Source organism: Embiotoca jacksoni, unplaced genomic scaffold (assembly GCF_022577435.1).
Source record: "Embiotoca jacksoni isolate LCO1_2020_lvr unplaced genomic scaffold, fEmbJac1.0.p SCAF_37, whole genome shotgun sequence".
Classification (NCBI taxonomy): domain Eukaryota; kingdom Metazoa; phylum Chordata; class Actinopteri; family Embiotocidae; genus Embiotoca; species Embiotoca jacksoni.
In genome coordinates, this window is record NW_027185389.1 from 2,896,657 (window position 1) to 3,039,156 (window position 142,500).

A 142,500-nucleotide genomic window follows, 5' to 3' on the forward strand; every position below is an offset into this window, starting at 1 on the left:
ATTAGTCTAATGACGGTCAGATCAGGTGCTCACTGAGGTTTGAAACTTTCACCTGAACCATGTGCTCATGAACGCACCATGAAATGACCCTAACGGTGTACAAACTGGAGCGGATGCAAAGTTTCGGGGGGGAACAAAAAACATTGGGGATTTTGTGTGAAATTGTGTTTATAATACTTAATATAAATATGCTATTGAAATGAATAGTGTTCATGATTTTGACTCTCGCAGCAGGTGGAGATAAATGATGGATGTGAGCGGGTGAACTTAACATGACATCGTTTCATTGTTGAGGAAAATTAACATCTCATTATGATTCTGCTTCGACATTTGACGAGACTGCGACGCAACCGGAGGAAGTTTGTAGTGTGTCCTCTTGAAACAGTCACTCAGACTCTCCGTCCGTCCGTCCGTCCGTCCGTCTTCTACAAACCGACTCTCGGGAAGTCGTCCTCCGAGCCGCCGAGCCTCTCCTGCCGGGCGTCTTCTGATGTGTCCTGACAGAAAGACAGACTCTCGTGTGGCTGTCGCTGCTGCTGCTGCCTCTGTCTTTATTTTTCCTGATGCATTCCTCTTCCTCCTCCCTCCTCTTCCTCCTCCCTCCTCTTCCTCCTCCCTCCTCTTCCTCTCTGATGCCCCCTGTCTGTCTGGAGATTAATTAAACGGCTACCCAGCCAGCCTCTCCCGCCACATCAGCCATCATCAGGCTCTCCTCGCCATCAGCTCCCCGCTACACTCTACAGGGCCGTGCACGCACACACACACACACACACACACGTACACACACACACACACACACACACACACACACACACACACTAAACTGTGTGTGCGCCTTTGGGATGTTTTAAAATGTGTTCATTATTGCATGTTTCCTTTTGTGTGTGTAGAAATGTGTGTCCTGTGTGTGTGTGTGTGTGTGTGTGTGTGTGTGTGTGTGTGTGTGTGTGTGTGTGTGTACGTCCAATTATAAACTTGCGTTAAGTGTGAAGGTGTGTGTGTGTGTGTGTGTGTGTCCACAGTTTCCTTTTATATATGTGTACATTACGTGTGTGAGCAGGTTTATGCTACGTATCTGTGTGTGTGTGTGTGTGTGTGTGTGTGTGTGTGTGTGTGTGTGTGTGTGTGTGTGTGTGTGTGTGTGTGTGTGCGTGTGTGCGTGTGTGTGTGTGTGTGTGTGTGTGTGCGTGTGTGCGTGTGTGCACTCCAGTGGAGAAGTTGTGCCACAGGAAGCCGTCAAGCTTTGGCTGTTGTGGTGGTTGACATGGCAGGTGTGTGTGTGTGTGTGTGTGTGTGTGTGAGTGTGTGTGTGTGTGTGTGTGTGTGTGTGTGTGTGTGTGTGTGTGTGTGTGTGTGTGTGTGTGTGTCAGATCTGAGTGTTTACTGTTGTGCCATTATTGTTGTCATTACGGCTGGTGTCGCCGTGCGTGCGTACGTGCTCCAGCCGGTCTTATCATTACAGTCCCCGTCCTCGCCGCCCGTTCTCCGGTTGTCAATTTACGGTAACCCCACCCCCACCACCACCACCACACACACACACACACACACACACACACACACACACACACACACACACACACACACACACCCTCCTGCGCTGTCATGCCGTTGAAGGCTTCCTCTGTCCCTCTCTCTCTTTGTTCTTTTCCAGCTCTTTGCTGCGCTTTAAGGAAGTGTGTGGTCGTCGTGTGTGTGTGTGTGTGGGGGGGGGGGGGGGGGGGGGGGCAGTGGAGTGCTGGCAGCTCAGACCGGCTCTGCTCGGCTTCTCCGGTCTTAATTGAGACATTCTGTCAGAGTGACAAACACATTTGCATGCGTTGAGTTTTTCAGGATGTGCTTTTTTATTTTTTATTTTTTATTTTTTTCCCTCCTCAGGCCGCTCACCACTCTGTTAATCAGCTCTCCATCAGTGACACACACACACACACACACACACACACACACACACACACACACACACACACACACATATAGTCTCCTGTATACAGCATGGACACTCTATACTGTACATGAGGAGCTGCCGGTCACCAGGAGGTTCATCCACATCCTGACAGTAACGAGACGAAGAAGAAAAAGTTGCAGACCGGAACATTTAGCTGAAATATTAAACTGAGAGTCCGCTGCCATGGTAACGGGCTGCAGGTGTCATGTTTACCGTCTTCACCTCATTAGCTTTAAATGGGAACGTCGTTAGTTTTTGCAGATATGCTGGTCAGAATCCAAATTATTGGAGAAAAGTGGAAATTTGAACCTGATTTGGACACAAAGTCGGGAAAGATTCATCTTCTGGGGACCATGAACGACTGCACCAAATTTCATATTTATTACATTCGGTATGGTGGTTGAAATATTTCAGGCTACAGACCGAAGTGGTAGACGTCGATAAAAATCAGACCCAAAGCCACATTAACGAGTTTTAATTGAGATATTTTCAATACATCTTACAGTAAAGGTTTGAGATAAGATAAGATAAGATAAGATAAGATAAGATAAGATAAGATCAGATCAGATCAGATCAGATCAGATCAGATAAGATAAGACTTTATTAATCCCACAGTGGAGAGATTTAGCCATCATTGAACACAGTCCTCACAGACACTTTTTTGAGGTTCTTAAAAGAGTTTTGTGGAAACAGAGAATTGAAAAAAAAAAAAGATCACCAAACTCATCAATGAATCTTGTTGTATTATAAAGTGTTTGAAGGTTGTTTTCTTGAGCAAAAATCACTTCCTTGAACTCGCTGCATGCTTCATTTCGAATTCATTAAATCATTCGGTAATAGAGAGAAATGAGAGTTTGAATCATCGAGCATTTCTCCATCTTGCTTTCTTTCTAGTCTGTTGTTCATAATGTGATGCATGAACATTTTAATTGTTCATAGCAGACACCAAACAGGACAGCACCCCCACACACCCCCTCCCCCCCCATCCATCCACATCCACCATACTTTGCATGTTGCAGCAGAACCAGGTGACCTAACGATTCACGATCTGCCGCTCCCTCCTCCTTTATCGGCTGACCTTATCTATCTGCCCAGTAAAAAGCCTCCACGGCTCCAAATGCGTTATGCTTTCTCAATGTATAATCACATTTATATACCCGGGGCCACACGGCTCCGTTCCTTGAACCCTTATTCTACATTCACCGAGGTCCAAACCCGAGCAACGGTGGGAAGAACGTATTGTAATGAATGCCAAAAGCTGCAGCACTGAGAGGCATTTTGTTCTCGGCGCTCTTAAGCAATATGGATTATGAATGAGGGCGGGATCAGACCTGCTGTGGTTTCAATATGTATGAATCTTTTCATATGCAGCGAGCCCCGCTCCTTTATCCGCCGCAGCAGGTGAGGATCAGGCAGCACTTCTGACACGGCTGAAAAAAGCAGCAGCCACGCGGGCGCTGGATTTCTGGCTCCGAGCTGGAAAACATATATTTAACAAATACTGTGATTCGTTTGAGAAACTATGCTCAGGAGTTGATATGAAGCAGTAGTTAATTAGACAGTAATATATTAATTTTGTACTTTACTACCAAAGGTATTGATTGAGTTCTGTCAGGCGTCAATATCAGGCTGACAAACAGGTGTTAATGTTACTTAATGAAACGTAATACAAAAGCAAAGCGCTACCAACCACCATAGAGACGTAGCTCGCTTTATATGTGTTTCCTACAGACTGGATATAAAAGTGTTCGTAGCTTCCGGTTCTGAAAAATGGTTCTGATCCAGAAGTGTCTTCAGCTGCAATACCAGCGAGTGCCACTAGAGGTCGGCTCCAAAAAGCCTCCGGCTCCATAGACTCCCATTCAACTTCTCTCATCAAATCCAAAGTGAATAAAATGTGTCCATCAGTTATCTCGGTGTTGTTAGCTAAAGTCACTCCTTCTTATTAGTTTTCTGGAGGTCCATCTGAAAATAATCCCTCATTCATTAGAAAAGAAGATTCAAGAAGACCTGTTTTGGGGGGGGCGTGTCTGTTTGATTGACAGGTCTGCGGTGCAGTGTGGGACGTAGTGTCGTCAGGTTTTACGATCAGATCAAGTCAGATCCACCTGTTGGCTCCTCCCTCTTTTCAGTTATTTCGATGTTGTTAGCTAAAGTCGCTCCTGTTGTGCGTTTTAAAATGAAAATATGTCGGTGAAGACATAACCTCGGTGTAAAAATTTTGGCACCAAAAGAGAAGGCCCTTTTTAGATACCTGATAGTAGCGAAAGCAATTTGGTCGTGACCGTAAACACACCGCTAACATAATTATCAACTGACAAAGCCGTCGTCAGTCATTCCCGCAAACTGTTGCTTCCAGAAGACACAAAAGCAAAGATTGTTTGTCCATCTGATGAATAAATAAATAATTAAGCTCCATATTCACTCTCCTTTTGCTCTGTTTTGGTCTGAACCACCTTCTCTATTGGCTAGGATCTTAAAAACCGAAACAACGAGCTGAAAGACACCACAGAGCTGAGTTCACCAGCGTAGGGTGAGATGATGTCATCGCTACGAGCTAAAACATTGACATTACACGTTATAATCATTCATATAAAAAGCACTATTAATGCAGCTTTTAAGTGCTTCTTCACTTCATACAAAGTGTTGGAGCTGTTTTTCCGACCTGAAGACGATGAAGAGCAGCTGAAGACGAGCACTTAAGCACATTTTCCCAGGATGAATAACAGCTCGGGGTAATATAGAAAAGCCGGGCTGATTTGACAGGCCGGTCTACAGTGGCCCTCTTTCAGCTGCAGCTTAATTAAACAAGCTTTCATTTCTCACTTCTTACCCCCCCCTCCCCCTTCCCCCCTCCCCCTTTCCTCCTCCCTCCAGCCTGTCTGTCCATCTCCCTCCTCTCACACTGTCTCTTTAAAAGGGAGATGCAGACTTGGAATTAAAGTTGACAAAAGAAACTTCTTCTTTCCCACATCTGGATTTGGAAGCTCTGCATCTGCAAAATGTTTTTCGCTTTTTGCATGTTTGCACATCTGCATCTAGTTTCTTTCTCACACTCGGTGTTTGAACGGTTCTGAAAATGGCCAATGCAGTTTTTTAGTGTTCACTCTTCTTCTTCTTCTTCTTCTTCTTCTTCTTCTTCTTCTTCTTCTTCTTCTTCTTCTTCTTCTTCTTCTTCTTCTTCATCCGGCGTTGGTTTAATCCGCTTTGACTTGTGTTGAGGAGGAAGTCCGTGACGTGAGTTTGAAAGCGCTGTGAATTCAGAATCAGACCCGGTGGTCACAGTTGGAGATGCTGAGAAGAACAACAGACTTTTAAATTTGAAAAAAAAAAAGGTGTGCTGCATAAAATTGCTGTAAAAGCTGTAATTTTTCATCTTCACAAGAAAAATGACAAAACCGTTTTCTTCAACAAACACTAAAATGACCTGTTTTTGCAGACTTCTCCTGACTGCAAGCTGCTCGCGCTGAAGAGTGAGCTGCACTTAAATATCACTCTATTATAGGGGTCAAAAACACTTATTATTATTATTTCTTCAGACAAATCACAATCATCTTGAGCAGCATTGTTTTGGTAGAATATTTGTTCACGGCGATGCAAACGCTGCAAATAAAACATTTACATTCCTGCAAAAAAATGAAAAGATCCAATGAGCCCTGTTTTGTTGCTTGATAAAAAAATCTTAGTCAAAACCTTGAAGATGTTGTTGTTTGTCGTTGTTTTTTCATTGCGACACAGACAATATGACTGGATCTTTTCAATGAAAGTCCAAATGACAGACCTGCAATCAAACATCAACGTTGTAAGTAAAAACATACAAACTGACGATGAAATGAACTCTTTCAGACTTCTTGCTTACGAAGCTTCTTTATTGCGTCACTCGAACTGTTAATTACAAATCAGGCCTGATCAAAAAGTGCTACATAAAAAAGTTTAGTTATATAATACTGTTCAGACACAAGACGATTCAAAGTGATTAACGGAGACAAAGAAATGCATAAAAATGATGTTAAAAGAGGGTAAAATAACACGAGAAAAACAAAAGCATAAATGCGTTAAGAATAAAAGAATTAAAACTGCATTTAACAGACAATAAAGAAAAAAAGATTCATTGAAATTGCAGTTGAACATTTACTAAAGTTTGAACCAGTCGTTAAAGACTCGTTGGCGTTGACACACTCCTTTAACTGAAGAGTTACTTATCAACAATAATGAAACCGCTAATTAGCCGCACGCTGTACGTGATGTGTAATAAAGCCCGGCGGCACCAGCGTGATGATTTGCGAGCGTGACCCCGACGTCCGCTGCCTCCTCGTCCCCGACTGGCGCTCGGCCATTTTGGCTTCGTCAGCTTCTCTGGACTAATTAGCTGTGTTGTTCTCCTCCTCCCCAGACTCCCTCTGTTCTCTAAAGCGGACAAACAGCGCCGGGCTCTCGTGTTCACCTCTGCACCGCCGTACACTGCGAACAGAGTCGTCCCGAGGAAGTGAACGCATCCGTGTTACGGCTCACCACAGAAAACATCGATTCCCTTCAATCACGTAAACGGATATAAAGCTTAACCCAACTTTTCTTTTCCTCAGCAGACATTTTGGCCCCAAAGCACAGATATAAATATTAATATTAAAAAAAGTTCACTTCTATTCATGTGACCATCCAGCAGTTGGCTGGAAGAAGTATTCAGATCTTTTATTTATGCTAAAGTAGCTTTAAAGTAACATAAAAGACCTTCAAGTTAAAGGTCTTCTTCTATCAAACCTCCTTTTCTCAAATACTACAAACTGTTAAAACTTTCTCTGAACGTGTATAAATGTCATTTTGTGTCATTGCTGTTGTTATAGTAATAAAACAACAAATATGAATTCAAGTAAAAACAGGAATATGTTCAATTCAAATGAATTAGTGTCTATTTCTGCTTTTAAATGCATTAAACTGAATGAGGATGCAAAACTTAGCCAGCTTACACAAAACCAGGAGCACGAAACTGAAGCAGCGAAATGGAATTCAGACGTAATTTAACACCTGCAGCGACAGGTCCAAATCTTTAAAGCACAAAAACAATCTGTGCAGGAACAAAGGTAGCAGCATCGTACCAAAAGATCACGTCTTCATCGATAGCTTTGTAGGTTTTACAGGAAACACGTCGCCTGCACGGGCCCGTTGCATCATGGGTAAAAATTCCTTATTAGTATGTAATAGACATCAATATGAAGTTTGTTTTCTGCTCCAGAAATTACAAGAAAAGTAAAACTTTTAAAAGAAAAAAACAAAGAAATGAATTCCAACAGTTAAGATGAAAATTTTGCAGGTTGCGCAACAACATGTGTACAATAAAATAAAAATATCAAATATGATGATCGATGTCCCGATCACATATTATAAAATGTTTTGGGTGCAGAATGTAAAACTCAGTGACTTATATGCTTAAAGTTAAAAACTGTAACATCAAAACTACAAAATAACGAGACCTGAGAGCATCAGAGGAAGTTTCTTATTCAAAAAGATCAAATTATGGATAAAAAACGGCTACGAAATAAAGTAGTTTACATTCATCCAACAAATTCCTCATCAATATTTTACAAAAGAAATGTCAGTTGTCACATTGACGAAACAGTTTTGCAACAAATATCTTAGAAAAACAGACTAATTTTCATTTTCAGCCCCGTTTTCATGGTTACAAAATAAAACCAGAACTTTTCTGTTGAGTTTAATTCAGACCTCAGAAAAACCTAAAGAACTTGTTTTTATAGTTTTTTCCCTGAAGAGCAGGAAATAAAAGCAGCACTGTGAGAACTATGCATCTTATTAATAGATTTTTACATTGCACTTTCTTTTTCACCCGTTAGATTGTAGTTTTCAGTATTTTTACAGTCGTGATACGAACATATTCACTACATTTAATGAGTGAGTGTCAGAAACCTTTCAGACCGAGTTTAGACCCGAAGATTAAACCTGAATTATCCTCCAACATTTCAACACTCACTCAGTGTTTGTTCTTCTTCTGCAGCAGCTCCACGTTTTAAAATTAGAGCCGGATCAGGTTGTGTGTGTGTGTGTGTGTGTGTGTGTGTGTGTGTGTGTGTGTGTGTGTGTGTGTGTGTGTGTGTGTGTGTGTGTGTGTGTGTGTATCTATTCCTGGGCCGGGGATCCTCTCCTGCAGGTCTAATTACTTTAATGAGGGATGTCTCCCTCTCTATCAGCCCGACCCAAGGGTGCACATTAACATTCCCCCCACATAGTCATACACACCAACACTCACAATTAACCACAGATTCATCAGCAGAGTAAATACTCTCTCTCTCCGCTCGCTGTGAAACTTCACTTCTCTCCTAAACTCTTACTTCCGTGAGAAACCCCCCCCCCCCCCCCCCCCCCCCCCCCCCATCAAACGATTCAGCCCAGACTCCGCCTGTTTCCTGGGGTACTTTTTAAAATTATTATTATTTTAAATATGTCTGCCTTTCACTTCCAGTAGTCACTTTAAGGTGAGATGACACCAGAGTTTGTTTTATTTTGTATTATTATTATTTAACAGATCAGACAATATGCAATAGAGTCATTATTCAGCGGCGCCGCATCAATCTCAACCACTCGTCCAATTTAGAGTCCAAGGAAGTCTCTGACAGCTGGATTTCTAATGATGTTTCTGTTGTGACCCGCAACTATTACCCGCATGTGTGTGTGTGTGTGTGTGTGTGTGTGTGTGTGTGTGTGTGTGTGTGTGTGTGTGTGTGTGTGTGTGTTTTAAGCTTCAGAGAAGCAGTCTAGCGTTGCCAAAGAGAGACGGTGCCGGCGCCCACTAAGGGCCACAGCTTTATTCATGAGAGCCAGTGGAAGCTGGGAGGGTTAGTTATTTAAACTGATCTGATGAGCGAAGCCTCGAGGACGTGAAATAAACACGCCGGATCTCCGAGGTTCTCCTCTTCTGCTCGAGTCGGACGCCGCGGCTCGTGTCTGCCCTCTGCTGGGCGAGGACGGAAGTGCAGCACGGTGCAACCAGAGGACAGGAAGAGGAAGAAGAGGAAGAAGAAGAGGAGGAAGAAGAAGAGGAAGAAGAAGAGGAAGAAGAAGAAGAGGAAGAAGAGGAAGAAGAAGAGGAAGAAGAAGACGCAGCCCTGGAGCTCTGTTTTCTCAAAACGTGATGGAGATGTTTTCTGTCAGTCAGAGACGAGAGGAAAGAAGCTTCAGTTCAATTCAAATATATATATATATATATTTTAAGGGTAAAATTAACCACCTGACGTTTTCCCAGAACACTTTATAATCACAAAAAAGACACACAGAAAAGAAAACACCTTAAAAAGATTAATGTTAAAACAAATATAAAAAATGCAGTATGACTAAAGGATGACTCAAGGTCAACTGAACCATTACAGTGACCTCAACACGATGGGGAGATCCAAACCAGGAGAAAAATACATCCAAAATGTATTTATTACATTTTTAAATGGGACATAAGGACATGAAGTTAATGGTCATTGTAAGAAAAACAACGGAATTCATTCATTCAAAAGAAACTCATCAGATTAGCAGCACAGCAGGTAAATTAAAACTGACAATGTAGGAGTCCAGAGTTCAGGTGGAGCTGCAGCGGATCGAGAGATGAATCACGCCCAGAATAATCACATCATTCAGGAGAAACTGGATTTAAAACGGCAACGGCAACTTTCAGTTTACAGCCACGATCTGTGATAGAAACGTGGTTCAAACTACGGGGCAGCTGAAAGGACCTGAGCTTTCGTTGTGTTATAGATTCTCATTTTCTTGTACAAATAAAAGCGTGAGATAAATAATAATTGTAAAAAAATTTTTTTTTTTAAATGTCAACGTTGTGTTGTTGATTCACTCGTTAGAGACTAATTTACCAACATGTGTCTCCACGAAGAATCACGGACAAGTTGACGTCGACGTCACCGAGAGACAGACAGACAGGGAGACAGACAGAGACAGACATACAGACAGACAGACAGACAGACAGAGACAGACATACAGACAGAGAGACAGACAGGGAGACAGACAGAGAGACAGACAGAGAGACAGACAGACAGACAGGGAGACAGACAGAGAGACAGACAGACATACAGACAGGGAGACAGACATACAGACAGGGAGACAGACAGACAGACAGACAGACAGGGAGACAGACAGGCAGACAAACAGACAGACAGACAGACAGACAGACAGACAGACAGGGAGACAGACAGACAGACAGACAGACAGGGAGACAAACAGACAGGGAGACAGACAGACAGACAGACAGGGAGACAGGGAGACAGGGAGACAAACAGACAGGGAGACAGACAGACAGACAGACAGACAGACAGACAGATGTCACTTCGTTCGGTCGTCTGCTGTCTCTTAAAGTAAAGAGAACTTTCTGACATTGTCACAGTTTCTTCTTCTGTTTCACAGTTATGGCGTTAAAAAAGCGGGCGGGACATTATGACGTCGCAGCGAAGTTGACCTTTGACCTTTGACCTTTTAGGGAAAAAATAAATATCATCACTGAAACCGTTTAATCCTGTTTTCGACATTGCAGTGAGACTGTATAACGATCAGAGCACCATTTTAGGATTTAGGGCAAGGAGCGTGACCTTTTGACCTTTGAGCACGAACATATTAGTCCGTTCATGTTTGAGTCACAGGGAAATGTTTTTACAGATATATATTTTAATTTGATGATATATTTTTCTGTCTGTTTTGTGTCTCCTCTGGTTTGAGCCTCTCCACGTACTGAAAGTAAAAAACGCCCTGAAAGTTATCTGAAAATAAAGAACAAACCTTCATCTGTAACTTTATTTTTGTTTTGTTTTTTACTAAATATGCCTCATATGCCAAAAATATGGCCCTCAATCAAATATTTACTTCACACCTCTCTAATATGTTTTGTAGTAGACGTGGGGACTGAAGTTGGCAGATTTCCTTTTGTCTTCAAAATGTTAAAAAAAAACTAGATTTTGGGAGCTGAGGGATGAAATAATTGTTTTTTTCTTTTATCAAAAAGATCCAAACTGCAGAGTTGACTTTTGATTTGAATGATGATGTAAACAGGAAGTCTGTGTTAGTGTTGTTTTTGAATCCATTTTCAACTTGTGTCACGTCGACTCGACTTATAAATAACAGCTCCATCTTTAATCATGAATACAGAATTGGTGAAGAAACAAAAAAAAGCCCATATTTCACCCCTAAAGACTGAATCAGCAAGCAGACGATGAGGGTAAAAACCCAAACCCGGAGTGGAGCATGAAGACTAATCCAGTGTTCGGAGGCCGAGTTCAGACGTGGAGAAAAGCCCACCTGGCTAAATGAAGCGACGATGTTGTCGGCGGGTTTAGAGGAGTCAGTCGGCTGTGAGGGCGCTGAATAATACCGCTGAATAATACCGCTGAATAATACCGCCGCTGTCAGCGCTGACAAGTCTCAGGAACACACACCTCTAATCTCCCCCCTCCTCCCCCGTCTCTCTTTTCTCCCCCTCAACCGTAACACAGAAATAAAATGACACCCTGCGCAAATATTAAACATCTTCCAAGGCCTATACTCCAACATCTTCTTCTCTCCAACACTGCCCCCCCCCCCTCCCTCTCCTCCTCGCACCCCCCCCCCCCCCTCCTCTCTCCACATCTCTCTCCACATCTTGTCTTGTCCTTGTCTCCTCAGAAGCCCTGGCAGCCGGATCATCTCCGTCTCTTAGTGTCAATTAAAAGTGAAATATCTGCATTTGTCAACATATCATTTGCGGTGGGGCCCCCGTGACGCGCGGCTGATTTGTCGGGCCGATTCCTGACACCGGGGGGAGGGAGCGCCGAGGCGGCGGTCTCCCTCATTAGACCTGGAGCTGGCAACCCATGATGGCTGACACCGCCGGGAGGCTTCGCTCCCCGCCCGACACGATGCTAACCCGGGAACAGGCCTCGTCTGTCAGTCCTGTCACTTGCCAGCCAGCCATCCAGTCAGTGCGGGGCAGATGGGTGGAGGAGGAGGAGGAGGAGGAGGAGGAGGAGGAGGGTGCACCCTTCTCCTCCGAGGGGCCGCGGGAGGGAGAGAGTGTGTAATGAAGTTTATTTGTAGTAGCACACAGTGTCAATATGGAGCGGATGTGTTTGAAGGAGAGATGACGTGACGGTGCGCTGACAGCAAATTACAAACCTGGTATGATCTTCAAAGGAGGAATCCACCGCCAGCATCTCACGTCACTGTCAGGAGAAGGATACAAGTGGAAAGCAACAATAAGGGGTTAAAAAATGGATGGTTACCACTAATAATAATAATAATAATAATAATAATAATAATAATAATAATAAAGACCAGAAATTGGTCCTTTTGTAGCTTTTTAAGTTTTGACCTGAAGGTGGCACAAGAGGGAAAAGCAAGAATTTGTTCTGGTTCATTTCACAATAATACAAAGTTGGATCAAGAAGTTCTGAGACTGTTAAAACTTCCTGTCCTTTTTGTGATCGTCTTCCCGCCCTGCTTGTTTCCACCTGTGTGCTGTTGCATTTGTATTTCATGAGAGAAGTTGAATGGGAGTCTATTGGAGGTTTTTTTTGGACCCGACCTCTACTGGCAGTCGGTGGCATCGCAGCTTTAAGTGAACTTCCACACTGTCCTCTCTTTTCAGACCAGGAAGCTACGAACACTTTTATATGCAGCCTCTGGGTCATAAATGTGTGTCCAAATGTGACACCGACCTAGTGCCCTCTAGTGGACTGACAGGTGTATTACATGCTTTGATGTGACTGGGGTTAACTGTTACAGCAAAATATATATATATTTTGACTTTCTTACCACCTTCTTCTAGTAGCCAGAAAATCTTGATTTGATTTGTTTTCATTTCATCTGATATTTCTTCCTCTAAGTATTGAAAAAGGGAAATTTTGTGACATCAAGTTTCAAATGTTTCAGTGAAAAGCGGTTGGGAGAGTCTGAGGTGACTGCAAGTGCGTTGGAGGACCATCTCCGAGCTTCACGCCAGCATTCCTGGTCCCTCCCTCCCCTCGCACCTCCTCCACCCCCACCCACGCCCCCCACGCTGAGGGATCAGGGGAAGGAGGATGCTTGTCCTGCTTTACTTGCCATCATTAGGAGGAGAAGCACTGACCAAGCAGGCAAGCCGCCCTGGGTGGGAGTCGCTCGGAGACACAAAGGAATGCACCATTATAGCTTCAAAGAGAAGGGAGGGGGGGTGAGAGGGGGGGGGGCAGTGCAAAGTGGGAAAATAAGATGTTTTTATGGGAGTAGGTTCAACAGTTCATCGTATCTACTCTTATTTGTATTTCCTTTCACAATGATCCACATCTTTTTCTTTTTTCTTTCAGTTAACTTTGAGTGAAATTATTCAGCCAGTGTTGTTCAATCCCTTCATTTCCTCTGTCCTTCATGGATGGACATTTTTTCTTGTCCTGAAGGAAGAAGAGCTGCCTCCTATAAAAGACCTATAATATCATCTTTTTCAGTTATTATTGGAAGACATTTTGGACATCGTGCCCTATCTAATAGCCCTTCTTTTGAAATTAAGCCAAAGAAAAATCTCCTGTTTGTAGGGTCTGTCTTTATAACCCCTTCACTCTAGATATTTAATTTCCTGTTTTGTCGTCTGTAAATGCACATCATGAGCTGTATGTCCACATCCAGCAACGGCTCTGCTGTTCTGGAACCAAACAAATCTGTGATTTATTGTATCATCATTATGCGGCAGGTGTAGCTTAGCTGAAAGGTCACTATATTTCATTTCATTTTGTTTTGGTTAATTTTGGCTTTAAGTATCCTGATGAAATTCAAGGTTATTGAAGAAAGACCAGATCTATTCTTGGTAATGTTTTGGTCTGAGATGATGATGAACATGGTAACCTAGGAAACAGACTTTCAAATAGAAAAATCATCAAATGCTTGCATTTTTTTTGAATGAGTAAATGCTCCATTTTCATGATATTTTGGACAACATGTCAGGATCCCTGTACGACCAGGTGTTTTTCCTTTAGATTCTCCTTTCCTCTCGTTTCTGTCATTCCCCGTGTTTGTTTCCATATTCCCTGTGCGTTTTGTTTTGGTCTGTGTCTGGTGGGTGTGGTCTCTCAGCTTCCACTCCTCCAGGCTCCTCCCTCTTCAGCTCCTCCGGCCGGCTGGCACAGCTGCACTCCACCGATCACCGCCTGACAGTATTTCAACCCCGGTCCTGCACTTCATCTTCGCTCCACATAGATCACCAGTCGACACTCCCCTGAGATCCTGCCTCGGTGTATCCAGACGCCCCCTGCTGGCCCAAACCTGCCGGTCCAGCGTTGGAATTCGCGGCATCCTCCAGAGGACATGCTATAGTATGACTTTTTTTTTCACTTTTTGGACGACATGTATGACTTTTTTCCCACATTTTAGGACGACATGCTATAGTGTGACTTTTTAAAAGTTTAAATTCTAGCGTATTTCACTTGCTCAACGTACACTGACTTTACATCATCACGTGTTCCTAAAGCTAACTAGGTGTTTTTTTTTTCCTAAACCGAAGGCAACTAACTTTTCACGCGTTAGCGAGGCAAATTGTGACAATGACACTGTACCCTCTAGTGGACAGATGAGTGTATTACAAGGTTTGGCATGATACATGATTGAAATAAAAGTAGACATTATATTTCACACAGACCATCTAAAACATTTCCATAGACACACGTGTTATCAGTACAAATGAAGAGTTTTATTCCAGAATGAGACTTTTTATAACAGCGGCAACAACATCGAAGTCATCAGCAGTTCTGACACAAGTGCTCGTCAGTCTCTCACAGTGCACATCCTATCTTGACCTATTAACATCACCCACAAACTGTATGCTGTCTTTAAACAGCTCCAGGCAATTATTAATATTCAATAATATAAGTTTGTCATATTTTGGAGCAGAACTCCTCATGTACTGACCTACAGTGTGCTGTACATGGTACAGCTTTAGTAAAAACAACTCCAGTGTAAATTCACTACCGCTCTGTACATAGCTGGGGGTGTTCGTCTGCCCTGTGTATGATCTGTTGTTAACTCACAACATCGTATAATACTGTATGTTCGTGTACGCTTTTTATCAAAATGTGAATATTTACATACACTTCTCACAGTGAGGCGTCTGTCAGCCGACCTCTCAGTCCGCTCAAAGTTCTTCAAAATGTCCAAACAGGAACAAATGACGGTCACAGTAACAGGTGGGTGGTGTTTGATGGCTGCAGGAGAACATGAAGGCACATACCAGCGTCTCGTCGTGCACATACCTGTACATTCCCTGCAGTCATTTTAAAGGGTGAGCTCTCGAGTATCTGTACAAGGGTGTCCACATACTTTTGGTTGCATACTTTATCTAGTCTGTACTATATACGGGCAATATTAGGGTCAGTTATACTTGATTGGACGAAGTAAATTGGAAGTAAACTAAAGAAATTGATTCATTTGTACCAAATTGACGTATTACCCCTTTAAAATGACATCTATCACCACGTTCAATAGTAATAACTCCAGTTCGTAATCAGCTGTGACTTACTGTCACTTCCCTTTCTGTTAACGTGAGACTGTCCGTTAACGGTAAAAGCATCCGGGTTTAGTGGTTTGGTAAAGTTAGCAGCACCGAGTGAGCACAGAGTGAAAAGGCAGGCGGGCGGTCGGACTTCCTGGAGTACAGCTGTGGGTACAGTGGCATCAGACTTCAAGGGGCTAATTCTCACATGAAAGAACTCTTTACGTTACTCTCAAGGTCAAAGGCAGCCTGGTCAGTATTTGTGAAACGTTAGCCGGTTAGTTGGTTTGTCCGCTAAGATTTTTAGCGGGAAAACCCAGACAATTTTATTTATTCATATAAAATCCTGAAAAATTGGACTTTATATTCGTTTGCTTTCTTTCTGAGAGTGAAATAAATTTAAAAAAAAAGATCAATATTATTCTCATGTCTGCATGTAGACCCAGAGTCAGGAGGTGGTTAGCCTAGCTTAGCATTAAAAAAAACCGGAAACAGGTTCTTTTGTTTTAGACGAACAGGAATGGAAAAATGGCAACTTTTGGAGAGCTGGAACTGAACCACCTGTTTTCCAGAAGGCGTATTGTTGGTTTCCTGAAACAGTCAGGTTTTAGCATCGTTCTCTGTAATGGCAGGAATGTGCCAAACCTGGCAACCTCACTGAACCCAGCTGTTTTCTGCAAAGAGCCTTTTTCTAATTTCTGTTTGTTTTGTTTAAATAGTTGTATGATTTAACTTATTCATGGTAAATGTTTTATTTTTTTTACTTGGGGCCAGAGCCAGGCTAGCTGTTTACCCCTGGTCCTTATGCTAAGCTAGGCTAACCATTTTCTGAATGTAGCTCCTTCAAAACAAAGACACAAACAAGAGGTTTCTATGAAGCTAATTTTTTTTGTTTTTTTATGCAAGTATAAAAGAGTTTTGAGAGCAAATTAAGTTTGTAAGTAAAACAATACTAACTTAGAATAAAATTATTTGGATTGCAAAAATATTCCCCCTCCTATTGTCACAAAGATTTTGATTATCAGACTTCTTTAGTTGCAAGTGAAAAACTTTTCGTTACTAAAACCAACAAAACTGAGGGAGAATTTGTTTGCGATCCAAATAATTTCACTCTCAGCTGAAACATTTTTACTTACAAACTTTACTTTTGATTGCAATGCGTGAAATTTGCTCTCAAAACTGTCTTTTATGCTGCATCAAAAAGACACAAAACTACCTTCACAGTTTCAGTCCTCTCTCGCAAAGCAAGTGAATAACTGCATTTAGAAAAATGTTGCATTATTCCTTTAAATTTACTTCTTCGCAATAAAAACAAAAATCGTCCCGTTTTCACGTGTTTTTTCTGACTTTGGAAATTTCTTATGACCACAAATAGTGACGAGACCACCTGAGACCTCAGCGATAAGTTTCCTACAATTAAATACTTGTCCCCCTTGAAAATATAACAACAACAACAACAACAACAACAACAACAAAAATACAGTGGCTTCAACTTTTGCAGCACAATATACACAACACAAAGACACGAATGAAAAACACTCACAGTATAATTACACAGTGAAGACCGATGACAGTGAACACGGACGGTCGTCGCGATACAGCAGTTCGTTTTGGACTCTGACGTTCGTCCACACATTCAGTCGGAGGTTCTGTTTGCGTCTTTTCCTTCACGGCGAAGACGTCTGAGATGAGGAGAGGAAGGAAAAAACCCCGTGACGGACAAACGCCGCCTCCATCGTAGGAATGCTCATTTCCTCGGGATGAGCGGCGCATTACGCGCGAAGAAACCCCCGACGCTCGAGGCAACGGCAAATCCAACATTTCTGATTCAGCAGAGGGAAACATGAGGTTCGAACCTAAAATACATTCCTTTAGGTAAAAACAATGACCTGTGGAAGAAGAGAAAAAAGCAGGTGCATACACCCGTCATGGCTCCTTCTACGTGTCAGTAAAGGGACTAAAAGGAGTATCTAGTTGTTGTGTGATTTATACTGATGCAGTTAAACTCCATTTTTTTTTTTACACATTCCTCGTTCTTCATCATGCAAAGTAGAATCAGTGCTGGAACCTGCGGAGGAAGGTTTTTCTTTGCTAAACCACAGATCAGACCGGCACATCTGGGAACTTTGGCTCCGCCCCTTTTTGGGTGAAAAACAAGTCACCCATCGCCATAGACTTTAACACAAAATCAAAATCAGATAGGGTATCAAACCAAACCACCAGAGGTAAATTCCCTTATAAACGAGCCCAAAACACCACGTCAAGAAAATATATGTCCGCTTTGCTTGCCATCGAACACGCCAGATGGATGGAAAAGTTCAATTTGATCCCTCTTCAGGCATCAAGCTAGCGCTATAACCCCACTCAGCGGTCAGAGGTGTCCTCGGACATCTAATTTGGCCTTATTGGGTCTCCAGGGGAGCAAAGTACCACAGAAATATTTAACGTTTGAGTCCCGCTCTACAAATAATATGCTAGCTGACATTAGCACTGTGCTGACTGACTGAGCTACATTAGCGTCCCGTTGTCCTCCCTCGTATAAAGTGGCGCTATAACGCTTTTCTATCAAGATCTTTTGACATTGTTGGTGCAACTTACTACACAGAAACTTTGAGGCGTAATCATTTAAACCGGTTAGTTTAGTCTCAACGTTGCCGTCAGTTGTTTATCCCCAGAAAAGGGGCGTGGTCATGAGAGCCCGCCCCTGGATGACGTAATGCCGGTCTGATCTATAAATGTTTCCGGAGCGTGCGACTTCTCAGAGGGATTTGTTTTGAGGGTGAGAGCATCCTTTGACGCCCCCCCGTCTCTCTTTACCTGTCCACCAACATCAGTAGTTTATTCCCAGGCGGAGGATCCGTCATTGATTCATCGTCCGTCTCCTTCCTGTCAGGGAGGAGGGAGGAGCCGAGCAGCGTGACACCGCAGAGCAAAAGTTCTCTCCCTCCCGTTAACGCACATCCTTTCGAACATAAAGGCCGGCGAGGCGGGCGGGTGGGTGGGTGGGAGGAGGGGGGGGGGGGGGGGGCTCAGATCAGCCTCTCCTCCGGGGGCACCTTGAGGACGCTGCCCATCTCCAGCCGGGCGCCGGCCACCTCCTGCGAGCTGGGGCTGTACGTGCCCTCCGACTGGCGCTTCTTCCGCGCCGTCATGACGAGGAAGAAGACCACCAGGATGGCCAGCAGCACGCAGAGGGTGATCAGCGGGATGGTCACCACCAGCCAGGGGATTCGCTCCTTCTGCTCCTCTTTCTGCAGGACGACAGCACAGACGTACATGTTAAGTTCTCTTATTGAACCTGGTGCTTTTAATAACAGCTGATACAATGTTTGTGCATGTTATCAAAATCCGCTAATACTTTTAAAAGAAAGATAAAAACATATCTCTTTACATCAGCACTTTCAACTACCGCGCCTTTAAAATGCATATTGCTTATTTGATATTTTACCTCTATTTGTGTATCATTTTATTGGTTCTCATTCATCTCGTTTTTTTTTTCTATATTTTTAAATGCTCCTTTATATCTGTTTTTACTTCAAACATTGCATCTAATTTTCTTGCTCTGAAGCACTTTGAGCTGCGTCGAACAATCAAAAACCCGGACTAACAGGCTGAGGAACAGCTGTTGCCTCCATCACCCCCCTAAGAACCTTGTTCTTGCTGCTAATCTGAGGAGTTTTTTTTACGATGACAATAAACGTCCTTATGTCCTTATGAAAAAGGTCCACAACTGTGAGATCAAACTGCATCAGAACAACATCTCTCTCTGTCCTCATCATCAGGACAAAGTGAGATATAAAAAAAAAAAAGACAAAAACGGTCATTTTTACTTTTTCCTGTATGAAAACTGTGTGAGAGAGTGAATAAAAGGTCTTTTAACAACAGCCCAGATGTTACTGAACCTGAAGACTCTCGACTGAAACTCTACAAGTTTTGGGAACATCAGAAATGAAGTGCAACAACGCTACAACCATAAGTCAAATAACGTATATGTTCAATTTCAGGTCTGCAGTTGAACATGCAGAGAAGTAGATAATAAACATGATAATATCATAATAAAGCTGTTTTGCAAAGTATTCAGACCCCAAGAATTGGCTGGTTTTTTTCCACCAATCTACAAAAAAAAAAGTTAGAGCTGCCGTTGCTGCTCAAGGAGCTTCTTCAAACTATTAAATTAGGGATTTGTGTAAATGAGAGTTATTGATCTTTTAAGAAATTTGCAAAAATTTCTAAAAGGATGTTTTCACTTTGTCAGGTTGGTTGACTGAGGGTGGATTATTGGGGGAAAAAAGGTTAATTATGTTTAATTAAAATCAAATCTACAATACAATAAACTCTGCAGAGTGAAGTTGTCTGAAAGCTTTCTGAAGTGTATCATTTCTACATCCTGGTTTCCATGGCAGCTGAAGGGGAACCTGAATCTATAAATTCAGGTTCCCCCGTAGGTGAAGCGTCCGGTCGGTCTACTTACGTTGCTCTCGCACCGCGTGCCGCTGAAGCCCGGCACGCACACACACTGGAAGTGGTTGAGTCTGTCCAGGCAGGTGGCGCCGTTGAGGCAGGGACCGGATTCACACTCGTCTATTTCTGACTCGCACCTGAAACACGTCAGCGGGGCTTTAACACAACGCTGGCTGACAGAGCTGCAGCTCACACACACACACACACACACACACACACACACACACACACACACACACACAGATCTTCACGCTTGGCTGTGGTTCAGACCCCCCTTCCCTCCTCCCCCACCTGTGCTCTCACCTGTCACCTGTGTATCCCGGCCTGCAGGTGCAGTTGCCTCCGGAGTCGCCTCCGATGCAGACTCCTCCGTTAAGGCACTCGGTGTTGGTGTCACACGCCACCGGAGGGAAGCGCCACCTGGTGGACACAACAAACAAACCCTTTATTAAAGCTAATCAGGTTTAACATGAATATTACACACCCAACTGATAAGACTTTTAAATTGAAGGAGTAATCTAGGCAGCAGAGACTGGAGATACCCAGACTTTTTACCGCTTGGTACTCAAAGCAGCAACAACATTTAAAGAGACACACTTCCCATCATGCAACTCTCAAACATCGTTTTTAATGGCGCAGTCGTATCGGTTCATTACTAATATTCTTCTGCAGTAAAAACATGTGAGATTCTTGTTTTTGCTGACTGATTGCAGTTATTAGAAAGCAACACAAGAGACTCACAGAAGAAAAAAAAATACTAGAAAATACGTCTTTCAGCCAATAACAAATTCAAATAGTCCATCTGAACCAAGTGACTGCTGTAATAGAAACATCCTGCTTCTGTTGGAGGTTTCTTCTGTTAAAAGAGAGTTTTTCCTTCTGTTGGAGGTTTCTTCATGTCAAAAGAGAGTTTTTCCTTCTGTTGGAGGTTTCTTCTGTTAAAAGAGAGTTTTTCCTTCTGTTGGAGGTTTCTTCACGTTAAAAGAGAGTTTTTCCTTCTGTTGGAGGTTTATTCCTGTTAAAATATAGTTTTTCCTTCTGTTGGAGGTTTCTTCTGTTAAAAGAGAGTTTTTCCTTCTGTTGGAGGTTTCTTCACGTTAAAAGAGAGTTTTTTCCTTCTGTTGGAGGTTTCTTCATGTCAAAAGAGAGTTTTTCCTTCTGTTGGAGGTTTCTTCATGTTAAAAGAGAGTTTTTCCTTCTGTTGGAGGTTTCTTCACGTTAAAAGAGAGTTTTTCCTTCTGTTGGAGGTTTCTTCTGTTAAAAGAGAGTTTTTCCTTCTGTTGGAGGTTTCTTCCTGTTAAAAGAGAGTTTTTTCCTTCTGTTGGAGGTTTCTTCCTGTTAAAAGAGAGTTTTTCCTTCTGTTGGAGGTTTCTTCCTGTTAAAAGAGAGTTTTTCCTTCTGTTGGAGGTTTTTCTCCCTTAAAGGTGAGTTTTTTTTTCCTCCTACAGAAGCTTACATTGTTGAATTGTTGGTTTGCTCTGTATAATGCTGTAAAGTTCGGTTTTAAAAACTTTACTGTGTTGAGTGCCTTGAAATAACCTGCGTTGTGATCTGGCGCTACATAAATGAATAGAGTAGAAAGGTGTGTACTCACTGGCAGCGCTTGCCGACGTATCCCGGAGGACACGAGCAGGTGTGCGTTCCCACCGTCTCCACGCAGAGTCCTCCGTTCACGCAGCTGAACTCCAGGCAGTCGTCCACCTCGTCCCGACAGTCCTTCCCTTCGTACCCGGGCTCGCAGTCGCACCGGTAGTCCGCCATGAGGTCCTTACACGTCCCGTAGACGCAGGGATTCGACGAACACTCGTCGATCTCCGTCTTGCACAGCTCCCCCTCCCACCCCGGGCTGCAGCTGCAGTTGAACTCGTTGAACTGGTCCTGACACTCGCCCCGGTTGAGGCAGGGCTGCGAGTCGCAGATCGGAGCGCCGTGGCAGCCGGTGATCGGCTCGTACCCGCCGAGTCTGGAGAAGCGGCTCGCCTGCGGGGCGTCCGGCACCCGCGTGAGCGGCAGGTAGACTCCGCCCACTCTCACCTCCCCTAAGCATCCGGTGTATTTCTCCGCCAGCCAGATTTGGGTGTCGTTGAGGAAGTTGAGGTTGCCGCTGACTCCGAAGCTGCCGCCGGCTCTGCGACCGTCCACGATGAGGCGCCAGCGGGACGCCGACACCGTGGGGTCCACCATGGTGAGCTGGACGCGGTGCCACGCCCCGTCGGCGACGCGCCCGTCGCTGGTGAAGGCCAGCAGCTCGGCGCCGGCGCCGCTGTCCAGTTTGACCAGCAGGCTGGAGTTGATCAGGCCCAGGCAGAAGACCTCGGCACGGCTGGCGGCCCGGAACAAGATCCCGTTCTCGTCCCGCGTCCGTATGTCCACGGTGATGTCGGTGACGGCGCTCAGCAGGGAGCCGTTGGCCGCATACTGGAGAGAGTTGTCCTGGAAGGTGGCTTCAGTTAAACCTGAAGGGAGAAGAACACGCCAGAATGCATCCATCAACATCGTCAGCAAAATGTTCACAACAGATTTACATCAGAGACGCCAGGAAGAGACGTTTTTCTTTCTTCAGCGACATTAACGATCCAGTTTTAAAAAACAAAAACTAGACTTTTCCGTTTCGTTGAACCCCATTTGAGGATCTTGATTCATTTCTTGCTCTGCACAGCAACTTATTTCTGAATTTGATGTCTTCTCCACTGAACTGTAACTTTTAGCCTATTTTAGCTTGTTTTTATTTCTTTTATTTGAATGCTATAGTCGCTGTTTTTAATTGGTAGCTTGGTGTTTCGATGCTTTTCCTGTTTTTGTGTGAAAACCTTTGAACGGCCTTGTTGTTGAAATGTGCCTTACGAATGAACTTGCCTTGCTTTTAAAGAAAACATTGAAATCTGAACCCAGCGGTCACTCCCTCGTTTCAACTTAATTAGCAAATGTCAGAACTGCAGTGAATGAATTTTTATAGCAAATTAAAAATGGTTCAATCATGGAGCTCCTTTCTTTGTTGTTTTACTTTCTAACTTCAAACCCCTTTCTGAAAAAGTTGGGACGCTGTGTAAAATGTTAAATACAAACACAATGCAAACATTTGCAAAACATGTAAACTCATTTTTTAATTGAAAATAGATTTAAAATGTTTAAACTGAGATATTTTATTGTTTTATGAAAAATATCGGCTCATTTTAAATCAGTTTACCAGCAACATGTCTCAAAAGTTTCAGGTTCAACAAAACACAAAAAAACCCACCTGGTGGAACATCTCAACTAATGAGGTTCTTTTTTTTGATACATGTTGTTGGAATCAAATTCAAAATGAGAGGTATATTTTTTTCATAAAACAATAAAAATTTCTCCCTTTCAACATTTCATATGTTGTCTTTGGTTTATTTTCAATTAAATATGGATTTATGCGATTTGCAAATCATTGCATTCATTTTTTTATTTACATTTCACAGTGTTGTGTGTTGCGTATAAAACTTGCTGCTTCCTGTTGCCAGTTCAGTTCTTCTTCAAAATAAAAGCAGCTAACACACACTGTGCCAACATAACCTTTGTTTTTCAGCACGTGTTGGAGGACTGTCGAGGTCATTGAGTCGTCCCCCGTCCCCTGTCCCCCGTCCCTCCTCTCTTGTATTAAGGAGGGTTTCCTTTGATGTCTAAGTTTGTCAGGTTGTCCTGAACATTTACTGTGAAAAGCTCCTTCAGAAAAACTTCTCAAGTCTTCGAGTCTCATTAAGAAAAGCTGTACGCAAACAAAGTCGACCCGGCCCGACGTAACTCGACCCCGCACAGGTAAATAAAACCGTGGTGATCACAGCTTGGTGGGGGGAGGAGGGAGGGGAGTGTGTGTGTGTGTGTGTGTGTTTTGGAGGGGGGGGGGCGTTACTCACACTCATAACCGTCCTGCAGGTCGACGCAGCTCACGCCGTCCAAACACGGCGCGTCAACGCACCACAGGCGCGTCTCGCACAGCCGGCCCGAGTAGTTGGCGGAGCAGTCGCACCTGAACTCGTTCCAGGTGACGCGACACCGTCCGGCGTTGAAGCAGGGCTCATCCTGCACACACACACGCACACGCACACACACACGCACACGCACAGATGGAGGGATTACCACAGTGCAAGCTCTCACCTGGTGCGACCACGCACGAGGATTTGAGCGCCAACAAACAGATCAGAAGGAGTTCAGTGTTGGAGGAGGAAGAGGGGGGGGGGCAGCGTGCATTACAACATCATTTGTCAGGTTTTAAAACGTCACACAGACTCTTCAACGAGGTAATCGTCTCTTTCTTCTATCAGCTGACGGGTTTCTAACTGACCGTTTCTAAAACCACCGACTGGAGACTCGACAGCTGGTCTGAGGGTCGTTCAAAATGCTGGACTTTAAGTTACACGCAGTCATGTGACCCATAGCTCAAAAAAATATCAAAAAATCAGTGCAGCTTTAAAGTTTGAGGGGATCTGACTACGTCCCTCCCACCGATAGCTGCAACCTGACTGCACCACAGGCCTGTCAATCAAACAGACACGCCCCCAAAAACAGGTCTTCTTGAATCTTCTTTTCTAATGAATGAGGGATTATTTTCAGATGGACCTCCAGAAAACTAATAAGAAGGAGTGACTTTAGCTAACAACACCGAGATAACTGATGGACACATTTTATTCACTTTGGATTTGATGACAGAAGTTGAATGGGAGTCTATGGAGCCGGAGGCTTTTTGGAGCCGACCTCTAGTGGCACTCGCTGGTATTGCAGCTGAAGACACTTCTGGATCGGAACCATTTTACAGACCTGGAAGCTACGAACTCTTTTCTATCCACTTTATGCGTCACATCACATTACAAACATAAATTTCAGACGAACCTTTCTCTACACAACTCATGTCATTTCTTGTCTGTAGTTAAAATGCTGATCGTGCAGTAATTTCTCCTTTACCTTGCACGTGTCGTCGCTCAGGCAGCCCAGCAGCACGTTCTCCTCCGTGGACGCCCGGTACACCTCCACCTCCTCCGGATGAAGATCCTCCATGGTCAGGTGCTTGTGGTCCAGCCGGATGTCCTGCAGGCAGCCTTTGAAGTTTCCGCCCCAGGCGCTGGTGTCGGCGCCGGCAGGCAGCCCCCCGACGTACACCTCGTCCCCGGCCTCCACGCTCACGTTCCCCAGGGCGCGGCGGTTCCCCGCCTTGGGGAAGACCACGTGGCCGTAGTGCACCTTCACGGTCACCAGGTTGTCGTTGCCGTCGGTGACCAGCCTGGCCTCGGAGAGCAGCGTGGTGTGCGGGCTGTAGATGGCCACGGTGCCCTCCTTCAGGTAGACGGTCAGGTAGGCGTTTCCTTCCCGCTGGAACTGCAGCAGCAGGCCGTTGTGTTTGAGGGAGCGCAGCAGGAAGGAGACGGTGAAGTCGTCTCCGTGGGTCTCGGAGATGTTGAAGGCGGAGTAGCTGGTGGTGTTCTCGTGCCCGAAGGTCCAGGACGGGAACTCTGAAGGAGGGGAGCGTGTGAAGAAAGAATATTTTAGACATGCTGCACGTTAATCAGCAATAATAAACCTGGGAAAGTGTTCTTGTGTTTTTATGAGGTTCTGCTGCAGCGGTGGCATTTAACATTTATTTCAAAATAAATGCTTCAATCCATCCAGAGGTCATAAAGAGTAAATTTATAAGTCAACTTATGTGAACGCTCTTACCTTTCTCACAGCGCTCTCCGTAGTACGGCCGATCACACCGACAGCCGGCTCGGACCCACATGTCCACGCACCGTCCGCGCTGCCCGCACGGGTCGTCCTGACACCAGTCCTTCTTGGTGCATCCCATCTCCAGGCCCGTGTTCTCCTCCCTGATGAGGTCCTGAGGCAGCAGCATCTTGTGGTCCACCTGCAGGTCCTCCATGCAGCCGATGAAGCCCCTCCGGGTGGAGAGCTGGGCCAGGTACTCCGGCGGCGCCCCTCCCACGTAGAGCTGCCGAAAGGAGCCGGGCTGCAGGAACATCAGGTGGTTGTGACCCTCGTTCTTCACCTGGCATCCCTCCTCGCAGCCGGGCCCGGTCACAGTCAGAACCAGCCTCTCGTCCATGCTCACGGTGACCCGGTGCCACTCTCCGTCGTCGACCGGGCCCGGGTGAGCGGCCCGCAGCGCCTTCCCGGACTTCACCCGGGCCAGGAGGGAGCCCTGGACGAGCTCCAGGGAGACGAAGTGGTCCCTGCTGCCCCGGTAGAAGAGCACCATGTCGGGCAGCGTGCTCCTGAACCGCAGCTGCACGTGGAGCCCGCCGACCGGGTCGTCGGCGTCCCGTTTCGTCCTGTTCCCGAAGAGGGGCAGCTGCATGTGGACGTAGCCCTCGGAGCCGAAGGAGAAGGTGGTGGAGGTGTTGCAGCGCTCGCCGGTCCAGCCGGGCGGACACAGGCAGGCGTAGCCGTGCTCGCCGTCGTCCTCGCCGAGGACGGGGACGCAGCCGGCGCCGTGCTGACACCGGTGCTGCCGGCAGCCGACCAGGACGACGCCGCAGTCTCTCCCGCCCCACGGCTCGCGGCCGGGCTCCGGCGCCGGGCAGCGGCACCTGTAGGAGTTGGCGGCGTCCTCGCACGTGGCGCCGTTCTTACAGGGATCGCTGTCACACTCGTTCACGTCCACCTGGCAGTGCACACCTGAGAGAGAGAGACACGCTGACGTTCAGTTCTGCAGCACAACACACATATTTGTCCAAATAAATGCACAAAACAAGGGGACTGCAGAGGGAGTCAAACTACATTAAATCACTTAACGAGATGAAGATCTGAACACAAACTGCATTAATTATCTGCAGTAATTTGCAGATGAGGAAATGACCTGAGGAAATAGATATTAATGGCACAATTAGACATCAACAAGACTTCTTTAACACAATTAAAACAGACTGATATTGACATTGAAATATTGCACCACAAACTTGTACCACACACACACACACACACACACACACACACACACACACACACACACACACACACACACACCTCATCAAGCCGTGCTCAACAGTAAGCCGTGGCAGCAGCAGTCAACCTGCATTAACGTACAGTCCTCCAACACTCTCTGGAGGAAGCCTTAAAGCCGCTCCACACCAGCCGCTGCCAAGACTCCACCCATCATGCACCAGCATGCAACTTTTCTTCTGTGGCAAATGGGAAGCCTTTAAAAAAAAAAAAAAAGTGCTTGTACCTGTCGGCCCGCCGCAGCTCAGCAGCAGCAGCATCATCATCATCATCATCATCATCCTCCTCAGTCCCCCCATTGATCCTCTGAAGACACCTCACTGCTGGATGTCCACACAACCACGTCCTCTCCTTCTCCTTCTCTGTCCAGCTTACAAAGCACAAGTGCCGGCACTCCTCCACTCTGTACCAGGCAGGAGTGATTACAACGCAGCCCTGCCCACCTTCTCTCTTCCTCCCTCTTCCTCTTCCTCCTCCTCCTCCTCCTCCCCTCCCCTCCCTGAAACCCTCACCCCTCCTGCTCCTCTCCCGTCTGTAGCTCAGAGCAGTAAGCCTCCAGCTGGCTCCTGTCACTGTTTGACAGGAGGAATGCGGCGCTGCGGTCCTCCTCCTCCTCCTCCTCCTCACTGCTTTCTGGATGCCCGCTAGCAGCAGGAGCTGCAGGGAGGAACCAGCAGGAGGTGCTGCAGGTTCAGGGCTAAGAGGGGATTTGTTTTTTTTCTTCTATTCAGGTTTGTAAATGGTTCATTATCTCATTATTTCTGCCTGTTTGAGGACTTGAACTTAAAACTTGAGTTCTGATATGAATCTTGAACTTACGAGGAAAACAAATCTTGTTTGTTTTAATTTATTGAAAAATAGAAAATTAATTATTAGATGAAAAGTGTTACGGTTTCCAGTCAAAGCAAAACATTTCAAAAATGTTAAAATTATGATTTTAACCTTTTCCTTTAAAATTATACGAATTAAACTAAAGTATCAGATTTCAAAAAAACTTTTTTGAGAATTTCTGAAACATGAAATCTGAATTTTACTCAATGCTTTTATATTATTAAATGTTTATTAGGATTAGGTGAGAAATAGTTTGCGTGGAATCATAATTCATCTCATTGTCTGTTTGAATAATATGAAAATAAATACAGTTTATTTCAGATTAACCTCAGAATTTGCTTCAGTCTAACAAATCTCATCTTTTTAATTATTTATTCACATTAATAATCTCAAACATCATCTTCCATAGTATCTCAGTCGAACATCTGGATATTGCCTCACACTTTAACCACTCCAGATGTTTAGATTCTTATCCATCACTCTGTCGCACCACGGAGTTGTTTGATTGGTCCTGAATTCATCCTGCAGCATCACAACGAGCCATGAAGAACTACCTTCAGCCAAGAGAAGAACAAGGAGTCTGGAAACAGCCAGTCTGACCCCCCACAGAGTTCTGATCTCAACATCATGGAGTCAGTCTGAGGTCACATGAAGACACAGAGGATGCTGAGGCAGACCGAACCTACAGAAGAACAAACTACCTGCCGAGTACCTTTAAAAGCAACCCAGTATCACAGCAAAGCGTGAAATAGACACGACGGTCCACGACAGCAGAACGTGAGATAGCCACGCTTTTGGCCTGTCTCGGCATGAAAGTTACACGTTTTGTAAGCGTGAAAGTTACACGCACGTAAACGTCTGTCTAGGAGTGAAAGTTACAGTTGCAGACAGCCACATGGGACGCTGAGGTTCGAACCCAGGAAGTGACAACCTCTTTTTCTTGATTTGCAATGAAATCTGCAATTTCAGGAATGGACTAGGTCTTTTTTTTTTTTTTTTTTTTTTTTTTTAGCCAAAATTATCAAACATTTTCAGTTTTTCTTTGTCTTCAATCACAGGAAACTGAATATCTTTGCGGTTTGGAACAAATAAAACATTTGAAGGCATTAACTTTGGTAATTGGTTCCCAAACCCCGACCATGTGTTTTTGCATAAAGTTTCCTTCTCCTGTAAATCACATGTCTGCACGTACGTTTTATTTTTGTCCCTTACAGGAACACGTGTAACCTTCACGCCTGGAGAGGCCAAAGCGTGGCTATCTCACGTTTCGCTGGTAGTGAACCAGCGTGTCTATTTCACGCTTTTCATTGAACGCTTCGGTGAGAAAAACCGGGATAATGAATTGACCGAATCAAGCTTGAACGTGTTGCTGGTGATGTGATGAACAGACCTGAGGTTTGTAAAGAGAAACAACCCACACATCTATTTTCTCCAACATGTTTTTTAACTGGCCTTTAGAAACAAACCGCAGCTTATTAGAAGTAAAAATGACCCAAACCAACCTAACAGGATGATATTTTTGTGTCTTCGGCATTTCCTCTTTCTCTACCAGCTGTTGCACAAACGCAGCATGCGAGAGGAATGACGTACAGATCAGTTAGACCCCTTGTTTTGCTCCCACCGTTTTGTGTATCGTCTTTTTTTTTTTTTTCTTTTCTTTTCATCAGCCTTTAATTAGGCTCCTAAGGAGCTTTGCAGTAATCCCCTCTCCCCCATCGCCCCTCCCCACTGATAAATTTCCTCGGAGACCCCCCGTTTAATGCCAGAGATGGACGGTCGACATATGGCTTTTATTGGCTTTGTTGTTTTCTGCTGTGCCCCTCCATATGCCCTCTCACCCCCCGCTCCGCCGTAGACCTCCACGTCTCACGGTCATAATACCGTTAGCAAATTAGCCCGTGATTTTGTTGATAAGAGCCTTTTGGCCCGAGTTCCTCACTTCTAAGTCCAGATTTCTGGGCGTCGAGGTCAGCTTTCGGTGCAGTTCCTCCTGTTTTGAGTGATGCAGTGACAAATCTCCTCTAATGAGGAATTAATACCTTGGCTGGCCATGAGGAATGATCAGCAGGAGGAGGATTAACCCTTTATTGTTTAGCATAGGAGAGGTTGAGAGCTGACATGAAGGTTATCTGTCTGCGCTGGTTTCTGCTGAGGATGTTCGAGTTCAGTAATTATTAAGGTTGTTTTTTTTCTGTGTAGGTAAGAACAGAAAGATTTCAGAGGAAACAGAGAATGAAATGTACTTTAATCTAGTTTAATGATGTTGCAATAAAACATACATTATTTAACAAGGTAAAATGCAGTATATGGGCTGTTTAAGGAAGGACAAGCTGTTTCTCATTTTATTGAAATGAAGCATGCTGAACCTACAAATTCAGGGTTGTAAATTAAAGTTATTTCCATTATTGATTATTCTGTTGGTTACTTATTTTAGTGAAGAGTATAAAACATCTGAAATATTGATAAGGGCTCCGAGCAATTTCAAAACACGACTCCATTTACTATGATATAAAAATTCTCAGTAAAATCTAACTTTATGTTTCGACCAATATGCATTACAGTTCAACTAAACCAGATATTATCCTGATTCAATATTGTGTGAACTCTTAGTTTGTTATGTTGTTTATGTTTGTGTATTTATCGAGTTCCCTTCGTGGTTAATAATGTGGTTTGTTTTGTAATGTTTCTCTGAGTTTGTTTTCTCACTCTCGTCCTTTTATACCAGAATCATGACGCAAGTTTCCATCATATTTGTTTTCCCTGTTAAAATTGTGGAGAATCTTAATGATCAACCAGTGCATGCTGGGAAATCTACTGACAGGTCATTTATTAGTTGAGTGATCGAGCAGCATTCATTATTATGTTTTTGTAATCATTTGATTACATTTTTCTACTACAATCTAATACTACTATATTACTATCACTGTAATATATAAAAACAAAATATTTGTATTACTGCACTAAAAAAATTTAATTGTGTGTGTGTCGTGCACCTTTCGTCACAATGCGTCCAAACACACCATTAAAATTGCCGGGAAGTCTTATTGCACAGGATATTTTTAAGAAGTGGGGCCACAAAGTCAACGGGGCGTGAAAGCAATGGAGAGGGCAGGGGTAAAAGTCTCAGGGGTCAGGGGTCAGAGGAGAGTCAAGGACAAAAGCTGCAGCGCACAAAAGACGCTTGGTACTAATTAAATTAGTAAATTAAAGAAAAAAGATGAGTTGATTCCACTGGAGTCCTGCATGATGTCTTACAGCGTTTTCTGCACCAGATTCTGTCCGTCACCATCTTTGCTAGTTCAGAGCAGTTTGGAGCAGGAAGTGACCATAATTGGACGAGTTGGGGGAGGAGCCAGCGGTGGATCTGACCGATCTGATTGGAAACCTGACGATACTACGTCCCGCCCACCGATAGCTGTAACCTGACTGCACTGCAGGCCTGTCAATCAAACAGGAGGCTTTTTGGAGCCGGAGGCTTTTTGGAGCCGACCTCTAGTGGCACTCGCTGGTATTGCAGCTGAAGACACTTCTGGATCGGAACCATTTTACAGACCTGAAGCTACAAACACTTTTATATCCAGTCTGTGTTCACGGCCAGTGAGCTTGTGCTCGGTGTCTCTGCAGGAAGAGCAGCTTAGGACAGATGTTTGGTTAAGGAGATAAGATTCTCCTACCTGTGAAGCCGTCTGGACACACACACCGATAAGAGTTGACCAGGTCCTGACAGCTCCCGCCGTGCTGACACGGAGCAGACTCACACTCGTCCACGTCGACGGAGCAGTCGTCTCCTGCAAAGACGAGCACGTGAGTGAGATTCAACGTCGGCGTCCTCGACGCTTCGCCGTGACATCACGGGGCGACGGACACGAGGATCTCACCGGTGAAGCCTGGCAGACAGCGGCAGATGAAGCCGGCGGCGCCTTCGTAGGTGAAGTTGGCCGCGCCGAGTTCAGGCAGCGTCCCGTAGTTCAGGACGTCCGAGCGCTGGAAACACTCGCCACCGTTGTCACAGGGACGCTCCTCACACTCGTCTATATCCACCTGGCAGTTCCCTCCCTCGTAACCTGGACACACACACACACACACACACACACACACACACACACACACGTTTAAAGTCTCACTTTTCAATACAAGAATTATATTTGTTCATCCATTTTAGCTTTTTATATTTATTTATTTTTTAATCTGTCCGGGTGAATGACGACCTCCCCCTCGCTCGCTCCACCTGTGTGTCAGTGCAGCAGAGGTTGAGGCTCCGCCCACACAGTGAGACACACACAGAGATCAGAGGACACAAACAAAGAAGAGAGTCTCACACTGAGCTGGAAACAAAACGGCTGCTCACGCATACAAAGATGTTGTTTTTTTCTGAGTCACAGCATAAACAGGAGGAACAATTACAGCTGCTGATATTTCTTCATGTGTACTTCAGGTCTTTTAAATCCACTTAAATCACAAGAAGACCGCACACAACTCGTCTCCGCCCTGCAGCAGAGCGTCCCCGTCGGTTTTTACGAGGCTCTGCTATAAACGTCTTTGCTCTTCAGCCTCTTTAACTCAAAGCTCCAATTTATTCAACGCCTTTGTTTTGTTGATTTATGTGTGGGAAACCTCCGACCTCCGGGGCACACGATGTGTTCATGACCTCCACTAGTTCGTGTTTTTCTTAAAACATTCGAACGAGAGAGAAAAAGCAGAGTCCTTAAATCCTGTGTTAATCTGTTGATGTCACATTACGCAGCGTACCTGGCCAGCAGAGGCACTTGTACTGGTTGATTCCGTCCAAGCAGGTGGCTCCATGCTGGCAGGGGTCGGACGCACATTCAGGGATGTCGTCCTCACAGTGGTCGCCGACGAAGCCCGTCCCCTCGCAGTCGCACTCGTAGCTGGGAGACAAGAGGCCAGTCAAACACGGCAATCAGCAGCAAGGCGAGGTCACTAATCTTGTCTGTTTATTTTATTGGCTAAAGAAATATAAAATAAAATAAAATTCTACAAACTGGCAAAAAAAACAACTCAATTTATTTCTTTAAGTTGAAAATAAATTGATGCAAGTTCGTAAGATTAACATCCAACGTCCTTCCTCTTCCTCACTAACTGTACCACGTATTCACAGCACCTCCAGACATCTGATGACTCATCTGATAGGCAATAAGTGGATTAACTCTCACGCCTGGTCAACTTTAATGTCTGCCAGGCAGCCTTGGGCAGACGCGATAAGACTGAGCGGGCTCAGTGTGAGAGGGAAATATAAACAGGAAGTGACCATATTTGGACGAGCTGGGGGAGGAGCCAGCGGTGGATCTGACTGATCTGATTGAAAACCTGACGATACTACGTCCCGCCCACCGATAGCTGTAACCTGACTGCACCACAGGCCTGTCAATCAAACAGACACGCCCCCAAAAACAGGTCTTCTTGAATCTTCTTTTCTAATGAATGAGGGATTATTTTCAGATGGACCTCCAGAAAACTAATAAGAAGGAGTGACTTTAGCTAACAACACCGAGATAACTGATGGACACATTTTATTCACTTTGGATTTGATGAGAGAAGTTGAATGGGAGTCTATGGAGCCGAAGGCTTTTTGGAGCCGGAGGCTTTTTGGAGCCGACCTCTAGTGGCATTCGGTGGTATTGCATCTTAAGGCACTTTTGCATCGGTGGAAACTACGAACACTTTTATATCCAGTCTGTGGTCCCGACTTACCTGTTTGCCCCGTCGATGCACCGGCCATCGTTCAGACAGGGCGCGCTGGCGCACTCGTCGACGTTGACCTCGCAGTCTCGGCCCTGGAAACCGGCCACGCACTCACACGAGTACTCGGCGACGTGGTCTCGGCAGGTGGCGCCGTTCTGACACGGCTGCACTTCACACTCGTCGATCTCCGCCTCACAGTTAATCCCTGCAGGTAACAGAAGTGGGGGGGATGATGGCACGGGGCCAAAGCATCAGATCGGCAACACACCCTTAATTATCTTAAAGACACCGCACCAACACAAAGAAATAAACACCGGAGCTCAGCTGCAGCCTAACGTTACTTAAACTGAGACGCTGCTTTTCATGAAGGAAACGGTCTGACTTCCTGTCTGTTTTAAATCAAATTAAAATATGTGATTGGACTAATTTGTACTCCCAGATCAGTGATTTCTTTTAAATCATTCTCCTGAAATGACCAAATCTAAAGTCATTAAACACCCTAATGTCATAAATGTATTCATCAAATCTCACCTAAAACAAGGAGAAAGAAAGTCTCAGACAGGATGGAGGCTGCTGTGCCCACCCTCCCCATAATCATGCTCCAACTTTTTTAATTTTAGGGCTGTGAGCAGGAAGTGTTGATTTGCAAATTGTGCTTCTTTATTTAAGCTATTTTTTTTTCACCATTTTGGCAAATTAGTGCATTAAACTTCACAATGTCAGGATCATTTACTTTTACCTTGATTTCTAAGCAGATTTTTTTTTTTTACATCAGACATAATGATATATGCACTGAACACCAACGTTCAAATTTTTGTTCTGAAAATGTATGCAAATGAGCAAATCTCGAATTAAATAACGCCTCATTTTGCAGATTAAAAAATAACATTTAAAAAAATTCTTAAAATACAAAAAAGAATTGTAAGCAATCAACTGAGGTTAAGTTTCATGTGGGTTAATGTCTTTCCTTTTTAAAAAGCCTGTTGTAAAACATGAACTATTTCAACACGGCGTTGTTACCTTTGAATCCCACAGCGCAGTCGCACCTGTAGCGGTCCACCTCGTCCAGACACGTGCCGTTGTTCTGACAGGGTCGCGAGGCGCACTCGTTGATGTCCAGGTCGCAGTGGTAGCCCTGAAACCCCGGCACGCAGAAGCACTGGTAGCCGTCGACCCCATCCTTGCAGATGGCTCCGTTCTGGCACGGCTCGGACCGGCACTCGTCGATGTTCTCCTCGCACCGGTTCCCCCTGGTACCCGTCGGCGCATCGGCACCGGGGCCCGGCGTCCAGGACGTCCACGCAGGAGCCGCCGTTCTGGCACATCTCCTCCGTACAAATGGTGACGTTGTCCTGGCAGTCCTCCCCTCCGGACCCGACGGGACAGTGGCAGGAGTACTCGTTCAACCCGTCCATACAAACGGACCGAACACCCTGACAGGGGTCACTCAGACAGTCATCCACTTCCTGCGTGCAGTTGAGGCCCGTGAAGCCGTCGGGGCAGAGGCAGGAGAACTCGCGGGTGCCCGGCGTGCTGGTGCAGTTGGCGCACGGCGCCATGGCGCAGGTGTCGTACAGCTTGTCGCAGTTCTTGCCCATGAACCACACGGGTCCTTTGGGGCAGATGCACACGTAGTCGCCCAGGTGGTCCAGACAGGCGGCGCCGTTGTGGCAGGGAGACGACAAACAGTTTTCTGCCGCCGCCGTGCACAGGAGGCCTGGAAACGGAAGGAGAAAACAGATATTAGGGAGTCCATTTTTTCATGAATATACATTAAAAAAAAAAAAATTAAAAAAAAGAACTTTCTGAGAAGCCTAAATCCTGAACACAAATTGAGATAGTAGATTATCACTAATTCAGACACTGTAAACTCAGTTTCAATGTTGTTGTGAGCTGTATGCTTGGCGTTCAAGTCAGAAAAAAAAACAACCTGTTGCTAGGCAACAGCAATGTGGGTAGCGTCTAGAAGCCACAGAGGCAAGCTAACTGCTGGTAATGTGATGCAGGAAATGCAAAGTCACAAAGAGAAAAGAAAGAGGACGTCTGGAAGATCAACATTTTTCCTCAGACATAGGCTTTTATCTAAGTTACGAAGACAAACTCTACGTGACTAAAATTACGATATATTAGCTTAACATCCTATGAAAAACAAACTTCCATGACCTCTGACCTTTCTGTTAAACATCAGCAAACAAGGTCACCACTCGTGAACTCGAGGCTTGTAGAGAATTTTGAGTTCCGACCTCGTGAATATCCACAAGAGTTTTTAATGTGTTGATCCTGAAAACTTGGCTGACGGCTGCATTTCAAACGGCAAATAATGAATATTTTCACATTAATAATAAATAATGAGCCGGATGTAAGACAATATTTGTCGAGGAAATTTGTAGTTGAAAAAATGTGGAAGTGGTTTTATATTTAAGGAACAGACCATGTTCACAAAAACAGATATGACTGAATCACTCTTTAAGAACAAGCTTAAAACCTTCCTTTCATAAAATAAAACTTATAACTAAAAAAACTGAACCCTCACGATGCTCAAATTTACCCTCCCGGCATCGGGCCAATACTCCATGTTGTTATAAAATGACCTTTTTATATTGACACTTCATTAGTATTTATATTCTTTATATTTGCCGTTCACTTTCTTCTTGTTCTGACATTAACCGTTTCCCCTATTTGTTTTCATATTTCCTGTGTTTTACTGTGTAAAGAGTTTCATAATTTTACACTTTAAATGGAACTGAGTTGAAGATAAAAGTAGACATCTGTGACCTGTTTACCAACGCAGCACATTTATCTGTTTTACGTCGTTGGGGGGGGGGGGGGGGGGGGGGGGTGACCTTCAGAGGTGCTTAGAAAGCAATCTGGTGATGAAGAGTGAAAAAGCTCCTCTTTTCCTCCGGACTTAAGGTCGCAGCAGATGGTGTTAAAAGTAAACTTATTACACGCCTGAGCTCGCAGCTGTCGGTGTGGTCAATGAAAGTTAAACACAGTTTGAAGTGCCGGACATAAGACTGTAGAAAAAGAAAAAAAAAAAACACAGTAAGGACATTAAACGCCTTAAAAAATTAATGGATTTTCTCAAGATTGTCTCAAAATATCTCCAACATACGTGTTTAGGTTTTATCTCTGACAGCTAAAGAAGGATTAAAGAAAGTTACGTCCGACAGAACCTTCTGTTATTTGAAGCGTTGACTTATCCGGGTCCAAATGTACAAATATTTAGTCCCACTAATGCGGATTCTCAACAGTTCGCTGTTGAGCCTTGTTTCCTTTTAGGAAATGAAAACACAGATTTAACGTAACTTCTGCACCTGCTGCAACAATTCAATGCTCCGTCCTCAAAACCCACCTTTTCAGAGCTGCTTTTACTGTGTGACTAATGTGTGATTTTTATTTTTATTCTGTTGTTTTTGATCATTTTAACCTGTAAAATGTCTTTGAGTATCCTAAAAAGCATTTTTTTTTTTTTTTTATTGTACGTACAGTATATGGTCCTCTGTCACCTCGGCGATCTAATTGGACGGAAACTTTTGGGTTCACAAAATAAGAGCGTGTTCATTTTTCAGCCATTGTGCACGAGAAGATGCGTCACCAAGGCGTGAAACCTACACGCGTTTATGACCGTCGAAGGAGGACGTGAAGTCATGAAGTAGAAATACTGATAAGGTCTGTAAGGAGGAGGTTGGGGAGTGCAGGACTGTTACCATGGAGACCGGTGTCGAAGTCCAGGACGAAACAAAAGTCAACGTGGAACTATTTAACGTAAGTAAAGTAATTACTTAACGTATAACATACTTCACGCTTATTTTAAGCCAAAACATGATTTTTTTTTTCCCCAGAAATTTAACCACGTGTTTTTTTTTGGTGCTGAAACTTTATAAGACAACTTCCACTTCACGCCTGCAGAGGAAAAACGCAACACTGACACGTTATCCTCAAGCTCATAAATTCAGCTCTCTGTTTTCTTTCAGAAGTCACATATTCTGGCTGTTAAGAGGAAACACCTGAAAGTCAAGCAGGTGAAATTGTGACACCTTCCTTTCCCACCTTTCACAAGAATAAAACCTCCACCAATAAAACAGCAGCTTCTCTGCTGACAACGGCATCACAATGCGTTTACGTCTTCCCTGCAACACCTGCACCCCTCGTCTCACATTATCACCCCGATCTCTTCCTCTATCTGCTCCAACACCGAGTCTTCCTCCTTCCAGGTCTGAAAAATGGTTCCGATCCAGAAGTGTCTTCAGCTGCAATACCAGCGAGTGCCACTAGAGGTCGGCTCCAAAAAGCCTCCGGCTCCATAGACTCCCATTCAACTTCTCTCATCAAATCCAAAGTGAATAAAATGTGTCCATCAGTTATCTCGGTGTTGTTAGCTAAAGTCACTCCTTCTTATTAGTTTTCTGGAGGTCCATCTGAAAATAATCCCTCATTCATTAGTTGATGAAGTGATTGAAGGGATGTAAATACAGAGAATTCATCCTCTTGTCGTGTTTCACCGGTGAAATGTGTCGCAGGTTTCTCAACCTGAGCTGTGTCGTCTTTCTCAGAGGTGTCATTTCCTCTGGCTTGCATCATTGTTTTTAACTCGTACCGGGATCATTTTCAGAGCGCGGGTCCTCCCCAGGACCGGCCCGAGAAGAGCTGAACCAGCTGAAACCTGAGTGAATCCAGCAGGGTTTCCTTCCTCCTCCTCACCTCTTCTTCCAAACCAATCAACCCCTCACACATTCCAGGGAGCTGATAACAGCTCCTCCTTTACTCACAGGCCATCACCTCCTCCTTCCCCCTCCCCCTCCTCCATCACGGAGCACCTCATAGATCACGATTAAGGCCGGCCGGACAGGGTGGATCCCTGGCACCGGCTGGTACCGGCTCCCCTTGGCCCAACAATAACACAGAGCAGGCTGTTAGCAGGTAGAAGGGTGAGAAGGGTGTCGGGGTCGACGCTCTCCAGAGACCTCAGCGTGGCTCTTTGTGGGGAAGGGGGGGAGGTGTATGTGTGTGGGGGAGGGGGTCACCCCGACACATAACTACTCCCTCTGATGGAAAGCAGGGAGGTGAGTCACACGCAGAGCTCTGAAGTAAATCTGAGTCTTCTAACTCGACCCTGCTTACGTTAAAATTGCAAATCAAAAAGCCCCCCCGCCCCCCTCCTCCTCCTCCTCCCCCTCCCAAAGCTAACGCACAACCAATTGAGCTCAGAGGAATTTTATTGAATCACGGGAGAGGCTGGCAGCTCCGCCGGGGTTTTTTGGGGCTTTGTGCTCCCGAAGGCTCCACAGCAGGTGGCTGCTCCGCTTTACTGGGAAAAATGCAGGAAATCCCTCCGTGACTCAGTCCCAGTTACAGAGGCCGAGACGTACATCCGCTTTTGTCTCTTTCTGCATTTGAGTCGAGTTCAGGGGGCGAAAATAATCCAAAAGGCTTTATTTTATTTTATTTTGTTACTTTCACGGATGAGTCACTACAGCTACAATGAACTCCAGTTCTCCTGATGAGTCATTTCTGAGGAGTTAGTTAGTCAGCAGGCTCTCAAAAAGAAGAATGCTTTTGTTTTTTTTACATGAATTAACTCTTTCACCCTCGTAGTTTCTATCTTTTAAATTCTGCCTGCGTCAGTCAGCAGCTTCACACCGACGGCCCGAAACTGCACTCGGCAGCACTCGACTCCTGTGTTGAGTATCATCTGGAGACGACAGCAGTTCAACAGGCCGACGGAGACGGAGAGGAGTCGAGCCGGTATCACGGGCTAAAGCGTGTCTATTTCACGTTCTGCCGTGATGCCGGGTTGGACAGATCTTCTGTCCTCTTATTGGCTCGATCTCCTCAAAACCCTGTTGCTCAACTTTTCAAACCCTCTTTTGTTTAGTTCTCTTGAATGCAGCGGTCGTTACCAAGCAAACCCCTGCATCTCACAATCCCTGTCATCCTCATCATCACCTCACCACCTCCGCTCGGGGTGTGTGTGTGTGTGTGTGTGTGTGTGTGTGTGTGTGTGTGTGTGTGTGTGTGTGTGTGTGTGTGTGTGTGTCCTCAGCTGTCTTTTTCTTTAAAAACTCCCAGAGCAGAGTGCCAGGTCTCTTGCCACACTCCTTAATACCCATCACCCCCCCCCATGCCCCCCCTCCCCCCCATCCATTCAAAGCCGAGACAACAAAAAAAAGGCTGTGCAGCAGTGCAGCCGGATGCTCAGCTCGTTACCATGGCGATCCTCAGCAATGCCACCCACAGCCAATCTCTTGCCGGGCTACTGCTGCGCCGTTTCAAACGAGCAGCCCCTCGGACGACGCACACAAAATGAAGGTCGCGGGAAAAATGGGTCACCGGGGGTTTCATAAGGTGCCGGGGGTGACCAACAACACCCCCCCCCCCCCTCCCTCCCACACACACACACACACACCAAGACACACCCCAGGACTCATCACACACGAGCGGCTACTTAAATCCAGTTAAATAAGTTCAACATCTGCTCGTTATCCCTCCGCGATTCATGTGACGACGTCACTTTGATGACAGAATAACAAAAACAATATTCAACTTCCTGTTCATAGACGGATTCCTTATGTTGCAGTGATTTGATTTTATTCTAACAAAATAAGAGTTTCCTGGAAAAAAAAAAAAAAACTTTGTAATTTATTGATAATTACAGAAAAAAAACGGTATTTTCTCATTGATTTACGACAAGATGCTCCATTTATTTACTTATTTATTTCTAAGTCATATATTTGATCTCCACGCGGCCGCTTTCGAACATATTTCCCATTTTTTGCATGTTTAGATGAACTCTTTTGAACTTTTTGAACTTTTAACTGAACGTCGTTTAAATGTTCAGCAGCAAATCCATCAACTTTTTCCCAGGAAACACCTCGAAAACTATTACGCGTGTTTGTAACCACGACAACGAGCTCCCGCATCAAGATCCACGCAGCAAACGCTCGCGACCGAAACTACGAGTTAAAAACTGTCTCGGTGACTCACCCAGTTTGAACATCATCATGGTGACGATCAGCGTCCTCTGATGTCGGGACCAAACTCTTCCAAACTCCATGGTTGCTGAGGTCAGTGGAGGTGGATGCCGTCGGTCCTCAGGTTCTCCATCCACGGCTCCATCCAGGCTGCTCCGAGACACGTCCACGCCGGACCGCCGGGAACCTGAGGGAAGAGTGTGTGTGAGTGTGTTTTGGAGTCTGAGTGTGTGTGAGTCTCTCAGGGATGGAGTAAAGCATGCAGAGTAATCACCCCGGCAGAGAGCGAGGGTAGAGAAACACGGGACGGACTCCGGGACCGGACTCCTTCAAAGCCAACTCGCAGATTTGTTTTTCTCCATCTGAGTTTCTCGATGCAAAAACATTTTGATTTAATCTAGAGATGTGTTTAAAATTCCAGAAAATACCATTTACTGAAGTTATTTCACGAGTTGATTGATTGACTGACAGTCAGGTTTACAAATTATCAGCTTTTTAAAAAAAATCAGTTCCTAACATCATAACATCATTTAGTACCATTAATGCCATAAATACTTAAATATCATTCAGAAACTTAGAAGTGTCACTCGGCCGGACATTTGACATGTGACTCGATCTGATTGACGATACTAAGCCCCGCCCACCGATCGCAGAAAACCTGACAGCGCCACAGGCCCTGTCAATCAAACAGGCACGCACCCCGCTAAAAATACCGCTTTTTTGTGTCTGGGGAGCCAGCACCTAGTGGCCCCCACTGGTCTTGCAGTTTAAGGCACTTCAGCGTCGGCCTCACATATCAATTTTTATTAAAGTAACAGAAGATTTTAGAAATAATTGGCAAGTTTCTTAAAAAAAAAAAAATAATTTCACATAACATGAGTATTTATTTTTGGACCCGCGGCCGTTTATAGGAAAGAATTCGGTCACTTCTGGGACACATAGATAAATCTCTTAAATATTTACCTGATATCTTGTCACGTTCGCATCAGATGTTGTCATATTTTTCTTATCAACAGTTGTATTACATTTATATTTAAAAAAAAATGAAGATCTATGCTCGAACACTGACAGGTTTTCTGAGAGCCCGGCCTGCAGTCCAGTCCAGGATTATCATGAGTGTTAGTCTGGGATCAATGGATTTCTGCTCCCCATTGACCCCCAACACCCCCCACACCCCCACCTCTGAGAGCTTATCCAGCATCTATCTGGTCAGTGGAGGCACTCCCCCCTCCCCTGACCCCCCCATCCAGCCCAGCCCCTTTTTCTCTCCGACCCCCCCCCCCCCCCCCCCCCCCCCCCCCGACCCCCACCTGCAAACTCAGGCCCGGAGCCGGGCGTCGGGTTTAACTCCAACCTGCTGCGTTTACAACAACAACAAAAAAGTTTTAATTAAACACTTAACGGAGGGGGGGGGGGGGGGGGGGGCAAGCGGGAGAGGGGTGGGGGGGGCTCTCCTCGCTGCAGCGCCTTCAACATGCAAATGTGTTGAAGGAGTTGAGTAGCTTCACATTCCTCAGCTGCTGCTGCTTTCTTTCTTTATAAAGCCGCCTCACAATAGAGCCTGCAGGGCGCTGACGGTCCCGGGTACAACTCTGCCTTTTAAAACCTCGTCTTCGTTCACTTATGTACGACAGACAGTCCTCAGCGTGACGTGGATAAATAGTGCATGTTCCCGGTGTAAACAGAGGACCTCCCACATGTCCAGGAACCACTGAAATCTGCAAGCTGGAGGTCACGTGACCGGCAGGTGCAAAGGACATCAAGCCAAGGAAGAGCACCAAGGCCTCGCCTGGCTCCGCCCACCTGTTGATTGTAGTCTGGAAACACCTCAGGAGGGTGAACCAATCAGCGACCTCAATGACATTAAAGTCAAGCGCTCGTCCCAACAATAGCAGCAGTGGTGGAGTCCAACCACACAGGCTGTATATAGAAGTGGGCGTAACTTCCTGCAATACCAGCGAGTGCCACTAGAGGTCGGCTCCAAAAAGCCTCCGGCTCCATAGACTCCCATTCAACTTCTCTCATCAAATCCAAAGTGAATAAAATGTGTCCATCAGTTATCTCGGTGTTGTTAGCTAAAGTCACTCCTTCTTATTAGTTTTCTGGAGGTCTTTATGAAAATAACTCCAGCATTAATTCGGCCTGGTTGCGGGGGCGTGTCTGTTTGATTGACAGGCCTGTGGTGCAGTCAGGTTTCCGCTATAGGTGGGCGGGGCATAGTGACCAATCAGATTGAGTCAGATCCAACCTCTGGACGCTGGAGGGAACCAAATAGCTAAAAATCAAACAACAATATCTATATAACTAAACTATGTGCTGTATTTTTATATCAACTCATTATTCTAGTCTAAGTGATACTCTATTAAAGATAATCACTTTAAGAGTTAATTTTTTAAATTATCATTTGCATAATGTAATTGACACATGATGATAAATTGTATGTTCGACCGTCAAAATCTCGCTGTATTCCTGAGAGCAGTTGGACAGATAAATCCAGGAGACAGATAAACCATGACTGGGGTGTCGTCATGTCTGTAAATAAAATACCATCCAGATTACCAGACAACAAGACAATCTGCCCCCCACCCCCCTTCTACCCCCACCGTGTGTGTGTAAGTGTTTGCAGCTTCACCTCCATACAGAGCAGCGGTCTGCTTACAATACACAATACAGTCGCAGGCAATTATAAACTTCACGCCTGGAAACTTACTGCTGCTGACAGGACGACACCTGCACTGTATGTTAACGAAGGGGAGATTTATTTCACTCATTTACAACTTCACAAACATTTGAAGCTGTCGGGAAAAAACAGGAATATGAATTGTAGCATGTTTCAGGAGAAAATTATAGAATTTTTAACAGCAGTAGTTAAACTTGTAATATTATTATTATTTTTGCGGCAGACAAAAGTTGCCAGTTTTTTCCCTCTCAACAATACTTTATTTAACTTTATTACAACTTTATTGAATGAACAGGTTGATTTCTGCGTTGGTTTATATAGTTTACTGACTTTGTAATTTATATTCCTAACAACAGATTTTTCATTAGCGTTACTTTAAAACATAGACAAGGTGTTTATAGTAACGATGCAGCTGAAATAAAAATCCATTCATGGAAATAGGATTTATAATATACAGTCGCTAAAAGATTTTTTTTTTTCATGGTTTAGTGTTAAAAACACAGACTATGAAAACAATTTCATAGCTGCCGGGTTTAAAATTTAAGAAAATGCCTTAGTGCCTTTTGAAGTGCCTTAAAGTGTAATGCCACTGACTGCCACTAGGGGGATGTCTCCAAAAGACTCCCATTCAAAAAGCATCAAGTTCTCTCCAGAAATATAAGTCAGTAAATGTTTTCCACAAGTCATCATGGCATCATCAGATAAATTCTATGTTTGGGGGCATGTCTAGTTTGATTGACATGTCTGGGGGGAAGTCAGGTTTCCATTATAGATGGGCGGGGCATAGTGTCCTCAGGTTCTCAGTCAGATGCACCCCGAAGCTCGTCCAAATATGGTCACTTCTGGTTGAATTTAAATTAACTCAATCCCACATCGCCGTAAATCCCAAACCTAAAAACTTAAAAAAAAAAAAATTTAATGCAAGTTTTAGTTTTTTACACATATGATTATAATTTAGCATGATTAAGAACAAGTACAAAATCACATATTAATCGTATTTATTCTATTCTAGTTTACAATATGCAGCATTTCACAATTTTATCTTTCACTACATATTTATTCACACATTTTTAACAAAAATTTATATTTGAATGATAAAATAAAATGTTCCCTTCCTGTTAAACTGCTCGTGGTCTGAACGTCTTGCTTCTTGCTGTTGTCTGGCGGTCGGAGAGGAAACACCATTGGTGGCATTTCTTTTTTACGAGCAGTGGGAAGAACAGCAGCTGTCCACTAAATGAGCAGCTAACGCTAATTCAGCCGTTGAATGGTTCCAGAGGTTTATAACAGACAATCAGCGCCCACTGAGGAGCATCTATTAACACAACAGTGAGCCCGCTCAGGTCGTAATGACACTTTAAACAACATTTAAAGACCTCGACGTGAACAAGTTTAAGTTTTTCTACCTTCTCCACGGAGACAGGAGGGACGGGCCTGTTCATAATTTATGAGTCTCCTTATAAAGCTTCAAACAGGAGATTTGCACCAAGTATTCAGTAAATGACATGTTTTCAAAGGTGATAAATACAGACGGTGTTACATGTTGTTGTGAATAATAGACAGAAACAACTAAAAGTCATCATTTTTGTCATAATTAATGTATGAATTAATGAGTTATGGCCACAATCGTGTTTTGTGAGATCACAGTTACCTTTTACCACCAAGCTTTAATCAGTTCATCCTTGACTCCAAGTGAACATTGGTGCCAAATTTGAATAAATTCCATCAAAGTGTTGTGTTGTATTGTATTCAGAAGAATGCGACCAGCTGATATGAATGTAATGAGGTCATTTTGACTTTGACCTCTGACCTTTGATCATCAAAATTCATTCAAATAAATACCTTAGTCAAAGTTAATGGGGGTCCAAACTTAACAAAAATTAGCTCAAGACATTTCTGAGATATCGCATTTGCAAAAATTGAATGAACGGATAAGATGGACGAGAGGTGACCGTGACTTTGACCTTTGACCTGTGATCACAAAGTCTATTCAGTTCATCTGAGTTTAAGTGAACATTTGTGCCTAATGCGAAGAATCAATACATATTTAAGACCAAGTGAACAATCGTGGCGAATCAAAAAAAATTCCATGTGAGCATTCCTGAAATATTACATTTGTATTGTTTGTACCTGGTGATGTGTTTATTTCCTTTGTTGCAGTTGGTTGAATTGATGGTCTGATTGTTGTCTTTGTTGCAGTTGGTTGAGTTGTTGGTCTGATTGTTGTCTTTGTTGCAGTAGGTTGAATTGTTGGTCTGATTGTTGTCTTTGTTGCAGTTGGTTGAATTGTTGGTCTGATTGTTGTCTTTGTTGCAGTAGGTTGAATTGTTGGTCTGATTGTTGTCTTTGTTGCAGTTGGTTGAATTTTTTGGTCTGATTGTTTTCTTTGTTGCAGGTTGAATTGATGGTCTGATTGTTGTCTTTGTTGCAATTGGTTGAATTGTTGGTCTGATTGTTGTCTTTGTTGTAGTTGGTTGAGTTGTTGGTCTGATTGTTGTCTTTGTTGAAACTTCATCTGAAAAACTGAAAACAACAATGGGGCAAAATAACTGTACGGTGAAAACGTACTTCATGTTACCTTGACAACAACAGAGGACACAAACTGCAAAATTTTCTCCTCCGACAGCTCGAACTAGGTCCACCTGATTCAGAGGCTTCAGTGGGCTGAACGCACATCAACAGACTTATCCAAAATCCCACAGACAGGTTTGGTGGATGTCCAACGTATTTAATACCATTTAGACAAGTAATGATACGATTTTTTTAATCCAACCTTCTGATGCAGTTAATCATGTAACTAGATTTAACACCTAGAGGTTGTAGTACTCTGTACTTTCTCGAGAAACTAAAGAGGAAGTGTTTGTGGTGAGGATGTGGGTTGAACAGCAGAAGAGCTCTGCAGCTTGGTTTTACTAACGATGACCAGATAAACATCAGAAACACTAATGCTTCTCACATTAATGAGCGTCTGACTGAACCATCTTTAAGCGTCCCAACATCCAACTTCAAGATGTTTCATCAGAGTCTGTTTGACGGAACAACTTCAGGGTTGGTTCCTGCTTCGCTCGCTGCAGACATGAACCTTCGGTCCTGTAATGCTATCTGAGGATTTAGGAGTCTGTTGTAGCTCCAATCAGAGGAGATCCACCGGAGGTCCTTAGAGACTGAGGACCTCTGGTGGCCGGAGGGAGTAACACAAGGAACAAAACCATGACAGACTTGTAGTGTGGTCTGGAGGTGTCTGAGACAGAACTACAAAACACACTGTGAAAGAGGAAATGAGGAATCTTTATAATTATCAATTTTACATCATTAGCCGTAGCAAAGACATTTTATTACAGATAACATTAAGACATGAAGCTCATTCATGTCAAATATTCTACATTAAATTCAGTTAAAATCTTTTCACTGAAAACAACTTAAAAAGAAACAGGGAATCTTAATCTCAGAGCTACATGTTGCAACAGGAAGCTAAAAAGTCAAATACAATAAGAATGAAAGAGTTATTATAAGTTATATTTCTTGTTAGATTAATGTCAAATCCAGCTGTTGTGTTCTGATTTAAATGCAGATTAAAAAAACTTTTGCACCTTAACATGAGAGAAAATCCAGACTTGAACTTCTTGAAATTTCAGCTTGAAATAGAAACAACTCATCTCAAAAAACACATCGTCATGTTGGTAAGAAAACACAAAGACATAAAAAGTAGTACAAATATTTGCTGATTCTGTTTCCTACTCGTGTAAAACGTGATGAGATGATGTTTAACAGCAGTGGAGTCATTTCTGTTGATGATCAGCGGAGTTGGAAGGAAACAGAAAGTTCTCCGATGTTTTCATAGTTCACTGTACCGACGTCTTCATCGTTATGCACCTGTGGAAAACAACACAACACTGTTTACACTGAGTTTAAACTGAGGTCATAGTTTGTGGTATTGTTGAGATGAACTATCTCATGTTGTCACGTTTATCTTTTATTTTCATCTTCTCGTGCAACTTTCAGTTTTTCTGGTATAAATGTTCAGTTTAGATTTCCTAAAGATTCCTTCGCTGAGATAAACACTTCATTTCAAAACACAGTTGTGCAATTTTAGCTCAATTTTCTTCTCTCATGTTTCTTCAGTTATAGAAACAAATATCACAAACACTTGTTTTTATCTGGAAAGTTATAACTGAATATTCAGTGTTTAAACTTACAGTGTTTTCTTCCTTCTGCTTTTGGTTTCCTGAAAAGACAAAAAGACAAAATAAAGAGTCGACTTTTGCTTCCACAGAAAAACTAACTTCAGGTTTATCAGAAGTTTTTGTGTAGAAAAGTTTCCTCTGTGAACGTTCTCACCTTTAATTCTTGTCCAAATGTGGACTGAAACAACAGATATCACGAGTGCTGCTAAACCCAAAGACACGACGATGCACCTCAACAAATATGGAAAACCTGAAATCAATAAAGAAACATTTGGGCTTCAGGTTTTTTGTTCTGTGTATTAAATGACATGTTTTCAAAGGTGATCAATGCAGTCGGTGTTACATGTTGTTGTGAATAATAGACAGAAACAAATAATAGTCATGTCATCCTGTTAGAAAAGTGCATATTAATTAATGTATGAATTAATGAGTTATGACCACAATTGTGTTTTGTGACATCACAGTTACCTTTTACCACCAAAGTTAATGTTGGTCCCAAATTTGAAATAAATTCTCTCAGGAAGTTTCTGAGATATCTCGTTCACAAAAATTGAATGAACGGATAAGATGGACGAGAGGTGACAGTGACGTTGACCTTTGACATGTGATCACCAAAATCGATTCAGTTCATCTGAGTTTAAGTGAACATTTGTGCCTAATATGATGAATCAATACATCTTTAAGACCAAGTGAACATTTGTGCCGAATCTAAAAAAAATTCCATGTGAGCATTCCTGAAATATTACGTTTGTATTGTTTGTACCTGGTGATGTGTTTATTTCCTTTTTTGTCGTTGGTTGAATTGTTGGTCTGATTGTTGTCTTTGTTGTAGTTGGTTGAATTGTTGGTGTGATTGTTGTCTTTGTTGTAGTTGGTTGAATTGTTGGTCTGATTGTTGTCTTTGTTGAAACTTCATCTGAAAAAATGAAAACAACAACAGGACAAAATAACTGTACGGTGAAAACGTACTTCATGTTACCTTGACAACAACAGAGGACACAAACTGCTGATATTTAAACTTCAAAAAGTGTTTTGTGTGATTAAACATCAGTTTGATGATTTTAAACAGTTTTCTCACCTGACGTCTGATGACTGAAGGAAAGCAGATGCTCTTCATTAGTTATAACATGTCTCACTTTACACTTCAATGACTTATAAAACTCTGACTTCTGATCAACATGAGATGTTGTAAATGTCACGTTGGCAGAACACATATATGATGATGTCATCATGTCCGAGGAGGTCTTCATCCACTCCACTCTGTATCTGCTGTCGTCATATGTCAACACAGAGCAGGTCAAGGTGAATGTCTCTTCCTCTTCATAGTCAGTTACTGTTGAAGATGTGTTGAGAAAGACAACAAAGGTTAAATCAACTTGATCAATAAAATCAGAATTATTTAATTTTTTTCACAATTTTGTTCCGACAGTTTGACCTGAAAACACAATAATGTAATAAATACTCACTCTTAACAACAGACAGACCAACAACAGAGTCTGTTACTGTTTGTTCTGATATGGGCTGTCTGCAGATGTAACGACCAACATCTTCATCTGTGACGTTCTTTATAACCAGAGAACAGTTGGATGTAACACTCAGTCTGTCTGATTTAGATCCAACATCTGGTCCAATCTGCCCTCTATTAATCAGCTGTATAAATTCATAGCTGCTTAGATCAATGAAAAAATAGTACATGAAGTCACAGCTACGTTGACCAATTATCACATCTTGACAAGGCAAAGTGACATCATGTCCAAGTCTGACAGTGAAGGACAGACGTTGTCCAGCTGTTGCTGTCGAGGAGAAGAAAGAGAAATGTGACAAACTGTATCATTAAGATGGCTGAAAAAACAAGAATCAATTAAACTCATCACGTTACAAACAAATCGTATCCGTCTCAGTTGAAGGAAGAATATTTGTATTTTAAGGTTTCTGATATGAATTCTTACCTGTAAACTGAAGCATCAGCACCAGAAATAAAGACATTTGACTACATTTGAACGCAGACATCCTGCTTCTGTCTCTCTTGTTCTCACTTCCACAAATGACACAATCACTGTTGTAACTTCTTTAATATGAACATAGTTTCTCCTTCCTGTGAAGACTGAACTGTTACTTCCTCATAGTGACTTCAGTCCACGTTTTCTATTCTAAATATTTTAATTGATTCAGGATATTAATTTATAATCTCCCTAAACTTTGTGAAGCTTCTTCCATCTTTTAATGTTTACGTACAGCGTGTAAAATAAGTATTGAACACGTCACCATTTTTCTCAGTAAATATATTTCCAAAGTTTCTATTAACATGAAACTTTCACCAGATGTTGGTAACAACCCAAGTAATCCATACATACACAGAAACCAAAACAAATAAGTTCAGAAATGAAGTTATGTTGTAATGATGTGAAATGACACAGGGAAAAATTATTGAACACATGAAGAAAGGGAGGTCCAAAAAGACAACAGCTGAAGTCTGTCAGTAAATAGAAAGCAATCCGGCCTCTTGTCAGTGCAAATTAATATCAGCTGGTTCAGTCCCAACCGATGGCCTAATACAAGGTGTCTCATTACCAAGGTGTCACACAAGAAACAACTAATGATGGGTGAAACCAAAGAGCTCTCTCAAGACCTTCGCAACCTTATTGTTGCAAAACATACTGATGGCGTTGATTACTGACGCATTTCTAAACTTCTGAATGTTCCAGTGAGCAGCGTTGGGGCAATAATCCGGAAGTGCAAAGAACATCATTTCACCATAAACTGGCCACGACCAGGTGCTCCTCGCAAGATTTCTGACAGAGGAGTGAAAAGAATTATCAGAAGAGTTGTCCAAGAGACAAGGACCACTTGTGCAGAGCTTCAGAAAGACCTGGAATTATCAGGAACAATTGTTTCAAAGAAAACAATAAGTAATGCACTGAACCTCCACGGCCTGTCTGCACGCTCATCACGCAAGACTCCATCGCTGAAGAAAAAGCATGTTGAAGCTCATTTAAAGTTTGCTGCTCAACATTTGGACAAACCTGTGAAATACTGGGAGAATATAGTCTGGTCAGATGAGAGCAAAATTAACTCTCTGGGTGCCATAATACACCATGTTAGGAGGACAACACTGCACATCACCCTAACAACACCAGACCAACAGTGAAGTTAGGAGGTGTGAACATCATGGTGTGAGCTGCTTTCAGCGTACGCTACTGGAAAACTTCACAGGATTGAAGGAAGGATGAATGGAAAAATGGACCGAGACATTCTTGATAGACATCTGCTGCCGTCTACCAGGATGATGAAGATGAAACGAGGGTGGACATTTCAGCAGGACAATGATCCCAAACACACAGCCAAGGAAACTCATCGGTTTCAGAGAAAGAAAATGAAGCTGCTAGAACGGCCCAGCCGATCACCTGACTTCAATCCAAGTGAAAATCTATGGAAAGAAGTGCAGATCAGAGTTCATAGAAGAGGCCCACGAAACCTTCAAGATCTGAAGACTGTTTGTGTGGAAGAATCAGCCAAAATCACACCTGAGCAATGAATACGACTAGTTTCTCCATTCAGGAGGCGTCTTGAAGCTGTCGTTACCAACAAAGGCTTTTGTACAAAGTATTAAAATAATATCATTAAGCGTGTTCAATACTTTTTCCCCGTGTCATTTCACATTATTACAACATAACTTCATTTCTGAAAATATTTGTTTTGGTTTCTGTGTATGTCTGGATTACTTGGGTTGTTACCAACATCTGGTGAAAGTTTCATGTCAATAGAACCTTTGGAAATATATTTACTGAGAAAAATGGTGACGTGTTCAATACTTACTTTACCTGCTGTATTTTGTGAACTCTTTTATATCCAATGTGTTCCAGTGATGTAACAACGGACGATTTCTTAATCAGCCAGAGAACAGAGGAAGTTGAACGTGTGACGATCGTCACTCGAGGTAAATGTTCGAGTTAAAGTGTCTTTTCTGTAGAAAAAGATCGAGTTCATGTTGAAGTTTGAAAGCAAACATGAACAGACTTTTCCAAAATCCCACAGACAGGTTTGGTGGATGTCCAACGTATTTAATACCTTTTAGACAAGTAATGATACGATTTTTTTGAATCCAACCTTCTGATGCAGTCAATCATGTAACTAGATTTAACACCTAGAGGTTGTAGTACTCTGTACTTTCTCCAGAATCTAAAGAAGAAGTGTTTGTGGTGAGGATGTGGGTTGAACAGCAGAAGAGCTCTGCAGGTTGGTTTTACTAACGATGACCAGGTAAACATCAGAAACACTAATGCTTCTCACATTAATGAGCGTCTGACTGAACCATCTTTAAGCGTCCCAACATCCAACTTCAAGATGTTTCATCAGAGTCTGTTTGACGGAACAACTTCAGGGTTGGTTCCTGCTTCGCTCGCTGCAGACATGAACCTTCGGTCCTGTAATGCTATCTGAGGATTTAGGAGTCTGTTGTAGCTCCAATCAGAGGAGATCCACCTGAGGTCCTTAGAGACTGAGGACCTCTGGTGGCCGGAGGGAGTAACACAAGGAACAAAACCATGACAGACTTGTAGTGTGGTCTGGAGGTGTCTGAGACAGAACTACAAAACACACTGTGAAAGAGGAAATGAGGAATCTTTATAATTATCAATTTTACATCATTAGCCGTAGCAAAGACATTTTATTACAGATAACATTAAGACATGAAGCTCATTCATGTCAAATATTCTACATTAAATTCAGTTAAAATCTTTTCACTGAAAACAACTTAAAAAGAAACAGTGAATCTTAATCTCAGAGCTACATGTTGCAACAGGAAGCTAAAAAGTCAAATACAATAAGAATGAAAGAGTTATTATAAGTTATATTTCTTGTTAGATTAATGTCAAATCCACCTGTTGTGTTCTGATTTAAATGCAGATTAAAAAAACTTTTGCACCTTAACATGAGAGAAAATCCAGACTTGAACTTCTTGAAATTTCAGCTTGAAATAGAAACAACTCATCTCAAAAAACACATCGTCATGTTGGTAAGAAAACACAAAGACATAAAAAGTAGAACAAATATTTGCTGATTCTGTTTCCTACTCGTGTAAAACGTGATGAGATGATGTTTAACAGCAGTGGAGTCATTTCTGTTGATGATCAGCGGAGTTGGAAGGAAACAGAAGGTTCTCCGATGTTTTCATAGTTCACTGTACCGACGTCTTCATCGTTATGCACCTGTGGAAAACAACACAACACTGTTTACACTGAGTTTAAACTGAGGTCATAGTTTGTGGTATTGTTGAGATGAACTATCTCATGTTGTCACGTTTATCTCTTATTTTCATCTTCTCATGTGCAACTTTCAGTTTTTCTGGTATAAATGTTCAGTTTAGATTTCCTAAAGATTCCTTCGCTGAGATAAACACTTCATTTCAAAACACAGTTGTGCAATTTTAGCTCAATTTTCTTCTCTCATGTTTCTTCAGAGTTATAGAAACAAATATCACAACCACTTGTTTTTATCTGGAAAGTTATAACTGAATATTCAGTGTTTAAACTCACAGTGTTTTCTTCCTTCTGCTTTTGGTTTCCTGAAAAGACAAAAAGACAAAATAAAGAGTCGACTTTTGCTTCCACAGAAAAACTAACTTCAGGTTTATCAGAAGTTTTTGTGTAGAAAAGTTTCCTCTGTGAACGTTCTCACCTTTAATTCTTGTCCAAATGTGGACTGAAACAACAGATATCACGAGTGCTGCTAAACCCAAAGACACGACGATGCACCTCAACAAATATGGAAAACCTGAAATCAATAAAGAAACATTTGGGCTTCAGGTTTTTTGTTCTGTGAATTAAATGACATGTTTTCAAAGGTGATAAATACAGTCGGTGTTACATGTTGTTGTGAATAATAGACAGAAACAAATAATAGTCATGTCATCCTGTTAGAAAAGTGTGTGGAATATTGTATTAATTAACGTATGAATTAAGAGTTATGACCACAATTGTGTTTTGTGACATCACAGTTACCTTTTACCACCAAAGTTAATGTTGGTCCCAAATTTGAAATAAATTCTCTCAGGAAGTTTCTGAGATATCTCGTTCACAAAAATTGAATGTACGGATAAGATGGACGAGAGGTGACAGTGACTTTGACCTTTGACCTGTGATCACCAAAATCTATTCAGTTCATCTGAGTTTAAGTGAACATTTGTGCCGAATGTGAAGAATCAATACATCTTTAAGACCAAGTGAACATTTGTGCCGAATCTAAAAAAAATTCCATGTGAGCATTCCTGAAATATTACATTTGTATTGGTTGTACCTGGTGATGTGTTTATTTCCTTTGTTGTAGTTGGTTGAATTGTTGGTCTGATTGTTGTCTTTGTTGAAACTTCATCTGAAAAAATTAAAACAACAACAGGACAAAATAACTGTACGGTGAAAACGTACTTCATGTTACCTTGACAACAACAGAGGACACAAACTGCTGATATTTAAACTTCAACAAGTGTTTTGTGTGATTAAATATCAGTTTGATGATTTTAAACAGTTTTCTCACCTGTCGTCTGATGACTGAAGGAAAACAGATGCTCTTCATTAGTTATAACATGTCTCACTTTGCACTTCAATGACTTATAAAACTCTGACTTCTGATCAACATGAGATGTTGTAAATGTCACGTTGGCAGAACACATATATGATGATGTCATCATGTCCGAGGATGTCTTCATCCACTCCACTTTGTATCTGCAGTCGTCATATGTCACCACAGAGCAGGTCAAGGTGAATGTCTCTTCCTCTTCATAGCCAGTTACTGTTGAAGATGTGTTGAGAAAGACAACAAAGGTTAAATCAACTTGATCAATAAAATCAGAATTATTTAATTTTTTTCACAATATTGTTCCGACAGTTTGACCTGAAAACACAATAATGTAATAAATACTCACTCTTAACAACAGACAGATCAACATCAGAGAATGTTTTTTGTTGTTCTGACATGATTTGTCTGCAGATGTAAAGACCAACATCTTCATCTGTGACGTTCTTTATAACCAGAGAACAGTTGGATGTAACACTCAGTCTGTCTGATTTAGATCCAACATCTGGTCCAATCTGCCCGCTATTAATCAGCTGTATCGTTCCTGGGATTCTTAGATCAATGAACGTCCAGTTAGTGATGTCACAGTTACGTTGACCAATTATCACATTTTCACAAGGCAAAGTGACATTATGTCCTTTGATATTGAAGAGAGACAGATGTTGTCCAGCTGTTGCTGTCGAGGAGAAGAAAGAGAAATGTGACAAACTGTAACATGAAGATGGCTGAAAAAACAAGAATCAATTAAATTCATCAAGTTACAAACAAATCGTATCCGTCTCAGTTGAAGAAAGAATATTTGTATTTTAAGGTTTCTGATATGAATTCTTACCTGTAAACTGAAGCATCAGCACCAGAAATAAAGACATTTGACTCCATTTGAACGCAGCCATCCTGCTTCTGTCTCTCTTGTTCTCACCTTCACAAATGACACAATCACTGTTGTAACTTCTTCTTTAATATAAATATAGTTTCTCCTTCCTGTGATGACTGAATTGTTACTTCCTTATAGTGACTAAAGTCCAAGTTTTCTATTCTAAATATTTAAATTAATTCAAGATGTTTATTTATAATCTCCCTAAACTTTGTGAAGCTTCTTCCATCTTTTAACGTTTATGTATTTTGTGAACTCTTTTCTGTAGAAAAAAGTTCGAGTTCATGTTGAAGTTTGAAAGCAAACATGAACAGACTTTTAAGAGGAAGTGTTTATGGTGAGGATGTGGGTTGAACAGCAGAAGAGCTCTGCAGGTTGGTTTTACTAACGATGACCAGATAAAGATCAGAAACACTAATGCGTCTCACATTAATGAGCGTCTGACTGAACCGTCTTTAAGCGTCCCAACATCCAACTTCAAGATGTTTCATCAGAGTCTGTTTGACGGAACAACTTCAGGGTTGGTTCCTGCTTCGCTCGCTGCAGACATGAACCTTCTGTCCTGTAATGCTATCTGAGGATTTAGGAGTCTGTTGTAGCTCCAATCAGAGGAGATCCACCAGAGGTCCTGAGAGACTGAGGACCTCTGGTGGCCGGAGGGAGTAACACAAGGAACAAAACCATGACAGACTTGTAGTGTGGTCTGGAGGTGTCTGAGACAGAACTACAAAACACACTGTGAAAGAGGAAATGAGGAATCTTTATAATTATCAAGTTTACATCATTAGCCGTAGCAAAGACATTTGTTTACAGATAACATTAAGACATGAAGCTCATTCATGTCAAATATTCTACTTTAAATTCAGTTAAAATCTTTACACTGAAAACACCTTAAAAAGAAACAGTGAATCTTAATCTCAGAGCTACATGTTGCAACAGGAAGTCAAAAAGTGAAATACAATAAGAATGAAAGAGTTATTATAAGTTATATTTCTTGTTAGATTAATGTCAAATCCAGCTGTTGTGTTCTGATTTAAATGCAGATTAAAAAAACTTTTGCACCTTAATATGAGAGAAAATCCAGACTTGAACTTCCTTCTTGAAATTTCAGCTTGAAATAGAAACAACTCGTCACAAAAAACACGTCGTCATGTTGGTAAGAAAACACAAAGACATAAAAAGTAGAACAAATATTTGCTGATTCTGTTTCTTACTCGTGTAAAACGTGATGAGATGATGTTTAACAGCAGTGGAGTCATTTCTGTTGATGATCAGCGGAGTTGGAAGGAAACAGAAGGTTCTCCGATGTTTTCATAGTTGACTGTACCGACGTCTTCATCGTTATGCACCTGTGGAAAACAACACAACACTGTTTACACTGAGTTTAAACTGAGGTCATAGTTTGTGGTATTGTTGAGATGAACTGTCTCATGTTGTCACGTTTATCTCTTATTTTCATCTTCTCATGTGCAACTTTCAGTTTTTCTGGTATAAATGTTCAGTTTAGATTTCCTAAAGATTCCTTCGCTGAGATAAACACTTCATTTCAAAACACAGTTGTGCAATTTTAGCTCAATTTTCTTCTCATGTTTCTTCAGTTATAGAAACAAATATCACAAACACTTGTTTTTATCTGGAAAGTTATAACTGAATATTCAGTGTTTAAACTCACAGTGTTTTCTTCCTTCTGCTTTTGGTTTCCTGAAAAGACAAAAAGACAAAATAAAGAGTCGACTTTTGCTTCCACAGAAAAACTAACTTCAGGTTTATCAGAAGTTTTTGTGTAGAAAAGTTTCCTCTGTGAACGTTCTCACCTTTAATTCTTGTCCAAATGTGGACTGAAACAACAGATATCACGAGTGCTGCTAAACCCAAAGACACGACGATGCACCTCAACAAATATGGAAAACCTGAAATCAATAAAGAAACATTTGGGCTTCAGGTTTTTTGTTCTGTGAATTAAATGACATGTTTTCAAAGGTGATAAATACAGCCGGTGTTACATGTTGTTGTGAATAATAGACAGAAACAAATAATAGTCATGTCATCCTGTTAGAAAAGTGCATATTAATTAATGTATGAATTAATGAGTTATGACCACAATTGTGTTTTGTGACATCACAGTTACCTTTTACCACCAAAGTTAATGTTGGTTCCAAATTCGAAATAAATTCTCTCAGGAAGTTTCTGAGATATCTCGTTCACAAAAATTGAATTAACGGATAAGATGGACGAGAGGTGACAGTGACTTTGACCTTTGACCTGTGATCACCAAAATCTATTCAGTTCATCTGAGTTTAAGTGAACATTTGTGCCTAATGTGAAGAATCAATACATCTTTAAGACCAAGTGAACATTTGTGCCTAATGTGAAGAATCAATACATCTTTAAGACCAAGTGAACATTTGTGCCTAATCTAAAAAAAAATCCATGTGAGCATTCCTGAAATATTACGTTTGTATTATTTGTACCTGGTGATGTGTTTATTTCATTTGTTGTAGTTGGTTGAAATGTTGGTCTGATTGTTATCTTGGTTGTAGTTCGTTGAATTGTTGGTCTGATTGTTGTCTTTGTTGAAACTTCATCTGAAAAAATGAAAACAACAACAGGACAAAATAACTGTACGGTGAAAACGTATTTCATGTTACCTTGACAACAACAGAGGACACAAACTGCTGATATTTAAACTTCAACAAGTGTTTTGTGTGATTAAACATCAGTTTGATGATTTTAAACAGTTTTCTCACCTGACGTCTGATGACTGAAGGAAAACAGATGCTCTTCATTAGTTATAACATGTCTCACTTTACACTTCAATGTCTTATAAAACTCTGACTTCTGATCAACATGACATGTTGTAAATGTCACGTTGGCAGAACACATATATGATGATGTCATCATGTCCGAGGAGGTCTTCACCCACTCCACTTTGTATCTGCTGTCGTCATATGTCAACACAGAGCAGGTCAAGGTGAATGTCTCTTCCTCTTCATAGCCAGTTACTGTTGAAGATGTGTTGAGAAAGACAACAAAGGTTAAATCAACTTGATCAATAAAATCTGAATTATTTAAAAAAATTTCAGAATTTTGTTCCGACAGTTTGACCTGAAAACACAATAATGTAATAAATACTCACTCTTAACAACAGACAGATCAACATCAGAGAATGTTTTTTCTTGTCCTGACATGATTTGTCTGCAGGTGTAACGACCAACATCTTCATCTGTGACGTTCTTTATAACCAGAGAACAGTTGGATGTAACACTCAGTCTGTCTGATTTAGATCCAACATCTGGTCCAATCTGCCCTCTATTAATCAGCTGTACCGTTCCTCGGCTTCTTAGGTCACTGAACGTCCAATCAGTGATGTCACAGTTATGTTGACCAATTATCACATTTACACAAGGCAAAGTGACATCATGTCCAAGTCTGACAGCGAAGGACCGAAGTTGTCCAGCTGTTGCTGTCGAGGAGAAGAAAGAGAAATGTGACAAACTGTAACATGAAGATGGCTGAAAAAACAAGAATCAATTAAACTCATCAAGTTACAAACAAATCGTATCCGTCTCAGTTGAAGGAAGAATATTTGTATTTTAAGGTTTCTGATATGAATTCTTACCTGTAAACTGAAGCATCAGCACCAGAAATAAAGACATTTGACTCCATTTGAACGCAGCCATCCTGCTTCTGTCTCTCTTGTTCTCACCTTCACAAATGACACACTGAAGTCATTTCTTCTTTAATATAAATATAGTTTCTCCTTCCTGTGATGACTGAACTGTTACTTCGTCATCGTGACTTCAGTCCAAGTTTTCTATTCTAAATATTTAAATTAATTCAAGATGTTTAGTTATAATCTCCCTAAACTTTGTGAAGCTTCTTCCATCTTTTAACGTTTATATATTTTGTGAACTCTTTTCTGTAGGAAAAGATCGAGTTCATGTTGAAGTTTGAAAGCAAACATGAACAGACTTCTTCCATCTTTTAATGTTTACGTACAGCGGGTAAAATAAGTATTGAACACGTCACCATTTTTCTCAGTAAATATATTTCCAAAGGTTCTATTAACATGAAACTTTCACCAGATGTTGGTAACATCCCAAGTAATCCATACATACACAGAAACCAAAACAAATAAGTTCAGAAATGAAGTTATGTTGTAATAATGTGAAATGACACGGGGAAAAATTATTGAACACATGAAGAAAGGGAGGTCCAAAAAGACAACAGCTGAAGTCTGTCAGTAAATAGAAAGCAATCCGGCCTCTTGTCAGTGCAAATTAATATCAGCTGGTTCAGTCCCAACCGATGGCCTAATACAAGGTGTCTCATTACCAAGGTGTCACACAAGAAACAACTAATGATGGGTGAAACCAAAGAGCTCTCTCAAGACCTTCGCAACCTTATTGTTGCAAAACATACTGATGGAGTTGATTACTGACGCATTTCTAAACTTCTGAATGTTCCAGTGAGCAGCGTTGGGGCAATAATCCGGAAGTGCAAAGAACATCATTTCACCATAAACTGGCCACGACCAGGTGCTCCTCGCAAGATTTCTGACAGAGGAGTGAAAAGAATTATCAGAAGAGTTGTCCAAGAGACAAGGACCACTTGTGGAGAGCTTCAGAAAGACCTGGAATTATCAGGAACAATTGTTTCAAAGAAAACAATAAGTAATGCACTGAACCTCCACGGCCTGTCTGCACGCTCATCACGCAAGACTCCATCGCTGACGAAAAAGCATGATGAAGCTCGTTTAATGTTTGCTGCTCAACATTTGGACAAACCTGTGAAATACTGGGAGAATATAGTCTGGTCAGATGAGAGCAAAATTAACTCTCTGGATGCCATAATACACCATGTTAGGAGGACAACACTGCACATCACACTAACAACACCAGACCAACAGTGAAGTTAGGAGGTGTGAACATCATGGTGTGAGCTGCTTTCAGCGTACGCTACTGGAAAACTTCACAGGATTGAAGGAAGGATGAATGGAAAAATGTACGGAGATATTCTTGATAGACATCTGCTGCCGTCTACCAGGATGATGAAGATGAAACGAGGGTGGACATTTCAGCAGGACAATGATCCCAAACACACAGCCAAGGAAACTCTCATCGGTTTCAGAGAAAGAAAATGAAGCTGCTAGAACGGCCCAGCCGATCACCTGACTTCAATCCAATTGAAAATCTATGGAAAGAAGTGCAGATCAGAGTTCATAGAAGAGGCCCACGAAACCTTCAAGATCTGAAGACTGTTTGTGCGGAAGAATCAGCCAAAATCACACCTGAGCAATGAATACGACTAGTTTCTCCATTCAGGAGGCGTCTTGAAGCTGTCGTTATCAACAAAGGCTTTTGTACAAAGTATTAAAATAATATCAGTAAGCGTGTTCAATACTTTTTCCCCGTTTCATTTCACATTATTACAACATAACTTCATTTCTGAAAATATTTGTTTTGGTTTCTGTGTATGTCTGGATTACTTGGGTTGTTACCAACATCTGGTGAAAGTTTCATGTCAGTAGAACCTTTGGAAATATATTTACTGAGAAAAATGGTGACGTGTTTAATACTTACTTTACCTGCTGTATTTTGTGAACTCTTTTATATCCAATGTGTTCCAGTGATGTAACAACGGACGATTTCTTAATCAGCCAGAGAACAGAGGAAGTTGAATGTGTGATGATCGTCATTTGAGATAAATGATTGCGTTAAAGTATCTTTTCTGTAGAAAAAGATCGAGTTCATGTTGAAGTTTGAAAGCAAACATGAACAGACTTTTCCAAAATCCCACAGACAGGTTTGGTGGATGTCCAACGTATTTAATACCATTTAGACAAGTAATGATACGATTTTTTTGAATCCAACCTTCTGATGCAGTTAATCATGTAACTAGATTTACCAGCTAGAGGTTAGGTTAGGTTAGGTTATGTTAGGTTTGGTTAGGTTAGGTTAGGTAGTTACTTTATTAATCCCCAAGGGGAAATTTTTGAGTTATTGTACAGTCTTATTGCGGTCGGCAGGAATGATCTCCTGTGTCATTCCTGATCTCCTGTATCAGGAATGATCTCCTGTATCTGTCCTTGTGACAGCGGAGCTGGAGGAATCTTTTAGAGAAAGTCCTCCGCTGTCCCTGCAGCAGGTGGTGGAGAGGGTGGTCAGGATTATCCAATGTGGATAATAGTTTGTTCAGCGTCCTCCTCTCCACCACCTTTTCCAGGCTGTCCAGATTGTAGCCGATGATGGAGCCGGCCTTCTTAACCAGTTTGTTAAGTCTGTTGGTGTCTCCGGCTCCAATGCTGCTCCCCCAGCAGACCCCAGCGAAGTACAATGCACTGGCCACAACAGACTGGTAGAACATCTCCAACATCTCGCTGCAAACATTGAAGAATCGAAGTTTCCTCAAGAAAAAGAGTCGACTCATCCCCTTCTTGTAGACAGGGTTGATGTTGGTCTTCCAGTTCAGTCTGTTGTCATGGAGACACCAGGTACTTGTACTCCTCCACCATGTCCACCTCCTCTCCCAGAACTCTCAGCGGTTGTGGAGCCGTCGTCTTCCTCCTGAAGTCAACCACCATCTCTCTGGTCTTGGCCACGTTCAGGAGCAGGTGATTTCTTCCCGCCCACTCCACAAAGTCCTCCACTACTGCCCTGTACTCCTCCTCCCGTCCATCCCTTATACACCGTCCACTGCAGAGTCATCAGAGAACTTCTGCAGATGACAGGACTCTGAGTTGTACTGGAAGTCAGTTGTGTAGAAGGTGAACAGGAAGGGAGACAGAACAGTTCCCTGTGGAGCTCCAGTACCACTGACCACTGTATCAGACAGCACACTGCCCAGACGGACAAACTGTGGTCTGCCTGTCAGTTAGTCATTGATCCAGGAGACGGTGGACGCGTCCACCCCCACCACCCGCAGCTTCTCACTCAGCAGCAGTGGTTGGATGGTGTTGAATGCACTGGAGAAATCAAAGAAAGTGATTCTCACAGAGTCACCGGTTCCATCCAGGTGAGACTGAGCTCGTTGCAGCAGGTAGATGATGGCGTCATCCACTCCCACATGAGGCTGGTACGCAAATTGCAGAGGGTCCAGAGAAGATTTCACCAGCGGCATGAGGTGGGCCAAGACCAGCCTCTCCAGCACCTTCATCACATGAGATGTGAGGGCAACCGGTCAGTAGTCGTTGAGGCCAGATGGAGTCGTCTTCATAGGGATTGGAACCAGGCAGGACGTCTTCCACAGCACCGGGACCTCCTCCTGCTTCAGGCTCAGGTTGAAGAGGTGTTGTAGGACCTCAGCCAGCTGGACAGCGCAGGTCTTCAGGACCACGGGGCTGATGCCGTCAGGTCCTGCAGCCTTGCGCTGGTGGAGTCTCTCCAGCTGTCTCCTAACCTGGCCAGTCGTCACAGAGAGGGGGTGGGGGGGGGGGGGGGGGGGTCAAGGTGTCAATGGAGGACGAGCCCTTTGAGATTGAGGGCTCTATGCAGTTCACCAGGGGGGGCAGAGGGGGGAGGGGGGAGGCAGCAGAGGTGTTTGGGAGGTGTAAGGTGTGGAGGAGACAGATGAGGGTGGTGAACTAAACCTGTTGAAGAAACAGTTTAGCTCATTGGACCTCTCCAGGTTCCCCCTGGTTGTTCCTCTCCAGGTTCCCCCTGGTTGTCTCTCTCCAGGTTCCCCCTGGTTGCTCCTCTCCAGGTTCCCCCTGGTTGTCTCTCTCTCCCCTTGAACCCAGTAATCTCCTTTATACCGGTCCACACCTCCCTCACGTTGTTCTGCTGGAGTTTGGCCTCCAGCTTCCTCCTGTAGGAGTCCATGCACTCTCTCATCTTCTCCTTCAGGTGGCGCTGCACTCTCCTGAGCTCCTCCCTGTCCCCAGACCTGAAGGCTGCTTTCTTCTTAAGAAGCACCTTCAGGTCACTGGTGATCCACGGCTTGTTGTTGGGGAAGCAGTGTCCAGTCCGGGATGGTACGGTGGTGTGTTCACAGAATTTGATGTATTCTGTGATACAGTCCGTCCTGCTGTTGATGTCCTCCCCATGTGGTCCACACAGCACATCCCAGTCCGTGGACTCAAAGCAGTCCTGCAGGGCTTCTTTAGCCTCCTGTGTCCACCTCCTCACAGTCCTGGTGGTTACAGGCTGCCTCTGCACCAAAGGAACATACCTGGGAGTCAGCAGGACCAGGTTATGGTCTGATCTACCAAGGGGGGGAAGGGCAGTAGTACTGTATGCATCCATGGCATTAGCATACAGTAAGTCCAGAGTTTTATTGTTCCGTGTGGGCCAATTCACATACTGGTGCAAAGTTGGCAGTACTTTATCCAGACTGGTTAAAGTCTCCAGTAACTAACAAAAATGCACCGGGATGCTGAGTCTGCAGTTTAGCCACAGTGGAGTAGATGGTGTCTACTGCTGCCTCTACGTCAGCTGATAGAGGAATGTACACAGCGAAAACAATGGCAGACGAGAACTCCCTCGGCAAATAATAAGGACGCATCCCCACGGCTAGAAGTTCAATGTCCGGGCTACAGAAACGTTCCTTCACACACACGTGGTCGGGATTACACCACCTCTCGTTCACATAGACTGCAATCCCTCCACCTTTCTTCTTACCGCTCCGAACAACGTCTCCGTCCCCCCGAACGGTCCTGAAGCCGGGTACGGCCGCGCTGTGGTCCGGGAGATGTGAGTGCAGCCATGTCTCGGTGAAACACATGATGCTGCACTCCCGATATTCCCGCTGGGTCTTGACCAGCGCGCCGAGCTCGTCCGTCTTGTTGGCCAACGACCTCACGTTCCCCATTAAGATCGCCGGTACTGATGGTTTATATTTCCTCCTTTCAGCCTTTAGCTTAGCTCCAGCTCTGCAACCCCGCCGTCTTCTCCGAAGTTCAACGGGGATCTCAGGCTTGGCTCCGGGCAGCAGCAGTAGGGGCCTACTCAGCGCGATCAGCTGATCACGAGATTAAACAATAACAATGGCCCCAACCAGAAACGTGGAAAAATTACGGTCCATTGTCTGACCGTTAACTTAACACACGTGAAGAGCAGAAAACAACAACTCCGAAGAGGAGAAAGGCTTAAAAATACTTAGTATAAAACACACTCGGGGGAGGGAGCTGCTGTAACAGGCTGCCGCTAGCGCGGCGCCATCGTCTCCGGTTGTAGGTTGTAGGACTCTGTACTTTCTCTAAAAACTAAAGAGGAAGTGTTTGTGGTGAGGATGTGGGTTGAACAGCAGAAGAGCTCTGCAGGTTGGTTTTACTAACGATGACCAGATAAACATCAGAAACACTAATGCTTCTCACATTAATGAGCGTCTGACTGAACCGTCTTTAAGCGTCCCAACATCCAACTTCAAGATGTTTCATCAGAATCTGTTTGACGGAACAACTTCAGGGTTGTTTCCTGCTTCACTCGCTGCAGACATGAACCTTCGGTCCTGTAATGCTATCTGAGGATTTAGGAGTCTGTTGTAGCTCCAATCAGAGGAGATCCACCAGAGGTCCTGAAAGACTGAGGACCTCTGGTGGCCGGAGGGAGTAAAACAAGGAACAAAACCATGACAGACTTGTAGTGTGGTCTGGAGGTGTCTGAGACAGAACTACAAAACACACTGTGAAAGAGAAATGAGGAATCTTTATAATTATCAATTTTACATCATTAGCCGTAGCAAAGACATTTTTTTACAGATAACATTAACACATGCAGCTCATTCATGTCAAATATTCTACTTTAAATTCAGTTAAAATCTTTACACTGAAAACACCTTAAAAAGAAACAGTGAATCTTAATCTCAGAGCTACATGTTGCAACAGGAAGCCAAAAAATGAAATACAATAAGAATGAAAGAGTTATTATAAGTTATATTTCTTGTTATATAAATGTCAAATCCAGCTGTTGTGTTCTAATTTAAATGCAGATTAAAAACATTTTGCACCTTAATATGAGAGAAAATCCAGACTTGAACTTCTTTCTTGAAATTTCAGCTTGAAATAGAAACAACTCATCACAAAAAACACGTCTTCATGTTGGTAAGAAAACACAAAGACATAAAAAGTAGTACAAATATTGGCTGATTCTGTTTCCTACTCGTGTAAAACGTGATGAGATGATGTTTAACAGCAGTGGAGTCATTTCTGTTGATGATCAGCGGAGTTGGAAGGAAACAGAAGGTTCTCCGATGTTTTCATAGTTCACTGTACCGACGTCTTCATCGTTATGCACCTGTGGAAAACAACACAACACTGTTTACACTGAGTTTAAACTGAGGTCATAGTTTGTGGTATTGTTGAGATGAACTATCTCATGTTGTCATGTTTATCTCTTATTTTCATCTTCTCATGTGCAACTTTCAGTTTTTCTGGTATAAATGTTCAGTTAAGATTTCCTAAAGATTCCTTCGCTGAGATAAACACTTCATTTCAAAACACAGTTGTGCAATTTTAGCTCAATTTTCTTCTCTCATGTTTCTTCAGTTATAGAAACAAATATCACAAACACTTGTTTTTATCTGGAAAGTTATAACTGAATATTCAGTGTTTAAACTCACAGTGTTTTCTTCCTTCTGCTTTTGGTTTCCTGAAAAGACAAAAAGACAAAATAAAGAGTCGACTTTTGCTTCCACAGAAAAACTAACTTCAGGTTTATCAGAAGTTTTTGTGTAGAAAAGTTTCCTCTGTGAACATTCTCACCTTTAATTCTTGTCCAAATGTGGACTGAAACAACAGATATCACGAGTGCTGCTAAACCCAAAGACACGACGATGCACCTCAACAAATATGGAAAACCTGAAATCAATAAAGAAACATTTGGGCTTCAGGTTTTTTGTTCTGTGAATTAAATGACATGTTTTCAAAGGTGATCAATACAGTCGGTGTTACATGTTGTTGTGAATAATAGACAGAAACAAATTATAGTCATGTCATCCTGTTAGAAAAGTGTGTGGAATATTGTATTAATTAATGTATGAATTAATGACTTATGACCACAATTGTGCTTTGTGACATCACAGTTACCTTTTACCACCAAAGTTAATGTTGGTCCCAAATTTGAAATAAATTCTCTCAGGAAGTTTCTGAGATATCTCGTTCACAAAAATTGAATGTACGGATAAGATGGATGAGATGTGACAGTGACTTTGACCTTTGACCTGTGATTACCAAAACCTATTCAATTCATCTGAGTTTAAGTGAACATTTGTGCCGAATGTGAAGAATCAATACATCTTTAAGACCAAGTGAACATTTGTGCCTAATCTAAAAAAAAATTCCATGTGAGCATTCCTGAAATATTACATTTGTATTGTTTGTACCTGGTGATGTGTTTATTTCCTTTGTTGTAGTTGGTTGAATTGTTGGTCTGATTGTTGTCTTTGTTGGAGTTGGTTGAATTGTTGGTCTGATTGTTGTCTTTGTTGAAACTTCATCTGAAAAAATGAAAACAACAACAAGACAAAATAACTGCATGGTGAAAACGTTCTTCATGTTACCTTGACAACAACAGAGGACACAAACTGCTGATATTTAAACTTCAACAAGTGTTTTGTGTGATTAAACATCAGTTTGATGATTTTAAACAGTTTTCTCACCTGACGTCTGATGACTGAAGGAAAACAGATGCTCTTCATTAGTTATAACATGTCTCACTTTACACTTCAATGACTTATAAAACTCTGACTTCTGATCAACATGAGATGTTGTAAATGTCACATTGGCAGAACACATATATGATGATGTCATCATGTCCGAGGAGGTCTTCATCCACTCCACTCTGTATCTGCTGTCGTCATATGTCAACACAGAGCAGGTCAAGGTGAATGTCTCGTCCTCTTCATAGTCAGTTACTGTTGAAGATGTGTTGAGAAAGACAACAAAGGTTAAATCAACTTGATCAATAAAATCAGAATTGCTTAATTTTTTTCACAATTTTGTTCCGACAGTTTGACCTGAAAACACAATAATGTAATAAATACTCACTCTTAACAACAGACAGATCAACATCAGAGAATGTTTTTTGTTGTTCTGACATGAACTGTCTGAAGATGTAAAGACCAACATCTTCATCTGTGACGTTCTTTATAACCAGAGAACAGTTGGATGTAACACTCAGTCTGTCTGATTTAGATCCAACATCTGGTCCAATCTGCCCTCTATTAAACAGCTGTACCGTTCCTCGGCTTCTTAGATCACTGAACGTCCAATCAGTGATGTCACAGTTATGTTGACCAATTATCAAATTTTCACAAGGCAAAGTGACATCATGTCCTTTGATAGTGAAGAGAGAAAGATGTTGTCCAGCTGTTGCTGTCGAGGAGAAGAAAGAGAAATGTGACAAACTGTAACATGAAGATGGTTGAAAAAACAAAAATCAATTAAACTCATCAACTTCCAAACAAATCGTATCCGTCTCAGTTGAAGGAAGAATATTTGTATTTTAAGGTTTCTGATATGAATTCTTACCTGTAAACTGAAGCATCAGCACCAGAAATAAAGACATTTGACTACATTTGAACGCAGCCATCCTGCTTCTGTCTCTCTTGTTCTCACCTTCACAAATGACACAATCACTGTTGTAACTTCTTTAATATGAACATAGTTTCTCCTTCCTGTGAAGACTGAACTGTTACTTCCTCATAGTGACTTCAGTCCACGTTTTCTATTCTAAATATTCAAATTAATTCAAGATATTAATTTATAATATCCCTAAACTTTGTGAAGCTTCTTCCATCTTTTAATGTTTACGTACAACAGGTAAAATAAGTATCGAACACGTCACCATTTTTCTCAGTAAATATATTTCCAAAGATTCTATTAACATGAAACTTTCACCAGATGTTGGTAACAACCCAAGTAATCCATATATACACAGAAACCAAAACAAATAAGTTCAGAAATGAAGTTATGTTGTAATGATGTGAAATGACACAGGGAAAAATTATTGAACACATGAAGAAAGGGAGGTCCAAAAAGACAACAGCTGAAGTCTGTCAGTAAATAGAAAGCAATCCGGCCTCTTGTCAGTGCAAATTAATATCAGCTGGTTCAGTCCCAACCGATGGCCTAATACAAGGTGTCTCATTACCAAGGTGTCACACAAGAAACAACTAATGATGGGTGAAACCAAAGAGCTCTCTCAAGACCTTCGCAACCTTATTGTTGCAAAACATACTGATGGAGTTGATTACTGACGCATTTCTAAACTTCTGAATGTTCCAGTGAGCAGCGTTGGGGCAATAATCCGGAAGTGCAAAGAACATCATTTCACCATAAACTGGCCACGACCAGGTGCTCCTCGCAAGATTTCTGACAGAGGAGTGAAAAGAATTATCAGAAGAGTTGTCCAAGAGACAAGGACCACTTGTGGAGAGCTTCAGAAAGACCTGGAATTATCAGGAACAATTGTTTCAAAGAAAACAATAAGTAATGCACTGAACCTCCACGGCCTGTCTGCACGCTCATCACGCAAGACTCCATCGCTGACGAAAAAGCATGATGAAGCTCATTTAATGTTTGCTGCTCAACATTTGGACAAACCTGTGAAATACTGGGAGAATATAGTCTGGTCAGATGAGAGCAAAATTAACTCTCTGGGTGCCATAATACACCATGTTAGGAGGACAACACTGCACATCACACTAACAACACCAGACCAACAGTGAAGTTAGGAGGTGTGAACATCATGGTGTGAGCTGCTTTCAGCGTACGCTACTGGAAAACTTCACAGGATTGAAGGAAGGATGAATGGAAAAATGGACCGAGACATTCTTGATAGACATCTGCTGCCGTCTACCAGGATGATGAAGATGAAACGAGGGTGGACATTTCAGCAGGACAATGATCCCAAACACACAGCCAAGGAAACTCATCGGTTTCAGAGAAAGAAAATGAAGCTGCTAGAACGGCCCAGCCGATCACCTGACTTCAATCCAAGTGAAAATCTATGGAAAGAAGTGCAGATCAGAGTTCATAGAAGAGGCCCACGAAACCTTCACGATCTGAAGACTGTTTGTGTGGAAGAATCAGCCAAAATCACACCTGAGCAATGAATACGACTAGTTTCTCCATTCAGGAGGCGTCTTGAAGCTGTCGTTACCAAAAAAGGCTTTTGTACAAAGTATTAAAATAATATCAGTAAGCGTGTTCAATACTTTTTCCCCGTGTCATTTCACATTATTTCAACATAACTTCATTTCTGAACTTATTTGTTTTGGTTTCTGTGTATGTCTGGATTACTTGGGTTGTTACCAACATCTGGTGAAAGTTTCATGTTAATAGAACCTTTGGAAATATATTTACTGAGAAAAATGGTGACGTGTTCAATACTTACTTTACCTGCTGTATTTTGTGAACTCTTTTATATCCAATGTGTTCCAGTGATGTAACAACGGACAATTTCTTAATCAGTCAGAGAACAGAGGAAGTTGAATATGTGATGATCGTCATTTGAGATAAATGATTGCGTTAAAGTATCTTTTCTGTAGAAAAAGATCGAGTTCATGTTGAAGTTTGAAAGCAAACATGAACAGACTTTTCCAAAATCCTGCAGACAGATTTGGTGGATGTCCAACGTATTTAATACCTTTTAGACAAGTAATGATACGATTTTTTTTAATCCAACCTTCTGATGCAGTTAATCATGTAACTAGATTTACCACCTAGAGGTTGTAGGACTCTGTACTTTCTCCAGAATCTAAAGAGGAAGTGTTTGTGGTGAGGATGTGGGTTGAACAGCAGAAGAGCTCTGCAGGTTGGTTTTACTAACGATGACCAGGTAAACATCAGAAACACTAATGCTTCTCACATTAATGAGCGTCTGACTGAACCGTCTTTCAGCGTCCCAACATCCAACTTCAAGATGTTTCATCAGAGTCTGTTTGACGGAACAACTTCAGGGTTGTTTCCTGCTTCGCTCGCTGCAGACATGAACCTTCGGTCCTGTAATGCTATCTGAGGATTTAGGAGTCTGTTGTAGCTCCAATCAGAGGAGATCCACCGGAGGTCCTTAGAGACTGAGGACCTCTGGTGGCCGGAGGGAGTAACACAAGGAACAAAACCATGACAGACTTGTAGTGTGGTCTGGAGGTGTCTGAGACAGAACTACAAAACACACTGTGAAAGAGGAAATGAGGAATCTTTATAATTATCAATTTTACATCATTAGCCGTAGCAAAGACATTTTTTTACAGATAACATTAACACATGAAGCTCATTCATGTCAAATATTCTACTTTAAATTCAGTTAAAATCTTTACACTGAAAACACCTTAAAAAGAAACAGTGAATCTTAATCTCAGAGCTACATGTTGCAACAGGAAGTCAAAAAGTCAAATACAATAAGAATGAAAGAGTTATTATAAGTTATATTTCTTGTTAGATTAATGTCAAATCCAGCTGTTGTGTTCTGATTTAAATGCAGATTAAAAACTTTTGCACCTTAATATGAGAGAAAATCCAGACTTGAACTTCCTTCTTGAAATTTCAGCTTGAAATAGAAACAACTCGTCACAAAAAACACATCGTCATGTTGGTAAGAAAACACAAAGACATAAAAAGTAGAACAAATATTTGCTGATTCTGTTTCCTACTCGTGTAAAATGTGATGAGATGATGTTTAACAGCAGTGGAGTCATTTCTGTTGATGATCAGCGGAGTTGGAAGGAAACAGAAGGTTCTCCGATGTTTTCATAGTTCACTGTACCGACGTCTTCATCGTTATGCACCTGTGGAAAACAACACAACACTGTTTACACTGAGTTTAAACTGAGGTCATAGTTTGTGGTATTGTTGAGATGAACTATCTCATGTTGTCACGTTTATCTCTTATTTTCATCTTCTCATGTGCAACTTTCAGTTTTTCTGGTATAAATGTTCAGTTTAGATTTCCTAAAGATTCCTTCGCTGAGATAAACACTTCATTTCAAAACACAGTTGTGCAATTTTAGCTCAATTTTCTTCTCTCATGTTTCTTCAGAGTTATAGAAACAAATATCACAAACACTTGTTTTTATCTGGAAAGTTATAACTGAATATTCAGTGTTTAAACTCACAGTGTTTTCTTCCTTCTGTTTTTGGTTTCCTGAAAAGACAAAAAGACAAAATAAAGAGTCGACTTTTGCTTCCACAGAAAAACTAACTTCAGGTTTATCAGAAGTTTTTGTGTAGAAAAGTTTCGTCTGTGAACGTTCTCACCTTTAATTCTTGACCAAATGTGGACTGAAACAACAGATATCACGAGTGCTGCTAAACCCAAAGACACGACGATGCACAACACCAAATATGGAAAACCTGAAATCAATAAAGAAACATTTGGGCTTCAGGTTTTTTGGTCTGTGAATTAAATGACATGTTTTCAAAGGTGATAAATACAGTCGGTGTTACATGTTGTTGTGAATAATAGACAGAAACAAATAATAGTCATGTCATCCTGTTCGAAAAGTATGTGGAATATTGTATTAATTAATGTATGAATTAATGAGATATGACCACAATTGTGTTTTGTGAGGTCACAGTTACCTTTTACCACCAAAGTTAATGTTGGTCCCAAATTTGAAATAAATTCTCTCAGGAAGTTTCTGAGATATCTCGTTCACAAAAATTGAATGAACGGATAAGATGGACGTGAGGTGACAGGGACTTTGACCTTTGACCTGTGATCACCAAAATCTATTCAGTTCATCTGAGGTTAAGTGAACATTTGTGCCTAATATGGTGAATCAACCCATCTTTAAGACCAAGTGAACATTTGTGCCTAATCTAATAAAATTCCATGTGAGCATTTCTGAAATATTACGTTTGTATTGTTTGTACCTGGTGATTTGTTTATTTCCTTTGTTGTAGTTGGTTGAAATGTTGGTCTGATTGTTATCTTGGTTGTAGTTCGTTGAATTGTTGGTCTGATTGTTGTCTTTGTTGAAACTTCATCTGAAAAAATGAAAACAACAATAGGACAAAATAACTGTATGGTGGGAACGTACTTCATGTTACCTTGACAACAACAGAGGACACAAACTGCTGATATTTAAACTTCAACAAGTGTTTTGTGTGATTAAACATCAGTTTGATGATTTTAAACAGTTTTCTCACCTGACGTCTGATGACTGAAGGAAAACAGATGCTCTTCATTAGTTATAACATGTCTCACTTTACACTTCAATGACTTATAAAACTCTGACTTCTGATCGACATGAGATGTTGTAAATGTCACGTTGGCAGAACACATATTTGATGATGTCATCATGTCCGAGGAGGTCTTCACCCACTCCACTTTGTGTCTCCAGCCTCTACATGTCAACACAGAGCAGGTCAAGGTGAATGTCTCGTCCTCTTCATAGTCAGTTACTGTTGAAGATGTGTTGAGAAAGACAACAAAGGTTAAATCAACTTCATCAATAAAATCTGAATTATTTAATTTTTTTCAGAATTTTGTTCCGACAGTTTGACCTGAAAACACAATAATGTAATAAATACTCACTCTTAACAACAGACAGATCAACATCAGAGAAAGTTTTTTCTTGTTCTGATATGAACTGACTGCAGGTGTAAAAACCAACATCTTCATCTGTGACGTTCTTTAAAACCAGAGAACAGTTGGATGTAACACTCAGTCTGTCTGATTTAGATCCAACATCTGGTCCAATCTGCCCTCTATTAATCAGGTTTATAAATCCATGGCTACTTAGATCAATGAAAATCCAGTAATTGAAGTCACAGCTACGTTGACCAGTTGTCACATCTTGACAAGGCAAAGTGACATCATGTCCAAGTCTGGCAGTGAAGGACCGAAGTTGTCCAGCTGTTGCTGTCAAGGAGAAGAAAGAGAAATGTGACAAACTGTAACATGAAGATGGCTGAAAAAACAAGAATCAATTAAACTCATCAACTTCCAAACAAATCGTATCCGTCTCAGTTGAAGGAAGAATATTTGTATTTTAAGGTTTCTGATATGAATTCTTACCTGTAAACTGAAGCATCAGCACCAGAAATAAAGACATTTGACTCCATTTGAACGCAGCCATCCTGCTTCTGTCTCACTTGTTCTCACCTTCACACATGACACACTGAAGTCATTTCTTCTTTAATATAAATATAGTTTCTCCTTCCTGTGATGACTGAACTGTTACTTCGTCATCGTGACTTCAGTCCAAGTTTTCTATTCTAAATATTTAAATTAATTCAAGATGTTTATTTATAATCTCCCTAAACTTTGTGAAGCTTCTTCCATCTTTTAACGTTTATATATTTTGTGAACTCTTTTCTGTAGAAAAAGATCGAGTTCATGTTGAAGTTTGAAAGCAAACATGAACAGACTTTTCCAAAATCCCACAGACAGGTTTGGTGGATGTCCAACGTGTTTAACACCATTTAGACAAGTAATGATACGATTTTTTTTTTAATCCAACCTTCTGATGCAGTTAATCATGTAACTAGATTTAACACCTAGAGGTTGTAGGACTCTGTACTTTCTCTAAAATCAATCAACATTTACTCTCCATCACTGTGTGTGTGTGTGTGTGTGTGTGTGTGTGTGTGTGTGTGTGTGTGTGTGTGTGTGTGTGTGTGTGTGCGTGCGGGGGAGAGAGACACACACACACACACACACACACACACATCCCCCTCCCCTCCACATCTTAACATCCATTCCCATCTAACCCTCCACAACAATGGCATCTGAAAAGAGCTCCAATTGCCTTGTGACTCTTAACTTCGCTCCCCCTTCGCCCCTGTTTTGTTTTTTTAAACTCTTGTGGACAAAGAGTGCCGATGGGGAGGCATTCAAAGTCCGTTTAACATCCACGTTCACGTGCTCACAGCAGCTCCCATTTAAGGTCACCGAAGCTTTAAAAAAAAGAAGAAAAAAAAGCTGTGAAGGCTCGAGGTGGAAAAGTGTGGAAGCTTGGTCTACTTGTGGTTCCTGGAGTTTCCAGAAGTAGAATGGGAGGCGGAGCTTCAGTTTTCAGGCTCCTCCCCTGTGGAACCAGCTCCCAGTTTGTGTTGGAGGGGCAGAAACCCTCTCTAGCTTTAAGATTAGACTCAAAACGTTCCTTTTTGATAAAGCCTATAGTTAGGGCTGGCTCAGGTAGACCTGAACCAACCCTTAGTTATGCTGTTATAGGCCGAGGCTGCTGGAGGACCTCGTTACATGCTGAGCTTCTTTTCTTTCCTCCTACTCTTTAACTGACTCATACCTCACCATCTTCTTCTCTCCCATAGTTTCTTCTTATTATCTGTTGTCTCCATTCAGTTCCTTCGCTCGTGTAGTTTCTGTTCTTTCTTTTCCAGATGTCCCGTCATGGAGCTGCATGTCTCTGCTCTGCGCTTGTTGTCTCCACCAACAGTTCATGTCTTCTATCTCTATGTTGTCCTTTTCTCTCTCTGCTCTCCTCTCACCCCAACCGGTCGAGGCAGATGCTCCGCCCACCTCTGATCCTGGTTCTGTTAACAGATGCTCCGCCCACCTCTGATCCTGGTTCTGTTAACAGATGCTCCTCCCACCTCTGATCCTGGTTCTGTTAACAGATGCTCCGCCCACCTCTGATCCTGGTTCTGTTAACAGATGCTCCGCCCACCTCTGATCCTGGTTCTGTTAACAGATGCTCCGCCCACCTCTGATCCTGGTTCTGTTAACAGATGCTCCACCCACCTCTGATCCTGGTTCTGTTAACAGATGCTCCGCCCACCTCTGATCCTGGTTCTGTTGGAGGTTTCTTCCTGTTAAGAGGGAGTTTTTCTTCCCTCTGTTGGAGGTTTTTCTCCCTTAAAAAGGACTTTTTTTCCCTCCTAGTTTATGTGGGAATTGTTGAATTGTTGAATTGTTGAATTGTTGGTTTCTCTGTATAATATTGTAAAGTCTTGTTGTAAAAACTTTAATGTGTTAAGTGCCATGAAATACCCTGTGTTGTGATTTGGCGCTATATAAATAAAGTTGAATTGAATTGAACTGAATTAATACCTGATTAACACAACACGGTGATTTACACGCCAACCGATAGGGGTGGGGGGGGGGGGGGGAAGTCACCTGTAAACGTGACCATAAAGATCTGCAACACAGTTACAATAAAGATTATTTATAATAAAAGAAGGAGCATAAAACCAGCCGACTCTAAAGAGATTGTCAGTCTGTCCTCTGGCTGTAATCTCGATGAGGGGCTAATAAGCCTGAAAGACCCCCCCTCCCCCCTCCTCTACCACCACCACCCTGACCTCAGTGGGATCCCCCCCTCGACCTTCCAAAAACATCCTCCTGTTTAACCCTTCATCACCCCCTCCCCTCCCCCTCTCCCTTCCCCCTTTTGCAAATGCTCCGGTAATGAAAAGGTGGAGAGGGGGTAGTGGGGGGGGGACGTCCTGCAGTAATATTTGGAAGGTAAAAAATATAAAAGTCAAACATGACATTCCTCTTGAGCTTTTAAGTCTGTCTGTCAGCTTAGAGCTCGGACATTTACTGGAGAGGAATTCCCAGCGGGGGGTGAAGCCGGACCAGACAGGCGCAGCCCCCCACCCCCCACCCCAGCAATATTTTACTGTATTACAGACCGTTGTTATTATAGGACCCAATACTTTATGTTTAATATGCAATAAGCTTCGGATTCAATGTAAAAAAACAAAAAACAAAAAGAACCTGCACAGTTTTTATTCTCCCGCGAAGTTAGAATATTATTAGTTTGACATGTAATAACTTGTTTTTTTATAACTTTGTGTTTCTGTATATATATATATATATATATATATATATATATATATATATATATATATACATATCTGTTTGTCTCTGTGGGTGTTTTTGTAGCATTTCTGTTTCACTCTGTTTTATTTCCTCTCACCCCCCTTTTCTTTAGATGAATGTACTTTCTAAATGGTCCCTGTGATAAATAAATGTAATAAACTACTTAAACAATGTAATATAAAGGAGAAATCAGGTAAAAACATATACGAGTTTGTCAAATTGAGCTGATTTTTCACATAAAGATCGGTTTAAAACGGTGATAAGAACTGTGGAATGAGATTTGAGAAGTTGAAGAAAATAACGGTGATGATGCCATCATGCAGTTGCATTGTGGGTAATGTCGTATTCAGTGTTTTTGGCACTCAGGCGTGAAAAGGGACTAAAAGCGAAGGATGTATCAGTGTCTACAAGCTACTGATTGGAAACCTGACGGTACTACGTCCCGCCCATCAATCAAACAGACACGCCCCCAAAAACAGGTCTTCTTGAATCTTCTTTTCTAATGAATGAGGGATTATTTTCAGATGGACCTCCAGAAAACTAATAAGAAGGAGTGACTTTAGCTAACAACACCGAGATAACTGATGGACACATTTTATTCACTTTGGATTTGATGAGAGAAGTTGAATGGGAGTCTATGGAGCCGGAGGCTTTTTGGAGCCGACCTCTAGTGGCACTCGCTGGTATTGCAGTTGAAGACACTTCTGGATCGGAACCATTTTACAGACCTGAAGCTACGAACTCTTTTATATTCAGTCTGTGGTTTGTTTAATGTCCTCTCACCTGTCCAGGCATCTGCAGCCTCAGCAGAAATGGAGATTCATCAGATCAGGTGATATTTTTTCAGCCTCTCTCCTCTGAATCCTCAGGTTTCTGGTCTCAGTTGACAGCAGAAGAACCCGACGTGGTCTTCTGCTGTCCAACTCGACGGTTGATGTGTTGTTTGTTTTTGATTTTCTAGAGAAATTCTCAGGAGATCAGCAGTTTCAGAAACATTCAAACCACCAACAATCACACAGTCACAGTACAAACATCTCATTCTGATGTTTGATGTGAAGCTCCAGATCTGAATCTGCAGGATTGTTTCCTGCTCTGCTGCCACATGATTGGCTGATTGGATAACTGCATTAACAAGCAGGTGTTCAGCACATATACCCTATTATTATTTTTATTGTTTGTTAATTTGCTTTCGTATTTTATACTTTTTATGTTTTGTTTTTTTTCATGTTCAATATAAATTGATTGATTGATATAATAAATAAACGGAAAAATCAAAAAAATAGATGTAAGTATGAGTGAAATCACTAAATACTGAACATACCAGACGACATGTTAGATAACAGCAGCACATTAAGGCTGCTGTCTACTCAGCATTATTTATTGTACAAACGCTGATGTCATAAGAAATCCATAAATATTAAACGTCAGACAGAAGTTCAGTCGTGTGGACTGTGAACAACAGAACTGGGAATATATGAGTGGATGAATCATGATGAGTTGAGAGATGGTTCCAGATGTTTCAGAGCTCCTCCCACCAGGTACAGACTTCCGGTCACCAGCACAGAGACGTGTCGGGCCTCCTGCAGCCCGTCGGAGGACTCAGGAGACCTCAGAGATCCGGCCGGCTCCGACACCGGCTGCTTCTCCCGGCCGATCCACCGGAGGGCGCTCGGGATGCAGGGGAACACCAGGCTGCGGCTGCAGGAGTCGTCCACCGGGGGGCGGCGGTGGTGCGCCGCCTCTGATGCGTTCAGGCTCCGCCAGCTGCTCCGGTTCTCTCTGCAGCGGGTCGACATCTGCTGGGCACTCACGCTGAGGCCGAGCGGAGCTGCAGAGCAACAGAAGCACCGGGAAACCGAGAGGACGACGTGAGAGTTTCTGCTTCAGCAGCACGACATTTACAGAGAATAAACACTCTTCTGGTTTTCCTTCATAGAAGCCACATCAGCTGTCAGATGTACACGTAGAGAGATAAACAACTTCAGCAGGACCAACAACAGGGGACATGAGGAAGAAGGATAGTCGCGTTTACTAATCGGTTTTTTTAAAATAGTCTACAAAAATGTTTAGAATATTTGAAAATCTTGTTCCATCCCTATGAGACTCAATTAAAGGTCAGGATTTAACCTGTCAATCATCTCTTCTCACCTGCAGGTTCTTCAGTGATGTTCGGGCAGAACAGCGCGTAGTCGAACCTGCAGGGCTGCACGCACACGCACACACGTGATGTTTTGTGTTTTGTTTTCTTCTGATTCAGAAGTGTGAGTCTTAAACTCACCAGCAGGAGTCGCAATAGAGCAGCAGAGTCTCTCTCTCCGGTGGTGTTAAACAGCAACACTTTGAGTCCAGGACCTCTGGAGGAGAGAAGAAGAAAAAGAGGAAGAAGAAGCAAAAGAAGAAGAAGCAGTGATTCATTGTCTCCTACATCTATTCTGGACACCACTTAATAAACCAGACTCTGATCAGCAAAATCTATCACTTTCAATAAACTCGTATAATTATCTCTCCATTATTTAAATGTGCTGAAGCCTGAAGAACAAAAATGTTTTTGAAACTCTCCAAATATGTACAGTCTGGAATGTTTGATTACTTCTTACTTCCCTACTTTTATTTTAGTTATTTAAGTCTTTTTATTGTTTTTATATTTATGTCTCCGATGTCTTTTACTCCCATCTTTTTGTATTGTTTTAATTTTCAGATTTTATTTGCTTCAGTTTTAGTACGTTTTCATCCTCGTTCTTCCAATTAAAAGCAGTTATTAACTCTGTCTTAAAAGTTCTGCATAAATAAAGTATATTTTGTCTTTATTTTACCACCAATGCATAAATGACACATTAAAGGTTTTAAAGAGAAATCCTGGTGTTTCTTTTTAAGCAACAGATTCACAGTTGACTGTTGAGCTAAATCGAAATCAATGAACTGCAGAGCGGAGAGAGTTTTAAACTTCATAATAAATGAATAAAATGTGTGAAATCCTGCAGCCCTGCTTGGTTTTAAACCTAAAGGCCGTGACAGACTTTATATTTTGCATCACGTCGTACTGAGCGCGCTCCGTCCGCAGCGTCTCGTCTCTGAACCAGCGGACGGCCGCCTGCAGGCTGGCCGCCGTGTGAGCTCCGTCCAGGTAGAACGTGACCGAACCGCGCCGCAGCGTCTGGCTCCGGCCCGACCACTGCGTCTGCTGCAGACCTGCACGGGCCAAATAAAAGTCTTCAGCCAGGCTCTTTAAAAGGAAGGGAAATGTCCAAAAAAAAATTTTTAAATGCAGCTTTGAAATCAGTTGGAAGTAATATGGTAAGTATTCATTGCGTCTCCCGTTAACTTGCCTCTCAGCATGGCTTTGCTGGGCTGGAAAGCGTCCGCCTCGGAGTTCAGTGTGCGAACGTCTGCGAGGAGTCACGTGTGTCAGCAACAAGGATGGAAATGATTTTCATGTATTTATTGATTAGGACACACCTCCTACCGTACCTCCTCTCGCTTCGGCCTCGTGCCGCCGCAGCCAGCTGAAGCTCAGCTGCAGGGCGAGCGATGCGTTCAAGCGCTGGTGTTTTCCCGCCAGTCCCAGACTCACGGGACCGACCGCGGCTTCGTACCGCTGCAGGTCCGGACACACCAGCAGGGGGCACTGCAGAGCACACAGAGGTTTATATTATCCACAGGCGGGTGTTAAAGCCGCTATCGCGCAGATCATTTTGAAAAGAAAATCGAATCATCCTCCAGCTGAGGGCCACATGAAGAAGTAACTGATTAAATAACCAGAAGTCATTGTGTTTTTTATGGTAATATTAATTTGAATTTGTCCCTCAATGAAGGGATTTTATTCTAATATTTATGTAATTTCTTTTGGCCACAGTATCAGCAGAGTTTTTCCTCGTGTATCCACGTCACCTTATACTCTTTATATTGTGTTTAAATCATAAAAACGGTCCAATATCACAGCAAAGCCTGTAATAAATAACCCATAAAAGGAAACACGTATTTCATACACCTAGTGAGGTAATGACATAAACTACAAAGGTCAATAAAGTCTCAGACTTTCACCGGGGAAGGACGGGTTCGAGTCCAGGAAGTGACAGAGTTTTTCTTTCCTAAAGCATGACACTGATACGCTTCCCTCTAGTGGACGAACGTGTGTATTACACACTATTAAAAAAGTCTCTGTAATTGGCTTGTTTGTTTGTGGCCTCTATAGCGCTCCCTGATCTCCAAGTTCTTTACATGTGTAAGAAGTTGCTCATTAACTAAAACTAATAAACTATATTATCTCCAGAGTTTAACCGTCCTCACCCCGATCCGCTCGGCGCGGCGCTGCAGGACTCTCAGGGAGCTCGGCGGCTGGCGGACGGTGAACGCCGGGACTCCTGGCTGAGGACAGAACATCCCAAAAACAGAGTTACAGAGTTACAGCCACAAAACCACCTGAATCATCACACGGTCGCTGCTGTTTAAATTCATGATTGAGCTTATTTTAGAGCGTTATTGGACTGAAGGTCAAAGTTTACTGAACTAGTTGATCTGAAACTTTTCTGCAGCTAAATTTGGAACAAAACAAAACAAGCACCGCAGACCTGTTCGGTCCCGTTCTCTCTGTGATGGTGAAAATAAATTGGAATCCTTTTGAGCATAAACATTTGAGGATGGAGGGACGGACTCTGTTTGACCTTGAATATTCCCGCCTTCTGCCAGGCGATCTGGTCCACGGTGTCTCCCAGCAGGCTGCAGTGATCCAGACCCAGAGACGTGACGCCGCACGCCCACGGCCTCCTGCGGAGCGACACAACGTTCAGCTGCTGCACAACGAACACAAAACATTTACTGGATCGAGACAGACGGATAATTAATTAATTAACTAATTAATTAATTAATTAACCTTCGTTATCTCAACGACTCACCTGATTACGTTGGTGCAGTCGTACTGGCCTCCGATTCCAACTTCAATCACTGCGAGATCCACCTGCAGTCACAGGAAGCACTCAATGTCAGTGTGTGTGTGTGTGCGTGTGCGTGTGCGTGTGCGTGTGCGTGTGCGTGTGCGTGTGCGTGTGTGTGTGTGTGTGTGTGCGTGTGTGTGTGTGTGTGTGTGTGTGTGTGTAGAGCGTACTCTCTCCTGCAGGAAGACGTAGAAAGCCATCACAGTCAGGAACTGGAAGTAGAAAGGTGTGCTTCCTCCACAGACGTCCTGTGGAGTCGACGAACGTGTTTAAAACAGGTTTCAACACATCAGGCACGAAAGAATAATTCCGTTTATACGCGTCAAATCACAGCAAAAGTCATCTCAGGGGAACTTTACACTTTACGGAGATCAAAGTAACTCTATACATTTATTATTTTATCTTTTTTTTCAAATTTAAAACCAGTGAGAAAAAGTGTAAATCAATGTTTGGTTCCAGTAGACAGACATCGTGTAGATGTATGTCGCCGACCTTCGTGTCCTCCAACCGCTCGTAAGTCTCCCAGAAGTACTTCGTGAAAAGCTCCTCGCTGATCGGCCGGCCGTTGATCCGGATTCTCTCCCTGACGTGAACCAAGTGTGGCGAGCTGCAGACAGAAAGTTAATTCTACCGTTCAAACTCTGGAAATCGTCAACGAAGACTCTTGAAACGTTTCAGAAAGTCTGACGGAGATGAAGCGACGAGCCGGGCGAGGTGTTCTGATGGTGGTCAACGTTTCAAGAGGGGGCGGAGCTTCACCGTCCAAGACCGAAGAAGAAGAAGGAGCGTCAGGTGAGGAGACACCAGGTGGGTTTTTTCTTTGACGTTGGCGGGAGTTGTGCAACCGTGAATTCGTCCCCCAGAGTCAGACTGTCAACACCGAGTTCCATTGGGAACCTTCTGAGGGTCGTTAGCGTTGTTAGCTGGTTGTTAACTTAAGTTAAGACTGTTTTTAGCAGAATTATCTGTTAGCTAGATGTTAGTGTTATTAGCTATTTGTTAACTTGAGTTTAGCTGGTTTTTAGCAGAACTAGCTCTTTGTTAGCATTTTCAGCACCATTAGAGGTAGTTATTGCAGCACTGTCCGGCATTAAGACCAGTTTAAGTGTCTAAATTTATAAATAATAAATAAGTGTCATTTATTGCTTTTCTATTATTCTATTATTATTTTATTGCTTCTGTATGCTGCTGTAGCGAAAAAAAAATTCCCCTCGGGGATTAATAAAGTAACTACCTAACCTAACCTAACCTAACCTAACCTAACCTAACCTAACCTAACCTAACCTAAAGACAACCCCAGAAAACAAAACTAGAGATAAACTCTTACTATCTGTCAGACAGGTCATCTGGCTCCAAACAGCAGCGCTAGTTAACCATTAATAAGTTTGGAGAGCAAAGCTGCCAAAGTCCAGAGAAGAAAGTGAAGAACGACGTCCAAACCTGTCTGAACGTCGGAGTCTGTGTTTTTATAATATACAACACTTGAGGTGTTTCCATCGGGCGTGTTACAATTTATAGAAAATGTGACTGTTTGAGCCGACTGTAGTTGTACTGTATAATCAATAAAAATGTTTTTCATTCATCTGCGTAAAAACAGCTGCAGGAAACTGACAGAAATCGTCACTCAGGGTGGCGATGTATTAAAAACGGACACAATTCTGTCGTGGAAATCATCGTCTGGGCTCAGAAACACTTCAGAAAACCAACACAGTTCATCGCTATATCCAAAAATCCTGGTTAAAACTCGACCATGCAAAAGTAGAAAACCATATATAAATAAATCAAAATTTTAGATTAATTTTTTGGGGAAATCACGGATGCATGCAGGCCTTTAAAGGCGAAAGAGGAGAGGGACCATCCAGTTTGTTCTCAGTGCACAGGTTAAAAAATAATACAGTATTATTTACAGGGTATTTGTGAGAACAGGTAGTTTTTTACTCAGACAGCTGTAATATTCTTTTAACATTTCAATCTGAACAAATACACTGATGCATACAAAAAATATGTCTAATATTACCTGTAAAATCCGGTCCGAAAGCCATAATTCCTGAGTATTCTCTCCGTAAAAGCGCATGTGGATCCCTGAAAAAGAGAAATTAAATTATTAAATTATTGATAGCGGTGTTTCATTATTAACCCTGATCACGGCTGAAGACGGTTTCACACCTTTCCTTTAGTCCCAGTCACGTGGATGATGTTGAGTTTGTCCAGTTCACCGACCTGCAGAAATGACAAATTCAGATTGAATATTAGAAACACATTCGAACTGTTCTGACCGGCGTTTCAAAGCATCTCTTGAGTATTGGTCAATTTGTACACATTTCCATGATTAAAAAAAATACATTTAACATCAGCTGAATGCTGCTGCGTGATGCGGGAGTAGCTATAAAGTGTTTATTGTGTTTTTTTTCTGCAGAGGAACAGATGACGAGAGCCTCATCTCGGTTTTTACACTGAAGCTCAGTGAAATAATGCAAAAGGAGGAAAATCGCTGCCACGAGTCAGTGGTGCAAAACAACCTGCTGCATTCTCCATAATAGGAAAAGCTCTAAAGATTTTTAAATACAACACAAAAGGTCAGCTCATGAAATGTTGTCAAATGTTAAAGAATTAAAATAAACAGTAGAATATGAAATAGTGGAAATGAGCCAACCAGCAACATTTTAATGCTGTTTACATGTTAATGCATTGACAGTAATGACACTTCAGAAGCTACCTACTGTTCAGGAAAAGTACTGTTTTCTGCCAATATGTATGTATGTTGAATTTTGAATGCATGAATTGTATTTCCAACAGTCATTTTTAGATCCAGATCTTTAATTTATGTGCCCAACTGAAGGTTTAAAGGTTTAAATGCTGCAATTGTTTATATGAAGAAGGCTTAGTACCGGTTTGCACATATTTATCTATTTATTTCATTTTGTTTTTGGCTTTTAGTGTAAATTGTACCGTTTTATTAATGTATTTATTGTCGTGGCTTTTATTCCTATTTATTAGTCTTGATTAGTTTGAGTGCTTCTGGATGGATGCCTTGTCTCTTTTACTGCAAAAACAAATCAACCTACAGCCAGAAGTAAAGGAACCTGAACCTGACATTAGCTTTGAATTTCAGTTTATCTGTTTCAACTGGCAGAAGGATTTTTGTTTTTTGTTTTTTGATTGGCATCTCCGGCAGACCTTCTAATATTCAAATTCGTCCAATAATTATTGAGAAATGTAACTCTGCTCCTTGAGGTTAACCTCAATGTCATTAAACGTTCAATGACAGCAAACAGTCATGGGGTGTAGCGTGGGATTAATGACGGTGTAATTGCTGTGGTGTCTGGACTTGCAGTGATGCCTGCGCGGTGGAGGAAACCCTGCATGGCCCGGAGCTGCGTGCGCGGATCCTCCGCCCGACGCGCGTGCAGCCGCTCCAACGCAGCAGCACGAGTCTGCAGGCTGTTCAGGACGCACGCGGCTCCCTGACAACACGCACACGCACACAAACAATATTAAAGAAGAACCACCCAAAAAAAAGTCGCATTTGACTTCACCTTTCTTAAAAGTCGGACAACAGACAAAACTCGCAGTGAATTCAGATGTAAACACTCATCTTCTGCTCATGTTTGACAACCAGCTGTACTCACTTGAAAAGTCCTGGTCCTGTTGACGGCAGTCTGACCCGGGACCATCGCAGTGAAGCTTTTCAGTGAACAAACAGCCCTTCAGCTGCATCAAAGAAAAATAACCTCATAGATATTTATTGCTTTTGTTTGTTGGTGTTGTTTTTATATGTATATAATAAGTAGTCGGGAACTCTGCTGGTGGCAGCGTGACATAGTCAGATCAGGTTGTGTGGGTTGCCCCCCCCCCCCCCTCCTTCCCCCCCTCCTCCCCCACTCCAGTTTGCTCGAGGCGTTTGTTTGCACAAGATGTCTGCTGTTTACAGCCCCATGAAGACAAACTGCTGCAGGACAGACATGCAGACAGTCACAGTTAGAGAGGACGAGGAGCATTCAGGGGGTCAAAACCTGAAGACTACAGTGATGTCCAACTCCATTTTCAACATGTATATTTACCAGCTCACTACCGCCACCTGGTGGTTCGCAACAGATTTACATTTATTTCTTGTTAAACCAACAACAACAACAACAAAAAGATATTGCGTGATGACTGTTGTGAATTCTTCACGGACAGAGACGACACGGTTACGACGCTCTTATCTTGAAACTTTATTTTGACGCCGCGAACTGTTTCCGCTTCCGGTTGCGCTAATCGTATATGCTGTGCAGAACCGACAGTACAGTCAGATCGAGTCATTGGTCAACCTCATAATGTTCTTTAAGATGACCTTATACATGATTGTTTTCTTGGATTTTGACGGGTTTTGTTCTCCTTTAAAATCTTCTTGATAAATAACACAGCGGGTCAAAGTATTTGGAGTTCATCAATTATTATTATTATTATTAAGTTTATTTTCCGTAGTTTTGATCATGATGAGCTTCAACGTGTTAATTACACCCAAACGCATTTAATGACAGCAGCTTCCGTCCTTAACGATCCCGGCCTGTTAGTCCTGCTTTCTAAAGAACTCCAGCGTTAATCGGAGGCTCTGGCTGGTAAAAAATAACACACAAAAAAAACGGAAATCATAATGAGCATAATCGCTGCTTGCCTGGTACACACACTCAGCTACTAATATTGTGTTTTATTTGTTTACGTGTATTTTATATGTGCTTCCTTCTTCCTGATTAAAGAAAACATCCATTAATAAGTAAAGTGAGTGTAAAACCTGAGCGCTTTCTCACGCTGCGTTCAGCATGTTGAGAAGGAAAGTGGCCCCTCAACCTGAAGCCCTTCAGTCTGAATACCAGAGGCCTTTAATGTGGCTGTAACCTCAGCTTTAACAGCAGTCTACGTGTTAGTGTTGTACAGAATTTCTCCACTGTGGGATTAATAAAGTCAAATCTAAATCTAAATCTAGAAGCAAAGTAGGACGGACTGCATAACTCTCTGATCTATAGATGTTAGACTCTGAGTCCGGCAAAAAGGTCTCATGGGTCAGATGTTTGTCTGCTGTTCAGTTTTGGCTTCAGACGTCAACAATACCAAAGATTCCAAAATATGTAGTTATAATAAAACAACTACAAATGAAAATTTAAAAAAAACCTGGTCGGTTGGTCACCTGTTTGGCTGCTGTTCAGATTAGAAAGTCTGACCCACACAGAGACAGAAGGTCTGGCTATAATTTGATTAGAAGCAAATTTAAGAATGTGTTTCATGTACTTGTAGTGAAAACAGGATTTGTGTTTTGATCTGTCTTATAAAAAGTGTTATCGAACGTTTTAGATTGATCACACATCGTTTTACAGCCTTTTCTCTGATCTCAGGGAAGCAGCAGCTCCTCCAGAGTTAAAGGACACTACGTCTCCGTCCTGGCTGTTTGTCTTTCTGTGTGTCCGTGTCTTGTTTGTGTTAAAGTTGCGTGACTCAAGTGACTCAAACAACCAGATTTGTGGTGCATAATGGTCAAAGTTTGAAGTGTATCTGGATAAACAACAACTGGAAAGGAAATTGTCGACCCAATGAGGAGCACCGAACTCTTGTTCTGTGATTGTCTGTGGCGACGCTGCCTCCATGTTCTCGGTTGTCTCGCGGCTGCAGTGGGAGGTCCGTTGGGCCACCACCTTATTTTAAAAGGTTCAAAACAAAATTACTTCTTTTGTGTTGTCTTTTTATATGATACAAGCACTTGATCTCAATATAAAATGCATTCCTGGATGTCTGTCAGCCCCCCTGACCGCCCACAACAACAACAACAACAACAACAACAGCATCACAGTCTCCAGTCACTCCCACGCAAGACCATCCAGAGTGAAACAGATCTGTTCAATGAGGAATAAATGGGATTACTCCTCTGAAACGTCTTAAACTGCAATACCACCGAGTACCACTAGAAACTCCTCAGGTTTCCAATCAGATCGGGCAGATCCACCTCTGGCTCCTCCCCCAGCTCGTCCAAATATGGTCACTTCCTGCTCCAAACCGCTCTGAACTAGTAAAGATGGTGACGGACAGAATCTGAACTGGAGGATTCATAATGTTCACAAACCAACGATGACATCACTGATGGTTGATGACCTCACTGATGGATGATGACATCACTGATGGTTGATGACGTCACTGATGGTTTGCACTTTGGTAAAAAGTGAGGTGATGAATGAAAACTCAAATTTGGATTATCATTAAATATTCTGCAAACATTCACATCGCTGAGAACAAAACCTGCTGCCTTCAGTGATCCTCTGACTTCTCTACTACCTCCACCAGCAGGTGGCGCATGTCTCTGAATACGAAAAGGCTTCTTCTCTTTGGTCAAGGTGCTATTTGTTACTAATGACTTCTACGAAAGACTAACACACTTGTGTTAACTACATTTTTGTGTTTATTCTGACGCTGCTCTCTTTGATTGCCTCTGTGGCCAAACTACTGCAGAGTTATCTGGAAGCCGCTGCTATTGACCTAAATCAGTTTCTGGCGAATCCTGATTGTTTGTTATGCAAAATCCGTGGAGGTAGTTTGAAATGAATTTAAAGTTACATTAATTAATAATAATAATCTTTATTCATATTGCACTTTTCTATACAAAAGAAAAAACAGTTTTAGAGTTTAGATTTTAGTACAAATTGATTGAGCAACACTCACACAGCTATCATCACCCTCGAGGCTGCAGTCTGAGTTTAAAGCAGAGATTTTCGTCCTTTAATGTCATCTCACAACGAAAGGTCATATGTTCCCAACGGAGGAATCTGCACATCGTACACCTACAACCCTCAGATGATTTCAAACAGGTTCCCACTTTGTTACCTTGCATGTAAATCAGATGTTAAAGCAGCCAATCAAAGATTTCTTAAATCCATTTTTCAGACCTGGAAGCTACGAACACTTTCATATCCAGTCTGTGGTACTAACATGAGAACTAAACGTGAAACACTTATTTAAAAGACCTGAGGATTTCTTTACCTCCAAATACCAGTAATGGAGCTCCTGCAGGTTCTTACCTGACAAGTGTAGCTTGTTGTTGTGACTTGTTGTGACTTGTTGAGAACTTGTGGGCTATTTTTAATTGATGTCTGTCATCAAAACCTGTGATACAAAAAAAAAACCACAATAGGTTTATTGTGATGGAGCTAAAATCACAGTGATGTCGTGAAGAGTGTTGAAGTCACGCTGAAGAGACGAGCTGCTCATCGTGTCATTACATAATCAGGACATTTTTCAGCTTTTGTGTTGAGTGTGTATTCAGGGCGTTGGAGTGAAGTGGTTTACAGTGAGCTAATGAGGTCCATGTACTTTTTAAAGTCCTCTCCATTTGATTCGGGGCCTCGCCTCGTTAAAAAAAACAAAAAAACACAGCAGGATTCAGACTGAAGAAGAGTTTCCTGCAACCTGGAACTCAAAGTCAACATTTCCTTAAATCATTATTAGTTCTTATCTGTCTTACAAAGAAACCGCAAGCAAAGAAATACCAATGAAACGTCCTTCCAGTGATGAGAAACACTTTCATCTTTCACATCTGATCAAACTAGTTCCACAGAAACAAGGTGTGAATTTGATACCTGTACATCCTGCACAACAACAGGCAGCCCAGTGAGACATGCTCAAAAAAAACACCAAAACAAACAAATACAACTGGAGCTGTCTGTCTCCTCCTCCTCTACATGTGGACATGAGGAGGGAGAAATCTCAGCGTATAAATAGACGCTTCACGAGTCGTGTCTTCACCCAACTGTCCTCCTGACCTGAGACTCAGTGAACCAGGTGAGTGCTGCAGATTATTGCAGGTAGAGGAAGAGAAATATCTGGAAATTATTTATTCATCAGCAGTACATTCAATCTGAGCTGATGCTTTTTCAAACTGTTTCTATTCATTTATTGGATTTTTTTGTTGTTGTTGTTGTTTTTATTGTTTTAACTCTAATTCTTTTTCAATTTCAGCCTCCACAACTGCAGAAACAATGACAGGTAAGTTAATTGTTTTCCAACACAGGCCATGATTCATCCCGTCTATAATATAATACCAATAAACTTTATTTGCATGACACTTTTAATACAAGAAATGCAGCTAAAGATAAAATGCATGAGAACAGATGAAATGCAAAACCACAAACCTCTGAACATGCCTCCTCCTCCTCCTCCTCCTCCTCCCCCTCCTCCTCCTCCTCCTTTTCCTTCTCCTCCGTCTCTGCAGATGCAACCTTCCAGCAGGAGTTCCTGGGCACCCACAACGCCTACAGAGCGAAGCACGGCGCGCCGCCGCTGAGCCTGAGCAGAGACCTGTCGGCCGACGCGCAGGTCTGGGCCAACCACCTGCTGGCGAAGAACAACCTGGAGCACAGCGGCACCAACGACGGGGAGAACATCTTCTTCATGTCCAGCTCATCAAACAAGAAACCAACAGGTGGATTAAACCTCAACCTTTCACAAACACATCACTTTTATCATCTATTCAAGTGAGACTGTAACTTTAATGAGAAGAAATATCGCAGATCTTCTCTTAAAACTGAATTACTGAGCAGGAAAATGTACTTTTGCTTGATTCAGGAGGTTTTTTTTGCTGCTTCATTATTATGTTTTTTTCTCTCTTTCACGTTTCAGGAGGTAAAGTTGTGGATTCATGGTACAGCGAGATCAAAGATTACAACTGGAGCAAGCCGGGTTTCAGTGGAGATACAGGTAAAACCCGACAGACCTGCAGAGTTCAACAGGGACTCCAAAAACAAAGGATACGGATCTGAAACGTTTGGGCGAGTAAACAATGAGCTGAAAGGTCAAACCGTGAAAATATAAATCAATAAAGTTATTAATATGTGGCTGTAACATTTATTCTGAAAAAAAAACAGGTGAAATGCAGAATCTAATCTTCAAATTTGAAAGCCGGATATTTTTGAAACAACATTAAAAATGGCAGAAAAATGTATGAATGCAGAATCAAAACTTTAAATCTAAAGCTGAAGGATTTTGCAGAAACAATGCAAAAAGTTTGGGAGTTGAAAACTGAAGGGAAAATTGCTTGAAACAAAAACTGCTAAAATTACAAAATTACAACTGTGAAGCTGAGAGCTGCAAACAAATATAATATTGTTTCTAAACAATGTTAGAAATAGTTTGAATAACACTAAACATGGTTAAAAATGTTGCTTCATGAATTTTGTTTTTTTAAAACAATTGTTAAAAAAGAAATGAAGGCAGGAAGCGTTTTAATCAATCGTCGTTAGACGGTTAAAATCAGCTGATTGTTGATGAAGCCGAAGTCTGAAACATGAAACAACAGAAGATTTTAAATTCACGATTCATTAAAAGGAAAGAAACGGCACCTGTTGATGCTAAAAGAGTTCCTGGTTAAAAGGTCGACGTGGCTTTTTTTCCCTGCAGGTCACTTCACTCAGGTGGTGTGGAAGGGAAGCACCGAACTGGGCGTTGGCATGGCGACCAGGGGCGGAAAGACCTTCGTGGTGGGGCGGTACCGCCCGGCCGGCAACATCCCCAACGAGGGGTACTTTGAGAAAAACGTCCTCCAACCAGGTAAAACATCAGCGCAGGTCGTCGTACGTTTACTGTGGGAGGAACTCACGAGTCAGCAGTCTGAAAAGATGCAGAAAGAACTGGAATATCAAGAGTCAGGTTGTGATTTTATCCGCGTCACGACGAAGTTAAATATTTAAGTGCTGCTTTTAAATACAAGTTTGACTTTACTCTAATATTAGAACCACGTGTGATTTGTAAACAGGGTTTTTCCAACAATTACAAGTCTGAGCTCAAATTAACTGAATCACTTTTTCCTTATTTAGCAGCTTCTGTCTTCAGGCTTGTTTTTGTTTGTTTATTTTCTGTTGCAGCTTTTCAAAATTTCTGGAAACTCGTTACACAGACAAGGTTATGAATAATAACAATAATAATAATAATAATAATAATGTTCAAAATAAGTTACATATTTTAAATTGCTAAACCCCCAAAAACCCTCCATTCAAATGGTTGCAACCAAAATCTTCTACAAACTTGGGAGAGAACAGATAAAGAGCATCCTGAAATAAAGACGTTGTTTGTAATGCTTTTAAAAAAGCAGACAGAGATGTTGAATAGTCGAGTTCAACAGGAAGATTTCGAGGAGCGGTGAGATCACATCGACGATTGAGATTTAAAGTGCACAGTCAGGAAAAAAAACCTTCCGAGTGATAGCTGATCAGTTGGTGTTGGATCTTTTTTTTTGTTGTTGATGAAACAGGAAACTAACCCTCCTCTGGGGACGCCGCAGACTCCACCTACGACACCTCCGGTACGAGGAGAGAGAAAGAAAACCTACACGCTGCTGCATCGTGTTGAATATCCTGAGATTTAAAATAAACATCCAATAAAACACTGTTCCATAAAACTGTCGGGGTTATGTGTACTTTTTAAGAGTTGTAAAGTTATTTACTGTATTTTTTTTTTAGAAAATCAGCTTCAATTCAGGTAAAAAACGGGATTTAATTGATTTAAAAACTAACTTTTAGCTGCTGTGTTCACATGATTCACATGTTTCAGGTATGTTGGACTCATTGAACGGTTGGATTAGTTTGTTCAATAATTATGTGAAGTTATTGCAGTTATTAGTGAAAATGACAACGAAACGTCATCATTTGTTGACGTTTATTAGCTAATCTGTTAAAATAAATGTTTGTTTGTTCACATATGTTGGGAAATATGAACAATTTCCATGTTTTAACCTTTTTAACATGACTACAAAATGCCCAAGTTGTAGTTTTTATTAATAATATTTGGGGATCTAACAGTAGAAATCCAGGACCAGTACTTTGAAGACCTGTAGTTTTTAAAACAGTGTCAGATAATGATCTTTTTAATCTGTGTTTAAATTTATTATCATTATTATTATTATAAATTTAAAAGACTGTCGTGTTGATCAGAAACACTCAAACCAGCCGCCAACATTCCCGTCACACTCCTAAATTCTCCTTATTCACATATTTTAATAACTAAAACTTCTGACTCGAATCTGCAGGAATTTAAATTTGCACTGCTGCCACATGATTGGCTGATCGGATAACCGCGTGAACAAGAAATAAAGATCACACCATTAAGATCAGCCTCCCTTGTGGAAATAATACTCAAATAAGACCACTAGGTGGCAGACTAACACAACACAACACAACACAACACAACAGAACAGAACAGACCTTCCTGCTCTGGTGATGAAACCAGTGACACCAACAATCACACCACAAAGTCAGAGATCACTTCTTTCTTCTTTCTTTTTTTTTTTGTAAACAAAGAGCACAAAACAGGAAGTCAAAATGCAGTGTTTGAAAAGACGCGCGAGGTACAACGTTCACGAAAAGAACCAACGAAGAAGAACTAATGATGCATTTCTACTTTCATCTGTTTGCGTTGTCGTTAATCTCAAGAAATTAAGAAATTTAAACGACATGAACGACGCAAAAGTAAAAAAAATTGAAGTAGCTACAGTTCCTGTAAACTATTTTGGCTTAAAAGGTTACGTGAAGGTGATTTAGATTAATTACATTTACTTTAATAAAACCATGTTATATAATGTATTGTAAAAGGGAAGGGAAATAATGTGCTTATATTTAGAACTTCGCTCGAGTTTCATAGTATAGTTTCACAGTTTTGGCAAATAAAAACTGTGTTTGAGCTGTGAAATGTTTATTGGATGTCTGAATAGTGAGTGAACACAGTGAGACGTAATTCAACCCGTCAGGGTCGCAGGTTCGATCCCGGCAGCGTCTCCTGGGACGTGAGTGCAGGATCATATCTGGGTGTGATCACCACTTAAATCCTAAATATGCAGAAGGGATTGTATGGAGATAGAGCGCCCCCTGGTGGCTGCAGTTTTTTTCCCCAGAAATATGTCTTATGGAGAGGAAACCGGATTGGTTTTGTGCTTCTTCCACAGTTTGTCTTGTTTGTTGCCAACAAATGTGAATTAATTAATTCAGTGACCAACAATCACGCGTCGCTTCTTTACGCTGAGCTTTAGTATCTCAGGATTTTTCGGATGTTCGTGCGTTATTTCCTGCTGCACTGACTCAAGTACATTTCCTGTGTCTGAACTTTCTGTCTCGGGTTTTTAAAAGAAACCACATTTCCCAGAATCCCTCTTGCTTCCCAGATTCCTTCCCCTCCTTTCAGATGGCATCCGAACACAGATGGAAGTCGTCTCTGTCCCAGTGCATGTCCAGTTTAATCAGACCCTCCCCCCTCTGGTGCAGCCAGCTGGGCCCTGCAGCAACGCCCCAACATTATGACACGTGTGTGTGTGTGTGTGTGTGTGTGTGTGTGTGTGTGTGTGTGTGTGTGTGTGTGTGTAACATGATATCCTGTGTTAGCAGGAAGCACTGCGGACTTCCCGTGGACGCCGCTGACCATCACGCTCGTTACGCACCGCCTGCTGGTCACTGTCAGGCCGCATTAGCATCAGATGGACTTCCTGTCTGTACTCTCTGGAGAGCAGCCACACACACACACACACACACACACACACACACACACACACACACACACACAGCACTCTTAAAGACACATCACACACAAAAGAATCAATGGAGGGATGGATTTCTCCTGTTTTTTATGATTTTTATAGCATTTCAAATATGTATTTCTGACTAATTTGGTCTCACTAATGCGAGTCAGGTTTTGGGTTTCTATTTCTGCCGCCTCGCGGGGTCGACAGGTTCGTCATATTTCTACTGTTGTCGATGGGAGGATCTCATCTCTTATTCATGTATTCTGCCCTTCAGAGGCAGACAGGAGGAGTTCAGACAGACAAAAAAAAAAAAGCCTTTTTTTTTTTTTTCTAGGTGTGTCTAGCAGAGAGAAATGTACACCCCAAAACACAAATAATACGAGGGCAGCTTGCTCCAATCTGGATGATCTTTAGTGAATGGAAAAATACTAGATCTACAAATAAAATGTGTTTTTTTTCCAGTTTTCTTTACCAGGTATAAGAAATTAAACCCTATTTTGATTATTTACATCCCATTAATCAACTGTCTAACATGTTTCCAGTGGGGGTTGCTGTGAGGACGTGTTGGGTGGCGGTTACCTCGATCAACATCCAAATGAAAAAGACCTATATGAATATATATGCTGTAAAATGTGCAGTGATTGTACACCAATTGCATCATCACCATTTGCACCATTGTTTCGGTGTGTATATGTTTTTTAGCTGTATATATGTGTTTATGTTTTATCTGACAATTTATGTCTGTTTTTGTGTTTGTACGTTGAGAGAGGAAGTTCAAATCTAATTATTTTATACATGAAAAGCAAGTTGCATGCTTTGATGGATGTACAATGTTTGTCTATAAAATAATATAATCACATAAGAAAAACATACATAAAACAACAGCTGGTTACTGCTCATAAAAAAAGCCAGATTCACACAATAAACGTCCGTTATGAATAAAAAATACAGCCATCACTGGTATTTAATAACAAAAGCCAGCGATCATCTGATAACAAGGGCACTCAAAGTCAGCAACAAACCCAACAGCAGCGAAGGGTTAAATGTCAATTTATGCCTCATAAATCATCCTGAAATGTGCTTTGCAAAAAGATTGTTGCTTACCTTGTTAGCGATGTCTTCATCCTCTCCTCATTGCATTCGGGTGTTGTTAGCATTAGCTTCTTCCGCCCCTCTAGCTCGATAAACATTAGCTTCCTGCTCTCCTCTCGCTTGACAAACGTTAGCTTCCTCCTCTCCTCTCACTTCATAAACGTTAAGCTTCCTCCTCGCCCCTCACTTGATAAACGTTAGCTTCCTTCTCTCGCTTTATAAATGTTAGATTCCTCATCTCCTCTTGCTAGATACACATTAGCTCCATTCTCTCACTTCATAAATGTTAGATTCCTCCTCTCCCTTCGCTCAATAGACATTAGCTTCCTCCTCTCCATTGATAAACGTTAGCTTCCTCCTCTCCCGTCACTCGATAAACGTAAAAAACTAAAACTATAAAACTAGTTATAGCTTGAGCTACTAATTTAGTAGTTTCTATACCTGAGTGCAGTCTTCTAACTAGAGATATTATATTTGTGTGTTTTGGGTAAAACATGACAAAAACAAAGATTCTAGTTTTTAAAATTTTTACCAAATGTGTTTTAGCTTCACAGAGTCGAACTCCTTCATATTTTACCTACATCTCGCTATCAGTGGCCTAAATCTAAACTTATCGAGCCTCATTCATACACATTTGTAAAAAGGTCTATTAACTCTGCTTCTTTTCCAGCTGATCCATTGTATTTCCCAGGTTTTTCCTCACAAAGCCGGGTCAGGGTGTAACGTGCTGTCGGACAAACACCGCTTGTTCTGATACACTTTGATGAGGTCGAGTGTGAGCGGGTCGGTGGTTATGCAGCAGAGACCGGCTGAATGCTGCTGCAGCGAGGAGCCGGTAACCCGATACAAGAGTGAATCAGTGCTTCTCAGCTCTCAGCTGTTCCTGTCCAGCACCTGTCCAACCCTGATCGCCTGATTCCCACAATATGTACATAGCACGCCATTCTCCCAGCTGCTGCATTATTGTTCCTCTGAATGCCTTTCAGAGATTTTCTGGGCCTTAAGGGGGAATATTGGAGTCAATATGTTGTAAGGAAATGAGTCTCAATCTGTTGGCTACTTAACTTCTGACCTGTGTTTTACACACAGACGGGACATAAAAGAGTTCGTAGCTTCAGGTCTGTAAAATGGTTCTGATCCAGAAGTGTCTTCAGCTGCAATACCAGCGAGTGCCACTAGAGGTCGGCTCCAAAAAGCCTCCGGCTCCATAGACTCCCATTCAACTTCTCTCATCAAATCCAAAGTGAATAAAATGTGTCCATCAGTTATCTCGGTGTTGTTAGCTAAAGTCACTCCTTCTTATTAGTTTTCTGGAGGTCCATCTGAAAATAATCCCTCATTCATTAGAAAAGAAGATTCAAGAAGACCTGGTTTTGGGGGCGTGTCTGTTTGATTGACAGGTCTGTGGTGCAGTCAGGTTACAGTTATCGGTGGGCGGGACGCAGTATCATCAGGTTTCCAATCAGATCGGTCAGATCCACCTCTGGCTCCTCCCCCAGCTCGTCCAAATATGGTCACTTCCTACTCCAAACCGCTCCGAACTAGCAAAGATGGTGACGGACAGAAACCAGTTGTGCAGTTCACAAACCAACGATGACATCACTGCTGGAGGAACAATGGTCGTATTTTTTTTTACATAATTGTTTTACATATTACAATTTCCAGTTCTGCTTTCCTTCATCTGCAATACTGTAGAAATTAGGAACAAAGCAACGCATTGATCCAAAATGCTGCAACCTGAGTACTGACAGGAAATAGAAGAAGCATATCAGTGGCTTCACGTGTAATATCATTAAAGCAGTAAAACCTCCATGGGTGTGTCTATGTTCCCGGCAGCATCTGTTTCCTTCCCGTAATATTGATCTGGCTGCTGGAGGCTGAGTGCCGAATGCTGCAGTACATCCTGAGAGATGCTGAGTCATGGCGAGTAGCGGCGGCCCGGCGTGGCTTCATGGAGGCACGCTGTGAGGAAGTGCTCATTAAAAGCATCAAAAGCTGACGAGGTTTTTTTTTTTTTTTTTTTTTTTTTTCATGCATTAAGCTCCAGCTGACCAGAGTCAAGATGTCACCACCAAAAAAAAAAAAAAAAAAAAAAAACACTCAATGCACTTCATCCTCCCAAAGAAAGAGATCAATGAAAAATTGATCTCTTCACAGCACAAAGGCAACAGATGCAGAGGAACAAACACTGACTGAGATCAAAGAGATTCCTCCTCCAACAAGCACACAGTGTACAATTTGATTTCAATGTTTCACGGTGCAGCAGGTTCAGAGCCACAACCTGAAATTTACAATCACTGAGACGATGTGTTCATTTTCTCTGAGCAGAACCACACCCACACAAACAAAGGGGGTTTTCTACCGACCGAACTTTATCTCCCGACCAAGCGGCAACCAGCGGTGACATCACCTGTTGGTTTGTGAACGTTATGAAGCCTACAGTTCGAAAATCGGCTGGCACCATCTTGCTTCAGCAGGAAGTGACCATATTTGGACGAGCTGCGGGAGGAACCAATGGTGGATCTGATTGATCTGATTGGAAACCTGACGATACTACGTCCCGCCCACCGATAGCTGTAACCTGACTGCACCACAGGCCTGTCAATCAAACAGACACGCCCCCAAAAACAGGTCTTCTTGAATCTTCTTTTCTAATGAATGAGGGATTATTTTCAGATGGACCTCCAGAAAACTAATAAGAAGGAGTGACTTTAGCTAACAACACCGAGATAACTGATGGACACATTTTATTCACTTTGGATTTGATGAGAGAAGTTGAATGGGAGTCTATGGAGCCAGAGGCTTTTTGGAGCAGACCTCTAGTGGCACTCGCTGGTATCGCAGCTGAAGACACTTTCACATCAGCCTCATTTTTCAGACCTGGAAGCTAAGAACACTTTTACATGCAGTCTGTGTTTGCGTAAACTTTTACTCTAAAGCGAACTGTGAGTCTGCGGTGACACTATCAGCTCTGAGGCTGCACTTTGAGCTAATTGCTAACATCAACGCCTTCACCTTCGGACTTTCAGTTTTACTTTTAGCCGGCTCCGTCCCAACCTGTTAGGAGCTCTGGGGAGCTTTCTCTGAAGCACTTTTTACACTTTTAGGCGTCACGTTAAAACCCCATTATGTAATCTTTGGAAATGGGATCTTCTATTTTTACATTTCCTTCCTGATCTAATCTGGCAGAAGTCTTGGCCATCTTTTTCTTGCACTTTTATACACATATGACGGCATGTACTTGCCGGGATCTTGTGAATATTTATATCCAGACCTTTGGATACGTATTGCATTGTGGACAAGTACTAGATGTTAGGAGCTGGGAGGGAATTTCAGGGTTTAAAAGTCCAATTTTATAATCTAAAAAGCCATAAAGAGGTCTTTGCAGGGATGTCTTGATACTTGTTGAGATGTGTTTTGGAGTGAAATATGTGTCTGAATGGGGCACATCTTAATACTGTTGTGACATGTGCTTTTCTTTATGCAAATGACAAAAAAAAACTGTCTTGATTGATTGATTTTTTTTTTTTAAAAAAACATTAAAATTCTGGATTTACAGTTGGTGTAGTTTTGGCCACTGAAAGGCAAAAAAAAAAAAATCCTCAAAACATTCAAGTGATATTTTAGACAATAACTTTGTGGGAAGCAGTTTGAGGGACCAGGTGCATCAAAAAAGGATTTTCCCGACATGGAGGAACTTGACTGGGCTGGCACCAAGCCCGGTCCTCCAACACCCCCCTCGAACTCCTCTGGGATGAACTGGAACAGCAAGAACAGTACGTGAAGCGTTTTAATTCTCACGGCGGAGCCAATAAAACATCTATTCAAATAATGTGTAGACCATAGATGAACTCATAAACCAGAAATCCAGTGGACAAATTAATTAAAAATTTATGCCAGATTTACCAAGAATGGTCCAAACCGAAGCTGAGAGAAAGAGTATTTGTAAGCGATGTTATGAGGACACATAAAACACTCATCAATGCAGGATATTTAATGCGTTTCACACTTCTCGTAGCTCACTTGGTTTAGAGGAAGACTGTCGTCTCTTCGGCATCCCAGGAGCTCAGTGATCTCTGCGGTGTGAAGGTCGTGAACTCTGGTCGGCCACGCCCACTTCATCTACCCTGCTGTCGAATAGCTGATGCAGGGGATTTTGACTTCCTGTATGCAGGAAAACATACAAGGTGTCAAGAGCTGAATATCGTTGTGAACAACAATTCTAGTGAAAACAACAAGGCTGTGTCCTGACTCATCCTCCTCCTCATCATCATCCTCCTCCTCAGGGACTCAGCTCTGTCATGGAGAACACAGGGAAGGCCTTTGTGTGTCACATGACAATATACAGAGTAGAGACTATATGACCTACATACTATACACGACAAGCATGGCAGTACTGGCGTGCCTTTAAAAAGAAAAAAACCACACCCAGTCCCCCCCCCCCACACACACACACACACACACACTCTGGCTGAGCGAACATTAATTCATAACAGTGGCATTTAAGATTTAATGAGACGCCACCGGTCCGCACAAGAACTCCAATCTGAATAAAAATGCACGGTATGCATGTTTACTGTGCAAAAAAAAAAAGGCTCATATAAAGCCCTGCACAGAAGTCCGCAACGCCCAGTGGGGAGGTGGGGTGGGGAGCTGAATCGTCATGGCGACAGGCACCTGGGAGTGATGTTTCTCCCCTCCCCGCCCCCCTCCTCCTCCCCTCCTCCCCTCCACACACACACTTTCAGTCCTTACAGAAAAGAGCCGCGGCAACTGTACGACGCAGGAGGAGCGCCGGCATTCAGATTAACTATTAATAAGCCCATCTGCCCTCATTCATTCCACAACCCAGTACAGTACACACACATGGCAGCGTGTGTGTGTGTGTGTGTGTGTGTGTGTGTGTAAGTGGACCATTTTTTTAATGGTCACATCTTAACAACTGAGGCTGAATTCTGATCTTTCTTATTCATCTTTTATTATCAGAATGGATCAATAACATGGTTAAAAAGCCTTTTGGTGCAGTGAGCATGCTGCTTGTTATAGCGGTGCAGAGTCTTTATCCATCACGCAGGATTAATACCACTATACAGCTATAGGGACCTGCAGGGACCTTTTTTTTTTTTTTTTTTGCTTGACTGCCTCCCTTCTAATTCACTACAGCCACACCTAAAATTTTAATAATCCACAATATACAAGCTGTTTTTCTTTTCCTAACTCCACACTCGCCTTCATTCATTACCACAGTGTCTGCAAAACAAACAAAAAAAACACACCGTCATGAGCCAATAAAGGCCCCAAGAATTGAGCATTTCAAGCCCTGGACACCAGCTCATTACCTCATCCTGCACCACAGAGGCAGCTCGTCTGGGAAATGAGCAGCTGTTTGCTGCCCAGCTGTTCTGAAAATCGACACACTTCACTTGTAACCAAAAAAAGAAACATAGTAACAAAATATCTGTTTCGTGGCCGGAGTCGTTTCCGCCAGTGAGACTTCAGCTGAACGGACCATTGTGTTTTGTTTGTCAGCCACGTGGACTGTGGAGAGGAAAAAAAGAAGAAGACGAAGCAGACAACGAAAATCAGTTCTATAATGGAGGAAAACGGAATCATTTCCCCTTGTAGTTGTTAAAATAAGACGTCTCGCTGTCTTTAACGGGTGCTGCGGGGAGTCTGTGAAACGCGAGGTAACAAAAAAAAAAATCTGTCGTCACAGTCGCATTTCAACTCCGCCATCACGAAGGACCAGAGGAACAGGCCAACGTCTACAGATTAGACGTCAGTCACACGTTTGAGATGAAGGTGATTGGCAGGAGGATTGGGCCAATAGCGGACGAGCAAGCGAGCATTTGATTGGTCGAGATTTGCGCCCGTAAAGGACATCAGCCAATAGGCACCAGAGCTGAGGAGTGAAGGGCGGATCCTGCTGCGGTATAAAGACGCGAGTTGGGCAGCCGGGCACGCACTTCAAGAAAGCCCGAGTTGTGTGTTTGAACGGTAAATTCGACCTCCAGCAAATATGAGGGAAATCGTGCATCTCCAGGCCGGCCAGTGCGGAAACCAGATCGGTGCCAAGGTTAGTGGAATTACATTTGATCTTTCTGAATGTTAAATCTGGTGTTAAATTGCGTTTCCCGTGTGGAGGAACCTCGAGTTCTTTGCTCCAGCAGCCGGTGCTTTGTGTGGAAACCACACCCTGATACTTTCAACGTGTCCTCAGATTATTAAAAACTCCGCGCCGTCGTTATCTAAAGAAGAATTACAGCTCGTGACGTCATTTGTAACCATACAGCGTCGACGGAACGTGCGATTTAAAACGATTATGTCACTTTTTTTTTTTTTTTTTTTTTTTTTTTTTTTTTGTGACGTGTTGGCACAATTTGTATCTACCAACGTAATTAACACAAAATTTTAGAAAATGTATTTTTATCAATCGATCAGTATTGGTCGTAATGGTTCCTCAATGGGAACTATTAAAGGAGGGATTTACATAGATAAAAGTTAACCATCGCCATTGTTCTTTGAGCTAATGAAATACTGCAATGCGAAAAAAAGGAAGTAACCCCACAGTTTGTCAATAATAATAAAAAAAAAACGCCAAACGGATTTAATCATGTATCTTTTTAATCTGTTGTCTATATAAAGTACTGGGTCTCAAGATAAATGCAATTATAATTTAATAACGGTTCCCGGCTTTTTTTTTTTTATTTTTTAGGCCTTCCGCTTTGAGCGCCGCACGGCTTCGTCCCGGCGGTTAGTGACGTAGCAAGGAATTTTCGAATTCATAAGCGTGGCAGCCAATAGGGGGGCAGGCCGCGCGCGCGCGCCGACGGCACCACGGCGGGAAATTAAGCCGACTTTTAAACCAATGGTCTCATTTTAAACGTTAATACACATTAATTAACAAACGATGAACTAATATACAGAAAGTACGTTGTTGTTGTTGTTATTATAGGCGTTGTAGATACATTTTTTTCGCCCACATTTTTTATTATCCCAAACGTTAATAATAAAGGTTGCCATGGTTTCGTCTTTTATTTCCAGTTTTGGGAGGTGATCAGTGACGAGCATGGCATCGACCCAACCGGTACTTACCACGGTGACAGCGACCTGCAGCTGGACAGGATCAACGTCTACTACAACGAAGCCTCGGGTACGTGACGCTGCACTGATTTGTTGTTGCACACCCAGATCTCACCGCCATCATTACCTCAATATTTATTTATTAATTTTTTTTTTTTTTTTTTAATTAGGTGGTAAATATGTGCCCCGTGCTGTGCTGGTGGATCTGGAGCCAGGCACCATGGACTCTGTGAGGTCCGGACCTTTCGGCCAGGTCTTCAGGCCAGACAACTTTGTTTTCGGTAAGTTTTTATTATTATTATTATTATTATTGTTATTATTATTTTGTGTGCCGACTACTTTTTAATTTTCTCATGATACAACTGGAGTGCCGTGAAGGTTAATCTGGGTTGTTGTTTTACAGGCCAGAGCGGTGCTGGTAACAACTGGGCCAAGGGTCACTACACAGAAGGAGCAGAGCTGGTGGACTCCGTCCTGGATGTGGTGAGGAAGGAGGCGGAGAGCTGCGACTGCCTGCAGGGCTTCCAGCTCACACATTCCCTCGGCGGCGGCACCGGCTCCGGCATGGGCACCCTGCTCATCAGCAAGATCCGCGAAGAGTACCCCGACCGCATCATGAACACCTTCAGCGTGGTGCCTTCGCCCAAAGTATCAGACACAGTCGTCGAGCCCTACAACGCCACGCTATCGGTCCACCAGCTGGTAGAAAACACAGACGAGACCTACTGCATCGACAACGAGGCCCTCTACGACATCTGCTTCCGCACCCTCAAACTCACCACGCCCTCGTACGGCGACCTCAACCACTTGGTCTCCGCCACCATGAGCGGCGTCACCACCTGCCTCAGGTTCCCCGGACAGCTCAACGCCGATCTGAGGAAGCTGGCCGTCAACATGGTGCCCTTCCCCCGTCTGCACTTCTTCATGCCCGGCTTCGCTCCCCTCACCAGCCGGGGCAGCCAGCAGTACCGGTCCCTCACCGTGCCCGAGCTCACCCAGCAGATGTTCGACGCCAAGAACATGATGGCCGCCTGCGACCCGCGCCACGGCCGCTACCTGACCGTGGCGGCCATCTTCCGCGGCCGCATGTCCATGAAGGAGGTGGACGAGCAGATGCTGAACGTGCAGAACAAGAACAGCAGCTACTTCGTGGAGTGGATCCCCAACAACGTGAAGACCGCCGTCTGTGACATTCCTCCCCGAGGCCTCAAGATGGCCGCCACCTTCATCGGCAACAGCACGGCCATCCAGGAGCTGTTCAAGCGCATCTCCGAGCAGTTCACGGCCATGTTCAGGCGCAAGGCCTTCCTCCACTGGTACACCGGCGAGGGCATGGACGAGATGGAGTTCACCGAGGCCGAGAGCAACATGAACGACCTGGTGTCCGAGTACCAGCAGTACCAGGACGCCACCGCCGAGGAGGAGGGCGAGTTCGAGGAGGAGGGCGACGAGGACCTCGCCTAAACTCTCCGTTTATTCACGCAACCTTCTGGTGTTCAGGCAGATGAGAAAGATGACGATGACCTGAGCTAGTTTCTCTGTTCATACACAGCTCTGATGTTCAGTTTTTTTTTCACTGGTGTACTTCTACGTCTTTTTTTTTTTTTTTTCTGTTCTGTATTTGTGTTCCAAATAAAAGTTCTGACACTTACTGAAGTCTGAAGTCCTGGTTTTAATTATTTAATGTCTGTAATAATGATGGAATTAAAATGGAAGTAAAGAACTGAGTGAACACTGTACATAAAGTGTATCTGCAAAGTAATTAAACTACATTCTGTTGAAACTGCAGTAAAACTACGATCTTCAACCGATGCTTTCTTGTGCAGAATTAAAGTTCAGATTGTGTTTTCGGTCTGATGTATTCAACGACGCAGTCAAAAGATTAAAAAGCACTTTGGTGAAGTATGAACGGGGAACATTTCGATCTCGCTGTAATCCTTCCTGATCGCACAGCTCAGCAGATTAATTCCTAAAACCAGATCAAAGTCCAAACAGCCCGGTTTACATCCCAGCATGTGACCGTCGGAGAGGCTTTTAAAAAAAACAACTAAACCGCATCACGAGTTTGAACATCTGATAAAACTGGAAAAACGTATGCAGACGCCAGTTCATGCTGTAGTTCCTGTCTGCGGCCACCAGGGGGCGGCGTCGGCTAAACCATCCTCTTCCACAGGCAGTAGGCGGTGATGCTGAGGGCCAGAACCAGCAGCGTCCAGTAGCACACCTCCTTCAGCTGGACCTCCAGGTCCTGCTTCTCCCCGAAGCGAGACACGAAACCGGTCTGCCGGGGACAGACAGGGTCCACGTCAGATGATGCGTTCAAGTGCAAGTTCGAGTGTTATTAATGTCTGAAAAGGTAGAAATGATGCGTCGTGTGTCGAAGTGTGACGTCATAGTGAAGCTAAATGTTGTTCCTGAGGCGACCGGACTCGATGCAGTTTGACAAATGGAAACTAAACGTCATCAAATTTTATGATATGGCTCAAAAAAAAAAAAAAAGACCAAATCTCCTGACTTTCCTTTCCAAGTCTAGACTACACTAGAAATTCCGTGACCAGTGGGATCCCTCAAATGATTTTATATAATGGTTAAATTAGTGAAATATTAGGAGTCATATTTGATCAAAACAGTGAAAGATTCCAAATTAAAGCAGCTCATGATCAAAATATACAGGAAGGAGGATCATTTGTAAATTATATGTTAATTAAGGTGTTTCATTTACTTTAAATTGAGGCAGAAGGGCCCGAGATGCGTTCACTTTACATCCCAAGCTCCTCCCCCCAAACCCTGAATCCTACATTTCCCATGATGCACCATGATAGCATGTTTCACCAGAGTCTGCCAAAAAAAAAAGCCCCCCCCCCCCCCTCCCTCTCCCCTCCGGCCCCCCTCCATTCTTTAAACTTTTGACTTTCACAGTCTGCACCAACCGTGTGTGTGTGTGTGTGTGTGTGTGTGTGTATGTGTGTGTGTGTGTGTGTGTGTGTGTGTGTGTGTGTGTGTGTGTGATTTGTCCAAAAATAATTGGTTGCAGCGGGCGGAGAGGTCGGCTCTCTAACTAATCACAGGGAGAAACTGCACCAGACCTTGAAGGTCTGCTGTGGAGGTGCATCATGGGAAATGTAGGATCCAAGGTTGTGGCTGCTCGGGAGATAAAAGTCAACGGATCTGCGTCAGTTAAAAGTGAATAAAAACACATTAATTAGCAGATAGAACCATCATATTTTGTGCATATATTCTTTAAAGGATCTACTACTGATTTGATTTGAGAATTACACTGCAGATTTATTTCACTCATAAAAGGTGTAAATTTGTCAACAGTTAGTATAAATCCTGATATTTCACTAAATAAATAAAAAAGGGCATACAATTTCAAGCTTCCCACAGATTCATTGAATTTCTGGAATCTCATGGAATTAAATAAAATTATGGTAAAATATTATATTAAATTAATAAATTAATTATATTGAATTAAAAAGTCTCTTCCAGACATTAAAGTCAGGGGATTTGATCATTCTTTTGGGGCAGCGTCATCAAATATCACAGAATTTAGATTAAATTTGATTTAACTGTATTGTTCTATCTGGTGTCACTGAACTTGTTTACCGACTGGTTTTTGTAAAGAAAATCAACGTTTCAAGCGCTTCGGCTCAAAAACGACGACTTTAAAAAAAAAAAAAAAGCCAAAATGTTAAAGTTTGTAAAAACTATTGTTGACGTATTAGAATGTGGGAGAGGGAGCCCTTCGTTACCATGGCAACAGGAAGAAGATGCTGAGGACGTTCAGTCACTTTGGTCCATTTGAGGTCATAGGTCATTAAATTCAACTGTTAGTCAGTGAAAGTCAGAAAATGTGACATTTGACTTGTGGAAACCCTGAAATCAGCGCGTCTAAATGATTTGAGTGAAGTGTTTCTTTTCACCGTGTTCATCCCGATAGAGCAGCTCTGGAGAGGTTTGTTTGTTTGTTGCACTATCAGATGTTTTTGTGGTTTAAAGCCCGTTGACTGAAGGAGACTCGTCGGTCTGCGTGGACGTGAACACTCACCCATCCTCCCTTGTCTCGTATCTCCGGGCAGATGACCCTCTCCACGTAGGCGCCCACGCGCTCCTTCAGCTGGGGCAGCACCGCCGCCATGCCCCTCTCGTGGCAGTGCAGCGCCATCTGGCCCGCCAGCACGTACACCGACAGCACGGCGCTCCAGGCCAGGTCCCGGCGCCGGCCGGCGGGCGTCGGCGGGAAGAAGTGCTCGTCCAGGATGCCCAAGAGCGTCGGGCACGCCGTGCTCTCCGTCACGTCCTGGAAGATGCGCGGCCAGCGCCGGAAGAAGATGGGGAAGCGGGCGAGGAGCTCGTCCCCGGCGTGGCGCAGGGCCGCGGCGCCGGCGGTGGGGGCCCGACCCACGGGCCCGTCGGCGCCGCCGCCGGTCACGTAGTCGATGTAGTCGTGGGCCATCAGGAAGGCTTCCCTCACCAGCGGGTCGGGGCTGCTCAGGCCCAGTCCGGCCTCCGGCACCTCCGACTGACACATGATCGCCTCCGACCGACGCTCCACTAATCACTGCGCCGCATTCTCATCGGGACACGCAGACGGAAAAGGCGTCCGGGACCGAACGGCACGGCCCGGCTCATCCTCGGTCCGGTCGGCCCGGCACGGAGCCGCAGGGGGGCTGTCGGTGAGAGAAGCTAGAAAATCAGGAAATAAAAAAAACAACTCACCTCCTCTTCAGTAGGAAACACACTCAGTGGTTGTAATGGCAGCAAGGAATGAAGGAAGGAGTGTGTGTGTGTGTGTGTGTGTGTGTGTGTGTGTGTGTGTGTGTGTGTGTGTGTGTGTGAGAGAGTGTGTGTGTTGCAGTTAGACTGGGTCACCCAGTCCCGTCTGCAGGCTAAATTTAGAGCCTCTGTTGGAAACTGACACCGATCTCCAACCTCAACCTGACACACGTCGCCGTTCCAGCTCGAGCAGCTGAATACAGAGCGGGGGAGGGGGGGGTTCACAGCAGGAGGGCCGAGCTGCTGACGGGACCCCCGGGGACCCCAAGTTGGAAACTTTTTCAATATTCAAAAAGCTTCCAACTTGATTTAAGTTGTTTTTTCTGACACATTACGCCGACTGGATGTTTGTACAACCTTTCAGCTTCAGCTCCCAGTTTTAAAAACAACTTGTTATAGAAGCATTCACATGTAATAAGTCACATTACTTTGATGAAGTAGTTTAAATATTTACAGTTCATAAGAGGGTAACACAGCTGAAGGCATTTCGACGTTACGGCAGGAAAACGGATCAAAACGATGAAATAAATGTCGGCTGGGTTCCGTTGAGCTGCTTCAGTTTCACGGTTCTGGTTGTTTTCATGACGTGTTAATTACAGACGTCACATAAAAGAGATGAAATAGTCCTTTAGAGCCACCGGTTATCTTTGGGAATATTTTAAAGGTAAAAAAAAAAAATAAAAAAAAACTGATCATATTTGAATGCTGTGTAGAGGCAGGATCTCTTTTTTATTTTGATTTCTTTGGTGGGCTGTCCCTTTAAAAAGTGCAGCCAGACTTTCATTTCACCACATGGGAGCACTAATGTATTACTAGAGACACACAGCCTCTCACTGTGTGTGTGTGTGTGTGTGTGTGTGTGTGTGTGTGTGTGTGTGTGTGGTATCCTCTCTCTCTCTCTCTCTCTCTCTCTCTCTCTCCATTTGGATTTGAACTCATAACCACTTGTTTACACTGAACTTTCAAAATAAAAGCGTCGTTGTCACGCATGCGGGGGGAGGTGAGGTGTGAAATAGCTCCTCCCACACGTTCAGCGGCGCTCATTTTTCCTCCGTTATCTAAAAAAACACGTAAACCAGCAGCACGACGAGCCGCTCTAATTAGATTCAAGTAAAACGTAGTTAGTTAAACTGATTTCCCCGTCGACCGACGCTCGGCCGAACACACGTCGTCGCTTTAAGTGTTTTGCTGAGACGCCTTTAAACGTTACGTTGGGGATCAATGAAAAATTTTTTTTTTTTGCGCTCGCTTGTGGCGTTTATGTTTTCGTTTGTTGGTATAATGTATGTTAATAAATGATTTACGGCGGAGCGGGACACGTGATCGAGTGCTCAGCCATTAGCGGCTCTGTGTTCTCCGGCCATCTGGCGCGGCATTACATCGTGAATGTGCATGGGAGGGAAGATAAGGCTAATCATCCAGAAATAACCCCAACCAACCTGCACACACACACACACACACACACACACACACACACACACACACACACACACACACACACACACACACACACACTCCTTCAGATGTGTTATCACACTGAGTGTGTAAAATGACTACCTAGTTGTTCCTCATCTCCGAGCCGGGAAACAGAGGAAGTGACATGGGTGATAAAAAGCTCCTATCAGGCCGCTCACATGCTCGTGTGGCAACGTCTGCAGATCAGCGGTCACTTCCTGTCTCCTGCGCAGGAGGCTTTTTGGAAAGGAAGGTGCGAGATGAACAGGAAACGTGTGCGACGGCGCTCGACTCTTAACGGAGCCTTTTTTTTTTTTTTTTTTTGGTTAAATGCCGAACAGCAGCGTTGTTGTCGGGCGACGGTAACGCTGCGTTACGTCTGACGTGTTCGGCAGCTCGTAGGTGGTCGTAACGGCCCCCAGTGTTCCTGAGCCCGTGCGGTGATTTCCGCTGAGTCGAACTCTGGAAATCGTCAACAGAGAAACTTGAAATGTTCCAGAAAGTCTGACGGAGGTGAAGCGACGAGCCGGGCGAGGTGTTGTGATGACATCACGTTTCAAGAGGGGGCGGAGCTTCACCGTCCGAGACCGAAGAAGGAGCGTCAGGTCAGGAGACACCAGGTGGGTTTTTTTATTGAAAAAGTTGGGAATTGTGTAACTGTGAATTCGTCCCCCAGAGTCAGACTGTCAACACTGAGTTCCACTGGGAACCTTCTGAGGTTCTGTTCTGGTTTTGGACTTCTTTTCTGATTTGTAGTTGAAATGACTCACCTCTTTGTGTCTGTCTTGCTTTAGTTCCTGTCCTTTTGTATGATTATTGGCCCCGCCCCCCTGATTAGTTTCATCTGTCCCTCGTTGTCCTTCCCTCCCTGCTGTATTTTAATCTGTGTGCTCTTCTTCTTCCCTCTTTATCAGTTTATTTCAGTAAACTGTCTGTCGCTGCATCTTTTTGAAACCCTAAACAACACAAACCACCTGAACTGTGGCGCCACGGCAACAAGAGTTCTCCAACATGACAACACATCCGTAGCATGTTGAAAACGGGCCAGTTTCTCACCCTCGATGACACAATCGAAGCTCCCCACCCCGTCTACTCAGTGGATTTGTCTTCCTGCTACTTTCTTTCTGTTCCTCAAAAAAGAAGCTCCGCCCCTCTTTGAAACATTGAACGTCATCAGAACACCTCGCCCGGCTCGTCGCTTCATCGCCGTAGACTTTCTGAAACATTTCAAGGGTCTCTGCTGATGATTTCCAGAGTTTGACTCAGTGGAAATCACTGCATGGGCTCAGGAACACTTTGGCTGTAAGCAGGCGTGTTCAAGATTTCCAGATTTTTTTTTCTGGGTTCCACAAAAGTCAGTAGGATTCATCCCCTGGGGACCATGAATATCAGTGGGAAAAAAAAGTCACCCAATAGTTGGTGAAATATTTTGGTTTGCTGCCTCACAAAAGGCTAAATGCTGTAAATACATTTAAAATAAATCAGACTGACCGTTTTGACACGATAATTTACCATAAAAAATATTATTATCAAAAAAATATTTGATAAAACTTCATTAGAATAATAACTCCCGGGTAAAAATCTAATTACGCTTATAGGCTACTTAAGGCTAGCTCGTGAGATAGCCTAATTAAGCTAATTCCCCCATTTTCCCTATTTCTTGAAAAATCTAAATTTTGTTGATGCTCCAAAATGTTGTAATACAAAATTAATAAATTAGTTTTATCTAAATAATACAACAGCAGATGCTAAGTAGCCTAGCAAGCAGTCTATAACCTCTGAATCTATTAACGTTTGTGTGCTTTCCTGTGATTAAAGTAGCTTTAAAACATATTTAAATGTGATTAATTAAAGGAGAATGTATTAAAACAACAACAACATATTTTAGATACTGTGTTTGCCCTTTTAATATATTTAAACAGAGCTTAAGAAATGTGTTTTTAGGTCTGTGACATGAGGCTAATTATCAGTATAGAGGCTCTAAACTGAAGGGTTGACAGATTATATCTGTTACACAGTTTGGCTAGAAGCCCCAAATCTTTTTATTTCATCCTTTTTAAGAAAAAAATTTTTTCCAAGAAAATCTTCGAAAATTTGATTATTTGCTGTTTTCTGATATTTTCTACACTCAAGACTTAATCAATTAATAAGGAAAACAACCGGCAGATGAATCAATACATAATATAATCAATAGCTCCCCGGGGGGTCGACGTGTTCGTCCAGTTCTGCCTGACGTGGGTCCTAAACTGATTTAGTGTTCATACGTTTACTTTCCTCGTTTTATTCCGAGCTTTTTAAAACCTCCCCTCCTTCTCTCTTTCTTATGATTAATTTAAATCTACCCGAGTAAAAACTAAATTAATTAGAGTGTATTATCATGAATAATTGAACAGTCTGGCTTTAACCTTGGCTTTAAAGAGGGAGTTGATAAGGAGCCGGACGGGACCAGCGCCGCCGGACGGACGTCATCATCGCGGTTCACGACCTTTCTGCTCCTTAATGAACCCGACGGCTCTCCGTCCTGTCACATTCACCACCGCTGACGTGTTTTCTGTCGGCGACATATCTGCTGCCGGGACACCGCGCACCACACACACACACACACACAACATCTGCTATAATTTAATCCAAAAGCATGACACACACACACACACACACACACACACACACACACACACACACACACACACACACACACACACACACACACATCTTCTCCGCTCATACAGGAACACAATGCAAATGGCAGTTTTTAACTGAAGGCGACAGTGATCAGTGAGACGAGGCGTGTGATTGCCACAGAGCAAATTTGAACCACTTTGCAAAGCAGAAACCGCTCGGCCTTGTCCTGTTGAATGGAACAATGCAGTGTGTGTGTGTGTGTGTGTGTGTGTGTGTGTGTGTGTGCGTGTGTGCGTGTGTTATCTTTAAGCAGCACAAGAGTATCTCATGCTCTCAGGAAGTGGCTTATCAACATCTACACAGAAGTTGAAATGCACTTTGAAGTTCAAACCAACTACAAAAAAAAAAAGGAAAGAAAGAAAGAAAAAGAAAGAAAAAGAAAGAAAAAGAAAGAAGTCTCCAATAAAAAGCTGCAAGGTGACAGAGAAAGGTTGAACAAAGCAAAAAAAATCGGATGAAACAACCCGACCTCCTCCCGCTTCCTCCCCACCAACCCGCAGTCAAACAATCGCGATCTCCACGCCTCTTTGTCCGGGACTCCCATCAGCCTCGCGGCGGGGGGTGTGGTCAGAGAGGAGAGGAAATTGCTCTGAATTTGCGGGTAATTGAAAACACCTATATCCCCCTGTGTCTCCATCGCTACCTGCTTTAAAAACCCTCCACGCCCCCCCCTTTCTTCCTTCCTTCCCCACCTTCAATACCGATGCGCTCCTAATGGTCCCCCCCCACCCCACCCCCCCCGTCCCCGGCGCCATCCTCCGTCTCCTGAATAGATGCAAACGATTGCGTGCCCATTTGCCGTCTGGAGGAGAGGTGACCCGCCGCTGTCTCCTGCCTCTGCTTTCTCCCAATTGCAGGTATTGATGCCCCCCGCCATTGTTCCCTCCCCCCCAACCCCCCTCTCCCTGCCCGGGGGGTGGAGTGGTTTGTGGGAAAATTGGGGGACCCCTCAGGAGTTTGATGGCTTTTATCGATTCGCACCAGACTCTGCAGCTCCCATTTTACCCTCTGCTACTCCGTGCAGCTTTTCAGATATCCGAGGTGGCCGTTGTTAAGTGGTATTATTCTGTTCTATTGATGCATAAGCACACTTTTTTTTCTTTTCTTTTTTCACCTCATGTGTGGCTGATCAATGCCGACAGAAGGAAATGTTGTGGCGCCTCTGCATCTCAAATTAAAGCTGCTCTACTTTCAAATGTCTCTCATTAATTGCAGCGTCTGTTATATGGTAATAAGAAATAAACAACCTCTCTCTCTCTCTCTCTCTCTCTCTCTCTCTCTCTCTCTCTCTCTCCTCAGACATACAACCATCCAGAGATCAGATATTTTAATAACAGAAGAAACTTTGACTTGTGTGAACTATAATCTAAGAAAAATGTAATTAAAGCTGCAGCAGCGTGTTTTTTAAACGTCTTCATGAAAATGTTTTGCACGATTTGAACTGCAAATTAGATTTAATTCCTGAAATCACATCTTTAGGACAGACTGTCTGCACGGAGCGGATCGGATTCAACGTGTCCAGACATCACCAAACAATCTGCGTGGGTTGCTATGGAAACGACGTACGTGTAGCTACCAAGTTGGCATCCATCAGTGATGTCATCGTTGGTTTGTGAACGTTATGAATCCTCCAGTTCAGATTCTGTCCGTCACCATCTTTGCTAGTTCAGAGCGGTTTGGAGCAGGAAGTGACCATATTTGGACGAGCTGGGGGAGGAGCCAGCGGTGGATCTGACCCATCTGATTGGAAACCTGACGATACTACGTCCCGCCCACTGATAGCTGTAACCTGACTGCACCACAGGCCTGTCAATCAAACAGACACGCCCCCAAAAACAGGTCTTCTTGAATCTTCTTTTCTAATGAATGAGGGATTATTTTCAGATGGACCTCCAGAAACTAAGAAGAAGGAGTGACTTTAGCTAACAACACCGAGATAACTGATGGACACATTTTATTCACTTTGGATTTGATGAGAGAAGTTGAATGGGAGTCTATGGAGCCGGAGGCTTTTTGGAGCCGACCTCTAGTGGCACTCGCTGGTATTGCAGTTGAAGACACTTCTGGATCGGAACCATTTTACAGACCTGAAGCTACGAACTCTTTTATATTCAGTCTGTTGTAGCTACGCTGGCGATGCAGATCTGATCTTCCAGATCGTCCGGACTGAAACACATCTGTGGAAAATCTTGATTGGAATCACGTTAAAAAAACAACAACCTCCGAATGTGGTTTGGATCTGATCAGACTTTCAAAAAAATGAATCCGGATATAATCTGGATAAGAAACAGATTTGAGGCCTTTCATCTGATTAGCGTCTGAGATTTCCGGCTCCGTTAACGGACGACAGCGACTGAACAGCAGGTTCACCGTCGAGCGCAGAGACGTGAACAGAAGAAGAAGCGGTTTCTGGCCGCTCGCAGATTAATGGCCGCCGGCGTTTGTGTGCACCAGAGTTCATCCTCACTACTCGTGGAAGACCTGACACCGCTCCTCACAGGGAAGACGAGACTTTCCGACTCTCTGAAACACAAACTAGCGTGAGCAGCAATAGCCGGCGAAGCAGCGTGCCACTTAGAGGAACTCCGACTTCAAAAAAATCAGAGCGGAAAAAAAAAGACGCCGGGAGTACGAGACTCGGCACCGATTGATCTCCGGGACGCGAGGAGCAAAAAAAAACAACAAAAAAAAAAACACAGTAACGAGCGCTTAGTACCAAACATGGAGACAAAGTAGAAAAAAAACCACAACAAGGAAGCGTCAGATTCACACTTTAACAGCCTATTGAGATGCAGAACAATCGGGAGGCGGCGTTACAGAAATAGAGCTTCACAGGCTGCTGTGAAGGAGCACGAAGGTGAGGATCGACTCTCCGCTGCTCTCCACGCCAATAAACCGCCTCTTCATCGGCGCTCCCCCTTTGACACCCGGCGTTCAACCCACTGGAATACATATCGCAAATAAAAGCACGCTGCCTGCTCTCCAAATATTTAATTTTCAACTTCAGGTGTACCTCTTGTTTATGTAACAAAAAAGCCTCCTCTCAATTAGAGCACCCGGAGGTGGGAGGAAGCGAGGGTGCATATCTGAACACCCCACCTCCCCCCTCCTCCTCCTTCCTCCTCTTCTCTCCTCCTCCTCCCTCCTCCCTCCTCCCCCCCCTCCTCCCGCTTTCTCTCAAACAAGCTCATTTATGAACAGTCACACACACTCTCTCTGCAGCTCTGCTTTCCTCACTCTCACAAACACACACACACACACACACACAAACACACACACACACACACACACACACACACACACACACACACACAACACACACACACACACACACACACACACACACACACACACACACACACACACACACACACACACACACACACACACAGCGTCGCTCTACCTGCAGCTGCTTCGGAGATAATGAGATTAAAAATCTATTTTTGTCAGTCAGTTACCTGCAAGTGATGCATTAGTGGAAACATTCGGCGGCTCCACGGCTATTACTGAAATGAATGGGAATGAAATTGCTTTTCCCCCGTTTTTCCCACTTTAACACCTGTCACACTCGCAGAGTTGTTAGCGGTGGCTTATCTCACTCGCCGCGGCCTTATTTGTTTCTACATTGTCCCGGCGTGAGCTTCGACCTCCGACCCTCGCGGGGGTAACGACGTGTCACTCAAGAGAGTTGACATTGCGCAAGTGAGAGGCGGCGTGACACGTCAACGCCGCAGAGAGAGTGTAAGTAGATATGAAGCAGCTGGAGCTTTTAAATACCACAGACTGGATATGAAAAATGGTTCTGATCCAGAAGTGTCTTCAACTGCAATACCAGCGAGTGCCACTAGAGGTCGGCTCCAAAAAGCCTCCGGCTCCATAGACTCCCATTCAACTTCTCTCATCAAATCCAAAGTGAATAAAATGTGTCCATCAGTTATCTCGGTGTTGTTAGCTAAAGTCACTCCTTCTTATTAGTTTTCTGGAGGTCCATCTGAAAATAATCCCTCATTCATTAGAAAAGAAGATTCAAGAAGACCTGTTTTTGGGGGCATGTCTGTTTGATTGACAGGCCTGTGGTGCAGTCAGGTTACAGCTATCGGTGGGCGGGACGTAGTATCTTATTTTCACAAAACTAATAAGAAGGAGTGACTTTAGCTAACAACACCGAGATAACTGATGGACACATTTTATTCACTTTGGATTTGATGAGAGAAGTTGAATGGGAGTCTATGGAGCCGGAGGCTTTTTGGAGCTGACCTCTAGTGGCACTCGCTGGTATTGCAGCTGAAAACACTTCTTCATTGGCTTTATTTCCAGACCCACAAGCCACTTTATTATACAGTCTGTGAATCAATCATAACATTAAATGAGCTCTAATATTGCAGTTTACAGCCATAAACCCCAAAAATATGAACTCCAATGGCGGTTAAAGCAAAACAATCCAACTAAAATTCTGACACACACCTTCTATAAAGTATCATACACAATATCTGAATAATTCAATGAGATATGTGCAACAGAAAGTTACTTTTAGTGTATAAATTCATAGATTTGTATTAAATTGATCAGAAAGAAACATAAAAAACGAATTCAGCAGACAAACACTGCAGAGACCAGAAGGAACGGAGGTTCTAACGGGAGCCAGGCGGGTTTTATCACTTATTCATATCAATATACCCAGACTTCAAATCCCAGGTCCCGTATCCATCCCGGGTTCACGGCCTGCAGCCGCGTCCCCGTTATGACAGGTTGTGATAGTTTGCTCTGCTTTGAGGTAATGTATTGTATGAGTATGAGCGTTTGGGCGGCAAGCTGTGCAAACAGAGGCGGCGGGACGTGCCGGGATTGATCGGAGGCTAAAGGTGGGGAAGTGGTGCCAACAGGTCTGGACCCCACAGAGTGGAACCAGTCAAATTTACCAGTATTTGAGTTGAAACTAAAGCAAAGGTTAATGGAGTTTGTGACTTTGGGGGATGTAACTTTTACTGTTGTTACGTGAGACGGCGAAAAGGAAGCGCTGCAGTCCGACGGTAACGCCAGCTGTTTTTAAAGCCGGGATTTTATCGGGCTTTTTCTGTAGCGCCGCCGGTCGGACTCCTCGCTGTTATTGTTTAGTTTGTTTACAGGTAAATAACATCGACGTTATCGTTTCATACATGTCTGAGCTTCCTGCAGCTGCACACCTGACAGGAGACACATTTCTAGATGAGAGTTGTGAAGGAAGTCGGAGGCTCCAATAAACTGAGGTTTTCTACACGACCTGCTGCAGGAAATAGATATGATTCTATTATTAGACTGTAAATAAGCTGTAAATCAACTCCTTATAATCTCCAACTGCTTCCGTTGATGAGAGACGACTTAGTTTCCCCGATGAAAAAAGGATTTCACTGAGTTTGGTTTTTTTCGTGATCAAAAAAGTCCTGGGAAACGTATTAACATCATTACTATTTATTATTTTGCATCATCACTGACAACTATAGAAGCCCTAAAATTACAGGTGCTACGCAAACATTATTGTCTTTGTTCTACTCGAGTGTCCCAATAAACCACGACGGTGTGACACTGAGCCGAAGTGATCGATCCTGAACCTGCAGCGGTCTCCTCAGTATTTCAGCGTGGACGTCCTGTTGTGGGACTTTTTGAACTTGTACTTTAATGTTTAAGTATTTCTCTCCTCCCAATCTTGAGCCATGTCTCGAATGAAGGCCTCGGCCGAGGGTTTATTTATAATGCAGCCATTAAGAGGAAGGTTTAGGACTGAGCCGTACCTACAGGTTTTTTTCGGTTGTTTTATGTGCTGCTGCAGAGAGGTGTAGTTCAGGTTTCACGTTATGAGTTCAGCTTTGGTGGTCTCGGTTGTTAGCGGGGCTGAGCGGGGGTGGAGGGGGTTAGGGGGGCTTGGGGGAGCTTAAGCTGCCACCCCGTCGCCTCCACCGGCAGCAAATCAAACCAGATGGGCTCATTTATGGCCAATTAGCAGTGTGCTGTGAACGGAGCACCAGTGACTCACCTAGCTTTGTTAATATCGCAGCTTTTTATCTGAGTTCAGGACAGAAACCTGCTAAATCGGAGGTTTCGATGCTCGCTTGACCCCCTCCCACCCTCTCTCCCCACCACACGGATGCGTGAGGAAATTGGAGACCCCGGGTTCGGAGACGGGGCGAGAGTGTGTGAGGACTTAAATCCTCCGATTTTGGGGGGAAAACGAGAAACAAGTCGACACTTCCAGCTTTTTACCAACCGAAATGGAAAACACAAAGGTAGCTGCTTCTGACTGGATACGGGCGACGTGCAGAGACAAGAGTGTCCTGTTACTGATGGGGGGGGTTCAAGTCCTACGCAGGAATGTCCCCCCGCCCTCCTTCACTCTCTCCCTCTCACTCTCCTCTAATCGTTCCCTCCATCACTTCCTTGGCCTTTTCTTGACTCCCTCTGTGATGGTCCACTTCACTTCGCTCGTAAACAACGCCCCCCCCGGCCCCCTTCCACACCTTCATATTTCTGCCCCCGAAACACGAGCTGCGCCGCCTCCCTCCGAGTCATATCAGACCTTTTTAACGGTAATTAGTCGAGGGACCGCGGCACACGGTGAGATATCCCCCCCCCCCCCCCCGAATTCATCCGTGTGTCCCTTGGACGAGGACAGCGCCGGGCCGCCGGGAGCCCGCTGAGATAATGACGGGCTCATCATACACTTCCAAACAAAACACCGAGACTTGGTTGGAGGAGGAAAAATAAAAAAAATAAAAAAGGGCCTTTTTGTTGTCTTTATTGTTTGCGAGCAACTTCACGGACAAATACATGAAAAGGAAGAAAAAGAAAAGGAGTACGACCAGCTGCTGCACATCTATTGTCTGAAGGCTGCTCAGATCAATGCAATTACAACTATGAACAGCTCGGCGCTTCTTAAAGAGGGTTGCTGCTGCGCCCCGACAGCATCTAAAAACAGGGGGACTACGCAATGGTACGTCCCGGGGGGGGGGTGGGGGAGGGGAGGGGAGTTAAGGAGGAGGGTGGGGGGGCACCAATGACAGCTCAGCAGCGTTTGAAAGCCTCTCGATGAAGAACTCCTGCCTCTAATTGTCCCTGCAATGCTTATCAACGCTGCCGATCCCAACTAGAGCGGAAAGACGGAGCGATTTTCCCATTACAGAAAATGGAGGAGAGACGAGGGAGCCCGGTGTCTCCGGAGAGACGGGCAGATGGCTTCATCTCCAAGTTCAAAAAACACCGACAGGAGGGACACGGCGCTCACAGGCGGAGGCACAACTCACAACCCTGACAACATGCAATCAATTAGCTTTTAACCTCTTTTTCTGCAGCCAGTTTCCTTCGAGGCCGCAGCGGAGGATTCATGTCAACGGACGCTGAGATCACGGCTGTTTTAAGCTGACTGACCCCCCACCACCACCACCACCACCACCACCTCCACCACCTCCACCCCCCGGCCACAGTGGTTAGATAAGCTCGCCTCAACACAATCTGTCCTGTGCTTTGATCTCCCACAACCAGAGCAGGCGTTCAGATCTTCTCTCCCAATATGGAGAGTTTTAACGGAGCCCGGGAGAGAAGACATTTTCTTTTCCGAGCTCGGATTTCTAAATCTAGACGACAACATACTGAGACCACGAGACACTAAACTGAGACCACGAGACACTAAATTGAGACCACGAGACACTAAAGCGACACCACGAGACACTAAACTGAGACCACGAGACACTAAACTGAGACCACGAGACACTAAACTGAGACCACGAGACACTAAACTGAGACCACGAGACACTAAAGCGACACCACGAGACACTAAACTGAGACCACGAGATACTAAACTGAGACCACGAGACACTAAACTGAGACCACGAGACACTAAACTGAGACCACGAGACACTAAACTGAGACCACGAGACACTAAACTGAGACCACGAGACACTAAACTGAGACCACGAGACACTAAACTGAGACCACGAGACACTAAACTGAGACCACGAGACACTAAACTGAGACCACGAGACACTAAACTGAGACCACGAGACACTAAACTGAGACCACGAGACACTAAAGCGACACCACGAGACACTAAACTGAGACCACGAGACACTAAACTGAGACCACGAGATACTAAACTGAGACCACGAGACACTAAACTGAGACCACGAGATAATAAATCCCCTCCGGGCCTCCGTAGCTTTACATCCAGTTCAAAGTTCAAATGATCTCGTCTCCAAGCCGCCGCGGTCGGAGCGCAGGAATGCAGCGCCGGCGTGTCGGCATGACAACGAACGGCGTCCCGATAACATCACAGATTCAACGTGAGCGACGTCCTCCGACCCGGCAGCGACGAGACGAGTCTGTTTACCTGCTTCCTTCAAGGAATGTTTATTCAGACACGTGCTACTGTGTATACAGATGATACAGGCAGCGTTTCATGTGTGTGTGTGTGTGTGTGTGTGTGTGTGTGTGTGTGTGTGTGTGTGTGTGTGTGTGTGTGTGTTTGCAGGAGAGGCTGCCTTTACTGAACTCTCCCTTTATTATCAATGCAGACATCTTTAAGTGTCTGCTGTCTGGCTCCAGCAGGCTTATCAGCTCCTCATTGGCTTACACAATTATAGAAAACACACACAGAAGTGTGTAGCCGCGCATACACTCAAAGCCGCGGTTGTGTGTGTGTGTGTGTGTGTGTGTGTGTGTGTGTGTGTGTGTGTGTGTGTGTGTGTGTGCGCACATGCAAAGAGGCATTTAGCAGCCCACTTAAATCCAAAATAGATCAACTTAACCTCCTCGAGGCAGCGGAGCGGTTGCACAGACCATTAGCGCGCCGGTCGTACAGACACACGGCGACAAATACGATTGTTTTATTACAAGAATCCATCACAGCGCTCGGGAAGCTGAGCTCGGCTTCAGGCCCCGCCCACTTCTGAGGTCACGACCAGCAGAGAAAGCAAACAAGAGCGAAAGATGAGGCCAGAGATTGGTGGAGAGCGGTCGGCCTGATCTCTTATCTTAGCACCACCTTTTTTTTTTTGCAAACCTCCACCGCGAGGAGAAAAAAAAAATCCGCCTCAGCAGCAGAAACGAACCACCGACGGTTGCCGTGGTGACGGCTCCAAACACGCTTTCAGGTCGTCCGTCCCGTTCCTGTGAACACGATACCTACACGACGCCTCGAGGGGATTTCTTCAAACTTGGCAAAAACATTCACTCGATACCAAAGATGAACTGATAAGAACTTGGGGGGTCAAAGGTCAAAGGTCAAGGCCGGTGTTACGTCAATTATACACATTCACGTGAACACGATATCTTGGAAACGCCACGATGGAATTTCTTCTAATTTTACACAATCGTTCACTCGGCCTCGAGGGTGAACTGATTGGAGTTTGGTAGGAACATCTGGGGGGTAATTTCTTCAAATTTGCCACAAATGTTCAATTGAACTGGAAGATGAACTGATACGATTTTGGTGGTCGAAGGTCGAAGGTCAAGGTCACTATGAACGCGTTATCTCACGAACGCCTTGAGAAAAAATCTCAAACAAAATGTGGCACAAACACGCACGTGGAAGAACTAAAACGTCGGTGGTTAGCGGAGCCAGGCGGTAATTTCCAGTTCCAGTTTTTCGTTGTTTGTCCTTCAAAATCCAAACCAGTGAGGGAACACTTTGTCTCGCAGGCTTTCGTCCTCTCTCTCCGTCCATCTGTTCTCTCCCCTCAACCGCCAACCACACAGCCTCGCGTCCTATTGTAGCGGCCGCGCAGGTGTACGGGAGCTGATAAGGAGCGCAGGTGCCCCGCGGTTCACGGAGGTGAGGCGGCGGCGGGGCGAGCTCTGCCCTCAGCCCTTCGCTGGCATTTCCAGCCGTGGGAGTTCCCGGCGACGAGGGCAGAAGCGACGGCGGCTTATCAAGCCGGGGACTGAGGACCAGGCGCCCGGCGGAGCCACGGGGACTTGAACTCCGAGCCGGCGTCCCAGCATCTCGCCCGGCGCCGTCTGGCAGCGGTGGGGGGTGGGGGGTGGGGGGGGGGGGGGGTGGAGGGGGGGCGTGTTCAGGTGGGGGGGGGGGATGGTGGAGGGGGGGCGTGTTCAGGTGGGGGGGGGGGGGGGCTTGCTCCAATCGGTAGAAAAACCGCAGTCCACCGCTCTCAGGGCGAGGCTTGAACACCCCCACCCCCTCCACCCCCTCCACCCCCCCGCTCTGAACCAGCTATGCACACCTCTCACCCTGCTCTGCAATGATATCTCTGTCTGAAATGCCAAACCTCAAAGACACACACACACACAGGCGAAACCACAGGCTGACATTTCAGCTGCACTCCCTCTGATCAGCGCACCTCTCTGCCGGCACTTCAGAGTCATATAGGTGGCTGAGTGGTTGTAGGTTGTAGGTGGAGTGTTGAGTTATCCTCGCATCGAACGGGCAATCAGAAGAATGGGGGGGATCGTACTCCTCGGCGAAAGGACGTTTTTAAGCGATATTTATTTCATAAAAGGTTCTGCAGCCTCTGTGAGTATTTAAGGATAAGTGGTCCTCTTCGGACTTATATAAAGTCTTTGCTGATTGTAGCTGCGGTGAAATGAAAGAAGTTGGGTTCATGTAATAGGCAGTCACAAAAACAACCGACTTCGGAAACAGCACCAAAAAAAACACAAAAAAAACGCAAAATAGCAGAAATAAAAATAAAAATTTGGTGCTGAACACCAAAGTCTGGAACAAAATGTTCACTTTGACCCGTCTGAGGTCGATTTTACCGAACAGGAAACCGACCGTGACATCAACTATTGGTTTGTAAGTCTGACATCGTTGCCCCGCCCACCTGTATCAGAAACCTGACTGCACCCCTGGCCTGTCAATCAAACCAAACATAGCTCTCTTTGAAGGTTAATATCTAATTAATGACGGGATTATTTCCAAAAGGAAACGCTGATCCATGTTAACTCGTGGAAAACATTCACTGACTTTGTATTTCAGGAGAGAACTTGATGCTTTTTAAATGGGAGCCAGAGGGTTTTTTTTTTTTTGGGAGCCAGCCCTCTGGTGGTCATTAGTGGTATTGCACCTTAAGGCCCTTCTGCATTGGCTCCATCCATTTTCTATTAACAGTCTATAGACTTCACTCGTTCTTCGTGAACTCTTACAAGTGTAACTAGGGGGCGCCACAGCGCCCAAAAATAAGGGAAAGCCGATCAGCTTGGCTATTAGCACGTTGATGTAGCCGAAACGTCCACGTTAGCATTAGGCTAACCGCCGCTCGACGCCGTCCGCCCTCATCTCCGCTTCGGTTCTACCTCCGGACCTTCACGCTGGTTTGTTATATGATGAAACACATTTCTAAATGTGATTTACTGCTCTGCAATCATAAAACACCAGCGAGTGTCATCTTACTAACAGGTCCCTCGCTGACGAGATGGTGTTGAGTTATGAAATTCACTGTGAACTCGCAAGCTGCCGGGCTTGCACCTTCATCCACGTGCTCAGAAGAACTCGTGGCCCGATATCAAACAGAATTGCTTGAACGTGAACAAGCCGCGATTCAACGTGGAGATTTTTTTTTTAAGATATTCGTTTGAGCATTCGTGTTTAAAAAAAAAAAAAAAGTGTTCCTCCCACATTTTTGCTGATGGTTTCAACTAGCTTAGCTTCAGAGGGTGTTTGCAGCACCATGCTGAGTGCAGACCCAAACGTGGCAGTGCACCCCCCCCAACCCCCCAACCCCCCACCTGCTCCCACCCAGTTCAGAGGCCTCAATTAGGGAACAAGGCTGGGAATGTTGTGAGTTAACTTTAATGAGCAATAAGGGGATAGCAGCGTTTAAAGCCGGGTCCTCTGGTGGAAAGCGGTCGAGGTTGGAAAACTCACGTGGCGGAGAGTTTCTCCACAAAACAAGTGACTAGTTTAGAAAACAGATGTGTTTGGAGACGGTGTGCGTCGGTTACCAGAGCTGAATGTCATGTTGTAGGAGGGTTATTACCGGAGACAGATAATAACTACAAGGAAGTCATGAGATACCGTCACCGCAGTGGAAAGATTTCATCAACAGAAACTGTTCAGCACCGGTTGAACCTGTAAAAAAAAAAAAAATGCTTCAATATTTTGGGAAATTTTATTTCTGTCTTTTTAGGAGACATTTTATGTTAAACGATTTAAGCTAAGCTAGGCTAACCCCATCCCGTTTCCAAGAATTTCCGCACGCTCAGAAAGATATTAAACAAGCATAAATGTGAAAAAAATAGATTTCAGCTGAAGTTTGGGGAACAATTTTCTTTTTTTAAAACAGAAACATCGATCTTAGATTCATTGGCGGTGGGAAGCATTTTTAAAAGAAGGGCTTTTTGCAGGATTTGTGAATTTTTTTAATGATGCTCTCACGACGGTTAACAAGAAGAGCCAATATGTCCGTCGGCACATGTTTCCTGCGAGCGAGACCCTGAACCCCCCATCATCATCATCTGCTGTTTTGGTTGTCAACGACGAGCCGTTCGGCCTCTCACACCAGCAGAAGCTCCACCCGGATCCTCAGATCGGGACGTTTTCTGGCTCCTGCATCGACTTCCTTCAAGATAAAAATAGTCTGACATAAAGGGAATGATATATGATCTCAGTCATTCATCTAAATTGGACAAATGAGGCCCGCCACCGCCCCCCTCCCCCCCCCTCCACCACCACCACCACCACCACCACCACGGTAGGTCTGAATGGGCCAATGTGTGTGTGTGTGTGTGACAGGACGAGGGGGACTGGGGGGGAGGGGAGGGGGAGGGGGGGGTTTCATGTGTGAAGATCTATTTATTTTAATGTGAGAACGTCTGTCTGCGTGAACGTCTGCCAGCGGATGTGTGTGTGCGCATGAATATAAATACATGTTAACATGGCTTCCATGACCTTCCATAGCATTAAGCAGGAGTATTTTCAGTGTGTGTGTGTATGTGTGTGTGTGTGAGTGTGTGTGAGTGTGTGTGTGTGTGTGTGTGTGTGTGAGTGTGTGTGTGTGTGTGTGTCTCTGCACGGCTCTTTGTGTGCGAGCGGCGAGAGAGCGAGAGGCGGCATTGTTGCATCTGCTCCTCATTAAAGGGCGCTAATGAACGCACGTGTGTTCCACCTGGTTTGGTGGAGTGTGTGTGTGTGTGTGTGTGTGTGTGTGTGTGTGTGTGTGGTGGTGGTGGTGGTGGTGGTGGTGGTGGGGGGGGGGGGTTGATGAGGGGCCTGACCTTCCCCAGCTCTCCTATCGTTAAAAAAAACAACATCTCCAGACAAACAGAGGGAGCTCGATTCCCCCCCAGACGCTCATCTGACAACAGTTTGTTCCTCTTCTGATGACGGAGGCGACTCCACCTGAGAAAAATACGACTCCCCGGACGGAGAAAAGAGTCGCGGGGGAAACGGGAGACTTTTTTTTTTTTTTTTTAATCACGCGTTTTGTAGCGTAACGGTTGAGGTTCTTGTACTTTGTGTTTCAGGAGGAACCCACCGGAGAACGGCGGATATCAATAGACCTTCTGGATTTTGCACGATGTAAACAATATTATTATGTGGAAAATTTGGTCCCCGTGGACCTTTGATTGATAACATCGCTTCGCCGGCGCCACCGTCTGGTGACGAGGGGAGCTGCCCAAAGAGAGTACCAAAAAAACTCTTCTGATTTCGAGAAATCCACCGAAATGTGTTGTTGTTTTTTTAAACACATTACAAAATGATCAGAGCTTAGCACAATTTAGTATAATTTAGCACAATTTAATACAATTTAGTACAATTTAGTACAATTTAGCTCAACTTAGCACAACTTAGCTCAACCCGCCTGGTTGCTGATTGAAACAGGGTTTCCAGATTACAATCACAGCAAAGATTGATGCTCTGAGACATCACTCAAGACGAGAGTCATAATCTACTCGTTAACGTTTTTTTTAAAAATACGTCATAGTCGTTATTTTAACTAAAAGCTCGATGTTATTGGTGGTTTTTTATGGTGAGAAGTGGCGATCTAAAACGCCAAAGTTCTCCATCTGCTCGTCTTTTTTGATGGTTGACTCGCTTCTCTGACTTTAATCTCAGATGGTTTCAGAGATGTTATTTGTTTTTTTTAATTTCTTCTCTTTTTCTAAATAATGAAGGTTTTTTTTCTGTTGCCACAACTTGGCTCATTGAGATGCCGTATATGACAACAAATATAATTCAAACCGTCATTATTCAGCAAAATACAAAACAATACAGCGGACTTTGTTTTCCATGAGAGTGGAAAAATAACTTTTATTCATAAAAGTACTTTTTGAGACGGACTCACAAAGTGTCGTACAAAGTAAAAGCAATAAACTAAAATGAAAAAAAAAATGATAAAAGTGATAAAAAAAAAAGAACAGATTATAAATCACAGAGAACAGTAATAAAATGGACACATAATAAAATGACAATCAGAGAGATGTTGGCAATCAATCAAACGCGAAACGCCAAAAAGTAGAGGCAAGTTTATTAAAAAGAAAGTTTCTGTGCTTATTTCCAAGAAAACTTGTTTTTATTTCTGTATTATTTTGGCAGCAGCAGATTTGATGCCCCCGCTGAGGAGGAAGACTATTAAAAACCACGTTAGCAAAAAAATGTATGTCCCAATTAAGCGACAATAGTCTCATTTCAATATTTATTTGCTTAATTTCTGGAGACAATTCTTGGAAGAGAACTCAAAACCATTCGATGTCAGTGCTGTAAAATCACAGATGAAGAAAATCAGTTTTGCGAATCGAGCTGATGCGGCGTTTTTTGTTCTATCGGCAGAAACACTTGAGGGGAAGGAAAAAAAAAAAAAAAAAAAAAAAAAAAAATAGAAAGCGATGTAAAAACCAGGCCCTTCAATCACTTTTTGCAAAACAGCTCGGCGCTCGTTGGCCCTGCAGCTGTCGGGGAGTCTCGGCGGTGAGAAGCCCTCCCTCGGGTTTCTCCCACAGCCGGATGCGGTCGGTATCGATACGACACCCGTGAGCTCACCTTGCACCCGCAAACCGCCGGGAACATCATCACCGCAATCACACCGAGCCGAGGTGCTTGAAAGATTTATATATACGTGCTTTTGTGGAGACGGATAAATAAATAAAAATATATACATATATATAAGACACATTTTCTGATGAGTCGATATTATGTGGTGTTAAAGTGGTAATTCTGGTCATTACTGTCGTATGAAGGGAAAAGACCGACACACTCGTGAATTCTGCCTCAATGGCTCTCAAAAGTAGTTTTTTTGTTTCATTTCATCACCTGAAAAACCCTTTAAATCTTTGTCTTTTGACTTTCAGAGTCTGGATCGAGTGCGTTTCCTGCAACAACAACCACCAAATGGTTTAATAGGTTTTAGCTCCGTATCTGAAAATCCTGCAAACCATATCTGAATACATGCCTCATCAGTTTAGACCTTTCATTTGTATATATATATATATATATATATATATATATATATATATATATATATATATATTTCCCTCTGCTTTGTTTCCATCCATTTCATACGGTATGAAAAATACATTTTCAGACTCTTAAAATGGATTTTTATACCAAAACAGAAATGAATTGAAATCAATGTCTGCCTGGAATAGAAGAACAATTCATTGAAAAGTGAACAGCAGTAAACAGGATTTGTAAAATGGTTTAAAAGTAAATGGGCCAATATCCTAATGTGGCTCCTTTAAAGCTGCCGTGATCAACGTTTTTATATCGATCACGTGACTGTGAAACGTGAAAAGCCCCGAACAGCAGGTTGGAAAAAAGAAATACGATGCTGACGATCATTTAATGTCACATCGCACCAAAGAGACACTCAGCAGGAGTGATTTGGTCTTTTTGAAGATGAGTTTTATTTTGGCGGGATTTCGTGCCCCAGCTACTCACCACTAAATACTCGGCGGTAAAATATTTCGCATCAAAAACTTTGAATAGATTAAAAAAAAAAAATCTTTTTAAAATCTGCGAGGCTTTAATCTGGTTTTAAGATAAACTGAATAATTAGCACACAGCGACAGTCAAGGGGAAGCGAGCTGGTTTTAGCTCGCCTTCGCAAACACTAAAGCTAAGTTTAGTAATTGATTTTCCCCTCGTTGTAATCTAAAGAAATATTTATATATTTAAAATATCTGCTGAAAAGACATGTTGTTTTTTTAGTTAGTTATTCCACATATAATTCAATGTGGCATTTTCATCTTTATATTTTGTTTTGATATTATTTTAACTATAAATTACAAAGGGGGCAGATAGAAAACTGAAAACTGAAAAAATAATCAGACCAACTGGAAAAAGAACGAACCCGGTTTATTGTTCGACAGTAGAAAGGTTTTATCCGACGGCAGCGAGCAGTATCTCCGGGTTTCAACCGTCGGCTGCGTTTTAATGCAAATTATGGCCTGAAAACTTCGTCACTGATTCTGCCGTTTTGTCGCAGCGTCGTCAGGACGGCGGCGGAGGAAAAGAAGGTTTTTACATTTGTTGACATTCATCTGTCTCCATTTGTGTGTGTGTGCGTCTCTATCTCCGAACACACCGTCCCTCAACCGTGTCCGACGGTGACAGCCGTGGGTAATGACAGTCGAACGCTCGCTCGCTCCTCATTTACTCGGAGCTGGCAGTGTAACAGTTCGCTCAGAACTCTTAAGTGCTTGTTAATTTAATATGCAAATAAGTCTCTTGTCAATCTGAATGCATTTTAATGAAAAAGCCTCCACAGAGCTGGTGGTGGTGGGGAGGTGGGGGGGTGGGGGTGGTGGGGAGGGGTGGTGGTTGACTGTGTGCAGTGGAGGGAGTGAAAAGGCCAACAGTAGCCTGAAGCACCGGAGAGGTGAGGCTGAGAGGACGGCAGGGAGACACCGCAGACTGGACGTAAAAGTGGACGTAGCGATGGGGGTCTGAAAACTACGTCCCGCCCACCGATAGCTGTAACCTGACTGCACCACAGGCCTGTCAATCAAACAGACACGCCCCCAAAAACAGGTCTTCTTGAATCTTCTTTTCTAATGAATGAGGGATTATTTTCAGATGGACCTCCAGAAAACTAATAAGAAGGAGTGACTTTAGCTAACAACACCGAGATAACTGATGGACACATTTTATTCACTTTGGATTTGATGAGAGAAGTTGAATGGGAGTCTATGGAGCCGGAGGCTTTTTGGAGCCGACCTCTAGTGGCACTCGCTGGTATTGCAGGTTACGGTATAATTTTTCAGAGCCGGAAGCTACGTCCACTTTTACATACAGTCTATGCGTGTGACATGAAGGTGACAGCGCCGTCACCCCCCCCCCTCCCCCCCCACCACTGTGATCTTTGTCAGCTGGAGCGCCCAGCTGGGCCCCCCCCCCCCTCTGGGGGGGGTATAAAAAGGGAGCAAACACAAGCATCCGCCTGCACAAACATGATAGACTGCAACAAACACACACACACACACACACACACACACACACACACACACACACACACACACACCATCCTCTACCCACATCCCCGTTAATGACAGACCTCAGCTCAACCTTTGCCTACATATGGGGTGGCACGGTGTGCTGAAAGTAAGGTGAGCGTGTTATTGGGAAGGTGGGAGTGTGGGGGTGGGGGGGGGGGGGTGGATTGCAGGCAGTGTTAAGTCAAGCAGGAACCCTCAATGTTGCTAATTTATTTACAGATTTAATTAGATGGATAGAGCCCTCACAGATATAAGAAAGAGGAGAGATGTTGCCAGCGTTACAGCACTTTAATTATGGTAGCAGGCTCCTGATCCCTGCGCTCCGCTGTCTGGGGAGCCAGTTAATTAAAATCCTCATTATTTTACTTTTAATTAGTTCCCCCCTCTTTTGTTTCCTTTCACCATATGGCCGTGTTCCGTGGTCAAATTAACGTAATTGAGCTAATTAAGCCGATCACTTTAATTATTCAAAGCGTTCCGATTGGCCAGGAGAACTTTTCTCCCCCCCCACCCACCCCCCCTCCCTCCCCTCCTCCCCGACATTCCTGAATGAGGCTTTTGGAGTAGTAAAGTCTCTCTCTTTTGTCATTACGCTCCTCTACTCCCCTGCTGAAGGCGCTGAGTTATGGCGGCAACATGCCTCACTTCCTACATGCTCCGGCACTGTCTCATGTTTCACTTTTTTTTTTTTTTTTGCAGAGCCGGAGCTTCAAAGAAGAACTCAGAAAATCATCGGAACATTTAACACACTACGGTTGTGACAAATTAGGGTGGCGTGTTTGGGAAGTTTTGCTGCGGCTCGTCATCTGGGTGCTCGGGGATTGGAGGCGACCAGAAATAGCCTTGGCAGGGCCGAGCAGCTTTCAGAAGGATTGTCTGCACAGCTAAATGCCATCTTTCTACCATTGAATTTACATGCCTGGATTTTCTAGAAGAAAAAAAAAGAACGAGAAAAAAACCCGGTGACAACCAGATGGCGGTTTTACAGCAAACATACTTACGTTGAGCTCGGTGCCTCGGGGTGGACGAGACCTGTCTGTCAGCATTCATTCTCCACACACACCTCATTCACACTCAGCCTCTTTATTTTACAGTCAGGTAGAAGCATTTATGTTCATAATCTCATTTCAATCCAACGACTAAATGCACGGTGTCGACTCGGATGTAATGATCCGTGGCGTTTTCATGTGAGCAAACATCTGTTTTTAGATCCGAGCTTTGATAAAAACACAACTTACAAAAGTTGAGGAAAGTTGGGCCTTTTTCTGAGAAAAATTACCGACGTTCTTTACATGTCTGGTTTGTTCGGAGTATATTTAGCGTAAGTAACCGTGGGCATCGAAGCCAAAACAAGACAGGAAGTCAAACTTCATAGACATGATACTGAACCAAGAGTAAGCTTTGTAAAGACGATGGCGCCGACAACAAATCTCTGCAATGGAGCCGAGCTGAACGGCACATAATGCAACAACTGCAGAGTCAAAAGGTCACTTAAAGGATCAGGTTACCCCAAAATTTAAATAACACACCGTCTCACCACCAGATAACCATGCAGATAGCTGTGCATATATTTGTGTTTGCAGGCTTTAACACTGCAGGTGGATGGAGTTTCAATTTCTTTTAAAATTGTATTTATATAGTGGCCAAATCACAACACAGGTTCTTTCATGGCACTTAACACAGTAAAGTCCTTAGAAATAGAACTTTACAGCATTATAGAGAGGAACCTGAATTCCCACGTTAGCTACGAGGGGAAAACTCCTCCAACAGAAGGAAGGAAAAACTCTTTTAACATGAAGAAACCTCCAACAGAAGGAAAAATTATCTTTTAACATGAAGAAACCTCCAACAGAAGGAAAAACTCTCTTTTAACGTGAAGAAACCTCCAACAGAAGGAAAAACTCTCTTTTGACATGAAGAAACCTCCAACAGAAGGAAAAATTATCTTTTAACATGAAGAAACCTCCAACAGAAGGAAAAACTCTCTTTTGACATGAAGAAACCTCCAACAGAAGGAAAAACTCTCTTTTAACAGAAGAAACCTCCAACAGAAGGAAAAACTCTCTTTTAACGTGAAGAAACCTCCAACAGAAGGAAAAACTCTCTTTTGACATGAAGAAACCTCCAACAGAAGGAAAAACTCTCTTTTAACAGAAGAAACCTCCAACAGAAGGAAAAACTCTCTTTTAACAGAAGAAACCTCCAACAGAAGGAAAAACTCTCTTTTAACAGAAGAAACCTCCAACAGAAGGAAAAACTCTCTTTTAACGCGAAGAAACCTCCAACAGAAGGAAAAACTCTCTTTTGACATGAAGAAACCTCCAACAGAAGGAAAAACTCTCTTTTAACGTGAAGAAACCTCCAACAGAAGGAAAAACTCTCTTTTAACATGAAGAAACCTCCAACAGAAGGAAAAACTCTCTTTTGACATGAAGAAACCTCCAACAGAAGGAAAAACTCTCTTTTAACAGAAGAAACCTCCAACAGAAGGAAAAACTCTCTTTTAACATGAAGAAACCTCCAACAGAAGGAAAAATTATCTTTTAACATGAAGAAACCTCCAACAGAAGGAAAAACTCTTTTAACATGAAGAAACCTCCAACAGAAGGAAAAATTATCTTTTAACATGAAGAAACCTCCAACAGAAGGAAAAACTCTCTTTTAACAGAAGAAACCTCCAACAGAAGGAAAAACTCTCTTTTAGCGTGAAGAAACCTCCAACAGAAGGAAAAACTCTCTTTTGACATGAAGAAACCTCCAACAGAAGGAAAAACTCTCTTTTAACAGAAGAAACCTCCAACAGAAGGAAAAACTCTCTTTTAACAGAAGAAACCTCCAACAGAAGGAAAAACTCTCTTTTAACGTGAAGAAACCTCCAACAGAAGGAAAAACTCTCTTTTGACATGAAGAAACCTCCAACAGAAGGAAAAACTCTCTTTTAACAGAAGAAACCTCCAACAGAAGGAAAAACTCTCTTTTAACAGAAGAAACCTCCAACAGAAGGAAAAACTCTCTTTTAACAGAAGAAACCTCCAACAGAAGGAAAAACTCTCTTTTAACGCGAAGAAACCTCCAACAGAAGGAAAAACTCTCTTTTGACATGAAGAAACCTCCAACAGAAGGAAAAACTCTCTTTTAACGTGAAGAAACCTCCAACAGAAGGAAAAACTCTCTTTTAACATGAAGAAACCTCCAACAGAAGGAAAAACTCTCTTTTGACATGAAGAAACCTCCAACAGAAGGAAAAACTCTCTTTTAACAGAAGAAACCTCCAACAGAAGGAAAAACTCTCTTTTAACATGAAGAAACCTCCAACAGAAGGAAAAATTATCTTTTAACATGAAGAAACCTCCAACAGAAGGAAAAACTCTTTTAACATGAAGAAACCTCCAACAGAAGGAAAAATTATCTTTTAACATGAAGAAACCTCCAACAGAAGGAAAAACTCTCTTTTAACAGAAGAAACCTCCAACAGAAGGAAAAACTCTCTTTTAGCGTGAAGAAACCTCCAACAGAAGGAAAAACTCTCTTTTGACATGAAGAAACCTCCAACAGAAGGAAAAACTCTCTTTTAACAGAAGAAACCTCCAACAGAAGGAAAAACTCTCTTTTAACAGAAGAAACCTCCAACAGAAGGAAAAACTCTCTTTTGACATGAAGAAACCTCCAACAGAAGGAAAAACTCTCTTTTAACGTGAAGAAACCTCCAACAGAAGGAAAAACTCTCTTTTAACATGAAGAAACCTCCAACAGAAGGAAAAACTCTCTTTTGACATGAAGAAACCTCCAACAGAAGGAAAAACTCTCTTTTAACAGAAGAAACCTCCAACAGAAGGAAAAACTCTCTTTTAACATGAAGAAACCTCCAACAGAAGGAAAAATTATCTTTTAACATGAAGAAACCTCCAACAGAAGGAAAAACTCTCTTTTAACAGAAGAAACCTCCAACAGAAGGAAAAATTATCTTTTAACATGAAGAAACCTCCAACAGAAGGAAAAACTCTCTTTTGACATGAAGAAACCTCCAACAGAAGGAAAAATTATCTTTTAACATGAAGAAACCTCCAACAGAAGGAAAAACTCTCTTTTGACATGAAGAAACCTCCAACAGAAGGAAAAACTCTCTTTTAACAGAAGAAACCTCCAACAGAAGGAAAAACTCTCTTTTAACGTGAAGAAACCTCCAACAGAAGGAAAAAACTCTCTTTTAACATGAAGAAACCTCCAACAGAAGGAAAAACTCTCTTTTAACAGAAGAAACCTCCAACAGAAGGAAAAAAAAAATCCCCTTTTAAGTTGTGTAGTTTTGGTAAATTGTTCTTGCCAGACTCACCAAACATCTCGTTTTCTTATTCGGTTGCTGGTTTTATATTTTTTAAGTTGCACCCTGCCGCCTCCAACCGAGAGGACGTCACACACCGATTAGCCCTCATAATATACGTCCATAACATATAGTTGTCGTGAGAAACGTCGACGCTTCCGGGCCTTAAAATACTTCCTCGTGTCCTGTAATTTATTCACCAGGCAGCGCCACAACACGACGGGAGGAAAAATAAAGAAAAGCGGTAACAAAGGGTTTTGGAGGACGCTCGGTCGGCTGATCAAGAAACGACCGAAGTGTCACGTACGAGCTCGGATGCTAACGGCAGCTTCACGGACAAATGCGGCTCCAAAAAGTATCGAGCGCCCAAAAACAACAGTCGTTTACCAAAAAGCAGCGAGTTGAGCCCATCTGTTCACATCTGGCGACACAAAGCAGACCGGACCGTCGCAGAGACGAGAGCCAGCGGGCCGGCCCGGCTTCCACAACTACACACACACACACAGGAGGAGGCCCGCTGGCCCACGCACCGGCCAATCAGAGAGCCGTGTTGGAGCTACATCACAGGAAGGAGAGTCTGGGCACGAAGAAGAAGAAGAAGAAGAAGAAGAAGAAGAAGAAGAAGAAGACAGGCTTCAGGCGGGTCCTCTTCCTCCTCCTCATCTCCATGCATGTAAAAATATCCTGCCATCTTTCTTGCGTCTTCACACTGTGAGTTGGAGGAGTTCAGGCAATTACACTCATCTGCATGTGTTAATATGATTAATTAGTGGGAATAAACACTTTCCTATGACACAGGCTGCACGGTGAGCCACACACCTGCAAGAAGCTCTGATGAAAAGACAACGCCTCGTGGCAAAAGAGCCTTTTTCACCAGAGCCGCTAATTGGCATCTGAAAACGTTCCGGCTAATTAGGAGGAGGCAGATGAGGCTTGATTAGTTTGAATGCAAAGTGTAACTCGCGGTGCGGCGGGACTCGGAGAATGTGCCGAGGTTGGGTTTTTTTATTTCTCTTCGCCATCGCGATACAAAAGATAATTGTAATTGTGATCATTTGCATACGTTAATGAATTTGCGTGACGCTCCGTGATCAGACGTGGAATAAATAAGTGATGCGGTATCAGCACCTTCACCGTGACAAGTGGGACCTGGGTTTTTGTTTTTTTAAATAGCTAAGCGCATTAAAGTAAGGTTTAAGTTTGATGGCTGCCGCTGCTGAAGGTGTGAAAGTGGAGCAGATGCTTTCCTTCCGCTTATTTTCCTGAGATTAACTCCCGACCTCGACGACGCTACAGCAGAGACGTAGAAGCTTTTACACGGCTTTAAAAAGAAAACGAAAAAGGCTCGGAGAATTAGATGCAGCTCGGGAAAAACAAAAAAGAATTCCCAGAGAACAAAGAGCTGCGGAAAAAAAATAGAAAAATAAAAAACGGGGTGTGTGTGTGTGTGTGTGTGTGTATGTGAGTGTGTGTGTGTGTGTGTGTGTGTGTGTGTGTAGTGTGTGTATGTGAGTGTGTGTGTGTGAGTGTGTGTGTGTGTGTGTGTGTGTGTGTGTGTGTATGTGTGTGTGTGTGTATGTGTGTGTGTGTGTGTATGTGAGTGTGTGTGTGTGTGAGTGTATGTGAGTGTGTGTATGTGAGTGTGTGTGTGTGTGTGTGTGTGTGTGTGTGTGTGTGAGTGTGTGTATGTGAGTGTGTGTATGTGAGTGTGTGTGTGTGTGTGGGAGCTTTAATTGAAACATGGTAAACAGTAAATACATCAGATTGTTTCAAAATGCTCCTGGATGTAGACGTGGGAGGAGGAGGAGGAGGAGGAGGAGGAGGGGGAGGAGGAGCCACTCCCCCCCTTTAATTAGCACGCGCTCCCAGATTAGGTTTTTTTGGTATTATTATTAGTAGTATTATTATTATAGCGGCACGGCGAGCCACCGAGCCACCGAGCCAGTCAGCCGACGGGATGTGCCCCGAGTTCAGACTCCCAGGAGCTCCGGCAGCACAGATACACGGCTCATGTTTAATTGCTTCTGTAAATGGTCAGAGCTCAAGCCCCTCTAATTCCATTCCTCGGGGTAATCAGGCATGTTTTCACCATACAGGGCTAAAGAGAGCGAGAGGGAGGACCATCCGCCATGCTGGGTACCGTGGAAACACAACGCCGCCGCTTCACAATGACCTCAGCTCACTTACACGTTACAGGAAAACCGTTTTAATAGGATTTGGGTTTTTTTCTGTTTCAACCCCCACAATTATTATTATTTTCCCCCACCCAAACACACATCGAACAGGCAGCTGATAAAAGAAAATAATAATGATAAAAAATTAAAATTAAAACAACAAAAAAAACCTACAGTAGAAAGAAAAAAATAACAAAAGAAACCTTCACTGGATCATGTGACAAAAAGAAAACAAACAAAAAAACAGCGACAGGTTGTTGTTGTTTTTTTTCTTCCAAAAAGTTTCATTTTCAGACACTTTTCTGCCTCCGACATCCCGTCGCTTCCATCTCTGAGATTAACATATACAAGAGAGATCAGGAGTTCATTAAAAACACCGACGCTCGGGGGAAATAACGCCAAAACCTCCGACAGTCGTTTTACAGCAGTCCGTCAAACGCTCGCTGGAGCGGCGCCTCACTTTCTTTCTTTTTCTTTTCTTTTTTTTAATCGTCACCGTTTCCCCTCCGAAGTCGTTTTTTTTTTTCCCGAAGGTCCTGGAGGAGAACTTCTGACTTCTCACTTTTCTTTTTCTTTTTTTTTACACTGAAACACAACACAAACGGGACTTTGTGCGGAGAGTCTCGGATACGAGTTGAGAAGCGGCGTCCTCTCTCCGCCGGGAGGAGAGGTGGAGGAGAGGCGGGAGTATCCACGACAACGACAGTAGCAGGAGGAGGAGGAGGAGGAGGAGGAGGAGGGGGAGGAGGAAGGTGAGGGCAGCACTCTCAGCATACCTGCAGACGAGAGAGTCACACTTCAGATTCACTTTGAAAACAGTGTTTCTGTTTATTCCTGCTTTTAAATGGTAATTTAAAACATGCAAAAACTCTTTGATCTATTGCGCAACACCCATTCGAAGATAAATTAAATCCAAAAACAAAATATGACACCGAAGAAGTTTTTTTTGTTTTGTTTTTTTTTAGCTGTGAAAAGTGTCCCAACATCCGTAAACATTAAAATGTCTCATTTCATGTTGATTTTTTTTTTTTACGGCTGCATTTTAACACGTAAACTGAAATGTGAAAGTAGTTCCTGATGTGTGAACGTTTCACTTCCTGCGTCTTTCCAACGGGAAACTTTCCCGCTTTGTTTTGTTAGAGTTTTTTTTTGAGGAGAATTTGGTGTGTAGATTGTGATTCACCTTCTGGTCCGTGAGCACGGAGCTGCTCTGCAGCGGAGGCAGGTGGTTGTTGAGCAAGGCAGCGCCGGGCCGGTCGTGCTCGCAGAAGATTGTGCCGTTGACGTAGTGGAAGCGGTCGCCGGGCATGAGTCTGTTTCTACAGGTGGCGCAGCTGAAACACTGCAGGGGAGAAGAAACAACCGTCAGAGGCAAACTCATCAAAGCAGATTAATTATGGAGAAAATATTAAATGGAATAAAAAAAAAAAAATATTGTAAAAAGTTGAACGCGTTAAAATGAGTCAGAGAAAGTTCGAGAGTGAGAAACGCGTCTGGCAGCGGGAGGCGGAGGGAGGTCTCGGTGATGTTGAATTATTTTATTGAGGTATTTATCGGTATACCTTGAGGTGGTAAACGTTTCCCTGCGCCCTCATCACCATTTCGTTGGCGGGGATCGACTGGCCGCAGGCGCTGCACGCCCCGCTGTGTCCGAACAGTCTGCAAACACAACACGGACTGCTCAGTCCAAAAGAACATGTAAAAGCAGCAGCAGCTCCCTCCTCCTCCTCCTCCTCCTCCTCCTCCTCCTCCTCACCTGATGTAGTCGCTCCGGCACAGAATCATGCCCCCTTTGCTGTAGCAGGTGGTGCCGATGTCTCCCAGCTGGGCCTGGCAGCAGGAGCACTTGAGGCAGCGCGTGTGCCAGTAGCGCTCCATGGAGAAGAGCAGGAAGCGGTCGGCGATCTTCCCCCCGCATCCCGCGCACGACCTGGGGGCCGGCGGCACGCCCGACGCCTGGCTGTTCACCATGACGACCACGGTGGCGATGTGGGGGCGGTGGGGGGGGGGGGGGGGGACCCCCCTTCGGAGAGGCTCCTGGACACACACGGGGGGGGAGGGGGGGGGGGACAGCTCAGACAGGTGTGGCAGATGAACACTAATTCACTTACAGTCTCTTGGACATTTATTTCTGGCATTTGTTGTTGTTTTTAAATATATGTTTGATAAATATCATTTAATTTATCTTCAGACAGATGAAACATGTAAACACGATTCATCACAAACGGTTCAATTTAAACACGTTGGGTTTGTTTACTGAAGCTCTACAACTCCAAATACATCACTTGTGTTTTGATTTGACATGAAGGGGGGGGGGGGGGGTGACAGGTATTAATATCATGTCAACGTGTGTGGGGGGGGGCGGGGGGGCGGGGGGGGGGGGGGGTCATCAAATGGGACTTTTGGAAGAGTGCCAATAATTAGACGGAGACGCTTTATGAACGTGCTTCTCCACTTTTAGCTTTACATCCGGTGTAAATTACGCTGTTTTGGGAGCACGAGCTGCACGGTGGGGGGGGACGGTAGGGAGGAGGAGGAGGAGGAGGAGGAGGGGGGGGGCGCAAAAAAAAAAAAAAAAAAAAAAAAAAGGAGGCTCGTGAAACGCGCGCGGGAGGAAGGAAGGAATGAAGGGAAAAAAGAAAGATGCCTTTACCTTGTCGAGGCGAAGCTTGTCCTCCTCCTCCTCCTCCTCCTTCTCCTCTTCCTCTCCGGCCGAGAGAAGTTTCAGAAGCGGGAACAAATTATATTCACAAGCCGTTCAGAATGAAGAACCGCGCTCCATAGCTTTCCAGGCGGGGACGCACACAGAAAATACACCAAAAATTAAATAAAAATAAAAAATAAATAAAAAAACGCAGCGCAGCGCAGCCCGGCGCGGGACGCCTCGGTAGTAGTTGAGAAAACTCCCCCCCCCCTCCTGCTCCTCCTTCACGAGCCCGACGTCCAAGCTCCGGCGGATAAATGACTACACGGAGCCGTGAGGAGGCGACATGACGCAGCTCCTCTTCCTCTGCCTCCCTCTCGGTCACAGCTGTCAACAAGCCGTCCTCTCCTTTCTTTTGACAGCGACTCTATTCATCAAATTGCGCAAGGGGGCTATTTAAATTACCGAGAGAGGAGAAGGAGGTGGGAGGAGGGGGGGGAGCAGCCGACGAGGAGGCGGCGCGGCAGCCAATCAGCGCGCAGAGGGGGCGTGTCCCGCAGTCAAAATGATTTATGAGTTTATAGTGGCTTATTAATATGCACGTTCACATTCCTTCAGCTCCCCGCAGGATCTCAGTACAACACCGACACGGAAAACAGACATAAAAACTCATTACGGTGTTTTATAGTTTGACAGGAAAAAAAAACAACAACATGCTCATAGACGTTCAACACCATCTATGAAGAGATGTCACTGCAAATGGAATAAATAAAACCATTTACTCAATTATCTCGTTTGTTTTTTCTGTTTTGATAACGGAATGTAAAAGATTTTTGAAGGTCGGCAGATGAAAGATTTTCAAAATAAAACATTAAAATGTTGGATTCCTTTGCTTGTTTACTAATTGAAGTACTTTTGTGTTGGCTTTTATTGTTTTACTGAATGTGGCAGCAAATTAAAAAAAATTTAAATACAAATTACGCAACGTTTGACCATTATTATTATTATTATTATTATTATTATTATTATTATTATCATATCCGTGTAAAAATTGATCAAAATTTTTGAAAAGTTATAACATAATAAACACCCAAAAAGCATGAAAACAAAAACTCACAAAAAAAAAAAAAAAGAAAAAAAAGGAAAGTTATTTGTTTAATTTGATGCTCTACACAATAATTAAGCCCAAAAATGGCTCGGTGCTGCGTCTGTGTCTTTATAATGGACTCTACTCTCAATACAAATATTTAAACTGGTAAATGCGCATTTCACAGAAAATTTAAAAACACGTTTCAGTCGTGGAAGTTAATTCATTCTTGCACAATAAATTGTTATAAACATCAATAATGTTTTTTTTTTTATCCAGCACATCGTGTGTCAAACTTGCAGCATTTTTGCACAACAAATATTCATTTGCTTTTAAAAATTATACGGATTTTCAGATTCAATAGATGGAGCACTTTTTTAAAGAAAATACATTAAATTTTGTGTTTCTTTTTTATATGAATATTTGTGTTATAAAAGGCAACGTCAAGACTTCATTGTTGGATCTGTGTGTCTGTGTGTCCTTCTTTCTATTTTTTTTTTATAGTGATTTTTTTTTTGGGGGGTATTAAATGACCCAATATTGCGACAGAGCTGGTCAATCACAGATCAATAAAAGGAACAGTGTGGAAGAACGAAGGGAAGGGAAGACCTGGGCGGCTGCTGCTGAGGTTGTCGGGGTTCATCGCTGCTCCGGGGCACTTCGGCAGGGCAGCTCGGAGGTCTCCGGTCACCCTGCTGTACTTCCAGCCGAGCTCCAGAAGAGGACAGCATCCGGTCATGTAGCGGGGACACCGGTGACTCACTGTACGTCCTGATAGACCGGAGACGTATGATGAGTTTGTCTTTAAAAGCAAATGAAAAGTGTCTTTGCGTCAATATTTAGTCAATAAAGCTACGGTACAGACTCTTTATTCACGTGTTTGTGTGTTTTCCCCCTGAAGCCCTTAGATGTTATTTTACAACAACTAAATCATTATAAATTATTCATTCCCACTTCAGAATATGAAATTCTATTGATCCTCATTAAACAATCATTTCAGTTGGTTAATTTCTGCCTTTTTCAGTTTGTTCTGATGCTTTTATTTTGAAAGGTTTTACCGGATCCATACGCATGAAGGTCTGGAGAAATTAAAACTTCAATTAAAACGCACCTATTCATGACAGTTAATATAGATGTAGTGTAATGTAAGTGCTGCAGTTCCTCTTTGTAACCACAGGAGGGCGGTAAACACTCACGATTCAACCCCACCTGTGTCAAAGCAACAGTGAATATTTCTGATAAATAAACGTTTTTAAAGTTGTTTAAATGAAATTTAAAGCAGTAGAAAGCAACACAATAAGAGCTGGTGTAGTCTGTGTATTAACCACTAGCAGTGTTTTGAGTAAAAGAACCCAGGAGTGAAAGAAATACGACGTGTTGTTTAAAAAAAGTTTTTTCCAAAGTCAAAGCATATTCCCCCTTTTAGCGTTGAGCCATGACGTCATGTTCAAACTGTAGTGGACTCCAGCTCGTTTTAAGAACCAAACAGAACCTGGAAATATCGTTTACCTGACCGGGAGCACGTGGAGGAGGAACAAGCAGCTGTTACAACTCAGAAAAAACAGGTGGGAAGGAAATGTAGGACTCAGAAAACCCTAAAACCGGTTGACCTGAACTGAAGGAAACAAAAACACTTGCCGGAAGTGACGACAGCAGCCGTTGACGGGATCAGCTGCTCATTTTACCCCCAAATAAATGGTCCGTGTTTTGATGCCACGCACTAAGTATACATCAGTATACACGATGAAAAACAAACACTGCTTTGTGGACGTGGAGAAGTTATATTTTTGTTTTTTAAAACAACAAACAAAGACAAATACAACAGCATTTTTGATAATAAAGTATAAACAGTACAAAATACGAACAATTACAGATATTCTTAGTAAAAAAAAAAAACACAACAAAGAAACAAATAAATACAACAATCAGAGGACTAATCAGAAATCAATATAAAGCTTTGTTTTCTTGAACATCTCGAGCTTATTTTAGATTTCAATTCCTACTTAAAGTTTTGTAAGTCATTCATGACAGCTAAATCGAATGATTCTACAACTGTGGATGAATTGTTTAGCCTTCAATAATCAGGCTTCATTTCCATAATTTTATTCTGGGAAGAGAGTGAAAAGCTTCCAGTATTTCACTCAATGTATGTAATAATTCTTATTGTCGTTACGGCCACATTCAATATGCATGGATGTAAATTAACAAGTGAGAGGCTGCGGCTTTATGCATTTATTCAATTCAACACAAATCAAAAACGTAATAAAAATTGTAACGCCAAGGTTTTACATAAATCTTAATCCCCGGATATCTACGCAACTAAATATCGGACTGCCAACAGGTTTTGTGCGAACATTCACGATTCACGACTTCCTCCGTCGGGTCCGAGTCTGTCCGAGGCCCTTCAGCAGCAGCAGCAGTCGTCGTAGGTCGTCCTTTGAATCGCCGTTGACGTCACGTCATGTTTACTCAAACTGTGAAACCTTCTGTCTCAACACAATCCTTTTGTGGAAACGTTTGACTTTGGTCGCCGTGACACTCTTAAAACGAGGATGAGTCATGTTTCCACACATTTCCTTTTTGTTTTTTTCGGCACAAAACGCTGATAATAAATCACGTGTTAATATCCTTTATTGTGCTGGAAAGAAACCCCCTTTGGACAAAGCGGGCCGCGGTGTGTGTTGGTGGGGGGGGGGGTGGGGTGGGGTGGGGGGGGATTCCTCTGCCGTGGCGGACCGGGACGACCTCCAGCGCTCTCCGTTGATTTCCGACATATTTCCTGTTCCTCTGTCGAGGCCGTGCTGAAAGTCGCAGCTCTCCGTGAAGGCTGGACGACACCTGGACCGTCCAGTCTGGGTTCCCGGGCCAATACAAACCCAACACGGAGCATCGCAGCGCCGCCGGCTTCGCTGTGATGTGGAGAGATCCCTCCAATCGGAGGCGTTTATTTTCTCTCCGTTGACGGGGGGGGAAGCACCTCGGTGTCATCTGGGTCCTGCGGTGTTAGTCCAGAAATGAGACGTAATAAATATAAATGCTTTTTGATACGTCCTGAGCGCGCCGGCGCTGGTCGGAGCGCTGCGTCGGTTTACGGTGGGAACACCTGTCGATATCAGGATGAAACGATGAGCTGGAGAAGGTGATGGAAAGTCACGGCCGATGGAAGTCTTTGGACGAAAAATCACAACACAGGTTGTTTCATGGCACGTAACACATTGAAGTCCTTTAACTTTACAACGTTACACAGAGAAACCCAACAATTCGGAGCAAACGCTAACAGAACCAGGCTCAGAGGTGGGCGGAGCCATCTGCCTCCACCCGTTGGAGGTGAGAGGAGAGCAGAGAGAGAAAAGGACGACATAGAGATAGAAGACATGAACTGTTGGTGGAGACGACAATCACAGAGCAGAGACAGCTCTAACTATAAGCTTTATCAAAAAAAGGGAAGTTTAGAGTCTAAAGCTTGAAGCTGGAGAAGGTTTTAGGTTTTAGATTTAGGAATTGCCCAAACTTCGACAACCTATAAGACCATGTTTGCACGTTCTCCGTCAACCAGTAAATCTTTTACTATCGCGTCTCTTTCCGACACATGTGGTTTGGCACTCATGAGAGACGTGTCCCTCCTGAATTGCCAGAACGACTCTCAAACAAACGGGGCGGTCGAGCGTCGTCACGGGACACCGGCTTCCGTGTGCAACAACTCTGTCGGAGGGAACCTAAAATTTACACCAAACAAACAGCAAACCCCACCCGCCGACCAGACAAACATCGTCATCACGGGGCACCGCTCGACCCTCCCGGTCAAATTGGGAACGAGTGGCGCCATCGGTGACGCTAGCAGATGGTCAGAAGGTCTCCATGGAGAGATGGTATGCGAATGTGTGCTCTTCGCTTCCTGCTGGACGGTCGGACGGTGAAAAGAATTCAGCCTCATCTGAAGAAGATTCAGAGACGGGTGCTAATGAATGACCAAGCGGCTGAATTTAATACACGTATTTCCAATAAGAAAACATAATACGGACATTTTACCCGGCCAAGTTTGAACCCCAATGATTGAACACACCAGACTGACAAAGGTTATTTACTGAAACCAAAAATGTAAAAATGTCTTCCCCGTGGATTTATGTTTTGAAAGTAAAGAATTGAGGGCTAAAAGGCATTAAAAATAAAAATCAACACGAGTTGGTCGAGTCGTCAAAAACATAACTTAAAGTATCATTGATTTTAATAAACAAGTACTCGTGAAAATTACTAAAAGTTAAATATGGCAAATCAAAGAAAAAAATACCCGTTACCGTGACGACTGAAGGCGGTTTACAGAAGTCTAATTTAAAATGGTGGTCATTGGGGGAAAATACTTCTTGGATTACATCTATAGACTGTTTTTGTTATAAAAAAGGACATACAGCCTCCAGATCTGAAAAGTGGAGCCTTAAAGTGTAATACCACTGAGGGCCAGTAGGGGCTGGCTCCAAAAAAAAACCTCTGCCTGTTCTCTCCTGAAATACAAAGTCAATAAATGTTTTCCACAAGTCTAAAACGGAGAATTGGAGGGAGGACGAGGGGGAGGGGGGTCGCAATCTCCATCCTCACCACTAGATGCCACTAAATCCTACAAACGGCCCCAAACATGATCCAACGACATCGATGTCTCCGGTCCAGTTGGTCGTGGTGAAGTCGACGTCAGTTGTTCTGACGGAGGTTCTCAGGAGGTCACGGTGTTCCTGCAGCTCCTCTCAGAAGGTCGGGGTGAGGAATTTAGTGGTCCGCCGTAATGTTTGTGCTCCAGAGCCGGAGCTTTGTTTAAGGCCTCCCGAACGAAGAGCATCCTGAACACAGACCGTCGACTATCGTAGGTATGCTCTGCTTTCGGTGACCGTTAGCTCACAACACGGACAGCGTGAGTTCGATTGGGACATT

General features: G+C 43.2%; 6 protein-coding genes and 4 long non-coding RNA genes across 10 annotated transcripts; 2 read left to right on the forward strand and 8 right to left on the reverse strand.

The window, feature by feature from the left end:
- Window positions 1-14,542: 14,542 nt before the first annotated feature.
- LOC138208328 (protein crumbs homolog 1-like) lies at window positions 14,543-40,578 on the reverse strand. The gene is given in 14 exon segments (XM_069166150.1): window positions 14,543-18,682; window positions 19,903-20,029; window positions 20,196-20,312; window positions 21,487-22,348; window positions 23,774-23,939; window positions 24,819-25,363; window positions 25,569-26,525; window positions 31,355-31,468; window positions 31,559-31,744; window positions 32,430-32,569; window positions 33,393-33,588; window positions 34,404-34,632; window positions 34,634-35,100; window positions 40,371-40,578. Coding segments are annotated over 14 exon segments (4,398 nt in total). The 5' UTR covers window positions 40,441-40,578; the 3' UTR covers window positions 14,543-18,460.
- An 11,438-nt stretch (window positions 40,579-52,016) lies between these two features.
- LOC138208412 (uncharacterized) lies at window positions 52,017-53,810 on the reverse strand. The gene is made up of 5 exons (XR_011179091.1): window positions 53,753-53,810; window positions 53,516-53,590; window positions 52,898-52,993; window positions 52,756-52,784; window positions 52,017-52,428 (listed from the first exon to the last, which is right to left on the reverse strand). It is a non-coding gene; the product is annotated as an uncharacterized lncRNA (long non-coding RNA).
- A 2,075-nt stretch (window positions 53,811-55,885) lies between these two features.
- Window positions 55,886-56,557, reverse strand: LOC138208304 (uncharacterized). The gene is made up of 3 exons (XR_011179081.1): window positions 56,480-56,557; window positions 56,338-56,366; window positions 55,886-56,014 (listed from the first exon to the last, which is right to left on the reverse strand). It is a non-coding gene; the product is annotated as an uncharacterized lncRNA (long non-coding RNA).
- Window positions 56,558-64,492: 7,935 nt separating this feature from the next.
- On the reverse strand, window positions 64,493-66,061 carry LOC138208416 (uncharacterized). The gene is made up of 4 exons (XR_011179092.1): window positions 65,985-66,061; window positions 65,365-65,460; window positions 65,223-65,251; window positions 64,493-64,897 (listed from the first exon to the last, which is right to left on the reverse strand). It is a non-coding gene; the product is annotated as an uncharacterized lncRNA (long non-coding RNA).
- A 10,665-nt stretch (window positions 66,062-76,726) lies between these two features.
- On the reverse strand, window positions 76,727-84,152 carry LOC138208414 (folylpolyglutamate synthase, mitochondrial-like). The gene is made up of 15 exons (XM_069166257.1): window positions 83,955-84,152; window positions 83,658-83,789; window positions 82,492-82,545; window positions 82,343-82,407; window positions 80,818-80,932; window positions 80,496-80,573; window positions 80,287-80,348; window positions 80,056-80,158; window positions 79,682-79,759; window positions 78,863-79,019; window positions 78,721-78,780; window positions 78,436-78,583; window positions 77,673-77,748; window positions 77,543-77,597; window positions 76,727-77,222 (listed from the first exon to the last, which is right to left on the reverse strand). The coding sequence occupies exons 1-15, from the start codon at window positions 83,997-83,999 to the stop codon at window positions 76,882-76,884; spliced, it is 1,569 nt and encodes a 522-aa protein (XP_069022358.1). The 5' UTR covers window positions 84,000-84,152; the 3' UTR covers window positions 76,727-76,881.
- Window positions 84,153-88,049: 3,897 nt separating this feature from the next.
- LOC138208413 (Golgi-associated plant pathogenesis-related protein 1) lies at window positions 88,050-90,739 on the forward strand. The gene is made up of 6 exons (XM_069166255.1): window positions 88,050-88,128; window positions 88,306-88,332; window positions 88,559-88,768; window positions 88,966-89,043; window positions 89,743-89,892; window positions 90,593-90,739. The coding sequence occupies exons 2-6, from the start codon at window positions 88,326-88,328 to the stop codon at window positions 90,598-90,600; spliced, it is 453 nt and encodes a 150-aa protein (XP_069022356.1). The 5' UTR covers window positions 88,050-88,128; window positions 88,306-88,325; the 3' UTR covers window positions 90,601-90,739.
- Window positions 90,740-96,828: 6,089 nt separating this feature from the next.
- Window positions 96,829-99,799, reverse strand: LOC138208278 (uncharacterized). The gene is made up of 3 exons (XR_011179078.1): window positions 99,280-99,799; window positions 97,964-98,104; window positions 96,829-97,699 (listed from the first exon to the last, which is right to left on the reverse strand). It is a non-coding gene; the product is annotated as an uncharacterized lncRNA (long non-coding RNA).
- A 95-nt stretch (window positions 99,800-99,894) lies between these two features.
- Window positions 99,895-102,679, forward strand: LOC138208276 (tubulin beta-1 chain). The gene is made up of 4 exons (XM_069166042.1): window positions 99,895-100,016; window positions 100,985-101,093; window positions 101,194-101,304; window positions 101,427-102,679. Exons 1-4 carry the CDS (start codon window positions 99,960-99,962, stop codon window positions 102,485-102,487), a joined length of 1,338 nt encoding a protein of 445 aa, XP_069022143.1. The 5' UTR covers window positions 99,895-99,959; the 3' UTR covers window positions 102,488-102,679.
- Window positions 101,426-105,829, reverse strand: bcl2l16 (BCL2 like 16). The gene is made up of 2 exons (XM_069166043.1): window positions 105,072-105,829; window positions 101,426-103,304 (listed from the first exon to the last, which is right to left on the reverse strand). Exons 1-2 carry the CDS (start codon window positions 105,552-105,554, stop codon window positions 103,176-103,178), a joined length of 612 nt encoding a protein of 203 aa, XP_069022144.1. The 5' UTR covers window positions 105,555-105,829; the 3' UTR covers window positions 101,426-103,175.
- Window positions 105,830-133,865: 28,036 nt separating this feature from the next.
- Window positions 133,866-136,932, reverse strand: LOC138208372 (LIM domain transcription factor LMO4-B). The gene is made up of 5 exons (XM_069166208.1): window positions 136,503-136,932; window positions 135,606-135,886; window positions 135,412-135,508; window positions 135,033-135,191; window positions 133,866-134,625 (listed from the first exon to the last, which is right to left on the reverse strand). Exons 2-5 carry the CDS (start codon window positions 135,818-135,820, stop codon window positions 134,617-134,619), a joined length of 480 nt encoding a protein of 159 aa, XP_069022309.1. The 5' UTR covers window positions 135,821-135,886; window positions 136,503-136,932; the 3' UTR covers window positions 133,866-134,616.
- Between the last annotated feature and the right edge of the window lie 5,568 nt (window positions 136,933-142,500).

Excerpts from the sequence above, each read along its gene's own strand:
- LOC138208372 (XM_069166208.1), bottom strand. The coding sequence starts at position 135,820 with ATGGTGAACAGCCAGGCGTCGGGCGTGCCGCCGGCCCCCAGGTCGTGC. Across the intron at positions 135,509-135,605 it reads TGCCGGAGCGACTACATCAG|ACTGTTCGGACACAGCGGGG; the intron begins GTGAGGAGGAGG and ends TTGTGTTTGCAG. Across the intron at positions 135,192-135,411 it reads GAAACGTTTACCACCTCAAG|TGTTTCAGCTGCGCCACCTG; the intron begins GTATACCGATAA and ends TCTCCCCTGCAG.
- bcl2l16 (XM_069166043.1), bottom strand. The coding sequence starts at position 105,554 with ATGTGTCAGTCGGAGGTGCCGGAGGCCGGACTGGGCCTGAGCAGCCCC. Across the intron at positions 103,305-105,071 it reads TACGAGACAAGGGAGGATGG|ACCGGTTTCGTGTCTCGCTT; the intron begins GTGAGTGTTCAC and ends TGTCCCCGGCAG.
- LOC138208276 (XM_069166042.1), top strand. The coding sequence starts at position 99,960 with ATGAGGGAAATCGTGCATCTCCAGGCCGGCCAGTGCGGAAACCAGATC. Across the intron at positions 100,017-100,984 it reads GAAACCAGATCGGTGCCAAG|TTTTGGGAGGTGATCAGTGA; the intron begins GTTAGTGGAATT and ends TTTTATTTCCAG. Across the intron at positions 101,305-101,426 it reads GCCAGACAACTTTGTTTTCG|GCCAGAGCGGTGCTGGTAAC; the intron begins GTAAGTTTTTAT and ends GTTGTTTTACAG.
- LOC138208414 (XM_069166257.1), bottom strand. The coding sequence starts at position 83,999 with ATGGTCCCGGGTCAGACTGCCGTCAACAGGACCAGGACTTTTCAA. Across the intron at positions 83,790-83,954 it reads ACAGGACCAGGACTTTTCAA|GGAGCCGCGTGCGTCCTGAA; the intron begins GTGAGTACAGCT and ends GCGTGTTGTCAG. Across the intron at positions 79,020-79,681 it reads GCCGCGCCGAGCGGATCGGG|TGCCCCCTGCTGGTGTGTCC; the intron begins GTGAGGACGGTT and ends TGTGCTCTGCAG.
- LOC138208413 (XM_069166255.1), top strand. Across the intron at positions 88,769-88,965 it reads ATCAAACAAGAAACCAACAG|GAGGTAAAGTTGTGGATTCA; the intron begins GTGGATTAAACC and ends TTCACGTTTCAG. Across the intron at positions 89,044-89,742 it reads GGGTTTCAGTGGAGATACAG|GTCACTTCACTCAGGTGGTG; the intron begins GTAAAACCCGAC and ends TTTTCCCTGCAG.